General features: G+C 50.5%; 1 protein-coding gene across 1 annotated transcript; it reads right to left on the reverse strand.

The window, feature by feature from the left end:
- Window positions 1-45,098: 45,098 nt before the first annotated feature.
- Smad6 (SMAD family member 6) lies at window positions 45,099-114,636 on the reverse strand. Its single transcript, XM_029481554.2, has 5 exons — window positions 114,121-114,636; window positions 112,693-114,036; window positions 104,805-104,861; window positions 100,095-100,172; window positions 45,099-45,910 (listed from the first exon to the last, which is right to left on the reverse strand). Exons 2-5 carry the CDS (start codon window positions 113,513-113,515, stop codon window positions 45,378-45,380), a joined length of 1,491 nt encoding a protein of 496 aa, XP_029337414.1. The 5' UTR covers window positions 113,516-114,036; window positions 114,121-114,636; the 3' UTR covers window positions 45,099-45,377.
- Between the last annotated feature and the right edge of the window lie 12,320 nt (window positions 114,637-126,956).

A 126,956-nucleotide genomic window follows, 5' to 3' on the forward strand; every position in this document is an offset into this window, starting at 1 on the left:
GACAGAGTTTCTCTGTGTAGCCCTGGCTGTCCTGGAACTCACTCTGTAGACCAGGCTGGCCTCGAACTCAGAAATCCGCTTGCCTCTGCCTCCCAAGTGCTGGGATTAAGGAAGTTCTGTGTTCTTGAAGGAACTAGGTATGGAGCCACTAGGGAGCTGCTGCTTGGCATCCAAGGGGCATATACAGGGCATTTTCAGCCCCAGGTAAAGTCTCAATTTTCCACATCAGGGAAAATGATGTGGACAAACCCTTCCCGGGGGAGGTGCTGTGGGGACTGAAGGCAGGAGAGGGAAACTGTGGACGACAGACTGAGCAGCGGCAGGGGTTGGAAGGAAGATGAGCAACTGAAGTGGCTACGAGGGCAGAGAGAAGTAGGCAGATGTTAAAACATGCAGAGTCAGAGGTCAGGAATCCAGTAGAGAGGCACCAGGTCTAGATATTGAGCAGAGCAATGCTACACAAGTGTATAGCACTGTCCCCAAACTGGACATCCCAGGCCAGACAGTGCTAGGATTGCTTTTGTTTTAAATAGATCCCACCTTTCTGTCCATGTTTACAGAAATAACTGAGAATTGAGGAAACTCTTGTGTCTTGAGCCTGTCACATACCACATTCACCCCATCATAGTCTCTCTCTCTCTCTCTCTCTCTCTCTCTCTCTCTCTCTCTCTCTCTCTCTCACACACACACACACACACACACACACACACACACACACGCTCAGGAGCAGCAAGGCGCAGCACCTTAGGTGCATGCCCAATGTTGACCACCAGAGGGCGCCGCCACCATCCAGCAATGAGCTGTTTAAAGAAACCGCCCAAGCAAGGACAGCCAAGCAACTTAGAAAACCTGTCTTTCTGCCTCATTTCATGTGGGTAGGAAATGAGACTCAAAAGGAGAGGTGTGAGCAAAGCAAGCAAGGAAGGAAGGAGTGGCTACTTCAACAGTTGGATACAAGCAGTGCAGTTTGAAAGTAGACACTTTAAGCCCAGGAATGAGGCACCTGCCCCAATGCAGGCACACACTTGAGAGTTGAGACTATCCTTGCTTGCTGTTGCCATGATACAACACTAATCAAAAGCAACTTGGGGGAACAAAAGGGTTTATTTTGCTTACAGGTTATAGTTAATCAAAGGATGCCAGAGCAGGAACTCAAGACAGGCACATAGAGGCAAGAACTGAAGCAGAGATCATGGAAGAAAGCTGCTTACTAGCCTTATACAGCAGGGGCCCACCTGCCTAGGGATGGTACCACCCATAGTGGGCCTGGCTCTCTTAGTCAGTTATCAAGCAAGAAAATGCTTTGTAGACATGCCCATAAGCCAATCTGATGGAGGCCATTCTTGAATTGAGGATTGTTCTTCTCAGGTGTGCCAAGATGATGACTGATGTTGGCCATCACAGCCCCACCTAGACAAGGACCTTCTTACCACCTGTCAGGTCCCTGCATTCCCACTAGGGGGACACTCTTAGTCCATGCCATGCCTCAGCTTTTAAACTCTCTCTCAATCTCTCACTCACCCTCCATCCTTTAGACCAGCCCACCCACGTTTCTTGCTGCTTACACCCCCATTGGCATCTGCCACCCTTAGAGCCAGCGCCAGGGCCAGAACAGGGAGATCGAAGCCCAAACTCTGTCCGGCCACCAGCTCTTGTGGTGGTAGGGTGTCCCACTGCCCTCTGCACTGTCCCTTGAGACCGATGGCCTAGACATGCACACATCTTGAGTCTAGAATGCGCTTCCTAATATCCCTTCAGGAATAGCCCTTTCTACTGTCTTTGTAGGATGCTTCCAGCACTTAAAATGAAGACATGTAGCTGCTATGTGTTGCCCAGCAACAAACCAGTGTGTAGTCCAGCATGTACACGATGAACACATATACACAAGGTAAATAAGGAAGATGTTGAAGTGGAAACCTAAGGGTTCTTTGGAGAGTCAGTTGTGTTGGGTGGTGTTTTGCTGGGTCAAACACATGAAGGAGTGTTTTCCTGAAGTGGATACAGGTAAAAGGCTAAGGCAGACTCATGACTTACTCTTCTTTACCAAAGCAGACATGGGAGAAAAGATGCTCTCTGAAAGCAAGCACGTGAAAGGACACGTGATGAAGGAGTCTTCACTAATGATGCTCGCTCATGGATTGGTCTGCTTTACGTTGCATTGTTGAGCTCCATTTGTCGGGACTCCATAGAGAGAAACACACCAAAAAACTTCTGGTGGTGTGCTGCAGAAACTTCTTGCCGCTTCCTTGGACTTCTTCATCATTTTCCCTTTGGTCAAGCACGTAGGCCATTGGAAGATCATATGGGTAGTTGGGGGAACCCTGGGCTGAAGTCCAGAGCCTCAGACTTGGTTACCATGCATGTCATCAAGTGCCTTTCCAGACTTCAGTGACTCATCAGACTGGGACAAGAATGGCCACCCCAGTCACCGCATCCAAACCACACTTCACACTCACTGTCACAAGGAATATATCCAGACCCCATTCCATATTTGCCCTTACAAGGAACATACAAGGGACATGCTATGATGGCCCCTATTTTTATAGGGGAGGAAACTGTGGAGGGGGGGTTAAGTGGGAGGGGGAAGACATGACCTTCGTTTCATTTCACAAACAGTAACATTATGGCACTCAGAGCATGGAGGCCTTTCAAGGGATGGCTCAGAGGGAAAGAGTGCGTGCTACACACGCATGAGGCCCTGAGTTCAAATCCCCACTGGCTTGGCCTCATGGGCACCTGTATTCCCAGTGCTGTAGTGGCAGAGACAGGAAGAGATAGGAAGATCCCAGGGCTTGCTGGCTGCCAGGCTAGCTCCAGGCTAGGTGAGAGATGATGTCTCAAGGGAATAAGATGAGAGTGACAGAGCAGGACAGCTAAACTCCACACGTGCACATGGATGGGCACATGCACACACACACACACACACACACACACACACACACACACACACGCACACATGCACACTATGCAAGGCTAGGTGTGGCTCAGCACTTAGGAGGCTAAGGCATGGCAAGCTTAGGTCAGGTTGAGGTGCATAACAAGATTCTGCCTTGAAGGAGAGAGAAGGAGGGAGCACAAACAAGATCCGAAATACTTTATCAGACAATTCACAGGAGACATGCAAATGGTCCTCCACCCTCTGAAAGGCTTCCTTAACACAGCACAAATAAAAGAAATGCAAATTCAAAGTGCTCCAAGAGACCTTCTCTCGAATATCAGATTGGCATAAATCCAAAAGTTTGGCAACTCTCCTTCCTGGGAAGGCTGCAGAGAAGCAGGCACTCTTACAGAGGGCTGATGGGAATGTGGAGGTGGTTCTGCTGGGCGTGGGGGAGGGAGAGGCAGAGCTGTTCTATTCTTTGCAATTTTGGAGACTGAACCCATGGCCTCCGGCACACGACCCAAGCCCTCTACCACGGAGCACATCCACAGAGATACATCAGCCAAACGCTCCTGGGTCAACAGAAAGTCCCTAACTGGGCTGGCGAGATGGCTCAGCGGGTAAGAGATCTGACTGCTCTTCCAAAGATCCTGAGTTCAAATCCCAGCAACCACATAGTGGCTCACAACCACCCATAATGAGATCTGATGCCCTCTTCTGGTGTGTCTGAAGACAGCTACAGTGTACTTATGTATAATAATAAATAAATCTTTGGAGTTCTGAGCAAGCAGGGTTGACCAGAGCGAGCAGAGGTCCTAAAAATTCAATTTCCAACAACCACATGAAGGCTCACAACCACCTGTACAGCTACAGTGTACTCACATAAAGTAAATAAATAAATCTTAAAAATAGAAAAAAAAAGAAAGTTCCCAACTGTGGTCTTATTTGTAGCAGTAGCTAGAATCAGATGAGGGACACCCATGTGCAGGGGGCTTGGCTGACAACACAAGAGAGGACTTTGTGGCTGCAATGGAACTCAGGGCCAGGGGGCAGCGGCAGGATGACAACCAAGAAAATAAGATATAGGAAAGTGTGACTACACCTTGGTCTAAGGAAAGGGTCAGGATTCGTTTTAATTTATTTGTGTGTGTGTGTGTGTGTGTGTGTGTGTGTGTGTGTGTAAGGGCATGTGTGAGTGTAAGACCTTCCCCTGGAGCTGGAGTTATAGAGAGTTCTGAGTCACCCAACAAGGGCACTGAAGATAGAATTGGGTTCTCTGGAAAAGCAACAAGTGTTCTTAACTGCTAAGTCATCTCTCCAATCCTAGCAATTATACTTTATAGATAATTAAATTAATATAAGCTGAAGTAAGGATAAAGTATAAACTTTCCCATTAAAGTGATGAGGAGGATTGGGTAAAGGGGACATAAAAAATGGGTATCTTGGACTGGAGAGATGGCTCAGAGGTTAAGAGCACTGGCTGCTCTTCCAGGGGTCATGAGTTCAATTCCCAGCAACCACATGGTGGCTCACAACCATCTGTAATGGGATCTGATGCCCTCTTCTGGTGTGTCTGAAGTCAGCTACAGTGTACTCATATACATAAAATAAATAAATCTTTGCTGGGCAGTGGTGGACTCACACCTTTAACACCAGCACTTGGGAGGCAGAGGCAGGTGGATTTCTGAGTTCGAGGCCAGCCTGGTCTACAAAGTGAGTTCCAGGACAGCCAGGACTATTCAGAGAAGCCCTGTCTTGGGGAAAAAAAAAAAGCCCGTGAGATGGCTTCTGGGTAGAGGGGCTTGCCGCACTCAAACCCTGATAACTCAGGTTTGCTCACTGGATCACACAGTGGCAGAACAGTGACGCCACAAAGCGTCCTCTGACCTTCACACATGCATGCCATGGCACACTCGAGTCCTCCCCTCCCCCACTAATAATAAATACATTTCAAAATAATGCTAATAATCTAAACTATTGGGGTGCTGATGAGCCACGCAGGGGTGACTGCTGCAGCCACCATGGGTCTCAGAAGCTCTTTGAACACAATCTTTCTGGTGTCACAGATGTTAGAAAGCAGGGCTGGCTATGTTGCTCACTGGGACAGTGCTCACCTAACAAGTACAAGGTCCTGAGTTCTAATCCCCAGGACCTCAAATAAATGTTTTTCATCACAAAACATTTTTTAAAATCTGGTATTTGGTAAGTGTTCACTTTGGAAAGTTTCTTCTCCTCCTCCTCTTCCTCCTCCTCCTCCTCTTCCTTCTCCTACTCCTCCTCCTCTTCTTCCTCCTCCTCCTTCTTCTACTTCTCCTCCTCCTCTTCCTCCTCCTCCTCCTCCTCCTTCTCCTACTCCTCCTCCTCTTCTTCCTCCTCCTCCTTCTTCTACTCCTCCTCCTTCTCCTCCTTCTCCTCCTCCTTCTCCTCCTCCTTCTACTTCTCCTCCTCCTTCTACTTCTCCTCCTCCTTCTCCTCCTCCTCCTTCTACTTCTCCTCCTCCTCCTCCTTCTCCTCCTTCTCCTCCTCCTCCTTCTCCTCCTCCTCCTCCTTCTACTCCTCCTCCTCCTTCTCCTCCTTCCCCTCCTCCTCCTTCTACTCCTCCTCCTTCTACTCCTCCTCCTCCTTCTCCTCCTCCTCCTCCTTCCTTTTCCTCTTCTTTTTCATCTTCCTCTTTCTCTTCTTCCTCTTCTTTCTCTTCCTCCTTCTCTTTCTTCTTCTTCTTCCCTCTCCTCCTTCTCTCCCTCCTCCTCCTCCTCCTCCTCTTCTTCAGGTAGGGTCTCCTCCTTGTGCCTCCGCCTCCCAGTTTGTGAAGTGCAGGGGATGGAATCCAGGCTTCATGCATGCTAGGGAACCACTCTACCTATAGAGTTAAAGCTCAGCCCTGACAGTTTCTTAGGAAACACCAACCACTTGACCCAGAAAATCCACTCTCTGCTATCCATTGATGGAAACTAAAGCTAGCTCACTCACCGTCTGCCTTCTGAGTATGGATGGGCCAGTTGCTTCAGGTTCCTGCTTCCTTGACTTCCCCACAGGATGGACTGTACCCTTTCATTGTGAGATGGAATAAACCCTTTCTCTCAGGGAGGAGGGAGGGTTGAGAGAGGAAGAGAGAATGACAGAGAGACGAGTTGTTCTTGTTTTAGTTTAGATTTCTTGCTTGTTTGATATCCAAGTGAAGATGTAAGTGTTAAAACTTATACTTTGGAAATGATCCAGCTGTTCTGAACTATAGTTTGGCACACAGCTGTGAAGCTAAACACACATGTCCCTGTGGTCCCTCTGGTAGGGATCAACCCCAGAGAAGTGGGAATCTATATCTGCACAAAATCTAGAAGTGTAACATGTTCAGTGACATTCTTCATAACTATCCCAAACTAGAAACAAGCCAAATGTCCCTCATCCAGCAAGCAGATAAACAAATGGCACCGTGTCCATGAAAAGCCATCAAATGGTGACAGGAAGGAGCAAATGTGGATGGCTTTCCAAGCCCCGGAGCCAAGTGAGAGGAGCCAGATTCCATGTGCAAAGGCACACTATGGGGACAGAAAACAGAGACCAGGCTGGAGGTGGGAAGAGGGGTTGCCTATGGCAAGGCTTGATGAAAGGGCTCTATATCTTGACTGTCATGATGTTTACACATTTGCTATACATTTGTCAAGTCTCATAGACTGTGTAGTTTCAGGGATAACTCTTACGGCATGAGACTAATAGAACACAAGCGCTTGAAGACTGACCGGCTGTGTATTGATTGACTATCTGATGCACGAGTGGAGGAGGAGGAGTCATCTGGCAGGAAAGGCACAGGCAGGAATGTCTAAGACCCATAGGATCTCAGGGTGGGGGTGACCAGTGAACAGCAGGACGTTAAAGGTGGAGACCTGGAGGTCCCATGACCCTTGCCTCTCAACTGGCCTTCCCTTGAATATTCTCCTGCCTCCACCTCTCATGTGGGCCACCTTGCCTCCGAAGAGAACCCTCTTTAGTTCCATGTGCTACCCAGCTCACGCAGATCGCACATCACTGTCCAAGATCTCCTAAGAGCTGAGCGGGGCCCTTGTGTGCAGAGAGGCTCAAAGTGGTACCCACAAGGACCTTCCTGCTATTTCTGTATCTTGTCCAAGTTTCAGGAAACAGGACTCTTACCCTGTGTGGAGAGCAGAGAACCACTCTCACCTGCTTCTCTGAAATGGTCTTATCCCAGTGTGGAAGAAGGAAGGCTCAGCCCCTGGTCAGGGGCATGGGAGAGCACAGACCTCTCACCGCAGAGTGTCCCTGGACTGGAGAGAGTGAGAGCATCTTTGTGGTTCTCAGGTTCCCCAGTCTCCCCAGTTGCTGTAACCTTAATCCTCCCTGCTTTCCCGAAAACAGAGCTGACAGAGATAGTTGTGTTTTAGCCACGACTAAGGATGTTTAGCAAAGAGAGATGGGGAGGGTCCAGACCAAGGGGAAATGCCAGCACATGGGGAAGTACTGGGTCAAAAGAGGAAGAAAATAGCAAATATACAACAGGCTAATTAAACATCATCACAGGTTACAGAGCTGTTAGTAGACTGCTCACGGAGCAAGCCAACCTAGCAGAAGATAGAGGAAATTTCCATACCCCTCCACCAGGGGGCGCACATGTGCCACTTCATCTGCAATGGCTGTGTAGTGTTAGTCCTACCCTGCTTGGATTAGGAAGGGCAAGAGGTGATACAGAGAAACCCACCAGCCAGGAGCTCAAAGGCAGTGGGCTGTTAGATGGGTTGCCGCTCTCTGGTGGTGTTCGCACAAAGCAGAAGAATCGTCCATAGTTCAGAGACTCTGGATCTAATCTGGTTGCCTCCACTATGCAGCTGTGTGGCCGTGGCCAGTTCACTGCATCTTTCTGGGCATCTGTTTCCACCTCTGGAAAACAGGGCGGTGCCTTTCCCACTCAGAAATGACAGGAAAGGATTGACGTTGCAGAGTTCTGCCTTCAGGAGTCTCTTTAGTGAGAGAACAGAAGAGGCTGGTGAGCTGGCCTCTCAACTGATGGCTGAATGAGGCCTGGTGAGGAGGATGTGCCCAGGGAATGTCCTTGAACACCCAGGGAAGCATCCGGCTAGCAACATACTCCAATCCTGACTGTGCCAGCTATTTGCTGGGGAGCCTGGTCGAGTTTCTCTCTTTCCCTGAACTTCGATTTCTCCCTCCTTGAAGAAAGGGAACCACATCTGATTCTTGGAGTTCTGTACCCCTCAGCTCCTCCCTCTCCAGCGGCTCTGGGGCCACCGAATCTGAGGTGAGGTCAGGTAGGGAGAAGGTAACCAGAATAGGCCAGCTCCCTATTTAGGACCCAGAGCAGGACACTGATCACAAAAAAATTCTCAGTGAGGCAGAGTCAGGCACTTCCTAGGGGAGGGGTCAATGAATGGCAGACACTTAAGCTGCCCTAAGCAGGGGCTCTGGTCTAAATCTGGGGTCTTGACCCTCTGTGAAGCCCTGCATATTTCCTCACATTCCCCAGGAAGTCTGAGTCCCCAAGAATGGCCCTCTAATGCCATCTATAGCAGGGGCAGAGAACAAAGCAGGCATGAGTTTTGGAACTGTCTGTAGTTGTGGGAGCCACAATGCTTTCAAGGAGAATTCCCCAAGGAGGTCGCAGACTACACTTGAGGAGCCCGGGGCAGTGGGAGACAGGAAATCCTGGCATGGGAACAGTTGTCCAAGGGGATGAAAGGCCAGGAGACTTTAAAGGGGGTCTCTGGAGACTGGGGCGTCCTGGTGCAGGGCCCCTCTTCTTAGGATATAAGGGCTTTGGGTGAACTCCTGGCGGCTCCAGCTTTGAGGAATCCTCAGGCCTTATCTCCTACTGATATATACTGACATGTTTATGGATGAAATAACATGCCTGGCATTTGCTTCAAAAACACCCAGTTGCCAGGAGAGGCAGAAAGTTTGCATAAGGAACGAAATTGGCCATGATTGACAGACAGTGGCTAAATAGAAGATCAAAACACAGCACCCCTCACACTGGACTTTCTGCTTTCCGTAAGAGAAGTACTGGATCAAAAGAGGAAGAAAATGGCAGTCAGAGCTCCATGCCTAACACAGCATGAGGGCCTGGTTTCCATTTGTACCCAATATCATGTTTTTAAAAACCTGGCCATGGTGTGGGCCCCATGGCTCATCAGGGTAAAGATCTTGTTCTGAAAACCTTACGCGTCGTGAGTTCCATCCCCTGATCTCACAGCGGAAGGAAGAAGAGATCTGGCTCACGCAAGCTGTCCTCTGATTTCCACACAAGCACTTGGGCATAAGTGAGTGTACACGAGTGCCCAAACACACGTGTGTGCTCACAAGCATACGCACACTAATTAATTAATTTTTAAAAACAAGCATAGGAACTGGATAAATGACTCAGTGGTTAAGAGCACTGGCTCCTCTTCCAGAGGTTCTGAGTTCAAATCCCAGCAACCACACGGTGGCTCACAACCACCCGTAATGAGATCTGACGCCCTCTTCTGGTGTGTCTGAAGATAGCTACAGAGTACTTATATACATAAAATAGATACATCTTTTTTTTTAATAAAATAAAAGCTGTAAATGTGAGTGGATCAGAAGTTCAAGGTCAGCCTCAGCTACACAGAAAATTGGAGGTAAGCCTGGGCTTCTTGAAACTCTGCCTCAAAAAGAGCTCTTAAGTCCACACACAGCCCCGGCTCCAGGACTGGGCCCCCAGCCAGTGGCCTCCAAAGTGTGGCACAGGCTCAAGCCTTTCTGGTGGCTAGCCCGATCTCCACATGACCACCAGAGGGAGCCCTGGACAGTGTCAGACCTTGCAGCCTGGCTCACCCTTGCTCAGTACCAGTTCTCCACAAGACAGGCCCATAGACTATCTTCTTCATCTGGCCTCCATGCTGGGCTGCCACAACCAGCCCCAAAACACTTTAAACACTGCAGGGCTGTAAAGGCCATCGTTACATTAGATAACAGGCTTCTCTGGAACTCAGACTTAACTGAACAATCTATCATATCTGGAAGACGACCTCTATCTATCTTACCAAAAGAGGCATGCCATCTCAATGTCCCCAGGGCCCCCACTATACAGAGGTGCCCCTTCCTAGCAGAGACGCAGCCTCTGACTGAGTTTATACCATTGCCTGCCAGCAAGGATTTTAAGCTTGCTTCAGAGGACAGATGTCGATGTGTGGTATGCAACCTGCCCAGCTCTCCATGACAGTCCCACAGGAGGCCAGACAAGCAGGTACTTCCTGAATGAGGAGGCAGCCTTCGAGCGAGTGCTTGTTTCTCCTCAGCAGGGTGCTGGGACTGGCAGAGTACGACCATGTCCAGGCCTCAGCTGGCAGTCTGCTCTGGGTGTTTTTGGACTTGGGCCCTATCTGCTATGTGTCCCATGGTAGTGGGGAGAGGAACCCGGTGCCAGGCGCCGGCTGCCCCATGGCCTGAGGGTGTCCACTGCAATTATTACAAGTAATCAGTTGACCAGCCCGGCCCCGGCCCTCCTCCCACGCCAACACTTGGCCCTTGTTCCTGGACAGGCCCCTCTGTGTCCCGTCCTTTGTGGCTGACATTTCATTAGGATCATGCAGCACTGGGGTAACCCCGAGACCCAAGCCCATTCTAGGGAGAGGGGGGCTGGTCCTGGCCATGTAGATACTTGGCCGGGGGAGTCTAGGCAGACTGGCTGTCGCCAGCCAGGCAGCCACCCCCTCCCGCCCCCAAATATCCAGTGTGGGCCATGGGCTGATGTGGAGCCACGGGGACGCCAGCTGACTTGGATGCTTTTGTTCTGGGCCTGGAGTGGTCTAAGCATGGTGGCTCTTTCACTGAGGAGACACAGATAACAGGCGGCAGGGCCTGATAAGGTGTCTGCCCGTGGTTTCCTCCCAGACGGGTCCCACTGCTCTCACAGGCCCAAGAGAACTTGGCCCACGCCTGTCACCAAAGAAAAGTTCCCCCTCCTCAGGGTTTCAGCCTCCCCACACAGGCCAAAATAAAACCCAAAGGCTGTTTTGTATGGAGAAGTCAGCAGAGTCCCCAGCGATGCCAGGTCCAGAGCAGGCTGGGCTGCCTCAGTTTCCTTCCCGTGGGAAGGCATTCTCCCTGGGTCTATAATGCACTTATAATAAACTGGAGATCCTGGGCTAGGGTTGGGGATCCCTGGACTTGTCTAGATCCCCTCAAATGGTATCACCAAGGATACACACAGCCTCCTCTATGTCAGACTCCGTGATAGGGCTTAGGAAGAGATAAGACATGGCCCAGGACTACAGAGGCTGCCAGGAGGAATCGCCTGAAAGATCTATCACCACTCACCAACCTAACCCAGACCAGTCCTCCAGCCCCAGGCTCACAGATTGGAGGGGCTCTGGGTTGAATGTCAGTACGAAAAGACCACAGCCCTGGGAGCCGAGGTGCCGAGGAGCAAGGATTCTCTAGTCTGATGGAGGAGGCCTGCCTGGCTTCTTGCTTACTCCTTGCTACTGCCTAACAAAGGCAATGTAAGACAGGAAGGGCTTTGACTCAGAGTTTGAGGAAGCAGTCCACCGTGGTGGGAAAGACGTGGCAGCGGGGCACGTGGACTGTGCCACAAGAGGACCTGACATGAAACTGGCAAGGTAGAGCATGGTCAGACCCCAGACATCTCTAAACTTGAGACCAGCAGGAGCAGACACAGCCCCCTCCCTGTTTCTGCGCCTGTCTTGGAAGGAACGCATGACCTGGAGACACCCCCCCCGCCCTCCCCCACCCCCCAGCAACCAGGTAGGTACAGGCACAGCCTCTGGAATTCTTCCCCGTGCAAATGAGGCATCTCCGTAGGCTTAGCCGCCAGCCAGTGACTTTTTCCCTCCCTGAATATCCTCAACCCAAAAACTATATAACCTTTGGTTCACCCCAAATAAAGTGTATGCATCCAAAACAAGCTAAGATTCCCTCAGAAGGCTGCTTCACCAAAGCTCACATCTGAGAAGGCCTTTGTCTAAAAGAGCTGTAACACTAAGATTCTCAACGAAGGTCCCCATCCCCCATCACTCGTTCCCAGCCTGACCCAGATCCCGCAGACCCCACTGGTTCCTCCAACTTGAGTCCAGACACCCCAAGAGGGGAGGTGGAACCCAGAACTACAGCTGATCTCTGTGCATCTGCAATCAGGAAGCAGAGACACAAATGCTGGGACTCAGCCCAAATCCCGCTCCCCCACACCTCCCCACCCTATCCCCAAGGAATCCCCAGCCCATGGAATGACAGACACCTCGCTCATTTAGAGTGGGTCTTCCCAATGTAGTTAACCCAATCTAAAAACTCCCTCACAAGTGCACCCAGAAAGTCTCCTGGGTGGTTCTCCATCACATCAAGTTGTCAATCAATATTAGCCATCCTAAGGACTCAAGGAATTCTTGGAAAGACTGTTGGAGTGATCAGGCAGCCTCAGGAATTACTGGGAAATTAGTGGGACAGTAGTGGGTGTTCCCCTCAGCCTGCATCAGAACCTTGGGCTCCAAATTTACCTATAGTAAGTGGAGGTCAGAGCTGGCCAATTGCCACGTGGCAGCCAGCATGGACATGAGGTGGTGGGAATGAGGTTAGGCAGTGGAGGGTCCTGGTTTTCACTTATCCTGACGTGTGTGGCCTTGGGCACACACATGCTCTTTCTCTCCTCTCTCTCTCTCTGGCTTACAGGCTTTCAGGAGCTTCTTAGGGGGTGAAAGCCACGGATCAGTGCCCTGGATGATTAGAGAGAGTGGCCTGGGCTTCTCCCTGTCAAAAAGTCCCAGGGGGAATAAACACCCAAGTCCCTGCACCTATAGTCTCTCCAAGGGACCTGACAGTCCCACAGCCAGGCCCCACGCTCTCTTCTCCAGCTCAGAAAAGAAGGCCTGGAATTCTAGAATTCCACTGCCCTAGAGAAGCACATGAGGTCTTCTGCTCTGACCTTCAAATTCACCCACCCAGTTCTCAGAGGCCTCCCCAAGCAAAGCCCAGACCAGGATCCTGCCTCACTCACCCATGTGCCTCTTCCTTCATAATCAAAGCCCATTTTTGTCCCTGGCACCATCACACCCTTACTAGAGCAGTTCTTACAATGCATTCATCAGCTACCACCATACACCTAAGTACCCACAAGCCAGGATGGCGGTGACAGAGCCAGCTTCTGCCCCAGATTCATATAGCTCTGTGAAAGGCAGAGAGAGCCATAGAGCCACAGGAACAAGGAAGGAAGGTCAGGTCTTGGGCTAGACCAGTGTCATGGAGTAAGAATTCTAGAATTTTGATTTCCTTAGAAAACACAGAACTACTATAAGAATATGCTTTGTTTTAATCCCGGGTGTGAGAATGTGGGGCTGTGTTGCACTGTCTGCAGCAGCTGAGTATGATTTGTCTCATGCTCTAGCAGAGGCATGGTTTTGCCAGCTGCGGAGAGTTTCTGTGATTATGTGACGTTTGGAATTCTGGGAACTTTTCAGGGGGTATACTAGAGCCTGGGCTGGAGAGATGGCTCAGCGGTTAAGAGCACTGACTGTTCTTCCAGAGGTCCTGAGTTCAAATCCCAGCAACCACATGGTGGCTCACAACATCTGTAATGAGATCCTGCCCTTTTCTGGAGTGTCTGAAGACAGCTGCGTGGATGTGGGGGTTGTGGTTTGTTAGTAGTTGTACTCAAAGAAGAAATAAAAGGAACAAAATTAGATTCAGATCTGTTCCACTGTCTCTTTTGGTCTCCCTCTGTCTTTCTGTGTCTCTGTCTCTCTTTCCACTATCCTTTCTCTACTATCTAGTGATGGGAGTGAAACTGGGGGAATTGGAGAATGGAAAAAAGAAGAATCCTCAAAGTGGCTAAGTCAAGCTCCATTGTTATCTCTGATTCTTTCCCCAGGCCACCTCCTCACTCCTAGTAGAGCACCAGGCTATCATACCAAGATGATACTAGGATACAGGGAAGCTGTGGGGGATAAAACAGGGGGCTAGGCGAGGAGGTGGACCTGGACTGTGAGCCTGAGAGAAGGGCTGGGGTGGCAGGGTTCACCCTCTACAGCACCTGGTAGGCCATCATTAATCCACCGGGCGTCCCCTTCAGAGCAGGGGATGCAGACAGACGCCAGCCTGCACACAGGAAGGGCCTGACTTGGCGTCTTGACCTCCCAGCCACCCAGAGCTTAACCTGAATCAGCTGCATACTACTCCTATGACCTTGGGCAAGTCACTCTTCCACTCTGGGCTTAGAACATTAATAGGGACGGATGGGTGGGTAGTGAAGGTACCTTGCAGTCACATGGGTAGGGTTTGGCAACTCCTTGCTTGGCCAGCCTGAGACATGCACACCCTCCACCCAGCCTATCTTTGGGGAACTCTGACCAAAGTGTCACCCCTAATTCCGAGATCTTTACTGCCCACCAGGCCCGGAGACCTGATGCCAGTGGGTGGTGATATATGATCTTAAGTACTCTAACGTGCTCAGCACGAAGCAAAACAACAGAAGAAAACAAAATCAAAGCAACCCAAAGCCCAACAGCACAGCACTGGGCAACCCAGAGCCACTCAGCTGCCAGCGGCCATAGCAGCGACAGCAGCTGATGGGAGAGTGGACAGGGCAAGGGATAGCTTTCTGGAGGACAGCGTGGAGTTACTCTGGAGTGGTGCCAGGAGGCAGGAATGTTCACAAGCACCCATCCTGAGGAAGGCATAGCCGCAGCCTCCCTCACGCTTACCCGCCCACACGGGTTTTCTGGGTTATCCTCTTGTTCAGCCTTTGTATGAACTCCACTGTGTATACAGCAGGCATGCAAACGTGTACGTGCATATCCATTAAGCCATTACATGATGCCAATCAAGATAAAACACTTCCAGTGTGCCAGACGCTTCTCTTGAGCCTCCTTCCAAGCAGCTCCCTAGAGGAGAACCACAGACTCAGCTCTCACCATAAGCTGCCTTGTCTGCTCTGGAAAACACTGATGGAGGCTTGCTACCTAGTCCTGTGTCTCTGGTTCCTTCACTCAGCAAAATGTCAGACTACTGGCTCATACTGCTGAGTCTATGCCAGTGTCTTTCATTTATTTATTTGCTTAGGTTTTGGTTTGGTTTGGATTGTTTTGGTTTGTTTTTTTGATACAGAGTTTCTCTACTTAGCCCTGTGTCCTGGAACTGGACCAGCCTGGCCTCAAACTCACAGAGATCCATCTGCCTTTGCCTACTGCATGCTGGGATTAAAGGTGTGTGCCACAGCACCCGGCTTGGTGGTTTCTTTTAAAATGTTGACTCTTTTTAATATTCTGTTTCGGGACTTAACTTCTGATATGACCTTTCTGGTTTCTTCCTTCTCATTTTTCTTCCCCCTCCTGCTTCTCCCCACCTCCTCAGTTACTCACCCCTCACCTCTTGTTTGTTTTGGTTTGTTTTGGTTTGAGAAAGGGTCTTTTCTAGCCTAGCCTAACCTCAAACTAGGTAGCCAAGGATGACTGTGAACTTTTGACCCAGCTGCCTCCAATTCCTGAATGTTGGGATCAGAAGTTGTGATGATTTATCCGGTGCTGGGGATTGAACCTGGAACCTTGTGCATGCTAGGCAAACTGAGCTGTTTCTCCAGCAACTTGATTTTGTGTTTTCAGGGTCTTCCTTTGTATCCTTGCCTGGCCTGGAACAACTCATTAAACAAACCACTCTGGCCTCAAACTTGTGAAGTCTTCTGCATCAGCTTTCTTGATGCTGGAATTATAGGCACAAACACACAGCACACTAAGCTCTGTATATGTATGTGAGTGTGTGTATATGTGTAAGAGTGTATGTGTATGAGTGTGTATGTGTGCTTATGTGTGAGTGAATGTATATGTGAGAGTGTGTGTGTGTGTGTGTGTGTTTAGACAGTGAGACAGTGTCTCCCATGTGGCCCAGGCTAGCCTCAAACTCACAGTAATATACCTGCCTTAGCCTTGTGGGAGCTGGGATTACAGATATGTACCATAATATCCTTTCTTTTGCTGAGAGGCACCAGGGTGGATCTCACTGTGGGCTGTTGTGAACACTGTCAATACCCTGCCTGAGCCTCTTGGCCATGTGCATCTCAGTCCTTCAACTCACATGGCACCTGAGTGCACGCAGGCTGTCCTGGATCCAGAGATTTCTGCTTCTAGCATCCATTGGGATCATTGGCTTACTTATCCACCTTTCTAATTCTATTGTATTAAACAGGTGGAGAAGCCCCAGATGGTGGGGGTACAGGAGTACCTTTAGCGGCTACTCCATTTGGAGTAAGTGGAGCTATCATCTGGCTCCTTCACTCTAGCCATAGAGTCTCCCCTTTTCCCCCTGCCCTTGCCACAGCACTAAGCATGCTCCTGCCTCTAAGTGCAGACCCTTGCAGAGCCTTCTTTCTGAACTTGTCATCCCTGACATCCACATTTCGAACCAATTGGTTGTGGCGCTTACCTGACCCAGCCTGGCAGATAGCTTACCTGAAACATACACAGTCCCTTTCTGTCCCCTTACTTTTGCCCCACCGCGTCTGACTGGCCAGCCGGCTTTGTGTTTTGTACATGTTCATTTATTGCCTGTTCCCACTCTGTGATATGAACTCTGAGGCTGGGCAGGGCCCCTCTCTGCTGCTCCACTCCCACAGGATGACATCTGGCAGCTGGCACACGCTTCAGAAGTAACTTCTGAGTGCAAGAATGAATAAATAAAAGCGCCAGGCACGGGCACTCAGTGCAGGCACACACTAGAGAGGCAGAGGTAGGAGGATCAGGAGTTCAAGGTCACCCTCAGCTACAGAACAAGTTCCAGGCCAGCCTGGGCTACATAAGACTGTCACTGGTGTTAGGGGTGGGGGTGGAAAGCTGCCCTGTGGAGCTGGGTGGCAAGCATCACCAGTCAGAACAGTCTCTGGAGGCCATTCTTGGTATTCTTGGTTACTGACACCCACGTCTCAAGGAAAGACTCCAGAACACTGGTGTTTGGCCCTGGGGTAAAGCCAGGAACTATCCAGGTGACTTCTACGTACTGTCACAACTCGGACATCACAGCAGGCTCGCAGGAGACCCAGAGCAGCACCTGGCCCCCATGAGCTGACTCTTTATGATAGGGTCTTCAGGATTCCTAGGTGAGAAGAGGAACCTAGGCTCTTCCAAATGACTTTCACTTATAGGGGAATAGACGCCTGTGTTTCTGAGGTTCCCAACTGCCCCGGCCTGGAATGTATTCCTCCTTCTTGCATGGATCACCGTTGTCCTAGGAAGCCTCTGCCGACTCAAATGAATGTTCTAGACCTTAGTTTTCCCCACTTATGAAGTGGGTGGAGTTATTAAGCCATATAATACACAGAGAAATGGTCCCAGATCCAACACCTCCTAGCCCAGCTGGTAAAACCCTGCCCTCTCTGGTCTTCAGATTCCCCAGAGGTTGAGGATCAAGCATAACCCATGACTGAAGGATTGAACAGTTCCTTAGTTGTAAAGTCAAGTCACAGATTCCCTGTGTCTTCTCTTCAGGGCTTTCTGTCTGCTGGAGTGGCTAGTTTGTGTTTGGTATTTTGAGACGGTGTCACGCTCCAGGTTGTCCTTGAACTTATGATCCTCTTGTTCCCACTTCCCGAGTGCTGGGTTTACAGGTGTGCCTTCCATATCCAGACCCCTGTCTTTTTTTTTTTTTTTTTTTCAAGAAAAGCCATATTTCCTGCCAAGGGAGGAGGTTCAGGGTATGAAATATTAGCTTGGCCAGTGTGCCAGGTTCCAGCCAGCACAGGTTTACTGGAGAGCCCCTCTGAACTACACTAAATGCTGGCTGAGACACAGAGGCCTGGTTGAAAAGGAAGGGAGCTGGCGTTACAGCTGCGGCACACTCCTCTTACAGACTTGGCGCTCGGCACCAGAGGGTGACCAGCGGCTGGCCCCAGCTGGGCCTGTCTCCCAGAGTTTGTCCAAGTTGCTCAGATTTCTACCAGCGATCTCCCCATCACCACAGAGTAAGCAAAGGTGACTCCGCCCATTACTTCTAGTCAGGGAGACACAGAAACTGGGATCCTTTGGGGAACCCCACAGTGCATTCTTTTTTTTCTTCTAATTTTAATTTTTTAAATTTTATTTGTTTGATTGTTTGCATTGTTGCTGCTTGTCTGTTTGTTTGGAGACAGTGTTTCTCCCTGTAGCCCAGGCTGTCATGGAATTGGCTCAGTAGAAGGGGGCTGACCTTGAAATTACAGAGACCCACCTGCCCTGGGTAAGTGCTGGAAAGGAAGGTGTGTGCAGTCACTGGGCAGCCATTCCACATCAAGCATGCCTGAGCTCCAGCCTACAACAGGCTCACTAAGCGCAAGGATCGCAGAGCTCAAGGATCGCTTTGCCTAAGCATCACTGTCCTGCCCACCAGTCAGATGTGAGACTTATTTCATAAAGGCAAATGATTTGTGCAAGGTCACAAGGCTGATGAATCGCGGAGCCGGAGTCTGAAGCCGGGTCTAGGGTTGAAGGTACAGCCAAGTATTGTTCAATTTGCCAACCTAAAATAAAAGAAATAGGAAGCAAATGAGGACTGCTTTGCACGCTACCCTCTGAAGCTGAGGGTGACCTTCATCCCTCTCCCTACCTCCCAAGTGCTGAGATCATAAACATGCCACCACAGTCTGTTTTATGCAGTGTTGGGAGATAGAACCCGGAGCTTTGTGTAGGTCAGGTAAACACTCTATCAACTGAGCTACATCCCTGGCCCCTTCTTCTGGCTTGCCACCATTCTAACCTCAAAGCTGGACTCAAGGCCTGGCCTGTGTTCCTGCTGGGTCCCACGGTCATTTTGGCAGAAGGCATGAACAATCAATCGCCCGTTGACCTTGACCAGTCAGAAATCTGAGCATCAGCTCCCTGGGAGACGCACTGGTCCTTGGAGTCGGGGGCGGTCTGGCTCTCAGCCCAGCGGGGACCGCGAGCTGCCCTGACCCCCGCCGCGGGCCCCCAGACTCGGGGCGCCGCAGGCCCCGCGGGCCAAGGGAACCGGCAATTTCCAGGGCCGCTCTGTACTTATCCTGATGAAGGGTTCCGTGGCCCTAATGGCCGGGCGGGCTTGGGTTCAGGGCGGGCACAGCCGGCCCAGCCGGTCCCGTGCTTCTCTCACAGGCGGCCGCCTGGCCTGTGTCATCCACCAGGAATTTCTGTTTTCCCCTCCGCGGGGTTGGAAGAAAAAACAATAATTAGGTCACTGGGCAGGCGGCAGAGAGGGTGTGGGACAGGCCAGTGGCGCCCTGTTGGGCAGGGAAAGGGTCTGGGAAGCCCCAGGGTGCTGCCTCACCCCCTCCAGCACAGCGGGATGCAGGAGGGAGCCCTGCTGTCCCCACCCCACACTCTGGCAGCATCCACCGCTCCCCACTGCATTGACCTGGTACTTTCTGCACCAGCCTTTCTGACCCTGGAATGAAAGAAAAGGGAAGTGGGGTGAGGTAGAAGAGCCAGAGAGCCAGAGACTGATAGTAGCTAGCCATCCTTAGGTAAACAAGTCAAGGAATTTCCTGGGAAGGGGGATTTGGTCCAGGGGCACTGGAATTGTAAGACCCGGAAGAGGAATGAGCTTGGGCAGGCCACCGAGAGGCTGGTGGGAAGCAGGTAGAGTGTTGTGATGGAAAGAACACAAATGATGGGGGGGGGGGGCTGGAGGAGAAAAGGTAGGTGTGGGGCAGGCACGGATGCCCACCAGAGATACAAAGCAGGTACAGTTGAGTGTGGCTGCACTGACTAAAGACAGAGTTTTGGTGTGACGAGTCCCTTAAATACAAGCCAGATACTTTAGCTGGTGCTCAACCAAAGAGAGCCACACTAGAGGCAGTCAGTGTGGACTGGTAGGGAAGTTGGTCTCAGAGTGTGCCTGTAAGGAACTGAAGGACCGAGTGAGAGGGAGTCTGGATTTAGCTGAGTCCTCTGCTGTGTGTGCCATTCTCTGAGCTCAGAACCTCCCCTTAGATGGGAGATCAGAATGTCTCCATCTGCCACATTGTTGCAAGCGCTGAGTTGAGGCTAGGGGGTGAGCAGGCTAGGACAGGAAGGGTCGTAGTAGGCTAGGAGGTGAGCAGGCTGGGACAGGAAGGGTCGTACAGGTTACTTCAAGGAGTTCATCAGGCTTCAGCTGAAGGGACGTGAGGAGCAGTGGTTTAAAGCAGGGTGGAGGGACAGGATTTCTGAAAGCTCATTAACTGGATAATAGCTGCCATTTCCTTAGCACTCCTAAAAAGCAGGTGCTGGCCCAGGTGTTACACTGGAGGTGATAGCAATCCTATAAGAGTATTGCCAGCCCTCATCACCGGAAGGGGAAGTAGGCAGGGTCTGGGAAGCTCACCTACCAATCTCAGAGCTAGATCTCTGATATCCTGGGCCCTGCCTTGCCTGGAGGCTCTGGGGAACTTATCTGCAGGTGAAGACTCACTCCAGTCATCTCAGCCAGCTCTTGTTTGCTGTTATCTCCTGGCTATATCTCCCAGATAGAGATTGTTCCAGGCTCTTACTTGGGGAGGTCCTCAGGGCATCTGGCCAGCTTTTGCCATCTTGGGGTACTCAATGGATTCCCCTCTGTGTTTATGTTGTGGGCAGAGAAATAGTGATGGAGAGAACAGGGGTTCTCTCCACTTAGAGTATATCGCCTCTGCTCACAATTCACTGGTACAATTTAATCACATGGTCACACTTTGGTGCAGAGGACATTGGGCAATGTAGTTTTTAAGCTCATGTGCCCACCAAAAACAAAACATTGAAGACTGAGGTAGCTTAGACTACCATGCCTGAGGCCCTGGGTTCCTCCCCTGGGAGGGAGGGGACAAGGACATTAGACACCACAGGAACAGGAATAGCTAAGCCTTTTCTCTGTGAGGCAGTTTTTGTGGGCTGTACTGTTCTCTTAGCCTTGCTGGCTTTTACACCATGAGCCCCAAAATATATTTCTCAGGTGTTTCTCTCTCTCTCTTTCTCTCTCTCTTAAAGATTCATTTATTTATTATATGTGAGTACACTGTAGCTGTCTTCAGACACACCAGAAGAGGGCGTCAGATCTCATTACAGATGGTTGTGAGCCACCATGTGGTCACTGGAATTTGAACTCAGGACCTTTGGAAGAGCAGTCAGTGCTCTTAACCACTGAGCCATCTCTGCAGCCCGTGTTTTCCAGTTACTTAAAATGGAAAAATAGTGTCTAATAGCCGGCTGCTCTATCTAGTAAGACCAGCAAGGGCTATATAGCAAAACCCTGTTTCAAAAAAATTTTAAATAAAATGTAACTGCAGCCTGGAAGATGGCTCGATGGTTAAGAGCACTGGCTGCTCTTGCAGAGGACCCAGGTTTCAGTTCCCAGTGTGTACATGGAAGCTCACAACCCCCTGTAACTTAGTTCCAGGAGAGCTGTGGTAGTTTAAATAAGAATGGCCTCCATGGGGTCATATATTTGAGTGTTAGCCATCAGGAATTAGAACTACTTGAGAATAATTAGAAGGATTAGGAGATGTGGCCTTGTTGGAGGAAGTATGGCACTGGACGAAGGGCTTTCAAAGTTTTAAAAGCTTCGTCAGACCAATCAATCTCCCTCCCTCTCCCCTTGCAGAAGACCAGGTTTCAGTTCCTACTATGCACATGGCAGCTCACAGCCAACTGTAACTCCAGTTCCAGGAGATCTGTGGTGGCTTGAACATAGGTTTATACATTTGAATGTGTGCACTAGTGAGTGTGTGCAGAAGTGTTATACCCTAAGGAGAGAGAACCTGTCCTCTCCTTCCCCATTCCTCTGCCCAGAACATAAACATGGAGGGGAGTCTATTGAATACCCCAAGATGGCAAAAGTCTCCTAGGTGCCCTGATGACCTTACGAAGCACTTGCATGCCATCCCGGTGTGAGAAAATCTACATCTGGGAGCTACATTCAGAAGAGAAAACTCAAACAAGAGCTGGCATGGGGGCTGAGACATCTTGAGAATGCCTCCCATTCCCCAACCCCCAAACGACTAGGTTCCCCAGAGCCCCTAGGTAATGCAGGCAGGCCCAGGGTCGCAGAGATCTGTTTCTGACCTTTGGTGGCAGATGAGATCCCCACCCAGCCTGCAATCAGGAAGTTGTTCTCAGCTACCACTCTAGAGCCATGCCTGGGGTCATGCTCTCCACTGTGAGGGACTAAACCTCTGAACAGCAAACTCCTGGCCAAATGCTTTCTTTTATAAGAAAGAGACGCCTTGGTCATGGTGTCTCTTCACAACACTAGGACAGTGAATAGAAAAAAATTCCAAATTCTTCTTCTGGTTTCTGCCCACTCTGCAGATATGGAGCATGTAGATAAAACATAAAATAAGCAAATTAATTAGTTAAAATATATTTGGGGGACTAAGAGCTAGCCAGTGGTGAACAGTATTTGCTGTTCTTACAGAGGACCCAAGCTTGGTTCCCAGCATCTGTATCAGGAAGCTCACAGTTGCCTATAACTGTCACTCCAAGAAATCTGGCACTCTCTTTTGAAAACCATCTGCCTAGCTTGTCCTGACAGGGACTCATGTTTCTCCAACTGGGAGTCTCAGCACAATCCCCTAAGGACAAGGGACCTTGGATTAAGCTTAGCAAGGAAATAACAAGAATTATTATCTCTGCCCCCTTCCAAGACTTTTTAGATTTCATAGTCCAGGCTCAAACCCTTACGCCCCAAAGAGCAGTCTTTAGCTGGACAAGTGTCTTCTGACAGTGCTTTCCCAAGTCTTGAAAAGGGCCAGACAGGGGTTGGAGAGATGGCTCAGAGGTTAAGAGCACTGACTGCTCTTCCAGAGGTCCTGAGTTCAAATCCCAGCAACCACATGGTGGCTCACAACCATCTGTAATGGGATCCTACCCTTTTCTGATGTGTCTGGAGACAGCTATAGTGTACTCATATACATAAAATAAATCTTTAAAAGAAAAAAAAAGGCCAGATAGTAGCCTTTGTGGTCATGTGTGCCTGCCTTTCATGCATCCCCTGTCCCAGGCAGACTAGGTGGAGGAGCATAGGGTGGCTGTGAAGACTCTGAGCCCTAAACTTAACTCTGAACCTTGGATTTCAGCCATGGCTTGGAGCTTCCATATTCTCCTGAGAAAACAGAACCTTGCCACCTGCCTGACTTAAGAGCTGAAAACAGGGGGCTGGCGAGATGGCTGAGCGGGTAAGAGCACTGACTGCTCTTCCGAAGGTCCTGAGTTCAAATCCCAACAACCACCTGTAATGAGATCTGGTGTGTCTGAAATCAGCTGCAGTGTACTTACATATAATAATAAATAAATCTTTAAAAAAAAAAAAAGAGCTGAAAACAAAGTAGGTAGGTCTCAGGTAAGTGTCTCCGGTTTTAGCAGGACTCTGGTCAAAGAGGCCCAGTCTGGGGATTTCTTCTATTTCTACTTCCTTTATCTTGTCTCTCATGAGCTGACCTCCCATAGACAGATTAGAAAGGATGACAGAAAGGGGGCCAAGCCACAGGGAAGGCACTTGGCTGACATGCTCTGTATTAGTAATCAGTTTTACTTAACACATTGCCCCAGAGGTCAACAACAGTCAATATTTATCATGGCGCTTTTGTGTTTCAAGGGTCTGGGCATTGCCTGGCAGGGTCCTCTGCCCCAAACTGAAGCTGCCTGCAGTCTGAGACAGCTGTCTTAGGAATGGAGACTTTCCCAATGCTCCCTCACAGGTCACTGGCCTGGGAGCCTGGGAGCTTCTCTCTGGCCTTACTGGCCTAAAGAATCTTGGCTGCAGACCTCTTCTTTCCCCAGACCTTTACCACTTGATCTTCACTGTGCAACTTACAACTCTGGTCTCACTCAGAGAGAACAAGAGAGTACCTCATATGAAAGCCATGGTACCTTCCCAGTGGCCCATTGGGAGAAGCTGATACTTTTGCTGTGTTCTGGATGTCAGAAGTAGACAGGTACCAGGTTCTGCCTATCTCAATTGAAGAAGGACTACACTAGGCACTAGGACCAGAAGTGGGGATATTGGCATCCATCTGAGATGTTCCATAACACAACAGCCCTAGAAGCCCTCCTACGTGGAAGGGGGGCATATGGGGAGGAAGGAGCCACAAGCATGACGTTGGTGAACAGAGGACCACAGAGGGCAAAGTCCAAAGCCTGTCCACCCGATCTTTATCACTGCTGTGTCTGTTTGATGGCCAGGGAATTTGCAGCCAGCAGGGACTGCGTGCCAGAGCTGGCACTTAACATTCCAGAGGCCTTCAGCTAATTAGTGCTTTGCCTGTCCCAGGCCTGGACCTCCCAGCTCCCCCAGAGTTCCCATGGTTTGCCCCCAGGGACATCAACCCCCACCCTATCCCTTCTTCCCCATTTGACAGCTTGGGACCACGATGACAGGCTCCTGGGTGGGCAATCTGGGTCACACGGTCATGAGTCAGCGGTAAGGTTGTAACTGAATTGTAGGGTTATCTCACCCATCGATTATTGCCAGAACCTGGGGGCTGGCCCTCCGGGGTGAGGGGTACTCCAGCAGACCTCAATAAGTGAACCTCCACTTCCTCGCTGGTAGAAAGGGGAATTCTCTCAGATCCTAGAGCCTATGACAGAGACACTTTTCCTGACCAAACTTAAGGCAGGCTCCTCTAAGCTCTCTCTCACTGGGTTTCATTCTGTGGCCTTCTGATCCTCAGCCTGCCTGGGCAGTTTTAGAAGAAATGCCCCTCTAGGACTCTGGAATTTTCAGCCTCTTTTTATTCACTGGCTATCAAAGCCCCAGTTGGTCTGTGCTGAGTGGGAGTTGAAAGGAAGCCCTCCGTTCTAGTTTGCTTTCACGATAAACATCATGACCAATAGCAACTTGGGGATTTATTTCAGGGTATCGCTTATAACCATAATGAAGAGACGTCGGCGCAGGAACCTAGAAGCAGGGACCAGTACAGAGGCCACAGAGGAATGCTGTTTACTAGCTTGCTCCCCTTGGTTTGTTCAGCCTGCTTTCTTAAACAACCCAGAGGTGCATATGCACCACAGGCTGGGTCATCCCACATCTATCATCCATCAAGGAAAGGCACCACCGACTTGCCTGCGGGCCAATCTGAGGGAGGCATTTTCTCAACCAAGGTTCCTCTTCCCAGATGATGCTAGTGTGTCAGGTTGGCAAACCAACAAATAAGACACAACCAGAACCAAACCCCTAACCATTGCATCTGCTCAGAAGTGCCTGCTTCTCCCATGGGTGACAGTGCGTAGGAGGGAGACCAGAAGAATAGGACAGTTGAGGATGAGGTGTGTCTACCTAGTGAAAGTCCACATATCTACAGAGCATGTCTACAGAGTGGCTGCGCTGAGCCAGCCGAGGTCCCAAGAGAGGAGTGGAGGCCTTCAAAGGCACCAAAGAGAGCAGCCACCACTGCTTCAGATCCTGCCTGTGCACAGGTTTGTCTCTTCCCCTGGGACCACTGTTCCCACCTTTCCTCAATGTGGCCAGTTTTCCAGGCTCTGCTCCCATCCTCACAATTAAAAAAGGTATTTCTACAGGATGAGGCCTTGCCATAGCTTGCAAGTGGAGTGTATATGTCAAGGTGTCCCATCAAGGGGAGACAGTGGCTGGGGCTCCAGCAGCCACCCTGACCATAGGAGGTCATGGCATGGACAATGGAGAAACACTGGAGTCCAGATGCCAGTCACTGTGGCATCCTCTGTTAGCCCTGGGCCTCTCGGAGGCCAGATTTCTATCCCAGTCACAAATAAGCTTCCACATAGTGAAACTATTGTAATTTTTGTGTTTGATGTTTTTGATTTTGTCACTATTGCTTTTTCTCAGAGATGAAACCAGGAAGTGTCCTGTCAGGCTACAAAAATGTAGCATTCCCCAGGTGTAGCATCCCCAGGTGTAGCATCCCCAGGTGTAGCATTCCCCAGGTGTAGCATCCCCAGGTGTAGCATTCCCCAGGTGTAGCATTCCCCAGGTGTAGCATTCCCCAGGTGTAGCATTCCCCAGGTGTAGCAGTGTAGCATCCCCAGGTGTAGCATCCCCAGGTGATAATTCCCAGCTTCTCAGCTTCCCACTAGATAAGCTGACCATTCTGCGATCTCTCTCTCTCTCTCTCTCTCTCTCTCTCTCTCTCTCTCTCTCTCTCTCTCGAATGGATGAGGAAACTGGGGCACAGAGAAGCAGTAACCCAAGGTTACTAGATTGTCTAATATGTTCACCCAGAAATTTCATCATTTTGTTTTTACATTTGAATGTGTTTTTCTTTTTCATAAAAGATGTGACATTACCATTGGTGGCCCATGCCTTTAATCCCTGCTGGAGAGGCAGAGAGGCAAGCTGATTTCTGTGAATTTGAAGTCAGCCTGGTCTACAGAGCCAGTTCCACAACACCCAGGACTACACGGAGTCACCAAAAAACAAACAAAAAGGTATAACATCTGTTTGTCTACACATTTTTGTGAACATAGATGCCCAATTCTCCTGGTACCATCTGTGGAAAGTATTATCTTGTCTTTTCTCCCCTGGGAATGTCAGAGAGAATCACGTGGGTCTATTTCTAGGTCTCTCCTTTCTCTTTCTACTCTGTGGGTCTATTCTGTCACCAGTACCACAGAATACTGACAGCTGCCACTTCACAGTGTGCTCCAAGGCTGATAATATCAACCTTCTTTGTTCCTTGATTTTAGGATTTTATTGGCCTTTCTTTCCATATCCACAAAGTAATTCACTGGGTTTAACTGGGGTGTGTTGAACTTTCAGAACAAACCCAAAAGAAATGACATCGCAGATTAGAGACACAGCTCAGGGCATAAAACCCTGGATTGATCCACATGAATGGGGTGTGGTGTTGCACACCTCTAATTCCAGCACTCAGGAGGTGGAGGGAGGAGGGTATTAAAGTTCAGGGTCATTCTCAGCTATATAGGGAGTTTGAGACCAGCCTGGAAGACACGAGACCCTGTGTGAAAAAATAAAAGTCTAAACAAGGCAGAAGGTTCCTATCTGTGAACTTGGAAAACCCTAGAACAGCTTGTGCGTGTGTGTGGATGTTTGTGTGGGTGTTTGTGTGGGTGTTTGTTTGTATGTGTATGTGTTTTTGTGTGTATGTGTGTGGTTTTGTGTGTGTGTGTTTGTATGTATGTGTGTATGTGTGTGTTTGTGTGTATGTGTATATGTATGTATATATGTGTGTGTGCTTGTGTGTATGTGTGTGTTTGTGTGTTTTTGTTTGTGTGTATGTGTGTGTTTATATGTATGTGTATATGTGTGTGTTTGTGTGTATGTGTGTGTTTATATGTATGTGTATATGTGTGTTTTTGTGTGTGTGTTTATATGTATGTGTATATGTGTGTGTTTGTGTGTATGTATGTGTTTATATGTATGTGTATATGTGTGTGTTTGTGTGCATACATGCTTGTGAAGCTCAAGTGCACTTGTCTTAGTCCAAGTTTGATATTTATTCCAGATGAAATATTAGACTCACAGCTAAGAATATCTCGAAGCCATAATTGTCATTGTCATTGCTACAGCAGCTAAGTAGCAGAAGGAAGCAGACACATGGAGTGGCCAGCATGCTTGGGAGCTGGGGCTAGCCCCAAGCCTTCACTCCTGCAGCCTTCTTCTTATCTTCTCCCCATCTCACACCTTTTCTTCCTTTCCTGGCATCGCCACAGTCCCCACCTGGACCAGCCTAGGTCTATGAGCCCCTGAGGGAGTCCTTCCTGTTAATCATACTGTCTCTGCAGGTGTGAAGGTCAAAATGAGCAGCCTGCTTTTCTGGAATGTGCTTGGTTTGTTTCATGGCCTTGATGCTCTCTGTGATACTGCCACCACTGTCCCCTACAGGTGAACCTTCAGCTAAGCCCAGTTTGCCTCTGGGATGAGTCCAGTCACAGATAGACTATTTGCCCAATCACCGACAGCACTTCCTCTGTGAGCTTCTGGCTGGCGTTGGATTCTTCCATGTACAGTCTTGGCCAGTTCAGTCTTGATCTCTTGCCAGTCCTCCCTGTGTCCTGCATGGCCCCCCCTCAGCTGCAGTTCCTCCTTCTCCTTAGGGACTCCTGCCGCCTCTGCTTAGAACATACACAAGCATCACTGAGATGTCACCTTCCTTTTTCGGTCCCTTCCTCTTCCTTTAGGATCACGGAGGGCAGGGTCCTTAGATATGCTTACAGATCACCCCCCAGGGGCAGCTTCTGCCATTGGGAGGGTATCTGCAGTTCCCTCTTTAGAGGCTCTCTTTGGGTGGCCTCCTGCAGTTGGGACTCCAGTTTCATCCTGCTAGCCACCTCATTACCCTCAACCTGGCTCCTGTTCACCTTGGCTCTCCTCAGCAGCCCCTGGAATGTTCTGAATGTGAACGTGAGCTAGCGGGCAGGCTAGAAAGTTAGGAAGTCCGAGGTTTAGGACAGCAAGGACAGTGCTTTGGGCACCTCCCTGTGTGGGTGAACAGCTACCCAGTACATCAGATGTCCCTGTGGCACCAGCGTGGCCCACTGATGGGCTGAGTAGAATTCTTAGACCTTCAGGCTGTTCCCTGTTCCCTCATCAGTCGCCTTGCTACCTTACCTTTATGGCCCTTGGTTTCGTGCAGAGCTAGAAGCACGGGGAACTGGAGGTGCCGATGACCGAAGCTTCATGGCTTATACAGTACCCTCGCTATGGCCCTCAGCCGCGCTGGATGAGATCAGCCAGGGGCCAGCTCGTTCTCCAACACCTTGGAAAAACGCAGGCTTTCCTCATTGCTGCCTCCACCCTTCTTGAACCTTCTGGAAAAACAAGGAAAAGCCTTGAGCAGCACTCCTCCTGCCTGCCTTGTTCTTACCAGGCAATGCCTTACAGTGCCCTGTGGGAACCCAACCAGCTCCCGGGTTCAGCCGGCACCCTCTGCAGCCTCTCTCTCCTCTTCAGCTGGCTCTCAATCTGTGATGACAGCGTGAAGATCATCCCTGCCACAGAGGCCAAGGGCAGGGCCACAGGACAGCGCCCTCCATTCCTGGTGGCCATGGAGGATCTCTGCTTTGCCTTCCTGGTGTCCACAGGAGGAGAAGGAAGCTGCTGAAACCCTCAGCACCCCCTCCTTTGGGGACCTGGCCCTGAGAGTCTTTTCCTCCAGCGTTTTGATCTGGTTGGTGTTCATATAGCCCACCAGTGTTACACTGCCCTCTGGGATGGTGTGAGCTGGCAGGCACTCAGCAGTGAACAGTGTACATAGCAAGCCACGTGCCTCCTGTGGCTGTTTCTCCCTTTGCTCCCTAGCTTTGCTTCCTTAGAGTCCCCGTGGCTCTGTGGCTCTGTGGCCTGCTGACAGAGAGCAGCTGACAGTAAATAGTTCCCAGTGCAGGCTCAGCTTTCAGGCCCTGCGCTGGTGGCTGGGTAGTGGCTGTCACTGGGTATAAACATCTTTCTGCAGGAAGACGGAGGAAAGGTAAAGGCTCACCTCCAGCCCTGAGCCCCAGGGGCGTGATGCTGTCGTCTCTGTAACTCGAATCCAGAGCCTTCCACACACTAAGCAAACTTCTATGGCCAGGTCCTACCCCAGGCTCTCCCTTTTCTTTGTATTTGTGGCAGGGTTCCTGGTAAGTGCTCAAGCTGGCCTGAAACTCGTTCCACAGTACAGGCAGGCCTTGAACTTGGGCTCCTCCTGTATAAATATACAGGCTTCTCCCACTAGCAATGTCTTCAAAGCTTCCATGTCCTCTGTTCTTTGCACACAGTTACATTCGTATCTAATTCTTTCCTTTCTTTTTGTTTTGTTGTTGTTGTTTGTTTGTTTTGTTTTGTTTTTAGAGACAGAGTTTCTCTGTATAGCCCTGGCTGTCCTGGAACTCACTTTGTAGACCAGGCTGGCCTCGAACTCAGAAATCTGCCTGCCTCTGCTTCCCGAGTGCTGGGATTAAAGGCATGCGCCACCATGCCCAGCCCTTTCCTTTCTTTTTTAATATCTGCCTGGGCATGTATGTCTACCTGTTTGTGGTGAGGTAGAAGGTCAGAGGTCAGCCACATATGTCAGGATGCCATCTGTGTTCTAGTTTTACAAGCCAGGGCCTTTCACTGTCTGAAACTGGCTTACACGGGTCTGGCTGTACTTGCTGGCTGTGGAGCTCTAGGGGGTCTTGTCTCTCCATTCCTGGCTTATAAGAGTTTTTAACCCCACTAAACTTTTAAAAGTTACTTTAACTTTATTCATTAGTTTGTATGTATATCTATGTGTGTGTGCATGTGTGTACCTACTATGTGTGAGTATATATGATGTGTGTATGTGTGCATGCGAGTGCGTAGCACTTCATACCACACATTTCTGTGGAAGTCAAAGGATGCCCCTTTGCATTTGGTTTTCACCTTCCCCTGTGAATCCCAAGAGTTGAACCTAAGTTGCCAGGCTTGCCGCTGCAAGCCCCTCTACCTGCTGCACTCACCAGCACTTTTTTTTTAATGTCAGGTTTGAGGGATTGAACTCAGGTCTTTTGTGCTTGCCTGGCAAACGCTTGACTAACTGAGCTATCTCCCCAGTCCTTTTCCCTCAATTTTCTCTTTCATGTAAGGGCTCAATATAAAGGCCAGGCTAGTTCTGAAATTCCTCTGATCCTTCTGCGTCTGCCTCTCAGGTGCCTGGAGTCCAGGTACCATGCAAGGCTTACTCCATACTTCTTGAATTTGAATGTGCACAAATCCTACATGTCTTGTTAACATGTAGATTATTCTAACTCACTGAATTTTGGGGATGCAAGACTGCATCCCTACCCTAACAGGCTTCCAGCCTTTATCAATGCTATCAATAAAGACTCTCATCGTTGGGTCCAGCCTGTAGACCAGGATCGCTATGAGTACAGCCCAACACAAAGTCACAAACTTAAAGCATTACCAGGGACTTTGTTGTTGTTGGTTTTTGTTTTGAAGAAAAGTGTTTTAAGCTCCTCCATTGGGTAGTCCGTCAGTGTGAACCTGAAGTGTTGCAGTATCACAGGCTGGACATGCCTGGAGCGCGCATCTTTTCTCGGGCTTTGCAATGCTCCATTTTTTTTTTAAAGATTTATTTATTTATAATATGTAAGTACACTGTAGCTGTCTTCGGACACTCCAGAAGAGGGCGCCAGATCTCCTTACGGATGGTTGTGAGCCACCATGTGGTTGCTGGGATTAGAACTCTGGACCTTCGGAAGAGCAGTCGGGTGCTCTTACCCACTGAGCCATCTCACCAGCCCCTTACTTTCCTTCTTATCCCTCCAGTTCTAAGAGAGCACTGCCTACTAGAGACCTGTGAAGTGACAGAAGCTCCTCTGAAAGGCATTCTAAGAAAAGCTACCCAAGGGCCATTGAGATGGCTTAGTGGTTAAAGGTGCTTGCCACCAAGCCAGATGACCTAAGTTCAATCCCTGGTCTGCAGATGGTAGAGGACAAAATGGATTCCCACAATCTCTGTCTCTGTCTCTTTCTGTCTCTCTGTCTCTCTCTGTCTGTCTCTCTCTCTCTTACACACACACAAGCACAAACACAAACACACACAAGGGAATTCAGGTGCCATATATCTCCAGCACTTCTCAGGACCGAGTAGCACTTATGTCCCTTGTACAACACAGGAGTGACCACAGCAGCTGACCTGGAAGGTGGACCCATGGACTGAGTATAAACACATAAAGCAGGCAGCTGGGGACTGAGAAGACACTGGTGCTGTGGGTGATTTGAACTGTGGGGTCCTGGCTCAAGAGGTCCAGAGGAGAAAAATTTTAGTATGTTGCCTAGAGATCATTCTTGTGATATTTTGGTGAAGAATGTGGCTGCTTTTTGCCTTGCCCTCTTTGAGGCTAACGTGAAGAGATTCAGATTAATTGCATTGGCAAAGGAACTCTCAAAACAGCCTAGTAGAGACTCTGTCCTGTAGTTCACTCTTCTGAAGAGTGTTTTGATGAAACTTAGCAAGAAAAATATAAAATGTCTGGTTCAAAGATAAAAGGGGCACCAGGAAGTGGCATGAAGCTAACTCCTGTGTTCAAGGAGATAAACAGATTAAAATATATTAAATGTAATTAAGAGAGTGGTGGTGACCTTGGGGCAAGATCCCACCCAGCTAAGCTTCCATCTTGTAAAAAGGAATTAAAGAAAAGCTTAGGTGCAGCCGTGTAGGCCTTTAATCCCAATAGAAGGAGCTTTTAATCCCAACACTCAGAAGACAGAGGCATGCAGATCTCTGGATTCAGGGTCAGCCCAGAAGCCAGGACAGCCAAGCTTAGGCAGTGAAGAAAACCATGAAAAATAGAAAGCCGCTGAAGATGTTCCAGCCCCAACAAGCAGCAGAACTTCTCAGCTTTGGCCATGGGGTTCTGACTTTAGAGTCAAGGATGGAATTTCCCTCTGAGAAAGCTGATCTGACAGGTCAAGCATCAGTCAAGGGTGTCTCTGTGTGGAGGCCCAGAGAGGCCATTGTGTGACTCTGAGAAGGTAAAGCTTGAATTGCCTTGGATACTATCATAGAGATGCTAGAGCCGGGCTGGCGAGATGGCTCAGTGGTTAAGAACACTGACTGCTCTCCCGAAGGTCCTGAATTCAAATCCCAGCAACCACATGGTGGCTCACAACCATCCGTAATGAGATCTGATGCCCTCTTCTGATGTGTCTGAAGACAGCAACAGTATATTTACATAAAAAAAAAAAGAGATGCCAGAGCCCTGGGATACCTGCCGAGGAAGGCTGCTAACAGGGAGTGGAACCAACCCAAGAGCAAGAAGTGTGTTGTCATCAACAAAGATGAAAGGAGTTGGAGATCTAAAGAGTGTTCTGACATCAGACATTGAGATGCAGAGTTTGGAGTTTGCCCGATGGTTTTCAGTCTTGCTTTGGTCCAGTATCTCCTCACTAGGCTCCTTCCCTATGTCTGGAATGGTAATGTATATTCTGTGCCATATGTTCAAAGTATATGGTCTCCTTTTTGATTTTGATTTTCTGGGGGATTACAGTTAAGAGATTGCATAAGTCTCAGAAGAGATTTGAACTTTAGATTTTTTAAACATTGTTGAGACTGTGATAGACTAAGGGACTTTTAAGGTTGGACTAAATGCATTTTGTACTATGTTATGGCTACAAGCCTATGGAAATGAGGGAGTGGGATGTGGTGGTGTGAATAGGTCTGGCCCCCAGAGAATCATGTGTTTGATTGCCTGCCCATAAGGAATGGCACTATTAGAAAGTATGGCCTTGTTGGAGGAAGTGTCATCGTGGGTGGGCTTGAGGTCTCATATATACGCTCCAGCTATGCCCAGTGCTGAGCCAGTCTCCTCATGGCTGCCTGTAGGTCAAGATGCAGAACTCTCAGCTCCATCTCCAGCACCATGTGTCTCTCCACAGTGCTAAAACCCTAACAAGACAGAAGGTAATTTATTAAGCATTGTTGTCCCCCGAAGTGAGCATTGCACATCACTACTTGCTAAGATAGTAGGCTCTCCCTCGGTTTCGATCCAGGCATGTGTGCTACTGCTGAGGCATGTATGGCCAGCCCCTGCTTTTCCCAGGACATCAGGGCTTCTGATCCTTTCTCAGGTATCACGGATGATGCTGGCTCAGGGATCAGCTTTGAGAATCTCTGATCTGGGGAACTTCCTTCCCAGAAATTCCTGAAGACCAGAGCCTGCAGCACCGGCTCTCCTCACATCAGGAGGCAGGAGCCTTATCGGGCAGCCTGGGTGGCAACAACATGACATTGTCCAAGGCCCAAGGCCCCTGTGCAGGCCTCTCCCACAGGCCTGCCGCCTCCTGCCTGGTCCAGCATCCTGGCTCTCAGGAGGCCCCTCCACCCAGCTCTGTTTGCATTCCTGGAGCCTGTGTCAGCCTGGACAGCAGGCGTGTCAATTGGGGCCTGGCCTGGGCCTGGTGAGGCCTTGATGGCTGGCGCTGCAATCCAGGCCTCCTGGGCCAGGCGAAGGTGGCCACACAGGACTCCCTTAGCAGGCTAATGACTCATGCTTCCTCCAGATTCCAGGAAATGCTTTCCTGCCACCACTGCCACTTTCTTCTCATTTAATGAAAAATTATCTCAAGGTTTCCATGGCAACCAAGGATGGGGAAGATAAGGGCAGGGATGGCCAAATCTATTCCTTAGAGGGGTCCCAAGGGTTCCTGCCACAGAATGTATGCACACACACACACCACACACTCATACATATTCACACACACACTCACACACACTTACAACACACACTCATACACATTTGTGCACACACTCATACATGCACATTCACACAGGCACATTCACATAACCACACACTCCACACACATAAACACACTCCACACACATAAACACACACACACACACACACACACACACACACACACACACACACCCTCCCATCCTCATACCAGCCCTAGCCTTAGTCTCCAACCCACTATAGACCTCTGGTTCAGGAAGGCCAGTCCCAGAAATGCTTGGTTTTATTAAAAAGGAATGGTTTCACAAAGGCACAACTGTAGGGAAGGTTGTAATTTGCCCAAATAAAACTTAATTCGATCCATGAAATAGCTGTGGTCTATTGTGTAATCAATGTGCTATGTGTTTCAATTTAAAAGAAGCCAATATAATAGGGGTAGGCAGGCACCTCTGGGGGTTCACCTCTCCCTCCTTTATACACAGTAGGGCCATATAGCCTGCCCTGATAGTCGACCTTGCCCCAGGACAGGGTAGTCTAAGACCTCTGGCCGGAACCACAGAGGCTCATGGGAGACACAGCCTGGAGATATCAGCGAGAACACTTGAAACTGGTGTGTGAGGGAGGGAAGAAATGAAAACCATCCTCCTTTTCCAGAGTGAGTGGGTGCCTGAGGAGGGGGCTGGGCTGAGTCACCTTCCTGTCTTCTGGGGGGCTGGGTAGGGCTGTGGGAGAAAGAAACTGGCCCTGTCACCTCCTATTCAGAGGAATCCCTCTGGAGACTCTGGAAGAACGCAGTGACACCAGAGTGACAGACAGTGAGTGGCCTCTGCCCATTTGTGCTCTGGCTCAGAGTGAAGGAAGTATAAGCTGGGAGTAGGAGTGGAGCTCAAAGCCGGAATGCACTCTGATCTGGGGAGGACTCTTGTAATGATGCATGCCTGAATCCCTGCCTTCCCCTGCCCTGGCCATCTAGATGAAGACACTGAGAGATTGTCTTAGTTGGGTTTCATTCTAGAAACAAACAAACAAACAAACAAACAGTATCTCAAATAGACCACAAACCCAAGGGTGACCTTAACTTCCCGATCTTCTGCCTCCACCATCTGGCTATTAGGATTGCAGATGTGTACCACCATGCCCAGTTTTATGCAGTCCTGGGAACCAAATCCAGGCACTCTACTGGCTGAGCCACATCCCCTGCTCACTCTAGAATCTTAATGTTATTACCCTGGCAGGGAGGTTCGGTACCAGTAGGATGCCAGGCCAGATTTATAGTCACATCTCCTTGGGAACAGACTGACAGACACCACTGAGAAATGAAAGTATTCTTGCTGCAAGCATGACCTGTGTAGCCTGTGCATCTAGCAGCCCCACCCCATTCCTCCTCTCTCCTCTGATTACGGAGTCGTGGTTCAGCATGGCTTTCTGAAAAGTCCCTTTCTGTGGCTCAGCGTCACCTTGAACAAGCCTTGAGCCTCAGTTTTCTCAACTTTTCAACATGAGGATAATTACCCCTCCCCCAATACACACTCAGAGACCATCCTGAAGATTTAATGAGAGCACCTGAGACATAGCTCCAGTAGAGCACTTACCTCATCTGTGCAGGGCCCAAGGTTCAATTCCCAGCACCACATGTTCAGACAGAAGAGTCCTCATTGAGAATGCAAGCCATGAAAGAGCTTCTAGGTATTAGCTTGAAGGTAGAATACCTCAGATTTGAACTTCCAGTTTGCCACCAACTCACTGGGTATCTGGATAGGAATGGATTTTTGTCTTACATGGCTGAATCTCACTTTTACCATCTGTAAAATGGGTATAATAGGGTGAAACAGAAGAATGCAATGACAGACACGACGGGAGCTTCATAAGCATTCATTGTTTATCACCATCTTTACCACCACCACCACCACCACTACCACCACCACTCTTTTGAAACATCGTTGTAGGGTCTGGCCTCAGGTGTTAGGACAATTTGTGAGACTTGCCTCAGTTTGTGCTGTTCTACTCTCCCAAACAACTTGTTGTTGTTTTGAGACAGTGTTTCTCTGTGTAGTCCTGGCTGTCCTGGAACTCACTCTGTAGACCAGGCTGGCCTCAGACTCAGAAATCTCCCTGCCTCTGCCTCCCAAGTGCTGGGATTAAAGGTGTGTATTAAGGTTATATATGCCCATCCCGTGCTTTTCCTCTGAGTCAGGTCTGGAGTGGACCCAGAGTATCTGTGCTGTGGTCCGTTCTCGGGTGCTACTGATATTGTTGGCTCAGGAACCAGCTTTGAGAACCTCTGATCCAGGAAACCTCCTGCCCAGAGAAGCCTCCTGGCTCTCCCAACTTCTTAATCTACACTGTGCTTCTGTCCTCTGCATAAGCCGACCACTTACGGGTCCAGTGACCAAAAGGCTGGAGAGCACAGGCCTCGCCTTACTTCTTCCAAGAAGGTGTCAAGTCATGGCCAGCTCCACTGCTGGCTGAGAAGGGCAGGCTGCAGGGCACTGGGAAAAACAACACCTCATTTTCCAGGACACCATGTCCCAGACAGAGCAGCCAGGAGGCTTTCTGTGAAAGTTGGAGATCTGCTGTGCTCTCTACCACCCCACATGGATTGTGGAGGCTTTTGTCCCCTGTTGTCTGGTCAGATCCCCTTGATGTCCACTGAACCACAGAGCAGAAGGTCAGACGAAAAGCCATGCTGTGGCCTGTGCTTTCAAGGATGTCACATGCAGCCCTGGAGGACAGAGACGCACCTAAAGCCACAACAGGTATGCACGGACTGGACTGTCCCCGTTCTGTTTGACTGATATCCAGGAGTCTCAGAGCCTCGAAGGAGCGCTGCAGGGAACACATGTGTTCCATCGTATGTTATTCAGCGTCACCCACGGGAGAATTGTTTATCATCACTTCACAGAATAAACTTCAATTAAGCAGAAGAGTGGCCGTTAAAAGTGTTTAATTGAGGTTCAACACCAGCGCTTCTTGGTTGGCATTTCTCACAGAGAATCTCTGCTTATGATTATGATGTATAAGGGAGATAATTGTGATAAAGATAATACATGATTGGTGTGGGAAATTTGAAAGAAGCAATGACGCATGAGAGGAATGGATCTAGCCATGCTCTCTCACTGCAGATGACACGCAAGCTCACGAGTTCCATGCTACATTCCAATACTCAAGTCTTAACGTAATGAAGACATTTTACATACAGTTAACACAAGTGACAAGCAAGAAAAGCACACAGTCTCAGGGCTGGAGGGAGAGTTCAGGGGTTAGAGCACTTGCTGCTCTTGCAGAGGGCCTGGATTCAGCTTCCAGAGGCACCAACACAAACACACACACACAAACACGCACACACAAATACGCACACACAGGCACTCATAACCACACAAGCACCAGCATCCGCACTCACACACACATACATGCACATGAACATACACAGGCTTTCTCACACACACCTATGCAATGTGCCCGCACGACTTACACGCATACAACGCTCACACTCTCTGTCTCTCTATCTCTGTCTGTCTTTCTCTCATACACACAACGGATAATTAAAATAAATCTTAAAAAAAAACCCAACAATATCCCCATTTCAACGAATACTTATGTTCTTTAAAAAAGTAAAATTTTCCATTTAGCTACTTACTTTTTTTTTCACTTGCTGATTTTTTTCTTTCTTTCTTATTTTATGTAGCTTTAGCTGCCCTGAAACTCACTCTGTAGATCAGGCTGGTCTTGAACCCACAGAGATCTACCTGCCTCTGCTTCCTGAGTCCTGGGACTAGAGGTGTGTGCTATCATATCCAACTGATGTTTATTTTTATAAAAGTTGCATCTATGCTAACTCTCTCTAAAGGCTGTACCCAAGGCAGGTAAGAGGGCTTAGCAGATAAGGTAGTGCTGCTAATGTCTGGCCCTCCTTTTTATGTCCCACCAACAGATCAGAACATGATTCCACTAAAATTCACTCTGCTCTGTAAGACACCTGGGAAGTCTACCCAACAGGGATGAGAGCTTCCCATATCCCTCGTAGATGATATAACATAACTCCAGCCCCTCCCCAGGCTTCTTGCAATAGGCAGGGTTGCATTCTGTAGGTGTCAGGGAGTGGCTGGAAGACCAGATGACAGTTTTCTAACCTTCTCCACTGTCCACGAGGGGATATAAACAGTCAAGAAAACGCGTGACTGTTCTTTTGCACAGGCACAGCCACGCTCTCCAAGGCTGTGGTTGTCTGGCTCAGTATAAGCACATAGGACGGATTCCTCCGTCATGGTTCCTGACGTCAAGGGCCTGAGTCGGATTCCCCAGAACCCGTGTAAAGATGGGAGGAGAGAACCAACTCCACAGAGCTGTCCTCTTACCCCCACAAGCACTTCGTGTACACAATAATAATAATTTTTAAATATTATGTTTTTTTTTTTCTAAAAAGTTTGAGACAAGGCCTCAACTTGTCGTGCAGTTGAAGATGACCTTGAAGTCCTGATCTTCCTGCCTTTCTCTCCCAAATGCCAGGATTTCCGCTGCGCACCACCACATCCAGTTAAAGTGCTTGGTACCCATGAAACCCAGGGTTTTCTTACAGTAAGCAGATATTCTACCAACTGTGCTACCCCCCACCCCCCAGCCCAAGAATCTTGTTTGTAAATGACAGAAAGAAGTTAGTTAGGAGAGGCACCTCACTGTCTGCCACTTGGGTATTCTATGCTTGGTGGAAGATTCTGGGGTCACTTCTGCTCAGGTCCAGCCTCAAAGTATTGGCTTCCCTGAAGACAAGAGTCAATTGTATAAAAACTTTAGGAGCTGAAAAAGAAGTCATGCCAAAAGAGCGCTGCCTCTGCCCCTCACCTCCTTAAGCAAGCTTCAGCAGCCTGAGTGAGCCTCCTCTCTTCCCATCTGTAGAAGGGAAGTCTGGTGTCAGTATTCCCGTAGAGAACTGCCTCATGCCTTCTGCCAACTAACATGCTTGCAAAGCCCAAGAGGGAAGCCGGCAGGGAACCTGGGCCCAGGCTGTCACGTTGCTCATTCCAGGCCTCTCAGGGACCTCTCATTCCCTCCAGGGTCAGCCTCAGGAGCCTTCTGCCCCTCCGATCGATTGTTCTTCACAGCCAGGCTGCTGAAGCAGGCAGGCGTCAGACCTCAACCCTCTTAGCCACCAAGTGTACAGTCCAGATCCAAAAGTCAAGGCGGAGCACAGAGCAAGTGATCCCTCAAGGCAAAATAATTGTCATCATGGCCAGGACTTGTTAAACTCTCTGTTCTCCCTTAGAGAAAAGGGCCTGCCTCCAACACGTAAAAAAGACTTGATTTAGAGCAGTGGTCCTCAACCCTCCTAATGCTGTGACCCTCTAATACAATTCCTCATGTTGTGACCCCAACCATAAAGTTATTGTCATTGCTACTTCATAACCACAATTTTGCTACTGTTATGAATCATAATGTAAATAAAAGCCTGTGCTTTCCAATGGTCTTAGGTGACCCTGTGAAAAGATCACTCAAACCCCTAATGGGGTCTCGACCCACAGGCTGAGAACCACTGACTGAGACCATCTATGAGGTCCACAGCGAATGGGCTCTTCTGGAAGGTTTTGGTTTTCACCCATACAAATTTATGAGCAAATGTATTTCCATTAAAGTGTTAATGAAAGTGTATGTTGGGCCATTGACAAGTACATTCGTGGTGGAGGTAGGGCATGGTGTGTGTGTTGTGTATGTGTGTGTGTCTGTGAGTATGTCTGAGTGTGTGTTGTATGGGTATGTTTGTGTTTGTATGTGTGTGTGTATGTGTGTTGTGTGTGTGTGTGTGTTTGTGTGTGGGTATATTTGTGTGTGAGTGTGTATGTGTTGTATGGGTATGTTTGTGTGTGTATATATGTGTATGTGTCAATGTGTTGTGCCTATGTGTGTTGTATGGGTATGTTTGTGTGTATGTGTTGTGTGGGTATGTTTGTGTGTGTGCTTGAGTGTACATTTCTTGACATTCCAAGAGCAACATTTTGTTTGTTGCTCATTGATGGGAAACTGAAAGCAAAACTGTTAAAAATAAACATTTACAATAAATATGCTATTTAAACAGAACTAGCTAAAACAAAACCCTGACGGTAAACAAAAACTTTAAAAACAAATACTAATCACTGTTCGCTGTGGCCAGGACTGTCTCAGCTCTTCCCAAACACCCACTCTGGTAAAGCTCGCCCCTTCCGAGCTGCCCTGGGCACGAGGCTCTGCTCTTCTCCCTCTGAGGAGATAGGAAACTGAGGCTCAGGATCTTGAGTGACTTGCTGAAGGTCGCCCACCTGGCTGGAGGCAGAGCTTGGCCTGGAGTCCCAGGGCCTGAACCAGAGGTCTGAATATTTAGCAACAGCAGAAAGTGGAGTTCAGAAGTGGAGTTGCAGCGAAGAGATAAAGGGCGGAGCAGCAGTCTCAGGACCACTATGATGCGGCTGTGAGTCCTCTGCTGCTCCCGAGCTATGTAAGATTCTCCTGGCATCACCCTCTAAGGCTGTCTAGGACAGGCCCCACAGTGCGTCCTCTGATCTCCACATTCCCTACCTGGAAAGCAGAGCCTGTGCACACACAGAGTGACGATTACCTTAAAAATAAAGTGGATGGCTCCTGAGAAATCACACCTGAGACTGACCTCTGACCTCCACAAATACAACATGTATGCATACCTGCCTGCACAAGTGCACATGCACACACGTGTACACACACACACATGTATGCAGGCATATGCACAGTCACACATATATGCATGTACATACATGCACAAATGCACAGACACCATATACATACATATACATGCATATGCATGCATACACCCACACAGAGAAAGATTTGCTACATATATTTTACTAAAAGTAAAACTCAAACTCCTGACCTGCCTTCCTTGCCTTCCTTGTTGGTCCAAGGCCCTGCTTAGGTTGGTGCCAGTCTCACCTGTGCTCCAGGTTTGGCCTTCCTCTGCCACTGCCCTGCTGTGTGGTCCCTGTGAGCACCTCACCCTCTCTCATCCTCAGTTCTGTCATGGAAATAGAACTGGAAGACCCTGGGGACCTTCCCAGCACTGGCATGACCCAACCTGCATTCTAGAGTCCCATCTCCACGGACTTCTAAAAAGCTAAAAGGTTCTGAGTCCCTAAGCCGGGGGCAGGGTGAGTAGCCTTAGTAATTATAGGGAGAGCCAGCTGGGGGCTGTCACCATCTTAGTAAACAGACCCCTCTGGAAGCTGCGTGTTCCCATAGAGTTTATTAAATACACCCACACCCATGCTCTCTGTGACCCTTTCGTTCTATAAACATCTCAGATTTGTCTCCTGTGCCCCAGGACTGGGCTAGCCTTGAGCCATGGGGGAAGGGAGATGCTTAGAGCCAATGGTCAGAGCATTGGATGGGGTAGGCTGGCTGGAGAGATGAGGACAGGGCCTGAGGAGCAGGCAGCAGCTGGTGATGGGGGAATGTGAGAGGCAGGCAGTGCCAGGTTCCCTCCCCCAGCAAGCCACTGTAAAGGCTGCCCAACATCCTTAGGGAAGGGAATCAGCCCTGAACCACGGAGGAAGCACACTCCGGCTGCTGGTGGGACCTGGGCATTCTGGGTAGAGAATGGACTGGAGGAAAAACAGGCTTGCGTATCCATGACTAGGCACTGGCTGGGGTCACCAGAAAGTGACAGGTCTGGCTTCAAGTTCTCCCACTTGCTGAGTAACTAAACCCAGGATTTTCTTACTTCCTTGGGTTGACACTCATGTTCCCCGGGAACACCACTGAACCCTCAGTGTCTGCTGGTTCTGACTGTCACTAGCATGAGTTCACGTCCCCGTCACGGTCCCCACCCCCACCCCCGTACTAGCCAAGCCCACCTTTACAGATGAGGCAACCAAAGCAGAGACAGTATGTCACTTGCTCCAAGGTCACTTAGAATAAGGCAGCTACAGCCAGAGGCAGTTGGAGTGTTTAGGCCCCTGTCATGTGTAGGCTGGAGGACTAAGAGCTTTGCAGTACTAGCAACTCCCTAGAAGTGTGCCTATGCTGTGTGACCTCAGGCCACTCATACTCCCTCTCTGAATTTCCCACTGACTCACTTAGGACCCAAAAAATATTCACAATGGCCACTAACCAGTGTGCTTTTCACTAACTCCAGTGTGCTTTTCTCATTCCTAGATCAGTGGTCTAACCTTAACTCTCACATATTCCCAGAGACAGAGGCAGAGGAAGAGCCAGGCATGATGAAGGGGTGTGCTAAGCAGAAAGAACCCTCTGAAGGTATTATCCCTTTTCAAAAACCTACTCCATTTCAGAGGTCCCCTTGGGGCATAGGCTGCCTGAGCTTCTGCTTGCAGACAGTACCTCCCACCTACCTCACTTCCTAGGGCCAGCAGGGACCAGGCTCGCAGTGCTCCAGAGGACTTGGGCTTTGTTTACAAGTGTGTCCTTGGAGCATTCGTCACCAGATCCTGGGTGGTCTGGGGGTGGGGGTGGGGTAAGCAGGATGTCACTGCTGGGTACTGAGCTAGAGGGAGCTGCTGCCCAAGATGGCCAACCTAACAACTCAACCAGCTTCAGGATCCTCACCATCCTCACCGGGAACCTGAGGGGCAGGAGCAGAACCCAGACCCTCAGGAAGAAAGGCAGGCAAAGAGCAGGTGAGATGGCTCAGCTGGTTGACGATACAGTGGTCATCCTCATGACCTGGAACCTGAATGGCCAAAGATGAGTCCTGGGCCTCCACACACATACACAAAACAGACAGACAGATGTAATTCGAAAGGAAAAGGCAGCTTCGGGCCTCCTTAATCTTTAAAACCACCGAGGACTTAGGCATTGTGTGGGCTCAGCCATGACACAGAGGTGTCAGTGTGCCTTTTGTCCCCAGAGGATGGAGAACAGTGACCGTCATGTCCATTTCCTAGCATGGGGAGTAAACAACTTCTATTTTCTCTGAAAGCCCGGATGTGATGGGTTGGGCTCAGTCCCCTCCTGCAGCCGGGTGCCTACCAATGATCTTTAAGAAAGCCCAGTTCAGCCAGGCGTGGTGGTGCACGCCTTTAATCCCAGCACTCGGGAGGCAGAGGCAGGCGGATTTCTGAGTTCGAGGCCAGCCTGGTCTACAGAGTGAGTTCCAGGACAGCCAGGGCTATACAGAGAAACCGTTTGGGGGTGGGGGTGGGTGGGGGGAGGAAGAAAGCCCAGTTCAGGGCCAACGAGATGGTTCAGTAGGTAAAGGCGCTTGCTGCCAAGGCCGATAACTTGGATGGCTGGGATCCATATGACAACAGCAGAGAACCTCCTCCTGAGAGTTGACCTCTGACCTCTACATGGATGCCTCGATTGATACGCTGAGAGACATACACACACCAAGGTAAAGAAATGCATCAATAAAACTAAGTCCGGTGCTAATTACCAAATGGATCCATTTAGAACCCAGCCACCTTCCCACTACCCATAGAGTATCAACCTGGTATTTTATGTCATTGTCCCAGCCTCCCTTTCCAGGTTTGCTGTCTTAGTTACTCTGGCTATGAGCCGGCAGCCTCGCTCCAGAGTACAAGCCTATGAAAAGGCCCCTTCCCTGCGTCCTGATCTCACCCACTCCAAATTCATGGCTCCACCTCTCACTGCTATCTTGGCATTTGTCTCATGACAGAGCGAGACAGAGCTGAAAGGTGTGTCCGATTTTATCTCGGCACCCTACAGAACTCATTCCTGGATTCACTAATGCCTACACTAAGCAACATCAGGTCAGGGCAGCACATGAGAGAGAGAGGCTGGAGTCTCTAAGAGAGGGCCTCAGCTGAGAGATCCTGGAAGAATCAACTGTGGTCAGCCTAGGGACACCAGTGTGACCTTTGGCATGGGGACAGGATAACAAGAGGTAGAGACAGTCAATAGGCAAATAACACTGGGAAACAAAGTTAAGTGATCTATGACACCTGTCACCTGCCCTGTGCCACCTGCATCCTCTGGTAGCCACCACACGTACAAGTAGAAAGGGTTTATGTGATCAGTAGGAAGTGTAAGAGGCCTGGTGATCGTGCAAGTCAGAAGCTTCCCGCTAGGTCAGTCCCAGGAACGGTGGGCTCTGGGAAAGCCTTGTCATGAGAATTCCGAGGGGCAGACCCTTTATAGAGGAAACGGCCCTGTGGGTGGACATGGAACAGATCCCGTAGCCCACAGCCATAGTGGGCAGTGAGGAACAGTGGTGACTTAAAGCTTGATGCAGTGTGTTAAGTTACAGAGGTCTCAGAGCCCTTCTGTGAGGGTATCTTCCAGAAAATTGCTCTCATATAACTCTGGTCCTACAGTGTGATGGATCACTGGACCACCAGCTCTATCATGACTTAGCCATTCCTCCATCTAGAACGGCAACATGTCCGATTTTTGAATCAGAAATATACTCCCTGCCTTTCATATACCTTTAACACAGCTCATGTGGTAGATTCTTGAGTGTGGTATGTGTAGGTGTATGTGTTTGTATCCTATTAAGGTCCTAAAAGAAGCCTCACTCCTGGGTGTGAGATTGGAAAGTAGGCCTCCATTCTTTCTTCCCCAGACTGTGGGGAGAGATGGTATTTTCTAGTTTGCTCAGAGCTCTGAGATGGGAGGCAGGGACCAGAGCCTCTCCCATCAGACTGGGACGTGGTAGGAGCCTCCCTAATCCGACAGGCATGCACTTCCTCACCCCTCCCCCATCTAGTGGACACACCCCAGCCATAGGCAAGGAAGAATAAACCCTTATCTGGTTCTTATGTATAAATATATCCCCCACATCTTTCCTTTGTTTTGTAGCCCAGAACTCTGACATAGCTGGGATAGCCTTGACCTACTGGTCCTCCAGTCTCCCCTTCCCAACCAGTTCTGGGATTACAGGCATATCCCACCATACCCTGTCAGCTCCCTTTCCTGCTGACTCCCTCTGCTTCAGACTCAATAAATACTGAAGCCAAGTTCAGTTTGGCCCCAAAAGCCCACTGAAGCCCTGAAGGTTCTTTGTAAGAAAGAAAAAAACTATAATGCAAACACTTTATTATCAAGAGTGACTGGTATTAGTTTTTTTTGTTTTTTGTTTTTTTTGGTCTGGGCATTAATATTTTTTAAAAAACCATACACCAAACCTAGGCTTTCCACCTAGTTCTACTGTATAATTCTCTTTAAAAAAGGAAAGAGGGAAAGAAAGAAAAAAATATATCTGTATTGAAAGAATTACAAGCCAAAGTGCGTCTTTCTTGTTTCTCCATATACACACATTGCACCATATATAAATAATTACGTTGTAAAAATGACTCCATAATTACAAGTATAATATATATTTCCATATAATATATAAAACTTTATATTAAATCTAGGTAGATGATATCTGGGGGGAGGGCGAGGTTGTCCCTGGGGTGGTGTCTCTGGGCGCTGGCTCCCCAGAGGTTGGAGGACGCTGCGGCACAGTGGCAGCCACATTGCTATCTGTGGTTGTTGAGTAGGATCTCCAGCCAACAGGGGCAGGAGGTGATAAACTGTCGCGAATAGCAGGGTCCCCAGCCCTTGGCGAAGCTGATGCGCACGCTGTGCGGGTCATAAGGGCCATGAGCGGCGTCTGCGTGCTGCAGCAGCCCTGAGCGCTCAAAGTCGAACACCTTGATGGAGTAACCCGGTGGCACCTTGCGCACGACCAGGGCGCGGCCTCCGGGCGCATCCAGCGTCGGGGAGTTGACGAAGATGGGGTGCTCGCCCCGGTTGTAGGCCCACACGCCGTCTGGCTCCTTGCTGAGCAGGATGCCAAAACCGATCTTGCTGCGCGTGCGCCGCACCGACTCACTGCGCTGCTCCAGGTTGAGCTGGCCCAGGCAGAAGCCGCTGCCCTGAGGTAGGTCGTAGAAGATGCTGACAGCCTGGTCGTACACCGCATAGAGGCGGCCCACGCGTGTCCGGTGCTCCCAGTACGCCACGCTGCACCAGTGGCTCGGCTTGGTGGCATCCGGAGACATGCTGGCATCTGCAACGCAAGCATAGGATACGGCAAGGTTATTGCTGGTGCAGAGGGGTGGGGAGGCTGGGCAAGGTTTTCCAAGATCAACCAGAATGTGAGCAACCACTGTGTGCCAGGCTGCCAAATAATCTAGCACACAGTGGGAATTTCTCTCTCTCAAAAAATTACGTTTTAATGGGGGTGGGGGGAGGCGGTGAGCGCGTGCGCTGAGAATCAAACCTCTTCAAGTTTGGCAACAAGCATCTTTACCATCTCATTCCGCCCCACATAGGATGATGAATCTACAGTATGCAAACCAGAGTGCCTACTGTGTGCTAGCCCCTGGGACACACAGATATGAACCACATCCAGCTCCTGTCCACTATAATTTTACAACAACTAGGAGAGATAAACACCAACAAACACAAAAAGAACCTACAATCTACCAAGCAAGTGTAGCAATTTAAGAAGACCCCGTCTGCAAGGTCATCATGACCTGCCCAAGGTTCACAGAGGCCAAACCGGAATGTGATTCAGACCCCTCAGTCCAGGACTTTACCCCAACAGAGCTCCCTCAAGGGGCTGGATCCAGCACAGGTCAGGAGTGAGGTTGGGATCTTACAGGAAGGTGTGGTTGCACACATTGCTAGCCTTTGATACATAATGCTATCTGGCATGGTGGCATGCACTTGCTGTCCCAGGTACTCAGGAGGCAGAAGATGCAGGATGTTTCAAACCAGCCTGGGCAAGCATTCCGCCCCCCCCCAGAAGAACACTGATGGCACTCCCCTGCCTCAGACTTCCTGTGCTCCTTAACCAAGCTGACTTTCAGGTTCCCTGAGGCCCACAACCACCCCTGAGCACCATTACTTGTGGCTGTTAAGTGCTATTTTAAAAAGTGGGCTTTGTCTGGGTGGTGGTGGCGCACACCTTTGATCCCAGCACTTGGGGGGCAGAGGCAGGTGGACTTCTGAGTTCGAGGCCAGCCTGGTCTACAGAGTGAGTTCCAGGACAGTCAGGGGTACACAGAGAAACCCTGTCTCAGAAAAAAACAAACCAAAACAACAACAAACAACAACAACAACAAAAGAGGGCTTTGTTCTCTAAAGGATGTGCATGGATGTCTAGTTCTGGGATGTGTCCTGCTCCACTCTAATCTCAGTTTCCCCGCTGTATAGCAAAGCAGTGACCTGCATGGGCCTGAAACATGGCCCCACTCCACTCGGGGGGGCGTTTCACACATGTGGGGACCTGATATAGCCAAGTCTGCCTTGGAAGGCAGTCTTGGAGCTCTTGCTGTTGGGCATAGCCCACTTCTGAGATGAAGTCTCTGGCATCCTATCTTTGCTTTGGGCCCCCACCTCACCATGGCTGCCCACTGAAATTATATGATCTGCCATGCTTGCTTCTGGCCGGGGCCTTCTGAACACAGAACTGACGTTCACCCAGCTCCTCCCAGGGGACTTGACCAACAACCAACCTAACCTTGGATGAGCAATCATTCATTACCAGTGCCATGAGGCCAGCTCTGCAGCCTTCACTTAAGTCCTGAGTCTCCAGATGGACCTGAACCCTCTTTTCACACAGAGAAGGCTGCCTGGCTGCTACCTCGGACTGCACAGGGACTCTACGAACAGGCCCGTTCATCACTCAGGAGCCAGCCACAGGTCCCTCAGTCTGAGGACAGTCAAGTCTTCACACCAGCCAAAAGCTAGCTACAGTTGAGGAGGGGAGTCAAGGGGATCCTGGCTATCCCCAACTAAGTGCCCTTGGCGAGTGCACATACATAGCTCAAGCCCACGGCAGTTGAGCAGGATCAGCAAAGTCCTGAACTCCATCCTGCCAAGCCACTGTTCCTCTCAATACCCATCCACCTGGCGCAGGCTTGGGAAACTTGAGGGCCAGAAAAACAAGGCCGTGCCCACTGGCCATGAGCTTCCGGTACTGCTCGCAGCCAGTGAGACTTCCTCTAGTGAGCCAGGCCAAGTGAGGTCAAGAAGCTGTGTGCAGGACCCTGAGGATGCTGGGAGCAGAGCTAGGGTGGGTACCAGGCATCGCTGGGCCCCTTCTATGAGCTAGGCACTGCCTTCATGGGTGAGGGAACGGAATTCCTGATTGCCCACCCCAGAATTCTGGAGCCAGCCTCACCGAGAGGGCAAACTTTTGTGTGTGTGGTGCCAATGATGAAATGCAGTACCCTTTCTCTCCTGCTGAGCTACACCCAGGTCCCAAGCCAGCCACACTAGAGGGCGCTCTCCTCCATCCTCAGGCCAGTAGTTCTTAACAGTCCTGATGCTGAGACCCTTTAACCCAGTTCCCCACGCTGTGCTGGTGACCCCCAACCATACATTTTCGTTGCTGCTTTTTAACTGTAATTTTGCTACTGTTATGAATCCTAATGTAAATATTTTTTGGAGATAAAAGGTTTACCAAAAGGGCAGAATGTCAGGCAGGCGCCTCATTAAAACTTCACTGGGCTGGTCACTTCCCTTCTCTGAGCCTTAGTTTCCCTATCTGTAATAGCAACTGCTGTAAGAGCCTATGAGTCCCGTGGGTGCTTACTTCACTGTCTCACTGAGGAAAGGGACTACTAGTTACAAAGTAGCCTTGTGTCAAGGTCAAAATAGCAGCTTCAAGTCAGAGAGTGTGCACAGGAGCCATAGGCAGGGAGGAAACACTTTCTTCTTGCCAATGTCTAGAAGGCTTTGCAGCTACGAGTCCAGTGGGGCTTACCATTTCTCTCAGCTACCTGTTTGATTCCTAGCCTGGCCACAGGATCCTTCACAGGGATGTTGCCGTATGCCTCTGATGTCCAGGCTAGACCCATCTCCACCCCTATGGAAATTAAGCTGACTGGCTTCCAAATTCTGCTGCCCTGTAAGGTCCTCTCTTTACAACAGCATCCTCTCTGGGTCTGGACCACGTGCCTACTGTGGGTCAGTGGCTCTGTGGATAGCCTATTCCCCACATATGGACAAAGGGCCTCAGGCCTATTGGGGTCCTTCCCCAAGGCTGCAAATATCCCAAGGACTCTGCGAACACACTAAAGCAGGGGAAGAAAAGAAATAAAACACATCTCAAGTGTCTGTGTATCTTACACACAGGAAGCCTGATCTGAAGGTGGGCTCAGGTCTGAGGACAGTGGAGGGGTTGTGGGCAAGGACTTAAAGGTAACCCCCTCAGCTTTAGAGATGCCCAGGATCACCTCATCTGGCAGGGATACCCAGGACTCCCTAGAGGGAGTATTTCTCTCCCCCGATCCCGTGTGTGTGTGTGTGTGTGTGTGTGTGTGTGTGTGTGAGAGAGAGAGAGAGAGAGGGAGAGGGTGAACCCAGGCCTTTGGGCTTGCTTGGTAGGAGCTCTAACCACTGAGCTACACCTAAGCCCAAGCCACACGTTTAAATGGGAATGGGGTGGGTAGCCACAGTACTGATAGATCTGCTTGGTTTTATCCTGTGGGTATGTTTTCAAACATTTCCCCCTGACACAAACTAAAGAAATCTTGGTCTAGAGAGGACCTGTGGGTTCCACAAGTGGACCTCAGTGGCCTTATCTCTGGAAGGTGACACCTGGGTTATAATGATTTGCCTGAGGCCACCCATCAGAGATGGCAAAGTTGGGACTAGGACTTAAAATCCTTGAATGAGGTAAACACATGGCTGCAGCCACCTGACTGGCAAGCTTCTCCATGCACCCAAGCCTCGCCTCTCTTCCTTTGTAAGAGACTTATCAGTCATCGAGGGCTCTGCTCACATGGGGCCACTGTGGACTCTCTAGAAACTCAAATAGTAAATCAAGCATACGCAGAAAGAGATCGTCATCTTGCTCACTGGCTCCAGGCCTGTCAGAACAACCCAGGCAAGGGGACTCAAGCTTCGAGGTGCTCCAAGAGGACCGTGAGTGGGAGGGCCCTTTACGCTCTCTGTAAAGCACCTCGGTTAGTTCCTGGACTGGCACCTGTGGTGACCAACCTGCCCTGTAACAGAAGGGATGGAAAGAACACTGATGATCTAGAATGAGCCCAGCTGTGGCTCCATGCTCAATGCTCACAAGCTCCAAGAACTCAATTTTGTGGAGACCTGTATGCTGTGCGCTGGTGTGTTTCAGTGATGTAGAGCAGGCAGGCTGTACCCATGAGCCCACATGACCCTACCCTACTCATCAGGGACAGTGTCTTGTAGAAAGAGCCTTCTCTCTTTGGGGTTCCAAAGCTCTGGCCCTGTCATCTTCCACAGCCACCAGCCTAATTAGGAACCATCTCTTTAATTGCAAATAAATACCGGGGGGAGTCAGACCAGAGCAACATCAAAGGTGACCGAGGTCTGACCGAAACTCACGCTTCTCCCCCCCCCTCCCCAATCCCTGGCCTGCTCAGGGCCTGGCCTAGTTCCCAGCCAGCAATGGGTCCCGCTGGGAGGGGTGGGTGGGAGGAGAAATGCTGGGAGCCCTGCCTTCTAGCCAGGATCAGTTAACTGCCTCCTTTCTCAGCCTCTGTCCTCTCCGAGGAAGTAGCTATAATGTGCAGCTCTGAATTTCTACGTCCCAGCAAGCTCTTGCCAGTCCCTTGCTGGGAGTCCTACTCAGCTGTTCTCCAACAGGGGGATGGTGTGGCTCTGGCAGGGACACCGGTTAGTTAGCAAAGAAAGGAACCAACCAACTCCACAAACACCAAACGCACAGTAGAATGGACCTCCCTTAAATGCACCTGCTTGGAGAAGGGAGTCACACAGAGAAAATCCACTGAAGGGCAGAGGCTTCCGTGAAGTTCTCCATAGGCAGAACAGCTGATGGGACATGCAATAGCAAAGCTGGGCGGCAGCTCTCAGTGAGGAGTTCTGGGCTACATGTTCAAGGCCCCAGGTTCCATCCCCTAAAACTGCAGTAAATAAATACAAAGAAAAGGAAGGAGGAAGGAAGAGGAAGAGGAGGAGGAGGAAGAATCAGGGCAGTTGATAACCTGAGGAGTGGGTACACAGGAAGGAGAGAACTTCCAAGACAGGAATGATGGGAACTGGGGTGTGTATATACACAGTGAAGAGTCGCCACAACCTAAACACTAGGCTAAGCAGGTTTTGGCTGTAGCTAATGACATCTACAGGGGTCTCAGAAGGTCCCCCAGGTGACAGCCCCTCACCCCCATTGTCTCCCAGAGGCACCCACATTCCTGCCACCAGAGGGTGGTGGCAGCCTTCTCTGAGCACCAGACAAACAGCCTCAACAAAGGCGGTCTCCCTTGCTCGGCCCAGCCACAGTCTGCCATGCCTTCCTCCAGAGCTCTCTGCCCAGCCAGGGTGCCTAGAGACCAACATGTAATTTTGTGTGTGTGGGAGGGGGGTACTGGACCTCAAGGGGGCTGGCTGGAGTCCGGAGGAGGTGGAGAGCGGTGGAATCCCAAGAAATGTCTTTAAGCTTCTTCGAATCAGCAATTTTCTGTCAAAACAAAGTGCAGGAGCTCGGTGGTGCGCTCCCTCACGGGATCCAGCTAAAGCACGAACACAGTGAAATGTCTTCTCCTGCCCTCTCTCCGCCTTCTGACCGCAATGCCCAGGGTGGGCCATCCCAAGAAGGAACCAAAACATGCCCCAGTCTGGCAAGAAGACAAAGCGCTCCCAGGAGGTTTGTGGGGTGGTCCGTGCCCACCGTATCCCTAATATCTGCTGGGCTTCACATCTCCCTAGGTTATACCACCGTCCTTGCCACCAATTAAAAACAACCAATAAAGACTGCTCAGCAGTAAGCTTCAGACAAGAGCCAAATTCACTTCCTGGGGTGTGCCGAGAAGAGAGACCAGCTCTCTAAAATCCAGAAAGGTGAAGCAACTAGCTCAGGGGTCACACAGCAAGTTGGTGGCAGAACTGGAAACGAGCCTAGGGCTTTCTCTCAGCCCTTTGCATGGGGGCCTCCCACCCTCCTGGAAAACTACTTTCTTCTGTCCCAAGTCATGCCTGTGGCTTCAAGTTCCCTTCATCCACCCGGCAGCTTTTCATCTGTGGCTCCAGAGCCTGGGAACAATTACGCAGGCCCTGCATCTGGTTAACCTAACACCCCTTTTAAAGCCTTATTTGCCCATTAGATAAGTAGTTTCTGTTATCAAACTTAGGGGAAGAAACGAGTTTCCAAGGAACTCTCCTTTGTCCTTTGGAGCCGAAGAAATGGCTTCAGGTTTGCAGCCAGTCCAGCCAGCAGCATTCATTAATGGTCCTGGCCTTCCTCACAGGCGAGGGAGGGCCTGTCCTTGCCCCTGGCTGCTTCAGGAAAGCAGAGAAAGAATGCACACAGGGCCACATTAATGGTCAGCAGCTCAGAGCCAGCAGAGAGAGCCTCTGCTGAACGCGGTCCAGAAGCTGGCCCAGCTGACAGGAGTTTCCTCCTCCTAGCTCCCCCCCCCACCTCCCCAGCCCCCCACCTCAGAGCCAGCACCTCGGGCTCCCAGAGGAAGCCTGGCTTCCAAGAGGAAGTTCCTAATCGCTCATTACATCACAAGAGATCTGGCCACCGCTGCTGCTGGCCTGCACCAGGCCCACTGCAGGGGCTCTTTTTAACTGTGGGTCTCCAATGTGGAGACTGTGCTGTCTTCCCACCCCACATGGCTACTTGGTTGCTCTGCTGGCAAAAGTGAGATGGGTACAGAAAGGGAGAATGCCAGCAAGAAGAGGGGGGAAGCCCAGGAACAGGAAGTCCACTGGACTGACGACTGAGGGGAGGACTCGAGGTCCAAAGAGGTGAAGTGACTTATGCAGGTCACAGTAAAAACCGCTCAATGGAGCTAGGACCAGTGGTATCTCTGCAGAGGGCATGGGTTTCACGCACTGGATCAGGAGCAAGGAAGCCTGTGTGCAAAGCCCAGCCCTGCCACTCACCAGCAACGGTAACAATCCCTACAGAAAATATTCTGAGGAGAGACACTTGTGACCCTCCCTTTGGCCATCAGACAATTGTCCCCAAGGAATTGGAATTTCCCCAGGAATCTCAAGCTGGGAGCAGGAAAAGGCAGAAGGCTGGTGTCAGCAAGAGGGAGAACAGAGATTTCACACTGTTCTGACAACTTGTCAGGCCACCTTGCAGGAGAGACTGGATCCTAGGCAATGACGAGCCAATGATGCTCTCGCAGGATCCAAGGGGCTATCTATTTAAACCTGAACCTCTTATGTCAGTCCCTAATGATGGCCTTGGGGGTGCTGTCACTGGACCTATTTATTTGTTCCTCTTCCCACGGCTGCCGTTATCTGCTTCTCACTACTCCTTGGCTTATTGGGGGTGGACAGTGAAGCCCAGTTTGTACCCTAAAACAGCAGTAACACTCTTGCCATCTCAAGCAAGTGACTTTTTGCTCCTCTGGGCCTCAGTTTCCAAAACTGCACAACAGGGATACAGTTAGCAGCTACTTCACAGGGCACTGGGATCAGCTGCAGTCAGAAGATGCCTTGCCTGGAAATGAGCAACCTGGAAATTAACAGCGATCACTGACTCTTGTTAGCAGGTTTCAAAAATGTAAGCTATACAAATTATTTACAGCAATTATATAATGCATAGTTTGCAAGTATATTCGTGTTGGGTAACAACCCTTGGCAAAGATGTGCTAATGGACTAGAGACTCAAGGAGTAATAATAATAATAATAATAATAATAATAATAATAATAAAACAAATCAGTCAACACTGGAGAAGGCATTTGTGAATGCCAGGCAGAGTGAAACAGGTTAAAGACACTCAGAGGACAAACTGCTAACCCTCTCAGCTCCTCTTGTGTTTTCGGGCATCGTGTGATGTCTGTGTGTATGTGTGGACATGTACGAGGAGGTCAGAGGTCAACCTCAGCTGCTGCTCTTCGGAAGTACTATCTACCTAATTTTTTGGAGACAGGGTCTCCTCTCCGTGAATCTGGGGCTTGGCAACTAGGCTGCTGTCTCTGCCTCCCCTGCACAGGGACTCCAGGTGTGAAACACCCTGACCAGCTTTGATGTGGACTCCAGGTGTGAGCCACCCTGACTAGCTTTGATTGGATCCTGGGGTTTAGGAATTCAGGTCCTAATACCTGGGTGGGCGGCAGGTCTATTCCCAACTGAGCTATCTCCCCAGTCCCACCGTGTCAACCTTACAAGCTGTGTCCAAAGTCAGAAGCCAAGAAACTTCAAGATTAGGATCTGATCTCCTGTCTACATAGGCTTAGAGATATTATTTGCTATTATTCCCATGTGTGCTGCCAACCCCAGTGGCAGCGTGGACAGCCTCACAGGCGCAAACATCTAGCTCTGCTGGCTCTAAGATGTATTGCCAGGGCCACACAAAGATGGGATGCTAAAAGGGGTCCTGAGCCTGGGATGTAGCTTCTGTGGTACAGAACGAACGTCTGCATGCTGACTATCTTCCTGGGAGGACAGAAACACTTCTCAAATGCAGCCTCCACCCACCATAGAGAGGGCCTAGTGCTGCTCTGAAAACACGCGCCCTTTTAACTTCCCCCTCACATCCAAACAGCTGCCCTTGTCTGAACCACAGTAGGGAATGTATTCTAGGTGAGCCACAACAATGAACACTGCCCAAGGGAGAGGACCCTCCATCCAGCCTACACCCAGCCACAAGGAGGGAGTAATGAGTGTTGCAGCACCCCATTCTCAGGGCAGGCCCCAAGCCAGAGTCTCCTCAGCAACCACAGAGAGGAGCTCCTACCCCCTGAGTGACCCTCTCTGCTGGGACCTTCCTGCTCCTCCTCAATATGGCAGCCTGAGTCCTTAGAGGCACCATCCAGGAGGGTGCCTCAGGCATCTGGTGACCAGCTTCTAAGAGGCCAAACAGACCTGCAGGAAGGCCTTTGTTGTGTCCTGACCTTGGCTGCTCAGCCTCTGGTCTCTGGTGGAACAGGGCGGCAGCCTGGGCTGAACTAGGTAGGGTTCCACTCTTTTATCTCCTGCAGTATTTAAACAGACTCTGGCAGTCCTGACCCAGAATAAAGTTTCCCCAGGTCTGCTCTGTTGTTGCTCCCAGCAGAGCAATGTTCCCAGGAGCCCCAGACTCACCTGCAGTGGGAAGAGGGACCACATCTATCACACCTTATACCTACAGCACCCTAGGCGTCCCCTGCCAGAGACTACCTCCCACCCAAGGAGTCTCTGCCCAGGCCCCAGCACTGAGCTTGACAGCACACGATCAGTCGTTCCAAAGAGCTACAGGGAGACCATAGGGTCAACAGAGCCAGATCTTCTATGACAGCAAGTGGGGTGGGGTGGGGTGGGCAGATGAGGACAGAGACACAGGATGAAACCCAGCAACTTCAGTGTAAGAAAAAAAGACACCAAGCCCCAAGGAAGCAAGCAAGTCCTCAGCCACTGAGCCGGGAGAGGAGGAGGAGGAGGAGGAGGGGGAGGGAGAGGAAAGGAGAAAGGGAGGGAGAGAGAGAGAGAAGGAAGAGAGGAAGAGACAGAGGGAAGGAGAGAAGAGTTCCGGGGTAACAGGAATCCAGCAGGCTTAGGGAAAGGACCAGTTCTTGTCACAAAAGACTCTAACCTTGGCTCCCATTCCAAGGCCTCTTCTGTTTATATTCCAAAGTCTGATGCTAAACCTCTGTTTACTCACTTAGGGACAACCTAGGGTGGGAAAGCCTCAGTGTTCCTACTGTCCCTGGACAATCTGGTTAAGAATGGGAAGCTGGGGACCTCCTCCAGAAATGCTCTTTTAGGGCCTGTGCGGGAACTGGGGCATGCTGGATTCCCAATAAACCAGATGTTTACCAGTCCACCAGGCTAGGCCTGGGTTATCATCTCAGACTTTTTTATTTGACCCTGAACCTCTGACCTCTTTCCTCCACCTCACCAAGTGTAGGGATTGCACTTGGTGTAGCATGTCTACCCTACAAAGTGCTGGAGATGGAACCCAGGGCCTGTGCACGGCAGACAAGCACGCTGCCAACTGAGCCGCACCTCCAGCCCGTCATCTCAGGGTTTCAATGACCATAGATAGTCACCCTCCGAACCCAAGCCTGACTTCCCTAGTGAACCTGACATCAAATGACATCTACCTTTAGGGGTTCAGGCGGGGGCAGAATGGGCACGTGGCATACTGCTCCAAATTCCCATCTTTCAGGTTCCCAGAGGTGGGGGTGGGGGTGGGGGCGCAAGCACTGGGGCATCTCCACATTGCTCTTCTTTTCTAAGAGCAGCCTGAGGTTTCCTGGCACACGTCCTTCTACCTCAGACTTACACTTGGGCCCACACAATAACTTCCTCGAAACAAAGTATCTAACTGTCATCATCCATCGCCTCTTGCAGCTGGCAGAAGCCCATCACCTTGGGTCTCTGCTGTCAGCTTGACTCCTGCATTTTGAACTACCCAGTGCACCCCACGTCCATCCCACATCTTGAGCCATGTGGCCAAAAAGGCTGTGAAAAGTGAAGAGATGCCAATCTGAACCGAGCCTTACTCCAGGGACTGTGCCATCCTGAGGTGGAGTGGGGCACAGTGATGCTCCAAAGGCACAGAAAGGGGTCTCCAAGTTCACTAAAGCGCGCAGGTGCCTGACCTGGCGACAGGAAAGCTTTGATTTCTCTGTGTTGTCAAGCTACCAAGTGTGGAGAGATAGGGACAGGGCTCTGGGTGGCAGAGCTGACTTCCTTACTTGCAAGGCTCCACAACGAAACTGGACATCATGTGTGACTTGAACGAGTCAGTTGCATCTACCTTGAGTGTCACTAAAAGTGAACTTTGTGTGAAAGGAGAGACACCTCCAAGTACCAGAGGCGGGACAAACAGTTTTAAAATCCAAGATGGCTCAGTGGGTAACGACGACCTGAGTTTGATTCCCCAGAATCCACGTAAAAGTGTGTGTACTTTCCCGCATTTATGGAGGTGGGGCAACTCTATAAGGTAACAGTGATAGCCACGCCCACACACAGTAAACAAACAAGCCATCCTTTCATCAAATCCCCCCCTTCCATCTCTCATCAATGCCTCCACCTCCTTAGCTGGACTCTGCAAAGCTATTGACTGCCATAGACAGCATGTGTATAGGCAGGAGGAATCACACGAAACCCGAGGGGCTCAGGCACCTGCCATGAACGCCGGCCCCTGCCAAGCATGGCTGACACTGAGTACAGATTCCGTCATTCCTACAGCCTTGTCCTCAGTTGCCTCAACTCTCTACTAAGGGTCCGGTGTCCATACAACCCACCTAATTTATTTTTTTATAAAAACTTAGTATATTTACTAACTTACTTGTGCACATGCACACGTGTGTGGGCATGTGTGTGCCAAGAAGAACCTGCAGAAACTGGTTCTCCTCTTCCACCATGTGGGTCTCAGAGATCAGACTCAATTTGTCAGGTTGGTGGGAGGTACCCCTACCTGCCAAGCCATCTTACTGGCTCCAACCTATCTAACCTAATACCCAGTACAATCTCAGAAGGCAGGTAGGGACCAATGTGTAGGGTACTTACATGTAGAAGAAATGGAGGCTGAGGGACGTTAAGTGCCCCACCAAGTCACAGCCACCATAGTTCCAGCTGGAGGTTAGCACAGTCCCTCTCCCCTGGTTCACCTACGGGTACGACTTGTCCCCCCCCCCCAAAGACTGGTGCCTGCCAAGCCACCAACAGACCTTCCTCCTCCCTCCCACGGGCACCTAATGGCCTGCAGGCTGCTGGCGTCTGCATTCCTAGAGCCTAGGCCCCATTCAGCCACTGAGGAGGCTCCCAAGCAATCCGGGCTGTAAATCACAGCCATTGTGTATTACCCTCTTAGCCACAGGCAAAAGCAACCTTCTCTTTCCCCCTCTGCTCTTAACTATCCCTGAGTTCACTGTGTGTTTCCCACCCTGCCTGGGTGGAGGCCAGCTCTCAATTATTAATCTGGGAGGTGGAGGCTACATTCCTGGTTGCCTAGCCGCTTCCTCCTTGGTAGGCAACTCAAAGGCCTTTGGGTGACATCGAGCCTTTCACTACACCCCAGCAACGTCTTGTGGAAAGGGTGTTTAAAGCCAGAGCTAAATACAGACGACAGTGGAACACTCAAACACCCTGACATCTTCCCCTTCAGCCCACCTGGGTGCTATTGCAAGATGCCTCCGTTTCTCAGTCTGTGAAATGGATCGATGTGTTTGTAAAGGTAGTGGGTTAATATAAAAGGCCTCACACCTGGTCATCCTCACTGGTCAGAACAGTCACAGTCACATCGAACTTAGAGCCCTGCTGAAGATGCAGTTCAGTTGGCCTAGCATGCTCAGCGTCCCCAGCACTTAAAGCCTGTCACAGTAGCACACATCTATAATCCCAGAATTTGGGGGACCGAGGCAGAAAGTTCAGTAGTTGAAGGGCACCCTTAGCTACACAGGTCATTCAAGGGTAGCCTGGGCTACTCGATGCTTCTTAGTTCATCCGCTCACTTCACCATTTGCTAGATGATGAAGGGACAGACCTTTGGGGGACAGCAGAAAGCTGGAACACAGAGGCAAGTGACTGCACTGTATGTGACCCAAACCTCTGTCCATGTCAAAAGAAACAACAGGTGGGCTGGGAATGGAGGTGCCATTTTTAATCCCAGCACTTAAGAGGCAAAGATAGGTCAATGTCTATGAGTTCAAGGCTAGCCTAGGTTAGCCTAGACTATGTTGTGAGTGAGACACTTTCAAAAAAAAAAAAAAAAAAAAAAAAGGAAAGAAGAAAAGAACCTGGGTGACCAGCAAATAAAATAAAAACCCAAACCCATGTGGTTAAAATCCTCAGAGCACCCTTGCTTGCCCCAGCTCCACACACAACCCTAGGGCCACCAAGCACTGTCTTTAATGGCAAGGGACATCTTCCCCTCCAGTAAGCTACAAGTTCAAATGGACACTCTGTGCCACCAGGAAGGTGGAGGTTTGGGGTCACCTTCCTCCTCTAGCTCACACCACACGGCGGTGCCCTGATCTCACTCTCAGGGGTCAGTCTACGGCTGCCAGAGACTCATCACCTTAGGAGGACAGTCCAGAGAAGGTTTCTGCATCCCCCTGCTTCACCTACCATGGGCCTTATGTCTGTTCCCTCTTGCAGTACTAGGGGGTGAGCCTAGGAGGCCCTGCATGCTCTCTGCCACTGAGCTACCTCCTCAGACTTCTTACTGTTTATTTTGACACAGGTTCTCACTTAAGTAGCTCAGGCTGGCCTGAACTTGTCATCCTCCTGTCTCAACCTCCGGGAGTAGCGGGTCTTACTATGTCCCCACACTCAGTTCATGATTGGACCCCAAAGTTTTCTATAACTCTGATGCCCTTGGGTGTGTTTGTCTAAAAGGAGACTTTTGTCTTCCCTTCTCCCTAAGCAAAAGGCTTCCGGATGTAAAGTGTGCATTTGCCAAAATAAATTATCACATATATACAATCAAGCATCAGTATTTAGAACCCATAAATCCAGGCTTTGTAATAATTCTGAAAGTAGCAGGGTCGAAGTTGAGAAAAGGTTCTGATAAACAAATGCAAAATATAAATACGATTTAGAACAACTGTTTATCTTCCTAGCACTGTATAAACAGTGCACTGTGTTCGTCTATCTATAACGCAGTTCGCCAGGGATCTCTCCCAGGGAACATTCCCAGCCAGCAGCAGTCTAGGACGGTTGAAAAACCACAAAACCTGGGTTCTTAGTGTCTCTTCCTGTCACCCCCATCCTGAGCTGGTGAAGAGCCCCTGCATTGCCAGAGTTCTATATTAGGAAAAGAAGCAGCCGCGATGGCTAAACTTCCCTGGCCCTCCTCTGGTACCCGGTGGCCACCCGGGAAACAATGAAAACTCTTGGCTCTACATGTCACCCAGTTCTCTGTGCCAAGCTTCAAGAAGCAGCACTTGACGGGGTCTCTGGCCAGGGGCCCTTGCCAGCTCAGGCATTCCCACTGAGAGCAGACAAGGAAGCCCCTCAGGCAGCGGCAGCAGCAGCAGCAGCAGCAGCAGCAGCAGCAGCTAACAGCCAAGATGCCCTGTTGGTGGCTCCCCCGCCCCCCCCCCCACTCCTCGGTGATTTATAAATTAGATCTGCTGTCCTCCCAGGGAAGCCGTGAGTGGACTACATAGTCAGTAGGAAGGCTGAAGAGGAACTTAGAGAGTGTTCAGTTAATACACTGCCTGTTCTGCAAGCTGGAGGACCTGAGTTCAATCCCCAGGACCCACGTGAAAAGCCTGATGTGGTAGCATGCACTTGTAAGCTCAGCACTGGGGAGGCAGAGACAGAAGCATCTCAGAGCTTCCTTCTCGGAGGATTGCCAAGTCAGCCTAGACTAATCAGCAGGCCTAAGCCAGTGGGAGACTCTGCCTCAAAATAAGTAAGTAAGTAAATAAATAAGATGAGCAACTCCTGAGGAACAGTATGCAAGGCTCACCTTTGAACCTACACATATTCACAGACACACAACTGCAAACCTATCACACACACACACACACACACTACAACATACGCACAGGAAGTTCGGGAGCTCAGGACCCCACAGACAAACAGGGTGTAGGGCAGCAGGAAAAGACTCCGTGAGCCCATGAAGCAGTCGGCAGATATGGTGCCTAGGTCCTGCCTTGAGAGGGACAGACTGCAAGGCCCCAGAGATGTGGGCAGGAGGCCAAGCTGGAAATACCAAGAGCTGTTCCAGCTTGGAGAAGTGGCCCTGCCAAGTCGGGAAGGCAGTGCTGACGGGGATGGGGTGTTCGTGGGGGCGGGGGGGGGGGAAGGATAGTGGCAGGTTCCAGACAGGCCGGTCCCTAAGGGCACAGAGTCAGGAGCAACCTCTTGTGTCTCGAGGCACGTGGGAGCTGGAGTCCAGCCAGGGAGACCCAGAGCCGCCAGTCTTCCCAGGGTACCTCTGTCCTGGCGCTACCCCACACAGCACTGTCCTTAGAGACACAGGTTAGTCTGTAGTACACAGGACTAGTCTCTCCACTTTCTGGCTCCTGATTCCAGGGATGCTCACCGGAGCCCACCAAGACCATCTTGTAGGCATTTTTGAATCTTCTAGCTCACTAACACCCAGACAAGATGTAGGATGAAGGAGCCAGCCTTGTGATGGATCACAGGACTGGCCAGGGCCTCTCTGTTCCCTGTGGGGAAGCCTGGTGTATGGAGGATACTCCCCACCCCCGCATACAGACAAACTCCTCTGCCTCGTTCTGGTGGGCTTTACACACTGCTGTCAACTGGGATGGTGTAGAGTGGGTCCCTAGCAGGCAAGAAGTCTTGGCTTCCATCCCCAGCCCTAGAACATACATGCCTCAATAAGACAATGAAGCACAGCTTATCACATGCACATGCCCTACCACAAGATAGACATTTTCCACAGACACCCTGGGGACTGTGACCCTCATCAGTCAAGCCATCTGACTCCAAGGTGAGCATCAGGACAACGCCTCTCTCTCTCCTCCTTGACATTCATACTAAAACTTCATTGTGAACACGAAATTCGCAGGCCACTCTCTGTCAGAGTCCAGCCACCTCTACCTGCTGGCTCACAACACAGCGAACAGAAAACCGCTCAAACCGGGCCTTGAACACGTGGAGCTCCACTCAGAAACCACGGACGCACACTCCCTGAAGGGAAAGAGTGGGTAGGGTGTTTTCGAGAGTCACTTATTGTGGGTTTGGGTTCCAGCCAGCAGAGCTGCCACTGAGATGCAGGGAGAGAGAATTGGCTTAGGAGGTTGGGTTTCGCATGTACCAGACAGACCTACTGCACGCAGGGGCAGTAGACTAAAGCAAGAAAGTATTGGGGTTGTCAGAGGAAACTGGGGAGACGTTTGTTTATCCCTTCCAGTCATCTCAGAGTTATTTAGCAGCTTATACACATTTTATTGTCCCCCCCCTCCCCCACCAAAACAACACTAATAATTCTGTTCCAGAGTTGCCGGCAGAAAGTCCCATAGGCAGGCAGTTAGAGCCACCATCCGACTTCTGCCCCCAAATGGGTTCTGTGGACTGAGGAGACTGACCGCCACCCCAGCTGGTCATGAGAAGGTTTCAGGGCAAGGGGGTGAAACTCACCTCAGACTGGTAGAACTCTGAAAACTCCAGGTGGCTGGCTTTGCATACTACTGTCAAAAGGTATGGTCAGCTGCCTCAAAGAGGAACATGCGGGGAGGCTCTAACGGATTTGTGGAGAACTGTTATAACTTCAGGGTTGGAGCTTTACTGAACTCAACATCCTCCATTTAGAGAAGAGGAAACGGAGGCATAGAAGCAGAAATCCCTTGACGTCCCAGGCAGGACCCTATCCTGGACACCACGGGCGAGCCAGAGAAACTAACACAAGTATCACCAACAAGTCCATCCAACACGAATTATTTTTGCAAAACGGTCTGTTTGTTTGTTCTTGTGAGCCCCCCCCCCCGACTCCCCAATCCCTGGGCTGTCGGAACAACTCCCTGCCTGTGCCTGAGAAATGACCCGCCCCGGCTCCGCCATGGACTCTCAGGCAGAGGATGTGCGTTGCAAAAATGGGGCAAAGTTTCCTATTCTGAAGATAACATTGTAAGACACAGGAAGTCTGCGAGCGAGGCCTGTGTTTCCAGAAAGCCTGTCTCTGCTCACTCAGTCACAGCCATTCACAGTCACCTCCATTGTACCAGACAATCTGAGGCTTGACGGGGTACGTGCTGTTCAGGACAGGGACAGTGTGGCGCATGACAGTGGTCACAGCCCAGGTAAGAGACCAGAGAGTGGCTTTATGGGCCATAAGCTCACTAGGTCTCCCAGCAGCCAAGCCTGAGACGGCTCTCCAAGCCCTGACTTCCCCTACCACAATAGAAAAGGGATGAAAGAGCCCAAGTTTCTTCTACTCTGGTGCCCTCAAGTCAAGATTCCCAGGCCCCACCCCTGGAGACTCTGATTCATGGGTCCTGGGTGGAGTCTGATATTCTGTGTGTTTTGCACAAGATTAGGAGGCCCCTCTGCTGGACCCGATGGGTCACGATCAGCAGCCTGGCATAGAGGTAGGAGAGCTGACTCCCTCGTAAACAGATGACCAGGGCACAGGGACCAAACCAAATCAACTTCCTAGCACAAGACAGATGCAAGCTGCTCTAGTGCCAGGCCTGGGAGACTGACTGGAAAGGAGGCGACACTCTGGAGCCAGCACGAATCAATCTGACTCAGTGGCTCTGGGTGTGTTTGATGACAAGCCCCTGGGAGAGTGTCTACCTTTCCTGTGGGATTTGGAATCCAGGATGAGGGTTCAAGTCCTGCTTCTACCGCTGGTCCAGATGACTACCTGGGATGAATGGTCTTAGTGTCTCTGAGCTTCCGTTTCCATAGCTAGGTAACGGGTCAAGAACACTTGTCACCAAGAACTGCCAGAGGATGAAAGCCGTAACAGCTAGCATGGCCTGTGAGCTCACCGTGTATCAGACACACCCAGTTCTCAGAAGGATGCTGAGAGCTCGATTATTAACTGATGAAAAGAAACTAGGGCCTCCTGGTCCATTCAAGGTCATGACTAGAGGGTGGCTCAGGACTCATACATCCAGTCTGAGGCTGCTCTCCACACAGGAAGGCACCCCACTAGGCTGCCTTCCTTCCTCTGCACTGAAATGCACAAGACTTGCCCAGCACGCCTCTGTCTGTAAGGACATGACCTGAGCATGACAACTGAGGGGCAGTTATGGGGTGAGAGAAAGCAGAGATTCTGAGGTGGCTGTCAAGGAGATGAAGTACGGGGTGTCACACTGTGGAGCAAGACAGAGCAGGGCACACAGGTGGAAGACAAGGCTACAATAGCCTGCTCTGACCTGATGCCTGGAGCTGGAGTTACAGATGGTTGTGAACTGCCAGATGTGGTTGCTAGGAACCAAACTTGGGTCCTCTGGAAGAGCAAAGTGCTCTTCACCACTGAGCATGCCTCCAGCCCCAAGAGCCACCCGAGTGATGCTACAGATCTAATAACAAAGCAGGAGTTTAGAAGAGCCAAGAGGGCGGAAATGTAGTTCATTTGGTAGGGGGCTTGCCTACCACGCACTACTACCTCATACCTGAGAGGTATAAGACAAAATAACTGTCCTTCCTTCCCAAGTTGTTTTTGGTCACAGCAATAGATACCCTAACTACGACAGTCTCACCCTGCTGGGGACATGCCTTTCGTGGATGTACTCGGGAGGTAGAGGTGGGAGGATCTCTGTGAGTTCAAGGCCAGCCTAGTCTTTTAAGAGGAGGAGGAGGAGGAGGAGATGGATGGACAACATAGACATCACAAACGCAGCAACTTGATATAAAGGGGATCAGTGTGGCATATGCTTCCGGGAGGGTCCTCACCCTGTCCGTGACACCAGTCACACTAGTGTGGCTGTCTCTTGCTCTACCCTTGCAGAGAATCTAAAGCCTACCATCCAGACTCTGGACTGGGCCTAACAGTCTGTCTCCCTGACAGCAGCTCCTTCTTGGTCTGTGGACACCGAAGAATTCATGGCAGTGTTCACACTCAGGGCAGGGCAGGCCCCTCGGGGCCCGGAGCTACTGTGGCCTTGCTTGCTCTCCAGCCATGTGGACAGTGCCTCCTACAGCTGAGGGAGATGGCCAGGACCCGGAGGCCTGCCTTGACTTCCCTAGCCATCTCCTGGGGTCTCAGCAGCCTCTCCATTTGGATCTTGACATTGCTGGGATACATGGATATCACCTAAGCTTCGAAGATGAGCTCCACCTTCATAAAGAAGAGTCCTGACGGGTGTCCCCAGGAGCAACAGGAGGGGACGGCAGGTCTACCAAGCCTGGTCCTGTCTCTGGGCCTCCGTCTGTTCCACAGGCAGTCTGTCCATTCCCTCGGCGCCCAAGGCCTCTGCCCTTCTGGCAGCTCCTAACTAGAGCAAGGGTAGCTAACGGATTCCCCGAGGAAAGGGCATTTCCCACTGTGTGTGCCAAGCATACTAGGGCTGCTGGGCACGCCCAGGCCTGGACTCGCTACTTCTCAGCGAGGTCTAGGGTGCACACCTCACTTCTTCCTGGGCTCTAACACGCTATGGGGGCCCAGTGGTTTGAGTTTACAAAGGCAATCCCTAGCCATCTCCTGGGGTCTCAGCAGCCTCTCCATTTGGATTTTGACATTGCTGGGATACAAGGATGTCACCTAAGCTTCGCAGATGAGGAACTCAAGACCAGTCAACAGGTGGGCCCTTTCTCTACCACAGTACAACTGCCTCAAATAGACACTAGGGTGGATAGATTATTTATTCACTTATTTGGGTTTTTGTTTGTTTGTTCGTTTACTTAGAGTCTCTCTCTATAGCCCTGGCTATCCGTGAACTCACCATGTAGACCAGGCTGGCCTTGACAGGGAAGAAGGAAGGTGCCTTCCCAGGGCGAGGAATCTGACCACTCCAGTCCTGATTACTGTGTAGCTCTAGGTGAGTTACTTCCTGACTCGGCCTTCATTTGTTCAAACCGTAGGGGCTAGATTATGGGTAACTCTGCTGCCCCCGCTAGAGCCACTGGGGCAGCCGGCTTTTGGGTGGAAGGTTCTGCTCTGTAGCAGGACCCTCCCCTTTGTGGGTACGTGGGAGGGAGGAAGGAGGGCAGGCAGGACAATGGAAACATGCATTTCAGAGCTCGAGTAAACAGCCCTGTTGGCATAGCAGAGCCGGCAGAGCCGATGAACCAGAGTCCTGAAACCGTTAAAAAATAGGAAAAGAAATGGCACAGTTCACATATTTTTGCAAAGCTAAGTCAAACCAACATCTGCAAAAAATATCCCCGTTAAACAGAATCGCAGGATTTCATTAAGTAAATTGCAAGTTGGCAAAAATTCTGAAAGAAGGGGAAAAGCCACGGGCTGGCCTGTGATTTAAACCTTATTTTAACTGTGACAGCGTGACTGCAGAAGGGCTCCTTTTCCAAACGAAAGGAAAAATAAAATAAAATAAAATCTAAGAGGAAAAAAAAATAAGTTTTTTTTTCCCCCAAAGAGGGCCTCCCTCGAGCCGCCCCTCCCCCAGCCTCCAAGCAGGCAGCATTTTGGGTTGTTGGGGTTTTTTTTCCCCTGTAATTGCAGTGGTACCTAGTTTCCCAGTTTTCCCACGGATACAACAAATGGGGGGCGGAGGGGGAGGTGTGGAGGGAGGGAGGAAAAAGTGAGCGCACAGGCAGAGTCACCTCTAATTAGGGCGTTGGGTTTTTTCCTTACCAAAATGGCTAGGAGCACAGACCCCTGGGACTCCCTCCTTTTCTCCTCAGGCCTTCAAGTCCAGCCCCACAGTGGCTTCCCCTGGCTAGACACCCTTTAAGAGGTGGAGGCTGGGCCCAAAGGGGTGGTCCCTACTGCTCCCCATCCTGGAGCCTCTATCATTCATCTTTAAAGTGAGGTACAAATAGTAACCACAATCAGGGTTCTGGGGTGGGGCAGTGAGTGGCAAAGAGGAAAGAATCCTATAACATGTCAGGGGCCCACAGAGCCCAGGGAGGGCTGGGGACCACGGCTGCCAGGCTTCCGGGCTGGGATAAGTGACCAGTGTGGCCTGGTGGTAAAGCCACTAAGGAAGAGTGGTGAGGACATCTTGGGACTCGAGTGTGTACTGTGGGGGATGAGACTGAGGGCTTAGCCCATGATAAGCACATGTTCTAGAGGAAGTTACACAGGACCTCAGATCCGCCTTGACATTTAACAGTGACACACACACGCTGCCCTCCATCCCCACCCCAGTGCAACCTCTGGAGGAGTCCTCCAGTCACCGATCTAAAACAGATATGTGACAGCTGCCCGCCTCTCTCCATCCTGCCTGAGAGAATCTGAACATCCTCTCCTGGTACAAATGGGAAACCGAGGCCTAGCAATGGGTAGTGAGATGGTCTTTGCCACGCAGCAGGGAATACAGCCCTGTTTTGATGATGGGGCCTGGAAGTCCAGAAAGACCTCCTTGTTAACATCCTGTGGGTTATGAGAGTGTCTGCTGGATGGCTCTTGAGCTCAGCTATAACCTACCCTAAACACCTTCATGAAGCCTTTGAAGGGTACAGAGAGCAACAAAGCCAAAACAGCTTCTTTCTTCAACCAACCAATTCACTGTTTAAGTTTCATCTAAGGTTTACTATAGAAAACTGATACAGAAGATGATATAGTATAATGTAGAAAGTGCACAGTACTTTACAGGGCCAGAAAGGGAAAGACATTTATCCAAGGTTACACAGCAAATGAGCAACAGAAGAGGGATTGTGAGTAAGGCGTCCTGTATGCCCAACCCCTTGAGCCCCATCCTCATCCTCGCCCCAGCCCATCTTGATGCTGCCAAGAGTCCTCAGGAGTCAGTCTCATTGGAACCCTCCCGATGGAGTCTTAAGTGAAGTTCTGAGCTCTAATACCATTGTCTACAGAGGCTGGGCTTCCTTCCCTTTAACATAGTTCTTCATGTTGTGGTGACCTCCTCCCATAAAATTATTTTGTTGCTACTTCATAACTGTAATTTTGTTACTATTAGGAATCACAATGTAAATAACTATGTTTCCCGATTGTTCTCATGTGACTCCTGTGAAAGGGTTGTTGCTACCCCAAGGGGTCATGACCTACAGGTCTAGAGTCAAAAGGTGTATTTTTCTCTGAGAACCCATTTGTAAAATCAGGATGGTTAGTAACTGTACCCCACCCTCAAGACAGGTATCAGAACTCTGGGAGATCACACTGCAATGGCCCTGCCAATCGGCTAGCAGGCTCTCATTCCAGAGCCTCACCTCCCACCACAGAGACTCTGAGAAACCCATACAGTGTACATGCAGCAAGGAGGGCGAGTGTTTCCTCCACTGGACAGCGGAGGACAGCCGGAGGCGGCAGAGACGGGTCAGCACGGCTCAGACAAGACAAGAGTTCAGTCAGTTCCCAGCACCTGTACCTGCTGCACTCCCAGCTGTAGAGGATCGGACAACCTTCTGGATTCTTCAGGAACTATACTTCCATGCACACAACTCATCCCCACCCCACACTTCCTACAGACCCTGCACACAATTAAATTTAAGGCCGTTCCTGCCGTGTTAAGCTCCTCCCACCCAGGAGAGTTTGCAGAGCTGCACACAGGGCTATGGATGGCGTGTCTGCGTGTCCATAGGCAAGTGTGGGCGTCGGAAAACACTGCCTGGATAGAGGGAGTGTGGCTGACTGTGCCAAAACAGAACAGTCCTTCATCACAAAACAAGGTCGCCCCTCCTAGGCAGAGTCACCAATGCAGAATACAGGCATCAGGAGACACAGGCCAAGAACAGCCTGCCAGTGACAGTGGCTGTTTCTGCGATGACAGAATTAGAAGCCGTAGAATGGGAGGGTTGAGGGGATGGGAGCTGGCAAGAACAGGGAACCTGGGGAAACCAGCTGTGGCACTCCTGAGAGGTACCGGAGGGAGGTGTCCTGAGCCCCCATATGGCACTCTTGCCCTCAGCAACACCTGCTTCCTCCCAAACTCCACAGAGTTATGAAGCCTTTAGCCAGGGCTTTACAGCTGGGAAGGCCTGTTCCAGGCAAGGCAGAGAAAGCTGTGAATCCCAGGAACTATTCTACCATGGTGGAGGCAGGGCAAGGCACACTACTGCCTCTAAGTGAGGGTCACCATGCATTGTGGCCAAGTCTCTGATACCATATGACTCTGCCACAAGTCTCTTCCTTTCTGGAAGCCTTGTTTCCCCAGCTATGGAAGGAATCTTTTAATTTTTATTTTCTCTGTGTGTGGGGGGTATGTCCATGTATGTGTTCCCATGTGTGCATGTGTGTGCACAGGTATGTGTGGGTTTGTGTAGAGGCCAGGTCAACCATCACGTGTCTTCCTCACTTGCTCGCTTCCTTCCTTGCTCGCAGAGTCTCTCACTGAACTAAGAAGTCTCTCCTGTGGTGAGACTGGCTATCCAGAAATGCTCTCTGTCTCTGCCTCCCCAGCACCAGGATTAGAAGCATGAGCCACGTGCCCGGCTTTTCACATGGGTTCTGGAGTTCCAAACTCAAGTGCTTGTGTGGCAAGCTCTTCACCGACCCAGCCGTTGCCCCAGTCCCCTGGAATGGACTCTTGAGAGCTGAATGACCTCTGACATCTCTTACAGAGAGAGGGCCACTGAGGGATTTGGGAGAGAAGCCCTAAGCCAACATTGCCTGCCTGCTTAGGTATGGCCAAGGTCACCAGAGGGAACCAAACTCCAGGAGGGATTGGGAAGTCATGGAGCTCAGAGCAGTAGTACTGGAGCTACAGAGAAGCTATGGAACTCAGCGGAGATGGCCACACTCACCCACAGAAGCTGCCCACTGCCAAGATGACACCAGGCCAGGTCAGGGATTCTTCCCACCCATTCCTGGCCACAGCCTCAGCCTTACCACCTGCCCCTCATCCCAGATTCTACAAGTAGTGAGATGGTCCTAGTGGCCTCGGGGCCTGTGTGAGGCTGTGGAGAATTACGGCCAAGGATGTATGTCCTTGGGTACCCGGGGTCATCAGCACACTGGTGACAGTTAGGCAAACCCTGGGATATCCATCGTGTAGTCCACATCTAATGACCACGACCACAGAGTATCTTTGCAAACCCTGTGACATCCCTGTGACATGCCACTCACTATACACACACACACACACACACACACACACACACACACACACCTACCTTCTCCAGACTAGCAGTCCCCGCCTCCTGAAAGCCTCTGCATACCCACCTGGGCCACACCCACCACAACCTACAGAGGTCTGCATGGGTTTCTAATCAGGCTGTGAGGGGAGGGGCAGCTACAGTACTATGAGGAACATCTATCTCAGAAAAAGGACTCAGAAGCCCTGCACATTACCTACAAGCTAGCATGAGTTCTTGCATTCTGGGCTCCAGCTGGGGGTTCCTCTACAGAAATAATGCCGATGGCCAGGTCTGCAGCCCATTAGAAGGTGGAGAGGGTTCCTTGGGATCACAGCATCTAATACCAAACAGTCTAACTACCCTGACACACCTACAGCAGTATAACCGGAAAGGACTTTCTCCCGAGGGGCAGACACAACACCAGCTTCCTGGGCCTTGGTGACTGATGTAAAGCAAAAATGAGCGATCCCCTCCGCAACTTTCCAGAGGAGCGAGGGAGTGAAAACTTGTGCCAAGCCTGAGCTGAAGTGTTTCACACAAGAAGGAACAAAGGAAAGGCAAGATGGCCATAGAGCACCAGGTGTCACCAAGTCACCACGAGACCTGAGAAATCACTAGTGTGTCTGAGACTTTTTTCTTCTCCTCCTGGGTTCTCCCTGGGCCTGTGAAAGTGCTATGCATGTGGTTGAGTCAGAAGCTAAGGTCCCATGAGCCCAAGCACCTTCTACAGTGACCCCGCTAAGACAGGCTAAAAAGACCACCCACCCAGAGTGGTCAAGTGGCTTCCTCCTTGGAAGGCCACCTCCCCCACCAGTCAGCTTTACGATGTATTGTCTTTGACCTTGACACATGACTTTGATATTAAGAAAGCAGAGGCTTGGGAGATGCTTGGACTTTGGTTTCTTGTTGTGGAAATGATACTGTGCAGCCTGTTTGGAGGGCCACAGAACGGTGGGGTGGGAAGAGGACACCCTTTCACAGGTAGCTCCAGGTACCATTCAGGTTGCCATCTGAGGCTAACAATCAGCAGGTAGGGAGATTCTAGGCCCCTTGCTCTGCTTCTGTCCCAAGAAGAGAAATGTCTCCAGATCTGAGTCACCAGCACCTCCCCCAGCGTCCCACAGAATGGGCCAACCCAGGTGGCAGAATTCTTTCTCCAGAGCCCTCGCAAGTACACAGACGCACAGACACACAGTGCCCTCGCTAAGCGTCCCTGTTCCTACGCGGTCTCTCTCCCACCAGGGCTTAGCACATGGAAGGAGCCTCAGCAGACGTGAACATTAGACCAATAGCACTACCACTGAATGTGACGCCTTCACCTACTCAGGACAGATGACCACTCCTGGGCTGCACAGAGTGCACTCAGGTGCCAGGAATGCATGCCCAGGAGTGGTCGGATGATAACCCAGTTCCATCACCCCAAGGAGGACAGAATGTACACTCTACTGGTTCCCAAAGTCCCAGCAGGACCCAGCTTCAGTTGTCCACAGAGGCAAGGAGCTCCAAGATGTCCCCAGTCCCACCCCAGGCTGCTAATGCCCACACTCTGGCTTTTCTTGGGTCACACTCCTTTCTGTCTCAGAGCCTGATCTTGCTAACAACCTCCCTCGGCACTGAGCTCGTGGAGTGGTAGCCAAGCCCTAGTTCCTTGAGAGCCAGGGAGGGCTGACAGACTCAGTACCAATGTTTATCTATCTGCTCAGTGCCCTGATGCTAACATGGCCCAGCTCCTGGAAGGTGCCCACGAGTGGAGCCTGTCAAGTTTGGTTGAGTCACTCTGGAACGTCCACGGGCCACAGGGATGTCCCAATCTTCTGAGCATACAGAAGAAAGCCTGCCCTTGTCCTTAGGGAAGCGCCAGTCTATCTGGGAGATAAGGGGGAGAGAAAGGGGCGTGTGCTACCCCAGGGTCTGCCTTCACCTTCCTGTAGACTGGTCCAAGGCTACAGCTTTGCTATATTTCACTGAAAACTGATTTCAAGCTGGGTAGTGGTGGCACGGGCCTTTAATCCCAGTACTCTAGAGGCAGAGGCAGGCCATCTTTGAGTTTGGAGCCAGCCTGGCCTACAGAGTTGGTTCTAGGACAGCAAGGGCTGTTACACAGAAAAACCCTATCTCAGGGGGAAAAAAGAGAAGAAAAGAAAAGAAAAGAAAAAAAAAAGAAAAGAAAAGAAAAGAAAAGAAAAAAAGAAGGGAAGGAGGAAGGGAGGGAAATAGAGAGGGGAAAAAAAGAACAAACTGACTTTAAGCCCCTCCAGGGTCAGGGCTAGGTTGTGAGAAGGCCCTCTGTGTACCCCTGGCAACTAAGCGGGAACAGCCCTGGCCACCCAAGGTTATCACCAAAGTTCACCTCTGAGAGAGGACACACGCCCAGGGCCATGTGTGCTCTTCGTGTGCGCACACAGTAACGTTGAAGGATGAAAAGTGGCCGAGGCTGGCCACCCTGCTGCAGATACAAGACCTCACTGGCTCCACACCCCAGTAAGTGGGCACTTCCCATTAAATGCCAAGCTCTTGGGCAGGCCACTGGATGTCCAGAGATACTTTGTCCCTGTCCCTTCCTTTCCTAGATTTGCAGAATTTCTACTATTTTTTTTAACCAAATCCAGACAACAGAAGCAGACAGACAGGCAGACAGACAGCGCCACAGACAGCCTGGGCCTCAGGCATTCAAACTGACAAAGTTAGAAACAGTTGGTACACGAAAGTCCTGAGTTTGGTCACTGGTCCTGAATAAAACAGGTGCACTTAGGAGCCCAACACTGGAAGCAGGTTACAGTGCAATCATCCTTAGCCACTTAACCAGTCTAGGCCAGTCCGAGGAGATGCTGGAGCCCAGAGCAGGGAAAGGGTTAAAAACAACAACAACAACAACAAAAAAAACAAAACAAAAGACAAAACAGGAAGGGGGTGGGGAGAAAAAGAAACTGAGTCTCAAAGAGGGCCAGGGACGAAGAAAACCCTGGGGACACTGAGGAGAGCACACCTCTTCCAAGTCTCTACTCCAGGGCTTTACAAGGAAACTCCCGCGGAGTCGCCTTTTCCCGATAATCCTGGGCAAAGGCAAGTTAAGGAGCTGAGCAGCGGGGAGGGCGAAGCAAAGGAGGGTGTGCGAGTGAGCGAGCTAGCGAGCGGCCCCCTCCCAGGAAAAAGCCCCGAGAGCTAAAGCAGAGAGTCAGGGCAGTTTCCAACTCTGGCCTTCAGATGAAAGTATACCCTTCAATTAAATGTTGAAACCGTGTTTTCTCATACTAAATCACCGAAGCGTTTGCGCATTCCTCGAATATCTCAGGGCACTGTTCATTTTTATTTATTGTTGTAACCCAATGCCCTTAGCAGCGTGAATGGTGCTATTCGAGGGAAACTTGTTTTGCAAAGGGGAAAGCTGTCCCAGGTCTCTTAAAAGGTTCACTATGTGCAGGGTAACTCGGCTCTATTAATAATCCGGACTGTATGGGCAGGGCTTGCTTCCCAGCGAGCATTATATTTTCCGCCCTTCTGTAAACAGGTTCTCTGCACAGATGCTTTGATATTCAATTCCTCACCGGCTCCCCCACCTCCACCACACCACTCTGCTCTGAGCCTACTCCGCGCGCAGAGGAGGGGGGAGTGGTGGAAAGAAAGAAACCACCATGCTCACATATTTTTTCAATTAAGCCATGCTTGGTGCCAAAATATATGGATCCCACTAATAGCCATAAGGAATCTGACGGTCTTTTCCCCCAAATATTTTGATTATTTTACAAATCCCCCAAGGAATGTGCTCTTAGGGTGATTTATGGTGCCCAGGGAGGCTTGTGATTAGAGGGAGGGACCTGGCTGCAGTGGGGCCAGGTTAGGATGGAGGGCTGGCTAGGTGCCAGGGTCAGGAGAAGGGGACTCTCAGGGGAGATGGCAGGTCACCCCCTCAAGGGTGAATCCATTGAGGGGCGAGGGGCAGTGGGTCTGAATGGGACAGATGGCTGTAATCAGTGGGTAAGGAAATGATGGCTGAGGGAAAAGCGACCACCACAGACGGTCCCCAAATCCACTAATTCCAAAGCTCTTGGATTAGTTTCTTTGTTCCCTTTTTGCTTTGGGACAGGGTCTCACTAAGTTGCCCAAGGCTGGCCTCAAACTGCCTATCTACCTGCCTCACTCTGTGGCAGGTGCCACCATGCTTGCTTGGACGTGTGTGTTTGTAAGGGCATGCATGTGACTATACACATGTACGTGTGTACATAGAAGCCAGAGATCAACGTCAGTGTCCTTCTTCAGGAGCCACACACTTTGTTTATGTGCGTGTGTGTACATGTGTGTAGACTGTATGCGTGTGTGTGTGTGTGTGTGTACACTTGCTTGTGTACGTCTTCTTCAGCTGCTATCTCTCTCATGTTTGAGATAATGGTCCTTCACTCAACCTGGAGCTCACCCATTGGCTAGCAAGCCCCAAGGACCGCCCTAGTCTCCGCCCACCAGCACTGGGATTGCAGGCACACCCATGCCTGGCCTTACTTTCATGGGTATTGGTCTTCATGCACGCATAGCAAGCACTTCTCCCACCGAGCCACCATACTTATACAAGAGTTAGGGTTTTTTGCTGAAACTTTGTTGAATTAAGACCTCTCACTTTTCAACTCCTTAAAAAATTATGTATGTGTGTGTATATTATTTATATTTATGTATCTATTTGGAGGCCATAGCATGTGCAGGAAGCTCAAAGGACAACTTGCTGACTTGGAATTCAAACCCCCCATTTATAATCTTCACATGAACAGCAATGCTGGCACACAGATGAGGAGGTGCCCACGGCCATGCGGCTCTGCCAGCACCTGCCAACTCCCAAGGATCCTTCCACCTAAGCCGCAGGAATTCCTAGGTGAGAAATGTGCTGGGACCCACAAAGACCAGTCTGGACAAGTAGTTCCCACCATGAACACCTTATCAGCCAGAGGCACACAGTAACCCAGGTCCCAGAGGGCTCACCCTGTGACCCCCTCAGACCATTCAATCTCTGGCCAGGCCACGTGCCAGACACTTGCCAGACAGAGCAGAAAGAATCTCTGTTCTGTCCTCTTGGCTGAGGGCTGTCCCTGAAGAGCAACGGGACTGGTTATATTAACTAGAATACTCTGTGAAATGAAAATTAGCCAGAAGGAATGTCACATGTTCGTGTGGTTACCCCAATAACTGATGTGCTAAGTATCCCATCACGCAGCATCCTGGAAAGGGCCCTAAACATACCCATCCCTTACGCAGACTTCAAAATGATGTTGACCCTGAAAACCTATGTGCTTTGCAGCCCTCGGTCCACATGGCAACCTGAGGGCTTCAATTCTGACGCAGAAGTTTAGGGAATCCAGGCGGGGAGCTTGCAGCACTCACAGATGGTCACTGTCTGTCAGATTCGCAGGCAAGCCTCTACTAAGATGCCATCAAATTGAAACTCTTCTTCAACTGACCCCTGAACTTCAAGTCAGTCGTGTAGCCAGGCCTCATGGGACAAAACCCAAGATCTAAAAACCAAGGCAGTTAGTGTATCTCCCTCCTACACTCAAAGGATATCCTTAAATGCCACCTTCCCCAAGGGACGTGACCCTTTGGTAGGTCTCTCTAGGTAGCTTTGGCTATCCTGGGATTCACTCTGTAGGCCAGGCTGGTCTGAACTCACAGAAATCCACCTGCCTCTGCCTCCCAAGTGCTGGGACTAAAGGTGTGTGAGCTACATACCTGGTAGGCAAACCTGGGCTTGACCTTCAACCTCTGATCCTCCTGACTCCGTATACCCAGCGCTGAGATTACAAGTATGTACCTCCATGCTCATCTTACGTGGTCTGGGGACAGAACCGAGGGCTTTGTGCATGCTAGGCAAGCACTCTACCAATTGGGCTACAGCTCCAGACTCAGAAGTGACATTTAAAAAGTTACTTATTTGTCTCTGCATGTATGGGTAGTTTGCCTGCTAGGTCTTTTGCACCATGTGCATGCAGTGCTTATGGTGGCCAGAAGAGGGCGTCTGATCATCTGGACTTGGAAATACCTTCAGGTGGCTGGGACTAGAACCCGGGACCTCTGATCTGGACATGGCCCTATCCTAGTGCAGGTACAACCCATCCCAGGGCTAAGCAAGAGAGGAACAGCAACTGTGTGAGCAGCTAACAATAGGCTGCCGGCAGGGACCTTGACAATGTAGAACAAAGAGCCAGCTTGCAGGGAGGAAGACCTTTACTCCTAGAGACTCACGTGTCAACCTAGATGCATCCTACGTGTAGCCCCACAGGCCTTTTTGGAAGGTCCCAAGTTAGCTGGGGACAGAAAGTCTCCAGCCTTGTAAACATGCGATAGGACAGGGGTCATCGGCTGTATGCCTGCATGCCCCCTTCTCTTACCAAACACAGCTGCTCCATTGCCCCCCTGAAGGCCACAGCTCCTGCTTGGACCTGGCCTTTGACTCTGGCTCCAAACCAGCAGCAGGAAGTGGTATTCCAGAACAGTGCCACCGGGCCATGGAGGGACTTCAAGGGGCCTTCCCACCAGACATCATGAGATCATCACTACAAATAAAAGCAGATGTGCAAAGAACCCAGGGAGTATCGGCTACCAACTGTTCCCTGCACTTCAGCATGCAGGCCCAGAAAAGGAAATGGACTCACCCAAGGTCACACAAGAAGCTGGAGGCAGAGGCTGTATGGCTGCTGTACTATAGTGTACTTGCCTGGCCTTGCCACTGTGTCAAGTGCCATGAGTAAGGCCAGGTGAAACTTAGGGGGAAGGAGTAGGAAAAAAAAGGAGGGAGCCTTTGAGAGCTGCTCTAACAGAGGCTGAGTGGGTGAGAAAGGGGTCCTCTGGGGAGTAGGGACCCTAGGGAGAAGGCACAGCAGCCTGTAGGTTGTAGAACATGAGTCTGGGGATGGAGCGAGACCCGGCTAAAACTTTAGATTTCAAAGGCAGGATGCTTGGCGGGGGCCTCTCTTCCCGAACATAAACAGCACACACAGCACACGATCTTATTCAAAAAGAGGGATGGGGGAGGGGCTGGCTGTCATGCTCTCTGGAGGTGGAGAGTCGAGGTACCAGGAACCAGGGCTGGAGAGCAAATGACCCTCACGCATCCTGGGTCACCTTGGGGGTTTGGGGGGTGGGGCGCTTGAGTCTTGCCAAATTAACTCTTTTTCTAATGTCTCCTGACAAAGGCATCCAGACTCTTGGTCCCAAAACAAATCAACAACAAAAAGCAAAAAGTCTCCCTACCCCAGAACCAAGACTAAAGCACTTAAAAAATAAACAACAAGAAAATAAGCAAAATAACTACTGCTTAGTTACTCTGGGCTCAGCACTCAGCTCGGACCATGACCCCGGGACAGGAAACATAGCATGCAAACAGCCCAGCTCAGCGGTCCACCCGTGCTGTGCTCGCTCCTTCCCAACCCAGACCACTTCCCTTCCTGGGTGCCCACTCACTCAGCCATCAACTGTGGACAGGGACTGGACTTCTGACTTGGTGAAGCCATGAAGACATCCTCTGTGGCTAGGGAGCTCGCCACAGGCTACTGATGCTCTCTGTGCAGGCTTAGCCAGATGCCAGGGACAGACGCTGCAAAATGTCTGTCTGTCTGTCTGCAGGCAAGTGGAAGCCACCTGAGGACAGAGGCTGGGTCTGAGCCCTTTGGTGTGTTCCCAGGGGCCTAGCCGGCTGCAGGCATTCACTTAAAACCTGGGAGCGGACTATTTACCTAACACCTCCCTTCCTCTGCAGGAAGTCGCTCCCAGAGCATGGGTTTTTAGTTTTTAATTTTTTTCCCCAACTCTTTCTGGGCTCCCGGGGTTTGGAAATCTCAAAGGAGTTGAGAATTATGGGATCTGGGTCCTCTCCTCCACTGCTTCTGGGAGAAAAAGACGGATCTGGCCTTTCTAGGGGGGCACTTTGACCTTAAACGGAATGGCCTCTGACGGGGCAATCCATTTCTAGGAATTTATCCTAAGGAAATTGCCAGTGGTTTGGATTTAAGTGCAAGTATGCTGTGTTCATGGTTGGGGGGAAAATGGGGAAAAAAAGAGGTAAAAAGAAAGGAAAAGAAAGTCTCTCCTATGGGGGCTCAGTGGGTAAGAGCACCCGACTGCTCTTCCGAAGGTCCAGAGTTCAAATCCCAGCAACCACATGGTGGCTCACAACCATCCGCAACGAGATCTGGCGCCCTCTTCTGGAGTGTCTGAAGACAGCTACAGTGTACTTACATATAATAAAATAAATAAAATCTTAAAAAAAAAAAAAAAAAAAGAAAGAAAGTCTCTAGCCTGTAAAGGCCCAGGGCTGGGAGGAGTCCCTGGGTAAGCATGCTGGGTCCAGGAGAAAGAGTACCAAGCGGCAGTGAAGGTCACAGGGAGTACGTGTTCAATTAAGGAAATGTCCTCAATATGGTTGAAAGGTGTCCCAACTGTTACAACGTACAGAAAATAGCATACCGCCCCATCTTGTGTCTTAACGTCCCTTTTTAACTCCTTGATTCACTGAAAAACAAGTTGACAAGAAAAAAATATTCCAAATGATTCTAACAACAACAGGACTACTTGCTCTCAAGTAACTGAGGGTGGCTGGGTTCCCCCTTAGGCTTTTCTTGCTTTCTAAATGGTCCATGTTAGTCAGGAACTACAAGAAAAGAAAGAAGATGGGGTGGGGGAGGACCAAGGAATGGAGCATTGCTCGCATGCAAGGATAATGCCAGCACTTAGGAGGTCGGCCATGGGAACAAAGTTCAAGGTCATATCCAGCTACATAGTAAATCTAAGGCCAGTCTGAGCTACACATGACCTTGCTTTAATAAACATATACACATACATATGTACATATATACGTATATTCTTAAAGGTTAGGGAGGAAAGAGATGGCTTAGCTGTTAAAAGCTCTTCTGGCCCAGGCAGGGAACTAAGGTTGGATTCCCAGCACCCACCTGGGGGTACATGCCACATCTGTAAATCCAGTTCTGGGGGATCAGATGCCCTCTTCTGACTGCCTTGAGTCATTGTGTGCTCACCGTACACACACGTACCCTGGGACTCACGTACCTACTCATAAAAATAAACAGGGCTAAGGTGACAGTTCAGTGGTCAAAAACACTTGCTAGCCAGGCCCTAGTGGCGCATGCCTTTTATCCCAGCACTTAGGAGGCAGAGGCAGACAGATCTTTTGTGAGTTCGACGGCAGCCTGGTCTACATACAGAGGGAGTTCCAGGACAGCCAAGGCTACATAAGAAACCCTGTCTAAGATTGTTATAAGGACCAGAGTTCAGAGTCCCAGGGGCAACAGGAAAAAAAAAAAATCCAAAGCAGAGTGGGTGTGGCAACTCACCTATAAAGCTGGGACTCAGAAGACAGAGACAGGAGACCCCTGGAGACTAAACATATCACAAGCTCATGGTTCAATAGAGACCCTGCTTCCATAAATAAGGTAGAGATCAACTGAGGAAGACCTCTGATATAAGCTCCAGACTTCCACACACAAGTAACTCTATCTGCATATGTGCACATGTGCGTGTGCGCACACACACACATATATATACTCACATGCACCTACATGTGAATATACATGCACACACATACAGTAAGAAAGGGAAATCTATAGGTTTGTTTGCTAACTGAACATATAACAAGGGCTTCAGGGACAATGACAGACAATTCTTACAACACAAGGTTTGTCCTATGTCATTACGTTTTATACTCACAAAGCCTCTCCCAGTACACACCTATATAAGAGATGCAAAATCTGACTTGGTGCTACTAGCCCAGAGGCCCCCTGTTCATCACCTGAGCCATGACACCTGCTGGTCCAAAAAGACACAGCATAACAGACCTGTGTGTCGGGGGAAGGGGAACTACTAATTCTAGGAAGAAAAGTGCCCACAGTCATTCTCCCCACTGAAGGCCAAGGGGACTCTCTCAGAACTCTGGGGGATCCTTCTGGCTAGGGCAGCTGTCCCTCCCTCCATCTCCCCTGGGCAACATCTACCCCACAGGCATCAGTGACTCACAGAAGGACTGGGAGAAAGAACCTGTGATTGTGCGGATGTGGCAGCTGATAACCCAGGAGGAAAAGGTCACACAGTCAGGGGGTGAGCCTGTACCAAGGCTGAGGTCAAAAGTAAAGGGAAGGCACTTGGGTAAAGCTGGGGGCCTGGCAGAGCACCCTAAAACACAGCAGATGGGAGAGCGATGCCAGGAGGACCCTAGAGCTGCAAGGACAGGCCAACCCTCCAGCCCCTGGTTGGGACAGGGTCTGCTGATGTGCACAGAAGGCCAGGTCCCACACTGGGAGCTGCCACTTACTATAGAGGGGACCGGAGCACTACTAGGGCTGCCTTATGTGGAGGTCACTGCTCAGAAGACCAAGGACACCTGAGAGGGACTGTCTTGGTCAAGAGCACTGTATACCCTAGGACAGGACACATGGTTCCATCATGCGCTGGATGCTAAGGGCGCGTGGGGTAAGACCTTTTCCTTTTCACTGAAGAGCTGGGAGCTAAAGTGACTTGTCTCACTTGGTGGTGGCTTTCACCTTTAATCCAGCACTAGGGAGGCAGAGGCAGGAAAATCTGAGTTCGAGGCCAGCCCGGTGGTCTAGAGTGATTTCTAGGGCAGCCAGGGCTACACAGAGAAACCCTGTGTCTTGAAAAATCAAAACTACAAGTAATCTTGTCTCTGTACGTCAAGATTCTGTGACCCTCACGGAGTCCCCGCCTGCTAGGGGCAAAGTTTCTAGGCATGCAGGCTATGCTGTTCCAAGGGGCATTTTTAAAGATGTGATAAGGTGGGATTATGAAGCCTAGGCCCTTGTCCCTTGTGCCTTTTCATGGGATATACATATACGTGCTTTGTATATATATATATTGGGGGGGTTCAAGATAGGGTTTCTCTGTGTAGCCCTGGCTGTCTTGGACTCATTCTGTAGACCACACTGGCCTTGAACTCACAGAGATCTGCCTGCCTCTGTCTCCTGAGAACTGGGATTAGAGGTGTGTACCATCATACCTGGAGACAAAGCCTTATTTTAAAGCCAGAATTATGCAAAAGAGAAAGGGGAAGAGAAAGAGAGCCCAGCGCCTAGCAGGCTACTCCACCATTCCAGTGAGATGCACCGAGGTTCTGACGTTCCCTCCTGGGGGCTCAGAAAGGAGGCTAAACCCCCACTATGTATTCCAGTTAGGGTTATCTTCCTGGAAGGGCCACAGTTCAGGACTGGGGCTGCAGAGGCTCAAAGAATGGGCTGCCTGGTTAGATGCCTTGTTCTGATAACCAGGCCCGAACAGGGTAGGGCTCAGCTGAAAAACAGATTTTGGCCAGGGCAAGAGCCTCATCACACGCCATGCATAGAGGTCCCACCCAGCCAGGGCTCCTCTGCCCGCCTGAAAGCTGGGGTGAGTCTCAGGCTAAGCCTGTGTGTGTGTGTGTGTGTGTGTGTGTGTGTGTGTGTGTGTGTGTGCGTGCACGCGCGCTCGTGTGTACATATGTCCATGTGTCCAAGTGTATGAGTATATGTGTCCGTATGTGTCCAAGTGTGTGTGTGTGTACACATGTCCATGTGTCCAAGTGTATGAGTGTACGTGTCCATGTGTCCAAGCGTGTGTGTGCGCACGTGCGTGTGTGTACACATACCCATGTGTCCAAGTGTATGAGTGTACGTGTCCATACGTGTCTAAGTTTATGTGTACACACGTGCATGCATGTGAGTGTGTGTACACATGTCCATATGAGTCCAAGTATGTGAGTGAGCACATGTGTGTATACATGTCCATGTGTGTCCAAGTGTGTGAGTGTGTGTGTCCATATGTGTCCAAGTGTGCATGTGTGTGTGTGTGTTTTGTGGGGTGTTTAGAACTTTCATTTTGTTTGGGGCTAATGATCAAATCGAGGGACTCCTGCATTCCAGGCCTGTACCTCTGAGCTACACCCCTAGCACCAAAACTCTGTTTTTTAAAAACCAGGGGCAAAGTTAAGCAGATTAAGTCAAAATACCCCAAGAACAATGATGCTATTTCCAGAGTCAGATTCTGGGAGCTCTCAACATCTTCCTGCTTGGCCACTTCCCCTCCCTGCATCTCTCGGCATCTTCTAGGCCTCCCAACTTTCTGTACTGAGTAGTGAAAGCAGACGCTTGTGGAAGTGGCACCGTGCACACATCTCCTCCCTGGTAGGCCCTGCCTGTGCTCCCAACCCTCCACACACCCCAGTGGCCACAACACCTGAGCTAGACTCCCCAGGAACTTCAGGAAGACGGAAGCTAACACTCACAGTCACCTCCAGGGTGACCCACTCCTGGGTTTCACCCGCAGCCAGGTGAGGGACTTAGCTTCTCCAAAGCAACCCAGGATCCAAAGAAGGATGGCTGCGAACACATTACAGTAAACTCACGGCTCATGACCTTGCTCCAAAAGGAAAGAGCCTCCGAAGCTGCCAAATTGTCCCGTTAGGCAAACATTCAACCAACTGAGCTACACCTAGTCCACGGTTGATCTCTTCCCACCCCAGACGATCATCACCAAGCCTTACAATGATGCAAGCAGACATCAGGAAGTTTCAATCTCTTTGCAGTCTGTAAGGAGACCGTGCACTCGATCCCATTCCGAGCTCTGTGGAACTCACCATTCTTTTACCCTTGCCCTCCTGGGCCACGTGGTCCTATCTGTCTGCCTAGGACAGGGGCTCACTTCCTTTTTAAAATTAACTTTTTTTAAATTTGGGGAGGAAGGGAGAAAGAGAACACGTACATTTGCAAAGGGGGAGGGGGATCTGAGGAGAACTCTTTTTCCCTCCTTTGCTTTCGTTTCTTGAGGCAGGGTCTCACTGTGTAGCCCTGGCTGACCTGGGACTTGCTTTGTCTGGTCTACAGAGATCCACCTGCCTCTGCCTCCCAAGTGCTGGGATTGCCAGAGGAAGACGTGCGATGCTTTTTTACCTGTTGCCAGCCATGTACATAAAAATTCTCTCCCTCCCTCCCTCGCTCCCTCCCTCCTCGTTTCCTCCTCTCTCGATAAGATAACACGTGATTACACAGGATGGGTTGGCAGAATGTCAAGAGTCTGGCAGGGCCCTCAAGTGTTGGTTCCAAAGACAGGGAGACGGCAGGGAATCCTGGCATCCTGACAGTCTGAGGCAAAGTCCACGTGCAGGGAGCCCCGCTGACCTTTTCCCTCCTCTTCTTGCCGGATTGTTGGGATGATGCTAAGTTGGGGAGGGAGTGTGAGTTCCTAAGGGGCTGGAGCTCCAGCCTGTCCCTCCCATAGTCCTGGGCACAACCAAGGCAAGGGCTTCAGGAAATTGCTAGAGATTCCCTCTCCGACTCGAAGTTTCCGTCCTACATTCCTACACGACGAAATCTGAATCCCCCAGCTAGGAACCCTTAGCCTAGGCCATCCTTGGTCCAGGTCACCCCTTAGAGCCTCCTGCAGAACTCAGAGCCACCTGAGAGGTCAGGGCCAGGGAGCTATGCTGAGATGTCATTTTCACAGATGTCTGGGCTGAGGCCCAGGCATGGCCAGAAGACCTTTGTGGGTTCTGCTGCCAGGCAGTGTGCTCTAGGTAGGCATTAGGAGACAGGGTCTGCACGGGTCAGGGTTACATCTCAGCTCCACCCTTTATAAGTCAGATGGTCCAGGAAAGGCTGTCAAATAACCACAGGGTGTGCAGGCAAAATGTGAGTCTCCCATGTACAGGGAAGAATGTTCTAGGATGACAGTCCCAAATACGGTTAGGGACATGGCTATGCAAATTATTTTCACCGATTATCTTAGATTCGAATGTCAGTGGGGAGCAGGTTGGGGTGATACAAGCATCTAATCCTGGCACTCAAGAAGTAGAGGAAGAAGGAGGGGTTCAAGGCTAGCCTGGGCTACAGGAGACACTGTCTTAAAACAGGGTGGGTGGAGGGAGTTCCTGGAGAGGTGGCTCAGTGGGTAAAGTGCTTGCTATACAAGTGTAGTATACTTGGATTTGCATCCTCACAACCAAAATAAAATCGGAGCAATGAGGCGTGCTCCTATAACCCCAGCACTAGGCTACCAGGCTGGCAGAAACAGCAAGCTTTAGGTTCAGTGAGAGACGCTGCCACAATAAATACATTAAACAATCAATCAAATTGAAGCATGATTGAGGAAACCACCTGACTATCGATCTCCTAGTGTGCTTATCTGTGCAAGCACAGCCTCCCTACACCACACATGAATACACACTTAAAATGCAAAGAGGCAGCGTGTTTATCTGCCAAACCTACACCCAGGACCAGTTACTTCAGAACTCTCATCTGAGTCTCCCTTCGGTGGGAGTGGGAGGAGGGAAGCGAAGCGCGGGAGTTGCCTTCAGGAGAGAATTTGGTGTTTTGAGCCAGGGTATCCTGTAGCTGAGGCTGGCTTTGAACTCACAGCCTCTTGCTTCAACTCCCCAGGAGCTGTTTTTACCAGAGCGAACACCAAGCCCAAAAGAGAATGAGGGTTAGGTGTCCTTCCTGAGTTTATTCCAGTCTCTAGTAGGGAAAGAAGTCATGGCTTCCAGCAATGTCAAAGGTCAAAGAGCAGAGGTCAACAGGCAGGCACTGTGCCATCCACTCTCACTTTAGTCCAGTCCTAGGGTGTGTGGCCGTCATCCTTATATGAATCAAAATCTCTGGACAGCGTCCTGACTTACCGCAGTTTTCTGCTCTGGAGAGGCCACGCCAGCATGCACGCTATTCTGCTAATTAAAGCCCCCATGGCCTTCTGCCTGCACCCTGAGGCAGGAGGATCTACCCTCTACCACACAGTGAGACTGTACCATCAAAAGGCAGCCTGGGTAGTACAGACAATTATGGAAAAATAAAAATACTCCAGGGGCTGGTGAAATGGTTCAGAGGTCAAGGGTATTTGTTTCTCTTGCAGAGGACTAGGGTTCAATTCGCAACATCCCATGGTGGCTCACAACCATCTGTAACTCTAATTCCAGAGGACTGTATGCCCTCTTCTGACCTCTGTGAGCACCAGGCGTGCACATGGTACACACACAGGCAGGAAATCACTCATACAAATAAAATTTAATAGTCTAAAAAAAGAAAAACACACCACGCATAGCTGCCAAGCTGGTAACTCAGTGGGTAAGAGCACGTGCCACCGAGCCTGACACCCTGAGTTCCACACGGGAGGAGAGAGCTGATGACCACAAGTTATCTTCTGATTTCCACCTACATGCCATGGCATGCATGTGCACACAAAAATAAATAAATGTAATCTAAAGGCAATCTAAACAGACCAAAGCTTACCAATGATAACCACTTTAGATTTTTAGTCCTGTGGCAGTAGGTATATTAGAAATTGTACAGCAAGCAGCACTGTCTGGGTCCAGATCCCCCTGCCCTGTAGTCACACTCCACTTGGCAGATTTGGAGTTAAAAATTGGGGGGCTGGGAGACAGTTCATCAGCAAAGCACTCGATGTGTCCAAGAGGGAAGATATAAGGACCCATGTAATGAGCCCAAGACAGAGGCACACACTTGCATTCCCAGTAATAAGGTGGGACACACAGGCAAGAAGAGACAGGAGGGCACAAGGGGATTCACGGAGCTCTCTAGCCAGCTAGCCTAACTTCCTTGGCAAAGTTCCAGGCCAACCTTACCTAAAACAAAAAGTGGAACCCCAAGGGGTTATCCTCTGACACCCCCCCCACATATATGTGCAGTCACGTTCCTCCTCCCACATGCAAATACACACATGTGAACACACACACACAATTGGCTTTGAGTCACAGCTCCTTCAAGTGTTTCCTGGAGTGACTGGTAGGTGAGTGAACCCTTTCTGGGTTTCCAGATCTTCACCTGCAACAGTCAGAGGTTCCAACGCAAGTCAGGACTAATAATGGGCTGTCAGTAAATGCTTAGAGCCCATTCTGGCTCTCTACAAAGGCCTAGCTAGGGCCCTCTCCAGACCTCTTCTCCCTCTCTGAATCCTGTCTGTCAGGTTCCTGGGACTTCTGTGGTAACAAAGAAATAGACAATTGCCTCCTTCCAGAGGTGGAGCAACAGAGGCCAGTACTAACAGGTTCCAGTGTTTTCCCCAGCCCTGTCCAGAGCCCCATTCCAAACCAAAGAGTTACAAAGGCCTTTAAACCCCACACTCATCACCTCAGGGTGAGGTCAGCCAAAAGCTGCTCTTCCAAGCCCCAGGCTTTGAGATTTTTGAAAACAGTCAAACATGAACTGGCCACCTCTGAGTGTCAGCAATCCTGGAAGGGCCCTGAGCCTCCTGGCTGCCAGCACCTATGGCTGTCTCTGGCCTTAGAGCTTCCTTCTGGCCCCACATAGTCCAAAGCTCCTCCCATCAGCCACTCTGCAACCCCAGGCTAAGCCTCTGCCAGTTTCTGATCCATGAGAAAAGGAGAAAAATCCCCCCAAAAGGCCTTAGCCATCCTCTAAACCAAATCTGCACCTCAGCAGGCACAGATACTACTGCCTCCACGCCTGACAGCCTGAATTCCATCCCTAGGACCCACATGGTAGAAAGAACAGACTCCCCACACGTTGTCCTCTGACCTCCACACATGCACTGTGTGGAGGTCAGAGGACAGGTACACACAAAATAAATACCATTTTTAAATTATATTTCTTCTCCTGCAACACGGATACCTTCTAATGACTAATGGTACTCGTCTAAAAATGTTTGTGGGGTTTGGTTTTTTTGGTGGGGAGGGGGTGTTGGTGAGCTTTTGTTAGGAGACAGGGTCTCATGTAGCCGAGCTGCCCTTGACTTTGCTATATACAGACAGTGATCGCGAACTTCTGATTCCCCTGCCTCCACCACCTAGTTTTGGAATTATATATGTGAACTAACACATCTAGCTTATGCAGTGCTAGGGACTGAATACTGGGCTCTGTGTGTACCAGGCAAGCACTCTACCCACCAGGGGGCATTCCCTGGAAAATATAAAGTATCACTTTATATTCTAGGGTGGCCGTGGCACACACCATTAGCCCCAGCACTCAGAAGGCAGAGGTAGGCAAATCTCTAAGTTTGAGGCCAGCCTACTCTACAGAGTAAATTCCAGGACAGGCAGGGCATTGCAGACAAACATGTCTCAAAAAAGAAAGGAAAAAAGGGAGAGAAGGAAAGATGAAAGGGGAGGGACAGAATATGGAAGCCCTGCGCACACACTTAGCTGAGACACTGATGGAAGACTTGGGGAAAGAAGCATATTCATTAGCTAAGGAGTCAAACGACAGTTCTTCCATATTGATCTTCAGAGTCCAGGCAATCCCAATCCACATCCCCACTGGCCTTCCTGTGGCAGTCAGCAGGCTGATCTAAAACACACAGGCAAATGGGGATAACCTGTGGAAGTCAAAACTACCAGAACAAGGCTGAATAACTCACAATACCTGGTTTCTGAGTTCATCGTGAAGCACACACAGTGACCAATGCTCGGACATACTGGAACGAGAAAAGATACACACCGAAACATGTAGAAGAGCCCAGAAGGAGAACCTCACATGGGTCATAATCATGAACGTTTTTAAAAGGCAGGGTCTCATGTAGCCCAGGCTAGCCATGAACTCACTATGTAGTCAAAGATGGTTTTGAACTCCTTCCATCTTTACCTCCTCAGTGCTAGGACTCACAGCCCTGTGCCACCACAGTTGTGGATACAGCACTGCAGGTTGTGTGGCTTCCTGAAGGCTAGGTAAACACTCTGCTGAGCCACATCTCCAGTCTCATCAATTAGCTTTTTTTTTTTTTAAGAATTATTTATTTTATGTATATTAGTACACCGTTGCTTTCTTTAGACACACCAGAAGAGGGCGTTAGATTCCATTACAGACAACCATGTAAGCCACCATGTGGTTGCTGGGGATTGAGCTCAGGTCCTCTGGAAGAGCAGTCGGTGCTCTGAACCACTGAGCCGTCTCTCCAGCCCATCAATTGACGTTTGACAAAGGTACCAACCAATACAATTCCCAAGAAGGGAATATTTTTTGGATCAATGGTAGGAGACCTTCATTTAAAAAAAAACTGACAGCCAGCCAGTGACAGCGTATACCTTTTATCCCAGCACTCAGGAGTCAGGAACTAGCAGATCTCTGAGTCTGAGGCTAGCCTGGTCAACAGAGCAAGTTCCAGGACCGATATATTTTTACTTTTTTTTTTCTTACACAAAAATCAATTCATCGCCGGGCGTGGTGGCGCACGCCTTTAATCCCAGCACTCGGGAGGCAGAGGCAGGCAGATTTCTGAGTTCGAGGCCAGCCTGGGCTACAGAGTGAGTTCCAGGACAGCCACGACTACACAGAGAAACCCTGTCTCGAAAAACCAAAAAAAAAAAAAAATCAATTCATCATAGATTAAAGAATTAAAAAAAAATCAATCCATCATAGATTATAGAACTAAAAAAATCAATCCATCATAGATTATAAACCTAAACACAGGGCTGGAGAGATGGCTCAGCAGTTAAGAGCACTGACTGCTCCTCCAGAGGACCTAAGTTCAATTCCCAGCATCCACATGGTGGCTCACAACTGCCTGTAACTCCAGTTCCAGGAGATCCAACCCCCTCACACATGCAGGCAAAACACCCATGCATGTAAATAAAATTAAATACTTAAAAAAAATAGTAATTTAAAAATCTAAACCCAAAACCCCAAACAATCAAGTTTCCAGAAGACAATCTGGTGACCTTGGAGTTTGGAAGAACCCCTCAGAAGGCGTGACACGGAACAACTGAACTCGTGACAAAAATGAAAACCTCCTGCTCCTCAAAGACTCCATGAAGAAAATGAAAAGCCGAACCATAAGCAGAGAGAGAATATGTGCAAATATCATCTGCATGGCTGATAACAGTCTAAAGTCAATAAGCTTAGAGCACGTCAGAAAAGCCATTTGTAAGCTGGTGGCGGTGGCACGCACCTTTAATCCCAGCCTCAGGAGGCAGAGGCAGGCAAATCTCTGAATCTGAGGCCAGCCTGGTCTTCAGAGTTCCAGGACAGCTAGGGATACAGAGAGAAACCTTGTCTCAACAAACAAACAACAAAAAAGCCCTATAAAGATCTGTGCAGCTGCGCCATCTAAGAAGAAACCCAGACAGGAAGCAAGCTGTGCTGAGAAGCACTCAATCCGTTTTGCCAATAGGAAAGGGGTAAACTCAAACCCATCTCATGCAGCCCAGGCTAGCCTAAACTTGAGACAGTGGGTGATCATCTGGAACTGATTCCCCTGCCTCCGCCTCTCCAGTGCCGAGATGGCAGCAGGCCCCTCACGCCCGGTCAGTCTTAGTTTGTGTTTTGAGATGTTGGGATATCAACCTCACGGCGTGATACACGCTAGGCAAGCACATACAGGAGCTCTCAACTGCTGGGCTGCCCTGCTCCCCAGCCCTACTCTCTATGGAAATTATGTGCTAATAGTTCCAAAGGGGCAAACTTCATGCGGCGGGATACTCAAAAACAAAAATTTCAACAACATTCACAGTATCTTACCTTGGCCAAAAACCAAACCCTGTCTGCTCCAGAGAGCTTGTCTTCTTTTTCTAGCTCCTGGTGAACTGACTGACTGACAGAGCCTGAGGCCGTGCCAGCCTAGAGAGGTACAGCTAACTCTCCAGGTTAACAGGCTCTGGAGTCAGGCTGACCTGGGTGCAGGTAACAGTGACCCAATTCACTTGTTAACCCTGGGCACCTTACTTCTCTATTCTGGGCCTTGGTTTTCTCATCTGTAAAATGGACACAAATCACCACAGAACCTACATTCTTAGGGATGAAGCATATGGAATAAGAAACACGTCATGTGCCGGGCGTGGTGGCGCACGCCTTTAATCCCAGCACTCGGGAGGCAGAGGCAGGCGGATTTCTGAGTTCAAGGCCAGCCTGAGCTACAGAGTGAGTTCCAGGACAGCCACGACTACACAGAGAAACCCTGTCTCGAAAAAACAAAACAAAAAAAAAAAAAAAAAGAAACACGTCATGTACATTCATCCTGTACTTTGGCCACTATTATACACCCGCCATGACTGTCATGTGCTGCCCAAGGGCAGAAGTAGATCCAGGTCCTGACCAAAAGTCATGCCTTGTCTGGCAAGGGGCAGAAGGTCTATAGAAAGTCTTCTGCATGAAAGAAATAGAGAGATGGTAGCCATTAAAAGTACAGGAAAAAAAAAAAAAAAGAAGTCGCTGAGGGCTGCAGTCTCTGAGGGCTTCCTGGAAGAGGAAGGCTTTTAGTAAAAGCTCAAAAACAAATTGGGGGTTGTGGACATCTCTCAGCAGGTAAAGCGCTGACTGAGCAAATAAAGCACAAGGATCTGAGTTCAAATTCTCACACTCAGGCAGAAACTGGGGATGGTGCAAGCCTGGAACCCTGCTTGGGAGTAGGGAAGGGGACAAACCCAGGCAAACCCCAGGGACTTGAAAGCCAACCCCACAGAAACAGTGAGCTACCGGGTGTTTGTTCAGTGAGAGACTGTCTCAAAAACAAGGTAGATGCAAAAGCAAGAGAGGAAGACCCCCAAACCTAGCGCCCACCTGTGGTCCTATGTACTTCAGGGCACAGGTACAGGGAGGGAAGGAGGAAGAGAGAGGAAGAATAGGAAGAGGAGAAGGAGGGGGAGGAGGAGGAAGGAGAGGAGGAGGGGGAGGATGAGGGAGGGGGGAGGAAGAGAAAAAGAGGAGGAAGGGGAGGAGGAGGGAGAGGTGACGGAGGCAGCGGCGGCAGCAGCATCGTGGGGATGTAGCTAAGTCAGATGAGTGGCTTGCGTAGCATGCACAAAGCCCTGGGTCTGATCCACAAGTAAACCTGGGCACTGTGGCACAAACCTGTATTCCCAGCCCTCGGGATGTGGAGGCAGGAGGATCAGAAGTTCAAGGCCATATATAGTTCATGGCTAGCCTGAGAGCTACAGGAGACTACTTCAAACAAACAGAACCAGCCAGGATATTGAGTCAAAGGATCAAGCACCTGGGAAGGGGAGGCCTGCAGGATCCCTTTCCCAATCCTCTCTTCTCCACCAGATGGCTCTGCCCATCCTCCGAGGGCTGGCGCCCAGCACTGTGCATCCTTGGCATTTCCTCCCCCAAACAGCCCTGTGCCAAGGGGCATGACAGCAGAGCTTAGGCACTGCATGTGTGTCCCCATTCCTGGTGGGTGGGGCTGGCCTGGGACCTTGGGCCTTACCCACCCCACCCCACCCCAACCCATACAAACACGCCAGCACACTCGTTCTTTTCCAATGGCTTGAATTTCAGTTTGTCTGAGGTGTTTTCTTAAGCCTAAGTGTTTTCTCTGCAGCCCAGTCACCCCCTGCCTGTCCTTCAGAGGCCTGGCCCGAGTCCCCAGCCCCGGACCCCTTGAAGCTCTGATTGCCAGGCCCCAGTGCCGCCTTTGATGCACACCACCCGCTAGACTTCAATGCCGCTGTGTGCACGGCCCCTTTAATAAGTTATTTCCGTGGAAAACCCTGGTAACTGGGTCGTGAATCAAGTCCATGAACACCTCTTACCCATCAAAGCGCCCAAGAAAGGGAGGCTGGGCAGGCAGAGGAGCCCCTTAGAGTAAGTGCACACTACTCCTCCTGAGGCCTACGAGAAGCCCTGGGCACCTGGGCCACAGCAAAAGCCCCGCGAAGATGATGAAATCGCCCCCAAGCCCGGCATCATCAAACGGCCGAAGGACACACTGCCTGCCTGTGTCCCGGGGACCATCTCAGCCCAGCTCCTGGCAAGACTGACAGTTCAGAGAGGCCAAGCTGGCTGTGGTTCCTGGGGCACAGGAATGTCATGTTTTGGCTACCGGTGAAAGGCCTGGCTCAGTGGAGACACACTTCTTTTCCAGGGCTGAGTTTCCTTCCACTCCTGTCTCCTTTATGTTTTTCCCAGAGTGCACTCGCTGCCCAGGGCCCTAGGAGATGCGGAGCCCTGGAGCTCGAGGCCCAGGACTCAGATCTACTTGAGTGGTCGGTTGGGCATTGCTGCCATGTGGGCAGGAGTCCTGAACCCAGAGGAGAGAACCCAGGTCTAGGCCCAACTCTGCCACTTAGAACGAACAACGCCTCCCCTCCAATGGCCTGGACTGAAACACCTGTGGCCCTGGCAGAAGGACACGTGAGAAACTGTCTCCAAGCTTCAGTTGGTAAACTGCTTCCCTTGTGAGCGTGAAGGCCCGAGGTCAATCCGCAGGACCTACATTAAAGGAGGGGTGGGGAGAGCCAGGCATGGTAGTATGTACTTGTAATCCCAGCACTGGGGAGGTAGAGACGAGCCAACTCGCTGCACGCTTGCTGACCAGCCAACCTTGCCTACTTGGTGAGCCAGTGGGAGACTGTCTCAAAAAAAAAAAAACCACGGTAGATAGCATCTCAAGGAATGACACCTAAGGTTGACCTCTGGCCTTCAAGTACACCTGTATATGCATAAACACATGTGCGATCACACGTACGCACACATTAAGGCTATGACCCTGACGACGACCCCCAGATCCTTTAGAAAGAGGTGACAGGCGATGGCTAGCCCATCTCAGGAATGCACCCAAGAGAAATACGTCCCCGTGAATATGAGAAGGCCAGCTCAGGAAGGTTTACTGTTGCATCATGGGTAGGAGTCCCATACTAGGGGCCACAGATTCCTGAACTATGATGTGGATGAGCTAAAAGCGCAGAATTCACAGATCCCTCACACAGCCTACAGAACTCCATCCAGAAATGAGAACGGCAGGCAACTGCACGCAGCAGCACAGAGCACTCGCCCACACTGTGCTGAAGGAAGGAAGCTAGATCCGGGGACCGGAGAGACAGCTCAGGAATGAGAACACTGCTCTGCAGCCATGAGGACCAAAGTTCAGAGACCAGCACCCACGTAAGTAGTCGGGTGTGGTCCTGCACACAACTGTAACCCCAGCCTGAGTTGGACAGAGGCAGGAGAATCACTGGGACTTCGGTCTAGCTGAGGGAACTCTAGGCTCTGGACTGGAACAGGGACCTGGGCTACGCCACCTCCAGGACTCCACTGTAGTCTGAGCTTTTGAATGCTGAGGAAGAGTGGAAAAGATCCTGGCTCTGTCCAAATTCTACATAGCTGCCCATCTGGGACTAGCTGCCCCCTTTTCCCTCACTGAGCAGAGAATATTGACAGCCCAAGGGGCTTCTGAAGGATAAAAGGAGCACCACCCAGCCAGGGGTTCAGGAGGCCCTTCTACCCTTTGGTCATCTCAAACTACCACCATATGGCCTTTCCATCCATAAAATGGGTCTGTCAGTAGAACTCGAGTCTCAGCTTTGCACATAGCAGAGCCAAATCAGTCCTTTCCAGTCTTACACTGAGCGACCTCCCTGCCATCTCACCTACCTGGCGCCAACGCCACCTGGCTGGTGGTTTGTTTCTCTAGCCCTGTCCACGCTTGCCTGATCCTGGCCGACTCAGGGAATAAAATCATCTCCGGGTTTTTTAAGACAGGATCTCATGTAGCCCAGGCTGGCCTCCAATTCATTATGTAGCTGAGGATGTACTTGAACTGATCTTCCTGCCTCCACCTTCCAGGTGCTGGCATCACAGGTATGGACACCGCGTCCAGTACATGAGGTACTTAGGGACTGAACCCGTGGCTTTGTGCATGCAAAGCAAGACCTCTGCTAACTAAGCTATGTCCCCAGCTCCTCGATCCTCTTTGAAAGGTCACTACCATGTTGGCAATGACTCACCTCACAGTCCGGGCTGGTGGCTTTGAGGCCAGCTCCAGACACAAGACCTCTGTTTTTCCAAATTCAGAAACTTCTACTACAAGGTGAGTGGGGCCTTCTAACACAAGGCTTAGGGTAGGCTGGGTGATGGGCTACTTTGTGGACTGCAGTCCCTCAGGCTGGGGACCAATGGGGACAGGCCATAAATCTCATGCATTCTTTCCACAAAATGGAGACAGGCAGCCAAGGGTCATGGAGGGAGAACGTTTCCTATGAAAGTGCCTGGTCAAGTACCTTCAGGAGATATTTTCTGCATGAAAGAAATGCCACTCAACCCAGACAAGGAAACGTCTGAGGGTGTTCCCCTGAGTGCTGCTGATCCCAAGGAGACTGGGCTAGAGGGATGGTGTGAGGGAGGACCAAGGGTGCACGCACATGGTCAAAAGTAGATAGGAGGTAACTAAGGGCCCCTCTGGAAGGTCCTCAGAAAACCTGTGCCAGAGAACAGCCAGCATCCTGGGTAAAGGCATCCCAAGATGTCCTGAGAGTGGCTCAGATTCGGAGCACCCCAGAAGGATACACAGCAGCCACCTCAGCCCTTCCACTATCTCCCTGACTCCTCGCTCCTTCACCCACTGCCAGCCAAGGAGCAGAGAGGTGCTGGTGCCTATGCTGTACAGGTTCACTCCACTGCCATCTTGGGGTGGATATACCTTGGCCTGGTAGCCATGGCAACTAATTCAGCAGAACAACACAGTGACAGCTAGGTCTATGGTGATAGCCAAGGAGCTGTTGACACTCCCTAGTTAGAGAGAGGGAGGTAAGGATCGCAAAATCCTGGCTTGGGAGGCCAGCCATTTCTTCCCTGGCCACCGTGCTCTGGGAGGGGGCTGGGGCATATGAGAGACAGGAGGACTCCATGATACAGCTTCCATGACATCACCACGCATGATGGGGTGGAACTTGGCAGTGATGTGGTTGCTTTGGATCCACAGAGGCTCCTGTGAGTAACCCTTTGCCCACGTTCTGCAAGCCAAGCAATACACTCACTGGCTCTCCAAGCTGGACTTTGAAAAAAAAATCCTATTGCTGGTCACCAGTGCCCTATCTGGGGTGATACACATTTGTTCATGGCTGAATCTTGGTTCCCTGAAGGCAAAGAAACCACAGAAGCTCAAAGACCATTGTTTGGATCCTGTGCCGTCCAGAGGGCAGACAGGGCACCTGGGAGACCCGCAGGGGCCCCAGCCAAGCTTTCCAGCTGAGTGAGCTTAGGCAAGCAACTCAACCTCTCTGAGCCTCCGTCATTTCTTCCTTTAATTTGGCTAATAAAGTGGCTGTCTCATAGAGGTGTTGGAAAATTCCATGAACTCATAGATGTATGGCACTTGAGAAAGCGCCTGGCACAGGGCTCTGTGCTTCCAGGGTCATTAACTATAGTTAGTGTGTGTGTGTGTGTGTGTGTGTGTGTGTGATGGGGGGTTGGGGGAGGAGTGCTCTGTCTTGATCGCATGAACTCTCAGGATTTCTCTGCTTACAAAAGGGACCTGCTGTGGACTAGTTTAAATGCTAGGTAATGTCCTTTAGGGCCAGGGATGTCCTAGGGTTCCCTGGCCCCAGGGGCCCTAATCCCTCTGTTCTTAACCACAACATACAGGAGAACCACTTAGGACTCTCCACACCCTCCCATCCCTCCCACGTCTACCTTCAGCTGTTTCTGCACAAGCTGTTCCCTTTACTTGAGAGAACACTTGCAATCTGTTCTTAGCAAGCGCTTAGTCAGCCTACAAGACCAAACCCAGAAGGCCTGTGCTGTGAAGCTTTCCCCAACACCCACAATCTCTTCCTCTTCGACGTAGCTTTTGTCTCAAGCTGTGTATTGAGGCAATGAAGAGAGGGTCTGCTAAGACAGTGTACGCCATAAAGGCCAGCCTTGAAACCCATCCACCTCCTAAGGCCCAAGAGCTGGAACCAGCATCCAGAGGCACATTGGCACCATGGAGCTAGAGACCCTGACCCAGTGGGCTCCTTGCAGCACCACAAACTGAGGTGCTGGAGGCAAGGGTCTTGCTTGCTTGGAGCCACCCAGCAGCAAAGGGCAAAGCTAAGCTTGGAACCCCTTCTGGCAAACTGCCTTATCCCATGATGCTCCAGAGCATACCCCTGAAGGTACCCCTGTGCCCGTCACCCCCAGCAACCAGCCTGGGAAAATGGAGCGTCTGTCAGGAGCATAAAGAAGAGAAAATGGAAATTAAAAAAAAAAGAGCCCAGGGAAGGGGCTTGCCACTAACACTGTCCATGGGAAGACAGCACCGGCTGTTCCCCCCACTATCCCAAGATGCCTCTCTTATCCAGGGAACCCCCATGATCAAGTATGAGGCCACCCACCCATAGTCTCACTCCAAGACCTAAGAAAATCATCTTTTCAGCTAGCACTTCCTCCAGGCCCTGCTGGCCACCAGGTGTGTCTGCTACTGGAACTCTCTGAGCTGGCTGGCCCTGAACCCCTGCCTCCTCCGGGGAAACGGTTCCATTGGGTGAGGTGCATGCTGCCAAGCCTGACAACCGAGTTGGATCGCTGGGTCCCACATGAGTGGGAGGAGAGAAGCAACTCCCATGAGCCGTGCTGTGACACTCAAGCTCACACGCGTGTGCACATATGAACAGACCACAGTGCACATATAAACGCATCATATATTCACGTATATAGAGACAAACAATGGCAGACACTTCCAGCCATCTGTTAAAACTCCACCTGGGTACCCCCTCTTCTAAGACTCCTGGTGGCCTCTCAACAGGAGGCTCCCAATTGCCTCCTACCACAGCACCTGCCGTGGGCGCCTGGAGGGCAGAATTGATACAGGTCTTATCTCCAGGCTGGGTACCTTTAACAGCTGCACCCTCCTCACACAGGACTATACCAGAGGCTCAGTTACTACCTTCTTTAAAGAGCGTATTACTATTGCCCCCAATTCCACAAGTAGAAAACCTGAGGGGTAGATTGGCTAAGCAGCTGCCCCCACTCCACCCCCCAACTAATCAGGAAGCAGTGCGGGGACTTGAACAGAGAACTAACTGTGATGAAGCCTCTGCCTGCCACTTACCTCGGCTGCAAGAGTAGATGTGTGCTGGCTGAAGCTGACAGACCCTTAGGGACACAGAGACACAGAGAGCCTGGGCTGAACAAGCCCTGTGACCCCGGCAATCAAAGAGAGGCAGTGACACTGTCACATCTGTATGCACCTGAAGATGTGGGCAAAGAGCACTCAGCTGAGAGCCAAGGGCCATGGGACAGAGAGCAGGTGAACAAACAACACAGGGCTACTTACTTCTTGACGACTAACTCCAGCTACTAACTAGTGCTTGCTGTGTGCCTCACAGCCAGGCTCAGTTTCTCTGAGCCTGTCTCCAAACTGTTAGCTTGAATGTAAGCCCGGACAGGAAGGCCTGGGAGGGACCCTAAGGAGCTTCAGATTAGGCAGACACTGATCCAGCTCAGCCCCAACCCCCACAGCAGTACTGCCTGCTCCTGAGGAGGGGTATGCCCCAGTGACCCAGCTCGGGCTGAGAGGCTAGCCAGCACAGTCAAGGCCAGCAGAAGGGCCTAGTAGTCTCCACTACAGCAGCTTATATGGCATACGGACATTGCTGGATTAAATAAACACCTGGCCAATTATCTGCGAGGCTCCTGATTAGTGGTAATTGTGGGGTGTACAGATGCCAGCCGGGTGCCCCAGCATGGGATTGGGCAGGCCTATGTGGTCAGCAGCCTGCCACCTTGAGTTCTCACGGAATGACTATAGTTCTTCCTTCTCTCGCCCACCCAGGGCACTCTCTTCCTCTAGGTTGGAGTAGAGGATGCTGGAAGAATCTTGCCCATCCCACCAGCTCTCCTCAAACCACCAGTTCCCACTAACCCCTCACGCTGCACTTCCATGACTGACAGCATAGTCTGCCTTCCAAAAGAGGACAACCCACAGCCACTCACTCCTACCAGAGTGTGAGTTTCTTCAGCTGATCATGCTTAATCCTCAACATGCTGAAGTCAAGGAAGCAGGAGAGAAATGTCAGGGCTGTTAAGACGCCGCCCAAGAGGACAAGGGGTCCTTAGCTAGCCAGGGGACAGTACCCCAGACCCAAATGAAACAAGAAAACCATAACCCCAGAGGTCCAAGAACACCCTCAAAAGAGACCTCAAGGCTGGTGATTTTACCCAAATCCCACTGAAGACACTGGAAGTGAAGATCTATGGGAGCTGGTTGATGGTTCACATCTTGTCTCCCACTTGAGTGACCTTGGTGGAGTCACCTGTACCCTTTGACCTTCAGTTTCCTTCGTGGATCACAGGACCTGACTGAGCGCCCACGCTGAGAGTGGATGCCTACAGGGACTTTGGATAGCCAGGAGACAGGACCCCAGTCGCAAATGAAGTGACAACACCATAGCACCAGAGTTCCAAGTGCATCCCCCAAAGAGACCTCATTCTGTCAAATTAAAACAGGAGCCCCCACTTCCCTGCAGCTCCTCATGTGTCCTTATCTGCCTGGGCCTGTGACTGATCCCTAAATCCTGCCATCCTCCTATGTGGCCTTAGTCACAGGACTGGAGAACAGAGAAACAGGAAGTTTGGCCAGGCTGTGATTGTCATCGTGTGCAGGACAGTCTAGATGTGAGAATGACCAGGTCGTCAAGGGCACCAATCCATCAGGACACAGAACTGAGGGATAGCACAGCCGCTGTTCGGTGGGTCCCTGTGTTCTCCAGGAGAGTTCCTCACTAGTTGCACAGAGAAGCACGGTGTCCTGTGTCCCTCTCATCCCAGCCCTGGCACTGAAGTTACTCCACCCAAGCCTCCATGGGCCGTCTGGGAACCGCAGCTGATCACTCAGCAGCCAGAGGGAGTAGGGCAGACAAGACAGTCTGACGGGGCCTTACAGAGACTGTTCCAGACGGGGGACAGTGGGAAGAATGGCAGCTGTCTCCCTAGATGGCCAGTCGAGGAGATGAAGAACAGTTGGTAATGATCTTAGAGTGGGGGGTCGAGAGACACCAGCATCATCGTCAGCACCGCAACCACCCGATTGGTCCCTGACCATCCAATGTCTTGGCCTGACCCACTCTGCTCCTGGCCTTTCAAATTCTGAATCCCTCAATGCTCTCCTACTCACCACTCAACCCCACAGGATGAGGTAGTCATGACTCTCCTATCCACCAAGGCCTGTCATCCGTCCCCTGGGACTTTCCCTACCTGCCAAGGACTCCCTTCCCTGAGTCTTCCCTTCAGTCAATACCAACACAGCCCAAAGCTCAGGGGGACACAAAAACTGTTCCAATTGCTTACTCAGGCCATCTAGATCCCATCTCACTCCCTCCTCCCACATGGGAAACCCCAAACTTTCTTCCCTTATCTTTTAGCCTCTCAGAATGCCAACCACTAGACACTTTTTTTTCTTTTTTTTTTTTTCCCTTTTTCCCATTTGTTTTCAAGGTATCTCTGTGTAGCCTTGGCTGACCTGGATTTTACTCTATAGACCAGGCTGGCCTCAAATTCATAAAGATCTGCCTGCCTCTGACTCCCAAGTGACCACCACCACCAGCCAGCATCCTGCCTGGTTCTTCAACATAGTTTTGGGTGTTTGTTTGTGTTTGTTTGTGTCATTTTTTTTGGGACTGGATTCTCTCTGTATCTCCAGAAGGCTGGAACTATAGAACAGGTTGGTCTGTATCACAGATGTTTGTCTGCCTCTGTGCCCTTAAAGGCCACCGCACGCAACTACCTTTAAGGGAGGGAAAATATACCAAATAAGAGGAGAGAGTAAACTGGCCTGAGGAGGGGACCAGGGACCAGAGAGCAGACAGGAGCTGGAGACGGGAGATCTGGATTCCTGTGCCACGTGAGCCACAAGCTCACTGTAGGGTCTCACCTTCTGCCTCCATCTCTTAGAACAGCCATCTTCCCGAGGTCTCTTCCCAAGGGACAGGCAGAATTCTGGGAATACAGTCATCAGGGTGCACTGAACTGTTACAGAACAGGGGAGGGCAGCACAGTAGTTGGAAAGAGCTGAGGTTCCTGTGGCCACAAAGACTGCAATGTGGCCCTGAGGGATGCAAGGAATCACTACGCTTATAGGTTGACAGCCCAGCTGTCTTGATGTAATGTAAGGTGCTGGGGTGGAGCCTGGCTCACCCTGGCCACTCAGCCTCACTCTTCTGCTCTTTTGTCTTGAATGTGGAGTCAGAAAAAGATGCAGAGGCCCAGCTAGCTATCCCCAACTCCAGGCCATAAGCCCGGCTGCCACACAGTACACTCTACCGACCATACTCTCAGAAGGCCACACAGACCTCAGACACCCAAGTTCCCTGGCCCTCCTGCCCCAGTTCCTCCTACCCAGCCTCTCACATAAAGAATTCCCTTGAATCTGAGAGGTCTTAGGGCCAGCATGTGGGGATTTCAGACAGTTAGGGAACTGCAAAGCCAGGGTTCCTTCCTCCTGCTTCCTGATGTGGACAGGGTACAAACACCACCAGCTTTTAGCAAACTCCCCCTTGCCAGTGTGCCCAAGCTATTCCCCTTGCTTACCCACGGCTCCTCCCCCAGAGCACAGAGGGAAAAGGACCCATCCACCTTGAGGTCACCTATTACCGAGAAGCATCCCAGGCTACAATGATGGAGAGACCTTTCTAAGCCATGGAAATGGCAGAGACACAGAGAACCAGATTAAAACCTGGCGAGTTATCATCTTCAGGTCCCCATTAACACAGCCCACACAGCTTTGGAGCGCAAGCTGGCGTTGAACATCTCTCACTTCAGCCTCCTGAGTACTAGGCTGACACACATGTAATGCCATACCCGTTTCTCCAATAACACTAGCAAAACATACACTTGTGCGCGCACACGCACGCACACACACATGCACATGCACACAGGCCACCTTCCCATTTACAGAGTAGGCAAAAAAGTGCACAAAAATCACAAGAAATCAAAATTCGTTCCACCAACCCCCCTCCCACCCCCGCTCCCATCAGAATGGCCCACAACGACGAGTACGGAGAAATATGCCAACCTGAGAATTCACCCGGAGCAGTGATGAGGGAGTTGGTGGCCTCGGTTTCAGTGTAAGACAATGTAGAATCGGACAGATCTGTTCCAGGAGGGAAAAGAAAAGAGAACTCAGTTGGCCAAAAGGCACCAGTGCACACGCATACAAAAGGCTGATGTCCCAGGGGACCACATATTTATTAGTGATTTGTTCCTGTAGCCCAGGCTAACCTTGATTCCAATATCTAGCCAAGGATGGCCTTGAACTTCTGATTCTCTTGCGCTCTCTCTCACCTCCTAACTGCTGAGATTGAAGGCCTGAGCCACCAAAGCTGGGGATGTGCAGTGCGGGGAACCAAACCCAGAACTTCATGTATGTTAGGCAACCGCTCTACCAATCGAGCTACACCTCCAGCCCCCTTACAAGTTTCTGATGTCACTCTGGAACCCAGTCTCAGAATCACTCCAGACCAGGTCAACCATCTAGTCCTAGAACCCTTCTGGAAAAATGCACACCGCTGTGACTCTGACACATGGAAGAGTCTCAGATGTCCTGACCGCAGAAATAGTCAGTGATCAGAGGACTGAGCAAGCCCCAACTTGAAGCCTGTTTGGGTAAGGTTAAACTAAGTCCCTGAACAATTCATAGCTGCTGACCTTATTCACAAACATTAAAATTCTTGAAGTTGTTGGTTCTTGCTTCCTTCCCTCCCTCTTCCCTTCCTTCCTTCCTCCTGGAGCTGGGGAAGCTTAAGACAGTTACTAGCCACTTCTGCTCCCGCACGCCTCTCACTTAGGCCCAAGTGTTCGCTCTCTGGTTAACTTTGCTATCTCTCTCACCTCTCCCACTCCCCAACATCCACACGGCCTGTGGGGCTTTGGCTGGGTTTTGCGCTCATGCTTGTTTTTAAAGGCAGGCTTAATTAGGCGCTTCATATGGCGAGCATCATTGGCCAGCCCCTGCCTGCAGTGCACCGAGATGGAAGGGAACTTTTTCTACCCCACTGGGTTCACAAACTGGGGCTCTGGGGAATAGGAAGAGTTGGGGTTTTTCTTCCTCCACAGTCCAGGCCTCTGCTACCAACAGTATGGGGTTGTGCCCAGTAAGGGACCGACAGGTCTGTCCAGGAGTTGAGCAGCATGGACTAGGAAGCCCGTAAGCTTTTCAGCTCACCCAGCACAAGTCAGCTCTGGCTTGACAGGCCCAGCAGCCACCAGGGGCTGAGAATCCCGGAACAATTCCCTCAGCTTAGGCTATAGCTAGCTAGGATTCCATTTCATTTTGCATACATTTTATTTCCTTTCCCCGCGCGGCTTGAGGAGCGGGTAAAGATGAAACAGGAACCGATTCGGCCTTCGTTTTTTCATTTCCTACTTTCCGGATGCTGAGTTTGATTCTGGTTTTTTGGTCTCATGTCATCAGAGAAGCACAAAAATAAACTGACTTTGTGTGCTATAGTATATAATATATAGTATGCAACAATTGTATAAGTAGTAGAAAGGGAAACAATGCAAGGTACAGGAAATAATAATTTTTTAAAAAATATTGTACTATATATCCCAACACACACAAAAAAATTATATGCTGTGTTGAAAATAAGAACTTAAGAAAATCTTCAAAATAAACCATTCAATGCTAAAGTGGAGGATATAGAATTTTGTACTGTTTGTACATAAGTGTGTTTGCATGTTTGTGTGTATGCAAGTGCACAGTGTGTGTGTGTGCGTGTGTTCATCAGAGGTCAACTCTGGGTATCAGTCCTCACCTTGTTTTTTGACTGTTTTGCTTTTTGAGGCAGGGTCTCACTGATCTAGAGTTTACTAAGTAGGTTAGGCTGGCTGGCCAGCGAGTCCCAGGGAGAACTCCTGGCCTGGCCTCCTCGGTAGTGGGAGAGGCATGCACCACCACACCGGGGAATGAACTCGTGTCCCAGCACTGTACTGGTTGAGCTATCTTCCCCACCTTGAGTTCACATTTAATACCTAACGTCCCCAGTGCAGAATGCCTGGAGTCTCACTGAGGCTCGGTGATGGAGCCATGTAAGGGAGCCACTGTGAGGGAGAGGGCTATGCCTGGAATCTGGGGTGTCAGCTCTAGCTTCCCTTCAAAAAGTCAATAGATCAGATACACAAAGGGCATGGAAGGTCTTGTTCTTTAAAATGTCAGATATTGCTAGTACTGAGCCTTCCACCAATCATCTGAAGATTGGGTCAGCGGTTAAGAGCACTGACTGCTCTTCCAAAGGTCCTGAGTTCAAATCCCAGCACCCTTACCAAGCCCACAGATCTAGACTTTCCACTGAGGCAGCCTTCCTATGGTGGCTGCTATAGAAAGAGATCTCTCTCCTAGCTGCTCGCTATCATGACCTGAAGCCATAGAGGGAACCTGGGTGGGATCTGGACCCCCAGGTCAAGATGCACCTCGAGAAACAGCTGGTGGTACTAGGAGTCACCACCCTCTCCACCACCCTCCACCACAAGAGCCTCACAACCTGCCCCTCTTGCTCAGCTCCACAGAGTCGTATGAAGGAGTAACCGTGGGTAACATATGGAGCATGGCCTTCCCACCACCCACATTTTGTCACCGCTCCCGTTTAAGGGAGTATTCTTGTAACTACGTCATTTAAAAAAATAAAAATATAAACAAAACCTGCCACCGTGATGCACATCTGTAATTCCAGCAAGCAGGAGGAGGAGGCTGAGGCAAGAGAATGGAAAGTCTGAAGGGAAGCCGACTAGACTACGTAAGGAGATCCTGTCTCAATCAATTTGATTCGATTCCGTCAGTAAAAGTCATTCTTGGCTCTTATGCTAACCCGACGTCCTGTGAGCCCCAGCAAGAGTCAGCTTTGTTTTATGGGACTCAGTTGTCCCACTGGGAAGCAATGCAGCACACGTCAGCATCCTTTTCTTCCTTTTTGTTGTTGTTGTTGTTTTTGTTTGCTTGCTTGTTTCAGACAGGGTTTCTCTGTGTAGCCCTGGCTGTCCTGGAACTCACTCTGTAGACCAGGCTGGCCTCAGACTCAGAGCTCTGCCTGTCTGCCTGCCTGCCTGCCTGCCTGCCTGCCTGCCTGCCTGCCTGCCTGCCTGCCTTTGCTTTCTGAGTGCTGGGATTAAAGGCGTGTTCCACCAAGCATGGCTTCCTTTTAGTTTTTAAATGGTCACTCTTTAGGGCTTGTCTGCTTCTCCTCAGGCTGATTGACAGACAGTTCCTCCAGCAGTGAGCCTGCCACTGGTTATGAACTTTTGAGGTTTTCTCTCTCTAATGGAGCAAGGTGCCTGCTATAGGGCTTCGAAGATGCCGAGGCTGGCCTGTGGCAGGAAGACGTAGAAGCCATGGCCTGAGCGGTGGCTGCCCTGGGTTAGTCTCTTGGCCCTGCATCTCTTTAGCTAGGGGTTTCCCTCTCCTCTCTCAGCTGGCTCCCCCTCATCTCCCAACAGACCATAACCCCACTGCTTCCCAGATAAGTAAACAAAGCCCCCTGTGCACAGGGCTCACAGGGAACAAACATCACTGTCTCCCACACCCGTGAAAGACAGAGACAGCCTTTGCTCCATTCTCCATGGATCAAACTCCTCAAGCAAGTCTAGGGTGACTATATCTCTGACTTCACTGAAGATGGAGGGCTGGAAGGAACTTGGGGTGGCTACCTGAGTCTATGACCCAGGGAAGTGGCCTTCCAGCCAGAGCTCTCACACTCGAGAGTGGAAGTTTCTACCATAAACAGTATAAACTTAGTATTTGTGGTCACTTGGAATGTTCTAGCACCCACACCATGGCAATGTACTTTTGAGACCTGGTTCTCGCAGAAACTACTGGTTACAGAGTTGCCGTGTTGGGACTCTTGAGGCCAGCTCACCTCCTACTAGAACTCCACAGACCATATAACTGCCCTAAATCCATAGAGGAGACCCCAAGGCCCAGGGCATCTCTGCTTTTAAACAGTCAGTTAGTTAGCTGTGTATACATGTGTGTGCACCTGAGTGTATGCATGTGCATCATGTGCGTGCAAGTACCCTTGGAGGCCAGAAGAGGGCACTGGATTCCATGGAGCTGGAGAGACAGGCAATTGGGAACCACCTGATGTAGGTGCTGGGAACTGAACCCACATCCTCTTGGATGAGCAGCAAGTGCTCTCAAACCATGAGCCATCTCTCCAGACCCTCCTTTGCTTTTAAAAATGTACGTGTGAACCCTAGAACATGAGCTGACACTTAGCCTCCAAGCTATACAGAAAAAGACAGCTTGCCACAGCACAGAACCTGACTGGAATGACACACCCTCTCCCCTAACCTCCCTCAGAGACCTCGAGCCTTCTGTCCACCTGTCCAGGTAGGGGACAAGGACAGGTAATGCTAAACAAAGACTCTACACCCTGTGTGTCTGTCATACTCTCAGTTAACACACTAGTGGACACCCAAGGCTGGGGGAGGAAGGAAGGAAGGAAGGAAGGAAGGAAGGAAGGAAGGAAGGAAGGAAGGAAGGAAGGAAAGAAGGAAGGAAGGAAAAGAGACCCAGAAATTCCAACCTACCTCCAAAGAACAGCATAAGTCAGAACCCAATCGTCTCCCACAGGCCCATGTTTAAAGGTCACAGAGAGGTTAGCAAGGAGCCTGGAATTTGAAGATGTAAATAGCCTCTCTGCAGCAGCCCAACTGTGGGAGTGTTTGTAAAACTTCCCTCTGTTTGAAGGCACCCAATTCAGCCCACCCCTCCAGGGGAGGGCACACTTACCCAGTGGCTTGTACTGGTCAGGAGGAGACAGCCGAGAATAGGGGGGCGGCGGTGATTCTAGAAGAGAGGATACATACAGCATGTCACACCTGGTGTTCCACGTGCTTTTTAACCATCAGTTTCCTCAAACCCCAGGAAGTCTCCCAGCATCTCTGCTGCCAAAATCTAAGGGCACAGACAGCCTGGGGCTCAGTCCCTACTTGTGACACCTATGCTTTGTGAGCTCCAGCAAGTTCCTTCACCTCTCCAAGTCGATTCCTCGACTAAAAAACCGGGGAGGGGGGGAGATAATCACAGACCTCTTGGTTTTGCCAGAAGGGCAAAAGATAGCGTATGCAAAATGCTTAGCCCAGCTCTTGGTCACACTCCTGTAAACAGCACCTTTATTATCATTACAGCTAGAAAAACACGGGTGCAGAAGTCAGCGCACATGGGCAGCCGGAAAACATACAGGAGACTCAGTTCTGTTTGCATCAGGGCTAAACACAGCATAGAACCTCTTAGCATTAGCACAACCCTTACAACATACCTTGAATACACTTATACTGACAATCGCATGGCTTGTGTGAAATCAAACCTGAATGAGGGCTTCCTCAATTTTCATTTGCACAGCTCAACAGGTCAAATCGGGAATTCAGAAGGTCCACACATGGAAACCTGGCTGGTGACAGGGGTGGGAGTGGGGGGTCGGGGCAGCAGGGGCTGGCGAATTGGCTCAGCATGCGGAGAAGCTTGCTGCCAAGGTTAAGGGCCTGAGTTTCATCCCCAGAACTCACTCGGTGGAAGAGGAGAACAGGTGTCCTCTGGAGTTGTCCTCTGACCTTCACGTGTGTCATGCCTCACGTGTATGCACCCTCACTACATACGTAGTAACAATAATAAGATGTTTAAAGATGATCTTAACCCACGTTAAAACCATCATTCCTGGTGTGGGGATGATGGCGGAGCTACTGGGGCCCTGGAACTCCCCACAGTTTAGGCCAGTTACATCCAGCCTCTGGTCTCAGGCTCTCATGTTTTTGTAAAGAAAGGCCAGCAGTGGGTCCCAGCCTTCCAGCTCAGCCTGATTCCGGGTTGTCTATGGTGTTGGCCTTTGGGCCGCTGCTCCTTTGCCCAAAATACTCCTCCTTCAAAACATATACTTTGCCATCTGAGGAATTTCTTAGGCTCTTGCTTTACCAGGGAAGTAACAATTTGCTAAACTAAGTAACAATCTGGGTGAATGAAATGACCCTCCATTTTCTGTAAATGAAACCAAACCCCATCAGATCGCCAGCTAACGCAAACTCCACGGGAATAAAGCAGTAATAACTGTTATTAGGTGGCTATCAGGAATGACACGGGAGTAATGAGTGTTTTCGCAATTATAATAAGGCACCATCAGTTACAGGAGCATTACTTATGTGGGCTCCATACACCCAAAAGAGGCTTCCCTCTCCTGCCCCAACCCTGTCCTCTGCATCCAGAAGTGACTTCCTCAAAGTCAAGACTCAGAGGCTAAAGCAGGGACTCTCTGTGGACATGGGTCAAAGAGGAGAGGTCAAGTAGGGCAAAACCGCTGAAGAGACCAGAACAGTCACCTGGTACTAGCTACTTCCATTTTATGAACTGTTGTTTGTTTGTTTGTTTGTTTGAGACAGGATTTCTCTGCATAGTCTCACCCTGGCCCAGAACTTGTTCTATAAACGAGGCTGGCTCTAAACCCTGCCTCCCAAATGCTGGGATTACCTGGCTTCGGAATTTTTAAAATATGATTTATTTATCCTTATTTTATGGCACTGGTGTTTTGCCTGCATGTATGTCTCTGGGAAGGTGTCAGATCTGCCGGAACTGGAGTTACAGGCAGTTGTAAGCTGCCATGTGGGTGCAGGGAATTGAACTGGGGTCATCTAGGAGAGCAGCCAGGGCTCTTAGCCACTGTCTCTCTAATTCTTACAGACCTCAAGTACACGATGGTTGTTAATCATGCTCGTCGGACACCAGTTTCAATTTAATCTTTTCTCAGAGATCAAAACAAATATATAAGATGGTTTCCACATTCCTATTTTGCTTATGGGGAAACTGCTGGAATTTGCACCGAGGCCTAACTTCAGCTTCACTGTTCCAAGAGACCGAGAACCAAGGGCCCCTCTCCACCCAGGGCTCGCTCAGTGTTTCTAGGCCAGGACAAGAGTGGGATTAAGAATCCGATGGCCAAAGGGGGCCAGTGGGTGACCTCAAACAGCACACGGTGAGGAAGACTATGTACTTTCAGGGAGAGCTACTTCACTCACACTCATTCATCCTGAGCCCAAGAGGCCAGACCCGAGAGCGGTCCAGCCGCCCAGCATGGAAAGGCACGAAGCTCTCAGGGAGAGAAGACTGAGCCTGGGTTCCCACTGCATAGAGGAGTCTGAGGCCTGGTGAATGGAAGTGACTCTCAGGGAAACTGGCTGTGGAGCCAGACCCAGAGTCTGTCTGGTGTGCACACCCTTTTTTACAACCCCTGAAACTCAAGGCATGGTTAGACATCTGCCCCCACAGCTGTCTCCAGCAACAGAGGTGGTAGCTGGAGTGCAGCAAGCACAGGTCACCATCCCAGCCTCCCCCCACCGCCGTGTGTGTGTGTGTGTGTGTGTGTGTGTGTGTGTGTGTGTGTGTGTTGAAACTGCTCAGGCTGGCCCCGAATTCAACATACAACCAGGAATGACCTTGAACTATTGGCCCTCCTGTCTCCACCTCCTGACATTACAGGCATATCCCTGGCCATCCCTAGTCCCTCTTACAGGGACTTTACCTAAAAGCCAAAAAAAAAAAAAGGCAGAGGAAAGAAGAAAGTGCTCGCCTGTTTCCCCTAAGGAAGCAGCTACTGCTACAATCACCACTGAGGTAGGGTTCCTAACAGAAAACTGGTAAACCAGAACTGCAGACCTGCAGCCATCGAAAGACAGCTAAACTTCCAGAAGGGACTTTGTCTACCCACAGAACCTTCTAGAAAGCTCGAGGTTTCTAGTCAGCAGCCCACAATACAGAAATCTAGCTCATCCGATTCAAAGGAGCCTGGGGCTTCACTAATTCACTGGGTCTCAATGCAATAGCTCAGGATAGCCTCAAAAGTATCCCTGTGCCTCCTAAACACTGGGATTACAGGCATGCCCCCCCAACAAAGGCTCTTCACTCCTTTTTATTGATGGAGCATCTGACATCCCACCAGGAAAGGACCTGCCCAAGGCTGTGCTGGAAGGCAGCTGCATAAATTATCCTGTTGCTGTTGGAGACCAACACTAGGTAATCTTTTCATTTAAAAAAGGAGGAGAAGGAGGAGGAGGAGGAGGAGGAAAGAGAGAGAGAGAGAGAGAGAGAGAGAGAAAGCAAACGTAACCTGAGTGGTGGTAATGCACACCAGAGGATATCCCCGGCCATCCCAAGTACCTCTTGGGGATGGGGGCGAGGGGGAACCCTGATCCCTGAGAGTTCAAGACCAGCCTGATCTGCAGAGTGTGTTCTGGGACAGTTAGGGCTACCCAGAGAAATGGTCCCCAAAAATAATAATAATAGTAATAATAATAAATTTTTAAAAAAAAAGAAAGAAGAGAGAAAAGGAAAGAAAAGAGGAGATATAGGATACATAAACTCACAGGTCACAAGACCCACCCTCTTAGAATATACAGTTTAGTGGTTTGGGGTGCATTCGAAGAGTTGTGTGACCATCACCATGATCTAATTATAGGAGATTTTCATCACCACAAGAAGAAATCCTATCCCCATTAACAGTCACTTCCTATACTCCAACCCAAACCCCAGGCAACCACTAATCTACTTTTTGTCTCTCTGGATTTGCCTACTCTGAACGTCTGACATATGTGGAATCACACAGGCCCTTTGTGACTGTTTCACTCAGCACGACCTTCTCCGGGTTCATCCCCGCCATGGCATGTATGAGCACTTCACCCTTTTTTATGGCTGGATGATATTCCATTGTGTGGCTACGTCACGCTTTGTTTATCCATTCATCAGCTAATGGACACTTGGGCTGGTTCCACATTCTGCTGTTATGAACGATGTGCTGGGAACAATACCAGTAATTCTTACCTGTCGCTCCCACTCCCTCCCACACAGCCTCCAGGATTCGGGAGAATGGAGCCATAGGAGGTGAGCCCTCCACTTGTTGAGACACAGGCTCCCTAGCTCCTTGGCCACTAACTAAAAGATATCCGACTTCTTCTTAAGAACTATAATGATTTGGACATTATTAACATGTTCTATACTCTAACAGAACACTTCTCAGGTCTGCAGATTCCTTTGAGAGAACTGGACACGGTCAAGAGAAAAAAGAGGAAGACATCAGAAACTCCAAGCCCCTCAGACCTCCAGCCCCGGGGAAACACTAGAAGCACTCCCCTAACTTCCTCCAGAAGCTGAAGAGTCAGTCAGTCAGCCAGGAGCCAAGAGCATCAGAACTCAGTCCAGGCCTGCCCAACCCAGCCACCCTCTGGTCAGCCCTCAGGGGCTACTTAGCCTTCTGGGATCTAGACCTTCATTTGAGGCCAGAAAAAAGTTCACAGCCTCTCTGCGCCTGGCGGGAGTTTCCATTTGATACTTTCCACCCATCTTTGCAGGGCAGCTCTTTGCTGTAGAACAAGATCCACATGCTGGCCTGAACCTCCGACTTTTCTTTCTCCCGGGGGGGGGGGGGGGGGTGACACCTCCGGCGGGCTTGGAGGTGGGCCCCCTGGGCGTTCTGTTTCTTCTTCCTTCAGAACCTATGGCTCGGATTCCAAGCTCCAAGATGGGAGGACAGAAAAAGGAGCTCCTGGCGCTTTAAGGCTGAAGGAGCCTAACTGCCCAGATTCCCCCCAGCAGCCAGATAAACAGCGCAGCCGGCTGGCGCCAGCAAGAGGCAAACTGGGCATTATCGCGGCTTCCTCACCTCCAAGAGAGGAGCGGGGAGCAGACAGGCAGGCCGAGGGGCCGCGAGGGGGCGGGGCGGGGCGGGGCCGGGAAGCCCAACTTGAAATTGATCTCATTTCAAAGGGATAATGCCAGGCCAAATAAAAGGAAAAACTTTCTAGCCCATTCTAATTCCTCCAGGCCTGGCCTGGGAACCCTGTGTTTTCCTAGGCAGTCTTCTCCAGCCCTTCAGAAGTGCTCGCTCTCTCTTTCCCGGGCACAATTTGGATAATAGTAATTTACCGAATATAATTACAGAAAAAAAAAAAAAGTAGGGACGCAGAGAGCAGGAGATTCATTCCAGAGTTAATGGATACTTGCAGGAGAAAGGAACTCTATAAACAGGTCAGAGCTGTGATTAAAGTATTTCTCCACATTTCCGTCCACATAGGCAGCCACCAAACTCAGTGCAGCCTTTAGTCCTAAACAGAAAGGCCCCGGGAAAGGTAACTCCCAGGGGCCCCCAGACTAGATCATGCACTGAGACTGGTACTCTGGGTGAGGCTTCTGTGCATAACACCAGTTCCTGAGATGAAGCCCAAGGAACCTATAATCTACCCATCACTACCTCCAATCTACCCATCACTACCTCTTCACCTCAGTCGTTCAGGCTAACTCAGAACTTTACAGATAGGAGGAGGCCAGGGCCATCAACTTGCCACACTCAGAAGGGGACTAACCACACTTCCCACAGGTCTTGACACTGGGACTCCTTGAGGGTGGAGGCCAGGCACGGAACGACTGGTGCTGGGTGTTCCCGTGCACTTTACTCTAGTGGTATGCCCAGTCAGTCAGTCTGTCTGTTGTCTGCCTGCCCCATGCCTCAGCCTTCTTCCCTGAGCTGGAAAGTTGGGAGGAGCGGTCTCCTTATCAGGACGCGCTCGGCTGAACCCCAGCTATGTGCCCGCCCATTTCTAGGAGCCAGGCTGGCGGCCAGCCCCGGGGGCGGGTGGGCAGCAAAGGGCTTCCCCGGTCCTCAGTCCCAGGGAAGGCAAGATGGTCAACCAGGCATACTGGAAACTCTTGCTTCTTTTCCACAACCAGTCTTCAGAGATGCCCCCAGTTGGCTGACTAGGGTCCTCCTAGGTTTGTAGCTTGTAGAAGCGGGGAACAGACACATGCTACATGGCGCCCCTCTCCCAACGGGGAAGAGCTTCAATGGAAGGAGGCAGGGTATTAAGTTCCAATACTCAGTTCAGTTGAACATGTTTTCTAGAGCCCTCCTATACTAAAACACACTCTTCCAAGGTCACTAAGCCTAGGTCTACAGTTGATCAGGTCTCCCTCAACTTCTCCGCGGTTAAGCAGGGCCAACTCGAAGGGCAAAGATAGGAACTGAGTGGGTCCTAAAGCCTCCAGCTTTTCACCCCTCCTTTTCCGGTCCACCCACCTGCGCAAGCCCTCTTTAGGTCCACCCCCTCCTCTGAGGCTGCTCCAGGTTAAAGGCAAGGCACTCCCAGAGGTGATCCAGTTACATGCACGCCCACAGCCCTACTGGTGGCTCAGACCACTGACCTAGCCCCACCCCCTTACCTCCTTCTCCTTTCTTCCCACCTCCGAGGAAGATTTCTTGACAGTATGACTCCGACTCAGTTCCCTCCCCACCACACAGAGTACCTGGCACTGAGTGATGCTTAACAAACTGGCTAGTACTGTGACTTGGTGACAGACGATTCACTAGGGCCTTATTAGAAGAGTGTAGTGGGTCCCACCATCGATCTTCCAAACAAAAATACAAGGGAGGCAATACAACCACAAATAAGAGTCCCCCTCCCCCAGAGAAAGAGAGAGCAGTTTCCAACAGGGGAAGCTGTCAATGAGCCTCCAGGCACAGAAAGCCCAGCACAGGCACAGGCCAAGGACTATCCAGAGTGTCTACACTGTACCTGAAGAGACCATGAGGGAAGTACATCAGGAGCCAAAATAATGGGAGGGAAACTTCCTTTCTCATCACGCCACTAGGCCCTCCTCTATACAGGGGAGAAGTCAGGCTTCCGATGCTGCTGGCCCACACTGAGGAGAACCAAGAGCCAACAGCCAGCCAGTAACTAACTACCTGTTCCATTTTCTCCTGCAAATGCAATGCCATTGGATGTATTCACCTACACCTACAGCGAGTGTTCCTCGTGGTACAGAAAGTGTGTGTGTGTGTGTGTGTGTGTGTGTGTGTGTGTGTTCACTTTCTGGACTGTCAGGGTCTTTCAGCTCTCCTCACCTCTGCTCCTGCACCTGAGCCTGCCTAGCTAAGCAAGGCTAAGTTAAGGTAGGGTGTGTGCAGAAGATCCCAGGAGAACAAAGGGGCCAGTTCTCAGGGTAACAAAAGAGCTAGCAGCCTCTGACTCCCAGATGCCTCAGGTCCCTCAGAGGTAAGCTAAAGGCCAGAATTAAGAGCCGTGACGATGGAAAAGCCTGGCATTCCATCCCAAAGGATGTTGCAAACAAGAGGGTTTGCCCTGCAGAGTCTGGGCTCAAACTACAGAAAGGGACAAAGTCAAACATCTTTGCAAACACTTCTGACGTTAGGCGTGATTTCCCTACAGACAGCTTCACAGCCATACCTACCTGGGTGGGGAAGAGCAGATCAGGGGTATAGGATATGCGTACAAATGCTAGAAGCTGGGTACTGACTGAGGTGAGTCCCCAAAGGAGAGGTGGCATTTCCACCTTTGGCCTCTCCATGGCTTACTATCCCGTTTCACAGAGCTGCAATCTTCTTTAAATCCCAGAGGCTGCATATGGAAACCCGAACGTGTCCCTTTCTCACTTCGCCGGTACCACAAAATAAAGTTACCATCTGAAATTGCAGACATCTAGCCCTCAACTTTCCTCAATCCCCTGCAGGCTCCCAGTACTGGGGGGTCGGGGGGGGCATCCCTAGCGTATCCAACAAAGAGATTGGGAAAGGGAAAGGGACCAGGACGGTATAGTCAGAGGTCGAGGCGACCCTGCGCACGCTCACCTGGCCCGCAGAGCCGGCTGAAGTGGTAGGGGTTGCAACACACCGTGGGCCCGTCGGCGGCGGCGGTAAAGCTGTGGCAGCCGCACAGGGGTTTCAGCTCCACTGCGTGCTGCAGGTCTGGCCAGCGGAAGAGGCGGCCGAGCAGCAGCTGCGGTGGCGCGGGCTGGCCGCCCAAGCGGAGGTCGGCGCGCGGCACCAGCACGCAGCCGCCCGGCACGCCGCCTCGGGATTCCACAGCCTCCAACAGCGTGTCCAGCGAACGCTCCTTGAGCCTCTTGAGCAGCGAGTACGTGACCGTCTTGAGCTCCTGCTCCAGAAGCAGCAGCCGCGAGCGGGCTTCGCGACTCCGAGGCCCGCCGCCCTCCTCCGGCTCCGGGGACTGTCTGGCTTGGGGATCGCCAGAGTCCCGGGGCGCGCCTGCAGCGTCCCGTTCGGAGAAGAGACAGCAGGTCACCGTCTCGCAGTCACTCTCAGGCAGCCAGCCTGGGCCTCCAGGCTCCGCCACATCCAGCGGGGAGCCCCCAGCCCCGGCCCCCGACTCCGACACGGGCCTCGGGAGGCCCCCCGTGCGCCGGCGCCTGCCCGCGATCGGGGCGCCTCGCGGTCCCACCGCGTCCCGGGGCCGCCGCGGGGCTACCGAGCGGACTTCGGAGCGGCTGCAGCCTCCGCCCTCTCGTGCCCGCGGGGCAGGCTCAGCTCGGCTGCCCAGGCTCCCATCCTCTTCGACACCACCGCCGCCGCCGCCGCTGCCTTCCTCCCGATCAGGGACCACACGACTTCGCCAAAGTCGCCGCACCAGCCCCGAGCGTTTAGACCTGAACATACGATACCCTTTGGCGCCTGGGGTGGTGGGAGGGGAGGCGGTCTCCGGTTACCGGGGGTCCGTTCCCTCAACGAGGCGCCGGCTGAGCGGGCCGCAGCCCCACATGAAGCTCTGCCGCGGGGCGCCGTGCAGACCGCGCACAGCCTGTCGTCGAAGGGGCACCGCAGGGCTGCAACATGAGGGAGCTCGCGCCGGGCCAAGCCGGGCCGGGCCGGGAACACGCGCGTGTTGAGCCGCAGTCCACGAGGGACCAGCGGGCTACATGGATCACGATGGGCCGGGACCGCTCAACTCCAGCTGCTTTGGAGCCTTAGGGAAGCCACCAGCGAAACGATGCTAGAGACACCCTGCATGGGCCGGCGAGCCTTCAAAAGTTGCGCGGCTGGTACACGAGCACAAAGCGCTTGCGTCGTGCCCCCCAAATGTGTCTGCACAACTCTGCCTTCAAAATCCAAGAGCTATGCTACATGGGCTTTCCCTGCAGGATCCGAAACTAAGGCTTGTGGATAACTCCCAGATCCCTGCAACAAAATAAAAATAAAAATAAAAGCAAAGCAAGAAAAAGGTCCCAAACAAAACTCAAAATGCTTGGATTTTGCACGCACGAAAAGCAATTCCGTCTCAGGTCCCGGGCGCTCGGTGCACTTGGGGCAAGTCTCTCCTGAACGCGGGTGTCAACGCATGAGTGGAAGCCGGAAAAAAAATCCCAAAGAGCTGCTAGGAATCCTTAATTAAAAATGCAATCCACCGAAGCAGAGGTCGCAGCCCGCCCCACGCTGCGCTGGGTCGCTTCGGGCGCCGCGGCTGCCGAGGTCGACCCCCCCGCCCCCCTTCACCAAAGTGCCTCCTGGTGGCCCCGCGGTCCCAGCGAGGTTTGGCGAGGCAGCGCCCGGCGGCTCTTTCTCTGGACTCAGCTCCCTCGCTCGTTCCCCCGCTCGGCGCTCTCTCTCTTTTTTGTTCTCCTCAAACGCACACTGAGGGCCCCCGGAGGAGCGCCGCGGAGTCATTGGCTGCCTCCCATCATATGCCAGTCTAGACACTTTGGCGGCTCCGCGGCGCTGATTGTTGCGCAAACAAGGTTTCAAGTTTCTTAACTCTTAAAGGAGAACACGTCCCATTGCTGAGCCCGAGGCTCCGAGGGGGCTGGTTCCCGGGGCGGGCCGAACCCGGGCCCCCGCCCCTCGCCCGCCCCAGCACCCCCGCCCCGAGGCTGACAGTGCCCGCGACTCACTCTCAAGCTCACGTCGTGCCTTGGGCACGGATACCAGCGGTCCCGCACACGCGCTAACAAACACTCACACCCTGCTGTCCAGCTCTGCTAGGTGAACCCACCGCGACCCGGACTCCAAGGCAGCCCTTTGCCTCTCTCTGGCTTGTGCCCAAACTTGCAAACGCGCATAGCACTTTAAAGTCAGTCCAAACCCCCATCCTCAGCGCGGGCTAATAAAAATGGGCGTGTGTGCGCGCCTTCCTGCCCTCCGTCTCTGGGGAGTTGGGGGGCGGCGGCGAAGTTGGGATAGCGGGTTTCTTCCGTGACCTATGAAGGCTCCACGCACCCCCTGCCCAAAATTAGGGGTCTCTCCGCCTAGGCTACACTGGGGGACGGGGGATCGAGGGAGCTCCAGGATAGCCCGAGGTGGGGACTTGGACAGGGTGGGGTAGAGGCAGGAGTGCTCTTGGATGGCTCCTCTTGGTCGCCTGGACTCTCCCGCCTGGCGTCCTAGACTCCTTTCAAGGCCAGGCGCTTTCTTCTCCCTTCGAGGATTTACCTTATGCCCCTTCGAGAGTGATGGAGGGGCGTGCTTTCCCCAGTTATGTTTCACTATAAAAACGGGGGCAAGTTGGGGACAGACTTGGGGACCCGGCATGGGAAGGGTTAAGGCCGCTCCTGCCCTGGAGCCGGCGCGGCGGGGTACCTCCTCGGGCGTGCTTGCTAGTCCGAGGGTGGCAAAAGTTCAAGCTTGTAAAGTCAGGATTGGCCCCGCGCGGAGGGGAAAAAAGGCCTGGTTCCCCCTCCCCCTCCCGGGCGTGGCGCCGATTGGCCCAGCCGCAGGGCCGGCCCCGCCCTCCCCTGGCGCGCCGCGGCCCCACCCCCGGCGCAGCACCACGCCCCCTTCCGGGCAGGAGCGGGGCCCCGAGCTCAATGAAAGAGATTCCGCTACTCTCATTGGCCTGGGGCTTGACGCCGCACCCCGCGGGAGGCGGAGTGGGGAGGATGGGGCGCGGACTTGTGATCCCCTTTAGGATACCTGTGCTCTGGACTGCTGTAGCGAAGGTGGCGTGCAAGTCCAGGACCAGGTCTGGAAGTGCGCTGGGGGAAGGGCCGTGTGTGTAGGAAAGATACAGACTACTTCCCTGAGTCTTACCTGGAACCAGGTACTCCAGTGCTGCAGGGCCGATTGTCACACCCACCTTTCACTATTTTGGCCAAGATGAATATGAGTAGCTGTCCTGGCCTTGGTTTCTCAAGATTCTAGGAAATCGCCTACTAATAAGTGCACACATCAAAAGTGGGCAAGAAGCGCCCACACAAACTTGTCTTTTAGCTTCCGTTTCATCTCTGAAGAAGTTGATGATCCTAAAACGCAAAGAGAGCCTACAGGGTTGTGCACACCCATGAGTACAGGTAGAGGGAAGAGAATCAGGAGTTCAGTGCTTCCCCTGGGCTACACAGAGACCTGGAAGCCAGCCTGGGCCTGTGTAAGACCCTGTCTCCAAAAGTCTCCCAAAATAAAATAATAAATACAAAGAGAAGCCAATTATGCTCTCTCTTAGGAAGATTTTGTTGCCTTGCGTCTGGGTTACAATAAGAGCTTTGAGCTCTTTCTTCACCATGGTAGCAGAAGTTTCAAGCCTAAACACCTAATGGGTTTTATTTTCTCTGTGTACAGATGAGAAACTGAGGCACAGAAACTTGCTCATTTAATTTGAAATCTATTGAGAGCACTAAGACACCAAAACCAGAGAGCTCCGAGTTCTCACCCCCCACTCCCCAACAGCAGGGAGAGGCATGTAACTATGTGATGTCACAACATCGCTTTTAGGGGTGTGGTTTCCCAGATATGGTGCACGGTACTGCCTCTATTAGACCTGCTGGATGGACATTTCATACGGAGGCCACAAATCCCCACTACAAGACTCTGGAGATGACGGTGGCTGGCAACCACCATTATATAGAGTGCCAAGGCCTTGGACACAATAGCCTGTACAAGTTTGTCATCCCTGGTCGGGGTGGGACTTGAACCCAGCTAGAAAGAAGTATGAGTGTCAAAGACACCAAGACTCCTGAAAGAGGGGTTCCCTGCCTGTAGACAATCTGCAAGGCCTCCCTCACAGTAGGGGAGGATCCTTACAGAAGTCTCCCCACATCCCTACTCCTGGCGAGGAGTATGAGTTGAGACTTTCTGTCCCTCCCGCTCCTTACTCTGAGCACAAGCATCTCTCCCTGAGGTATACCAGGCTAGGAGAGACTAAAACAGGCCCTTAAGAAGCCTGCTACCTTAAGCTAGGCGCTGGAGAGATGGCATATCACTAAAGTGTTCACCATGACAACCCGAATTGGATGGTCCAGTGGTCCATGGGGGGCAGGGGGGGAAGCCAGGCCCAACAATGCTGGCCAGCAAACCCAGAATTGAGATATGGAAGGTTGTGGGGGAGGGGCAAACAGAGGCAGATTCCTGGAGCTCTCTCCTTCATAAATAAATAAACAAATAAATGAGGAAGGTGGAGAGTAGTCAAGCAGACAATGCCAACCTCTGGCCTCAAGCATATATATATATACACTCATAACACATATACCACAAACACACATGAAACAAACAATTAAATAAAGGAATAAATAAGAGGGCTGCTAACTTAAGCAACATTTAGCCTCTTGGCCCATGTTCACTAGGAGATAGATATAGGGTGGGGTAATGTAGCCTAGAAAGGATGCCCCTGCACTACAACCAGAGTCTGGTAAGCCTGAGTCCAGGACTGATGCTACTATGGTACTTCTCCAACTGGGTAAGTGTGGGTTATCCTCTGTAAAATGGGAATAGCAATCATCATGCCAGCTAGGGACAGCTGCCAAAGCTGAGTGACAAGCAGCCTTAGAAGGAGCTGAAGGGCTGCTCCTCCTCAGGCCCATCCAGCTCAGGACTTGACACACCTTATAACCACTAGAGGGTGTGTGCAGTGGTGGCCAGCTGCACAGACCTGCAGAGTGGCAGCTCTGACCTCCACCCTACTAAACTGCCAGGCTGGGAGTCCCTGGGATATAAGGAAGAGAGGGGAAAGGAGGAAGGCTGGACTCTCATCATTAAGGTTCTGCATTTGCAGGAAGTCACCCAGGAAGAAGTAGCTGACCCCTTAGCTTCACACCTGTCCCCTCCTTCCTCTCTCTCCTCAGAGCACTCCATGATTCCTCATTTCAGTATCACCCCACTTACGACAGCACAGTTCCATGCTCTTTCCCCTGAAACAAAGGCCCATAAGGGCAGAGATCCCAAGTAGCCAGGCTAGGCCACCCACATCAGTGTGAATCAGAATAAGACCACTGGACACGCTCCTGTCTGAGACAGTTCTTGCCTCACTTCTCCTGGCACCAGAACAACCTGCAGGGTGGCTGAGTTAAAATTCCCACTTCACCGAGCCCCCATGCTCCCCCAGCTAGACTCTCCTAGGCACCATCTTCTCCAACCCTCCCAGCAACACAAGGAAGAAGGTCTTGTTCCTAGACTCTTCTTCAAAGCTCAGGAAACAGATGGTAGGCTATTTTGTTTCTGCTCCTACGGCCAGTAGGTGGCAGAGTTGAGACCAGGTGAGTGAGTGTGTGGCTCCTTAGCACCTGGTTCTACAGAGAAAAAAAAAAAAAAGTTGGTCTTTTGCCCCTAGGAAGTTTCCACATTAACTAGTAAGGACTATGGCATGAAACAGCAGAAGTCACTGAGGCTAGAGCTTGCTTCTGAGTGATGGGAAGGGACCTGGATCTAGGGAGCATGGTTTACAAACAAAGAAGTTACACAAAAAGCATAGCCACCTCTCACCATGACTAAATGGATTGACAAGAAGATTCATCATAACCCACTGCCCAGAAACTGATTCAAATGCCCAGGCCCTGCTTATTAACTCTAGGAGAAGAATTATACTATATGCTCAAATGTTATATTCCAACCCTAGGACCCACTGGCTAAGGGATGTTGTCTACTCCTTTGGAAAGCAAATCTACTTGGCCAACATAAACCCAAGTGGAAAAGTTGGGACACACTTGAAAGTGATAGACAGCCCTTCTGGAATTCTGATACATGCTACAGACTCTTCCTTGTGGGGTCAGGGGATGCCTATATACTCTAATGGAGCTCTGTGCTTATTGGTGTTTATTGAGCTCCTGCTGAGTGCCCACCTCCTCCTCCCAGAGCTGGGGAACCTGCAATAGGCCAAGTCCAGTAATTCCAGAGTTCATGGAATCTAGTGAGAAAGAGACAGACCACAACCAAAGGAGCAGGGTGCTCAGCACACTGAAAACAAGACGCCACGGCCAAAGTGAAAAAAAGAAGAGGAAAGAGGAGTGTCGGGGGACAGGGAGGCATATATCAGGGAAGACTTCCCTGAGAAGGTGACATTGGAGTGAGGGAATGACATTTTATTTGGGGACATAATTGGGTTGAGGTCTTGGTGGTGACATTGACGTCATAGTGGTAGTTGGGGCAGGGGGTTTTCCCTCACAGTCTGCTTGCAAACAGCTGCAGGCATGGATAGCAGTGAGCACAAGAGCCCCCAGGCAGACTCATGACTGGAACGCATGTGTTTAGAACATTCCCAAGGCTTCACAGAGGTAAAGAAGTCAGAGAAATACTCGGGGCAGATGTGGGCCCATGCAAACCATGCAAACCATTGGTGGGTCTTTGGCTTGTGTTCCAGGTCATTTGGGAGCCACTGAAGGTCCTGAGCAAGGGAGAGGCAGAACCTGCTTTCTAGGTTATGTGGTTGATATGCAGGACCAACCCCTGGGCTGTGTGCGTGCTAGCTGAGTGTTCTACCGCTGTGCTAGGCCACTTAGCCCAGGCTGAGTGTTCTACCGCTGTGCTAGGCCACTTAGCCCAGGCTGGCTTTCTGTTTTACTAGGTTCCACCTAACTGCATGTAGAGAATAGCCTGCTGCCCAGGCGGGAGCAGGAGCCTGGCTGGGAGAGTCAGAGGAGGCCTGGACCAGGGTGGAAGCAGAGATTGGTCTGAGACACATATATCCAGCCTCTGCTGTCACGTGCTTAAGAGTGTGCAGTCACTTTTTGAAGATGAAATGCCAGGCCATTTGGCATTTATTTATAGTTTTTGAGATAGGGTCTCATGTAATCCAGGCTGGCCTCTAGCTTGATATATAGTCAACTCTGTGTTCTGTTATATAGTGCTGGAGATCAAAGACACTTTGGGTTTTGTTTTTGTGTGTGTGTGTGTCTGCCTGCATGTAGATCTGTATATCATGTATGTACTTGGTACCCTAAGGACCAGAAGAAGGTGTCAGGTCCCCTGGAACTGGAGTTCCAAATGGTTTTAACCTGCCATGTGGGTGCTATGGGCTGAACCCGGGTCCCCTGCCGTAGGGGCAAGCCTCTTATCCCCTGAACTATGGCTCCAGCACTCAGTTCCGTTTGTAATTAATAACATCTACAAAGGCAGGACATTAGTTACATTTATCGCTTTTTTAAAAGACATAGGTTGACTTGTGCATCAAGTAAGTCTATTTATCTGTGTATCATACCAAATGACCCTGGGATCGCCAGTGGCTATGTGACACCAGGTTGATCAGTATCTAACGTCTCCCTCTTTGGTTTTGTTTCATTTGTCTCATTGTCTCTCAGAAAAGATGATTCCTTTGGTTTGTGCCTTGTAATTGGGGAGGCGGGGTGGGGGGCAGGGGGTGTATTTTCATAGCACTCCTGAACCAGTTGCTGGTATTATTCTAGCCACCCCGGGTCACCTGCACAGAGGACAGCTTCAGGCAGGATAGACCAATGGATAAGAGACTGGGCCACCGGTCCAGGTGACCTAGACAAATGGCATCCCATTTGTCCACCAGATGACTGGCTTAGACAGACTACCTGAGTCCTCTCTCACTCCTCCTCCTCCTCTTCCTCTTCTTCCTCCTCTTCTTCCTCCTCCCCCTATTTGGAGGACATTTTGTAGTGGGTTGATAATATGATGATGGAGATTGAATCTAGGGCCTCACTCTTCTGAGGTGAACATGCTACAGCTGAGAAACCTCCCAGATGTTTCTTCTGCACTGTGTAATTCTGTTCTTTTCCTTCTCCTTTTTTTCCCCCTACCTGAGAAAGGGTCTTGCTATGAAGCCCAAATTGGCCTGGAAATCCGTGGTTAACCCAGGTTGTCCTAATACTTGCAATCCTCCTGCCTCCACCTCCCCGGCACTAGGCTTCCAGGCTTGTACTACCACATCTATCTAGTTTATAATAATATGAGTCTTAAATGGTTGTGCCATTAGAAGGCTATTTGGAAGATCAAAGTTCAGTGTCTAGAGACTCTGGGAGAGAGGGCTCAGTCTGAAAAATAATTACCTTACAAGCTGAGCTCAGTTCCCAAAACACACATGAAAAAAAGTCAGGCATGGCAGCTGGATAGATTGATGGGTCAGTGGTCAAAAGTGATTGTTACTCTTCCAGAGGACCTGAGTTCAGTTCCTAGCACTCACACCAAACTGCTCACAACCAAACTTGTAACTCCAGCTCCAGGGAGGGGATCCAGTGTCTGTGACCTCCCCAGGAATCCGCGTACACCCACATGAAAGTCATAAACACATACACCTAATTAAAATTAATAGAAATATAAAACATGGGCACAGTGGTACATGCTTGTAATCCTAGCAATGGAGACAAGTGGAGCCCTAGGGTTTCCTGGCCAGCCAGCCTAGCTTTAATTGGCAAGTTCCAGGCCAGTGAGTGATTCTGTCTCAAAAAAGACAGTGCTTGAGAAAGGAGGACACTCAAGATTGAACACAGGCTTCAACGTACATGCACACACGTGCACATGCACACATGACGACAGATAAACACGGTATCTGACATGGAATAAGGGCTCAGTGAACCATATTAGTGAGGTGAGAATGGAGCCAGTCATTACCAGGTGAGACCACTAAATTAGTAGCAATGCTGAAAACGAAGTCTCTGGGGCAGGCCATCTCTCTCGGCAAAGTGGCTGCCTTGGCCATGGTAGGAGTTTTGAGTCAGGCGGGTCGGACTCACTAAGGAACTCACTAAAGAACACACGGAAGGACTTGCCTGCTGAACCCCCTGATAAATGAGCTTCAGAACCGATAGGACCTGCTCCCAGGTCCCAGAGGAATGTGACTGAGATCATGTGGCTGAGCAGTTGGGGGTGTCACTGTTCTGCCCCCAGGGTGCTCCCAGGAAAGGACAGTGCCCCTTAGGACTGTCCACTCCTAGTCTCCAGGAACCTGTGGTGTGTGGAGACTGGGGTGCCAGCACCTGCAGTGGGGCCAGGCTGGGGCCTGGTGGACTTAGGGGTTTTTCCTGAACAGGTGACTTGACTTACAGGTGTTGGGGAAATATTGTTTTCTTCATTTAAAATAGAGTCTCGTGAAGTCCAAGCTGGGCCTTTAACTTGTTGTATAACTAAGAATTAAGTTGACTTCCTGAACCTCCTGCCTCCACCTTCCAAGGATTTGGATTATAGGAATATGCTATGGCGAATTGATAAGGTGCTCAGAATCAAACCCAGGAGTTTCCACCTAAGCTAGATCCCCAGCACCAGGAAATGTATCTATACATGATAGAGCTTCTTTAACATATACGTAGACTACATAAATATGTGAAATAGATAATATATTTAAACTTGTAACTGCTTGATACTTCCACACATTTCATAATGACATTTAATTGTCCCACTCCCTACCCTCAACTCTCTCCCTTGACTATTACATATATATTTATTTACAATACATTCCACATTGACATTAAAACTAATCCAGGCCTGGAGAGATGGCTCAGCAGTTAAGAGCACTGACTGCTCTTCCAGAGGTCCTGAGTTCAATTTCCAGCAACCACATGGTGACTCACAACCATCTGTAATGAGATCCAATGCCCTCTTCTGGTGTGTCTGAAGACAGCAACAGTGTACTTACATATATAAAATAAATATATCTTTTTTTAAAAATCCCTGATTCAGATACACCAGGCAGTAGAACGAAAATGTTAAAAGGCTTGCCTACATCTCTCCTCTTCCCTCCGTGACTCCTGACCTCAAAGAGCTTCCCACATGCTCTCTGATACCCCAGGCTTTGCTGTGGGTGCCATATGCCTTTCTGTTTGAACCCCAAGCCTCCCTCCCTTCCTTGCAGGACCCTGACATTGGCAGGCCCCTCTTCCTCAGAACTTGAGATAACTTGCCACACCCCTAGCCTAGCACCCTGGGGACACTCCAGTAATGTTGGGAGAAGGGAGGCAGATTGGAATTTCTAAGAGTCAGCCAGCTTGCCCTCCAGTCTGCACAAGGTTTATGCCCATCAGTCCTCACTCTCAGCCTACGCACACCCCGCAGATGCACTTGCAAAAGAGGGCTGTGTGCTACTTCTGACATGTGCAAAGTCTCACCCATAACTATTATTTTATAAGAAAAGACAGGCTCTGGGCTTTTTGGTTTTTCAAGGTGTGGTTTCACTGTCTGTGTAACTCTGGATGTCCTGGAACTCAATCTGTAGACCAGACTGGCCTTGAACAGATTTGCCTGCCTCTGCTTCCTAAGGGCTGGAATCAAAGGTGTGCACCACCGTCACCCAGCAATAAATTGTTAAAGATATAAAAGAAATAAAAGAGAAAGCAAGAAACCTAAGGGTTTGACCACAGTGGACATCATGCCACAGGCCCATCCCTGCTGTACAGAGACTGAAGCCATGTCCCTCAATGCTAGGCAAGGTCTGTGCCTTTGAGCAACATAGCTAGCCCACTACATTATTGTTCACATTCATTTTTATTTTTGTTTCATTTTTGAGACAGTGTTTCATGTAATCCAGGCTAGCTATTAACTTACTGTGTAGCTGAGGATGGCTTGAACTTTTGATACCCCTGTCTCTGCTTTCTGGGGTGTTTTCTAAGACTACAGGCATGTGCCACTACACCCAGCTAACCTCGACTAAAAAGCATGTGTTTACAGATACACAAACTGGAAATATGCACAATTAAAACCAGGCATTGGTGGTACCTGCTTGTCACGGAGACAGGGGGATTAACACAACTCCCAGGCTGTCCTAGGCTACCATGTGAGTCCCTGTCTGGGGACAAGCCTGGTAAAGAGGACTGGACTCACTCTTCAACACAGAACCATTTGGTGGTCTGTTCAATTGCTTGTTATTTGGTTTGGTTGTACTGTAGTATTGTTGTCTTTTGATATAACAGTCTCACTATATAGCACAGAATGGTCTCAAACTTACCATCCTCCTGCCTCAGTCTCTCAAGTGCTGGGATTACAGGCAGTATCCTCCACCACTCCCAACTTTGTTATCTTTATCTTTTTAGATCTAATTAATTAATTAATTAATTAATTTTGGAGGGCTGTGTGCCCTGGAACAAGTGTGGAGGTCAGAATGCAAATTGTAAGAGCTGGTTCTTTCTCCAGTGTGGATCCCAGGGAACAAACTAAGGATATCAAGCTTGGCTGCAAGTGCCCTTCCCCAAAGCCATCCAATAGTAAATTGCTTGCTCTTGGTACAAGGTCTAGATAGTCCTATTCAGTACCAAAGCCACATCCTGCTCTCTGTTTCCTGCACCCTGCAGGCAGTCCCAGGTGGACACCTATCGGTTCCCTCCCCAAGCTGAATCCTTAGAAACAGTTCAATCAAAAGCTCAGAAATGACAAATTTGCTGTCTGAGTTATTAACAGTGGTTGCAGAAAGGAAGAAAATCAACAAAAGAATTGTTTATTAAAGAATCGTAATCTCTGAAACAGTCCGTTGACCTGCAAAGCAGGACATGACTCAAATGACAAATGAAATGACAAGACCAAGCAGAGACAGAGGTAGGAGCTGACGACAGTGGGGCGGTACATCCTGTCTCGCCTTGCTTGGGACTTCCTGTGTGTATGTCTTCCTTTCCAGCCTGGCCAGGGCTGGCTTCATGCTTTTGTTTGTTCCAGAGCCTGGTGCACAGAGGCCATCAGAAACACACCCTATTTCTCATTCCGTCTGGCACAAGTCACCTTCAGAGAAGGGACAGAAGACAGAGTTACCCACATCCTCCAGAGCCTGGTGCTGGACACAAGGCAACATTATGACCCCTGCAGACCCTGGACACCTCCATCTTTGGACACATACTTTCATAAATAATTGAAAACACATTTCACAAATGCATTCACATAAGAACCATATCCAGGCTTGTTGGTCTCTAGATTTGTTGGTCTCTATTTATTTTTATCACGATGTAGGCCTAGTGGGCCTGGAGGTAGCCTGATAAGTCCTGGTCCTCCAGCTCTGGCCTCTGGAATAACTGAGATTACAGCCCCGTGTGCCTATGATGTACCAATCCTACTTTACAGGATCCTAAGGATCCAACCTGGGTCCTTTGGTACTCTAGGCTGGCATTCTAACCATCAAGTTCCATCCCTAACCCTTGTTTCTTTTGAATTTAAACAAAACTATTATAATGACAGATATGACGAGATCCGTCACCACTGGGGAGGCAACGTCCTGGGTCCTAAGTCTGTGGCTCGAATTGCCAAGCTGGAAAAAGCAAAGGCTAAAGAACTCGCCACTAAATTGGGTTAAATGTACACTGAATTTTCTGTACCTAAATATAATTATAAAATTTAAAAAAATAAAACATTCTGTAAAGGATTGTGGATGACAGGGACTGCAGACACAGTGCCCAATGGGTAAGCAGACCCTGGCTTGTGCCTATGTCCTGAGTATGGCTTGTATTTACTAACCAGCCATGCTTCTTAAGAACAGCTGGGTTCAGCCAGGCAGTAGTGATGCACGCCTCTGATTCTAGCTGTGAGTTCGAGGCCAGCCTGGTCTACAGAGTAAGTTCCAGGATAGCCAGGGCTACACAGAGAAACCTCGTCTTGGAAAAACAAAACAAACAAAACAAAACTAGACAAACAAAAAGAACAGCTAGGTTCTGGGGAAATTTCTTTGGTTTTGCATCCCTGAAGACCCAAGCTACAGTCTAGTCCCAGAACTTACCTACCGGGCCACAGCCAGGCCACCACTAAGGCTGCAGTTCATTAACCCTGGTTATGTGCCGTCTGCTGATGATTGAGTAGTCTCCACAAGAGAAGGGATGATGCTCTAGTGGGTCAGGCACACAAGCGGTCAGAAGTCTGGGTCCCTTGGGAGAAAGAGGCAAAAGGTGGCGGTGGAGGCACAGGAAGATAACATTCAGCTCTCATTCCACTAAGGCACTGGGCCTGGTCTACGTTTTCCAGTCACCTGGGTGTTTTGAAAACCATTGGCTAAAATAACACACACACACACATGTGCGCAGTGTTTCAGGATATTTGATCACACTGTGAACCCCAAGATTGTGTCAGGTACTGAGTAAAACCTGTTTCTAGCTGTGATATGGCTCAGCCCTTAGCACACACCTTTAATCCCTCTATCTGGAATACAGACATGCCCTTATATACACCTTCAATTCCAAATAACTAAGGTAAAGTTAGTTTATAGAAGGAAGCACCCATGTTTGAAAGTGACAAAGTGATGAATCAGAGAAGGATTGGACAAAATAGGATCTTCCCAACTTTCACAAGAAGAGAGAGGAAAAGGAAGCTACTTAAAGAAGAAGTGCAGAGAGAGGGAGAAAGAGAGGGGGGGAGAGAGGGGAAGAGAGAGAGGGAAGGAGAGCAAGCAGTTTTACCAGGAGAGTTTTACAGAGATAGGATGAGGAGAGAACAAGCCAGACACTGGTAAAGACAGAATGAGCCAGAGAATTCGAAGGAACTAGAAGATTAGAACAAATTACTACAGTTAGTTTAAGGCCAAACAGAGCAATTCAGGAAGAAGCTGAGAGAAGCCAGATTGACCCAGTAGGCCTGGAGAAGAGTTTGAGCCAGAACAGCTCAGCTGAATCAGCCAGGCAGAGATCAGAAAGAAGGGGTGAGCTTATTCAGCAGTAAGTCTGTCTCAGAGGCTGAAAGCATTTCTAGGCCTAGATTAGATTGTACGGAGGCTAGAAGCATCCATGATTAGTCCTAGGTTCGCAGACAGAGGCAGTAAGCCTCTGAAATGACAGTAAAGGCGATGTTTACAACCCAGCTCAACCTCATGAGTACTGAGACTACAGGTAGGAGTCACCAGGCCTGGCTTGAGGAATGCCAGGCAAGCTCTCAGCAGCTGCCAGAGGCAGAATGGAACTGGAATATCTGTCTCTCATGGTCTTTCCACCCTCCCTTCTGCAGTGCTCCATGAGCCTTAAGTGTGGGAGTGTTATGTAGAT

Source organism: Mus caroli, unplaced genomic scaffold (genome assembly GCF_978045245.1).
Source record: "Mus caroli unplaced genomic scaffold, Mus_caroli_1 scaffold_11, whole genome shotgun sequence".
Classification (NCBI taxonomy): domain Eukaryota; kingdom Metazoa; phylum Chordata; class Mammalia; order Rodentia; family Muridae; genus Mus; species Mus caroli.

Bases quoted from the DNA above. Each gene is read 5' to 3' on its own strand.
- Smad6 (XM_029481554.2), bottom strand. From the start codon at position 113,515: ATGTTCAGGTCTAAACGCTCGGGGCTGGTGCGGCGACTTTGGCGAAGT. The intron at 100,173-104,804 runs GTAAGTGTGCCC...CTCCTGGAACAG, and splicing joins TGACCAGTACAAGCCACTGG to ATCTGTCCGATTCTACATTG. The intron at 45,911-100,094 runs GTTGGCATATTT...CTTGCGTTGCAG, and splicing joins TGCTCCGGGTGAATTCTCAG to ATGCCAGCATGTCTCCGGAT.